Below are 144,179 nucleotides of genomic sequence, written 5' to 3'. Positions count from 1 at the left end.
TAGAAAATATTCTAAATAAATCTTAATTTCTACATTATGACTTTTGTGTATAAGGTAGAAACCTAAAATTTTTTTGGTGAATACTTAGATATCAATGACCTTCTGAGAAAAGTGGTGTTATGACTGTTTGACTGCTCCCTGACCGACTTTATGACCGATTTTAGTCTGGCTTTTACAACAGATATATATTATGAATATCGTGGCTTCTATTACAGCTAGATACCTATAAATCCTTGAGCAACAATAAACAGATAAAATTATAATTGGCGCCGCCAACCGCCGTTTTACCGCCGTAATCGCCGAAAATGGCAGTTTCCGATTTGCCGTTTTTCGGCGATGATCAGAAAAAGTAATTTTTTTGTAATGAAAAATAAAAGTTCGTCCTAAAATTAGGTCATCCTAGCTGCAAAATTGGCCGCTCTACAGTTGTTTTAAAATTTAGCGGCTGGCCACTAAAAAGCGGCTAAGGAGTGGTCTGACCGCTATGAGTAGAAAAAGTAATTTTCTCTAAAAATACACATGAACCATCAGAAAAAATTTTTTACGTCTTTATCTGTAATAGGAGCCCCCCCCCCCGATCTATTAAGGTGGGAATTGGGGCCCGATCTGTAAGGGTTAAAATAAAAAAAAACAAGCTTTATAATAGTTTATTATTTCAGGAGGAAATTTATTTTGAATCCTACTTGCAAGCTAGTCTCCAAATATTCATCATGCTAAATGATGGATTTAACAAATTGTTCGAGGTATGTGGCCCTGCAGGATGTATTCCTGTGAATATTGTGTTACGTATCGCGAGTGCAATTATTTCTTGTTTGAGTCTATTTTATGGCTTAAGTAAGATAGACATGAGAAGAGTTAGTGCACGTGAACCTGAAACATGCTTAACCATAAAAGTATTCTTGGTTGAACTTCCGAGAAAAATAGCTCTGTTTTTAAGGGTTTTAATATGCGTTAGTTTGTATTATAATGATGAAAATATGTATGCTGAAACTTTTGCTATAATCTACACATGCTTAGATTTTTAACCTGTCATTGTATTCGTTTTTTGGTTCACTGATTATAACCTTAAAGACACTGTTTTAGCTTTAATCAAACTTGTTGGAATCAAATCTATTTTAGATCCTAGTAGGATCAGTTTCATGTTGTCTGACGGTGCTAAAAAACCTGATGATTGGAGAAATATTGTTTTGTTTAATTCCCTGTTTACCATTTGGTACTCTCTACTTGGCATAATATTTCCATTCATTTTTATAGATACTTTACCTGTTAACTGTAATTTTTTTGTGACAGATTTTTAAATTTTTTTATTTCTTCTATAGTTATTCATGTTCTTGCATTTATATATAGTTGTACAACATGTTTTTTTGCAATGTGTGATAAAACTTTGTTAAAACCAGTCTTTCCAGAGGACCAGAAAGAAGAAGAAACTAATGTCTAGATTTTTATGTAAAGATTATGTTTTTGCATTTTGTGTATGTAAATATAAATATTGTATTTTTTTATTAGTTTTTAAATATATATAACTAGGATAGTGACGTCATTAAGAAGCACAGCAATATAAAGAATAGCATGGTTTTAGAGGAACAGAAATTTTGATTAGTATTTGATTAGTATTGGAAATTTTGTATATTAGGAAAAAATCACGAAACCTTTTCAATTTTTTTTATAATTTCTTAATTTTTATATTTTAGTACTATGACTGACAGACTGACGGTCAAAGTGAATTACACACTGTATGCTTAAAACAACGGGAGAATTTTTTTTGATATTTTTAACTACAAAAATTTTAAAAATCGGACCAAGAACAGCAAAAGAAAAATGTGAAAAATATATGAAATAGCCAAAAACCTGAAAAAAAACAGTCTGACCGCTATTGATGTTTCTTGAAACGACTGGAAATTTAATTTTGATATCCTTAACAACAAATATTTCGAAAATTGGACGATAAACACCAAAGATATGGGGAAATATGTAAAATAGAATGTAAAAATAGCTAAAAACCTGTCTTTAAGCAGTCTGACCACCATGAGTGACTTATAGTTGATTATGACCCTTAATAAGGAAATGTTGATAAAAAGTTTACCTTTTTATAGGAGCCGAAAAATCACGTTTCCATACATAAATCAAGAGAAAGAAGGACATGATAAACATAAAAAATCACAAAACCTTTAAATGTATCCTATTATATAAAGTAGAAAGCTTTTTTTGTCTGTAGCAAAGGATCTCGCTAAGTGCTGAACCGATATGATTCTCCCTTTATGTTAATCTTCTTACAAGTCTTGAGTTGGATATGAGAGGCTATTTTATTTTCATAAATAAATCTGGGTATGGTTTCAGGCTATTTTTTGCCCTTCTATATCCCTTCGAATATAGAGCACCTGAATGCTAGGGGCGCAGTCGCTAGTATATATAATATATATATTTTTATTAGCATTTCCGACAAACCGACAAAAAAAACTTAATAAACAACGACATTAGCATTTTGCATTAGAATAGCACGATTTATTTTACTATTAAAATGGATGGAAAAATCATCCAGATTTTTTTTATAATTTAGGCAGGTTTAAGGCTATTAACATAATGACGGGTAGAAGTGGTCTTCATTTTTTTTTTAATTAACGTTTGTAATGTATAAGTGAAGGATCATAACTGAAAACTAAAATTGTGTCCTGTCCAAAACTATTTTGTAATTTTTAATCCATAAAATAAATTCGTTACAATTAATCATTACTTAATGTCAAACACACAAATTCAAACATTCGAACTTTGTGAAAGACTTTGAGTCGATGTATTGCTTTATTATGCAAATGCAATAACTCTTTTTAAAACATTTATATTATTAGAGGAAAGTGTTAAAGTTAATAAATCTTCACAAGGAAGACGACATATATGTTTATGATTTTGTGTTTCCAATTTGAGAGGTATATCAATCTATTGCTAATCTCATCCTCCTCCAATATTAACAAGCAAAGGAGACAGAATATAATAAAATAATATTTTTAAATGGAGTAAATCATTATCCATTGCTCTTTCCCTTAAATACTTGTTATATTCATTAAAAATATTTCCTTGTAATCATCCAAAATCCTGGGACTTAAATTTAAAATAAAATAACCTAAAACCATCCTGTGACCTATACAAAGTTTCCTTTCAGCGGGTTAAAAGATAAAAAAAACTATCTACTGTCCGTATATAAATAGACATGATATATCTCTATTCCTGCATTAAAAAATAGGGTCTGTCAAACCACTTAACCGATATGGTTCTCCTTTACAGTGTAACTTCTAATAGTTTCCTGGGAAGGTATATAAATGTTTTTGGGTAGGGTACCACAACCCTCCCAAGAGAAATAATACTAGAAAAATGCCCCCTGCCACCCCTCCCATCCCCAATTTTTTTTACTTTTTGTTTAAAAACTAAAATTGGAAATTTATGTGCCCCTAAAGTCGTCTAGGGAGCTTAGCCGCTATTTTACATATAATTGGATTTAGGCTATTCAAGAGGCATTGGAAATATCAATACCTTTCTTTATAGAATAGACTTTCTTTTTAAAAATTGTTGTAAAACGTAAAATAAAAATTGTCATATAAACAACAACAAAATATTGCTTTCTTTTATGGGCCAATGGATATATTATGATATGGATCTTACACCATTTTTTCATATTCTTTGATAAAGTGATACTTTCAGCGGGCTAAATGTTCCCCCCTTCCCATCATTCCCCTTCACCCCAAGCCCTCCTTTCCAAATGGATGAACGAATGGAATAATAAATGACCCCCATGAAAGCAACCTAAATTGACGAAAAATTTTTCCATGTCATAATATCCACTTATATTCTATATCCATTAATATGCCACTTCTTTATATGATTAAATATTAATGAATATTTTTGACCAATAATTTTCTAGTATTTTCTAAGACACGTATACAAATCAATTAATGAGTTATTAAAGAGTTAAACAAAAATTGTTAAAAATGAAAAATAAGCCAACATCCACAGTTATTCTTGAAATTTATTTGACATTTTTTACATATCAAGTAAGTTTTTAATTCTTATATAAAAGTAACAGGATGTCTCTTTTTCTTTGTAACTGTCTTACTTAAGGATATAATTAACTACTGGACCGATATGGTTCTCCTTTACAATGTAGCTTCTTATAGGTAAAAGGAAGTTTTATAGCTATTTTGTGGGAGAGTGCCACCACCCTTCCAAAATACGCCAACCTTAAAAATCCACCCATCCCCCAATTCTTTCCATCTCTTTTAAAACTAAATTTTAAAAGGTGGGTAAGGGTCAAGTATTTAAGACACTTCCCCCAGTGGCGTGCGAAGCACTTTGTCTAGGGGGGGGCATTTTGATGATTTTGTAAAATTTTGCCCCCCCCTAAAGCAAAGTGCCCCGGGGGGGCACTTTGCTTTAGGGGGGGGCATTTTGAGTATATATACTAATTTTAAATAAGGGCGTTTTAAGGGGTGGGATTATTTGATTATGGGCCTTCTAGTCCTTATCCCTTCTTCCCCATCCCTTCCCCCATCCCTATTTCCCGTTTATATCCCCTATCTCTTCCCCCCCCCCATCTCTTCTCCCCCATCCCTTCTCCCCACCCTGCAATGACCGAAGGGAAGGGAGCTAGAAAGCATCTTCAAAAAAAAAGTACAGAATATAATTTAACCTCCCCCCCCCCCCCACCACAAAACATTTTTTATGGGTGGAAGGGGATGTTATAAAATCTCAGCAGGAAGGATGAATAACCCCATTAAAAAAAATTTTTGGGGGGGAAGGAGATAAAAACACTCATTTTGGAAATAATTTACCAAAAATTAACCTAATATGTAAAACTGATTTTAAATATTTCTTTATTGTATGACAACAAGGATGACAACATCTTTAAGTAGCAAAGCACAAAAAATCATTAATAAGAATACAGACAAGTAGATTTAAAGAGCATCTGTTGAAATAAATATATATTTTAGGTAGAAAAAGTCACAAATCCTTTTTCCTGCATATTGTGTGATGACAGTCAAAGTAAATTACATACTGGATGCTCCAAACAAGCGAGAAATTTTTTTTTTTTTTAATATTATAATCCACAAAAACATTTATCGTACCATAAAAACCAAAGACATAAAGAACTATGTAAAAAATAAAAAAAATTACTTGTCCTTTCATCTACAGATATAAAAATCTCTTAGAAATATAGAAAACTTTGGGGTATAGTCTCTTTTGTGGCAACGCCTCTTAAGGGGCATTTCGTAGTATTTTCATAGTAGCTTTTAATAGGTTATTCTAGGTTAAGTTAGGTCAGGTGATTTCCCCGCAGGGTTAGGCAATTGGCCCCGCAGGAGCTATAAATAGGGGAAAAGCTACTGTGAAAATACGATGAAATGCACCTTAAGAGGCAATGTCACAAAAGGGACTATACCCGAAATTTAAAAGATACAAAAATAGCCAAAAACGTCCTGAAAAGCAGTCCGACATCCATGAATTTTTAATATTTAATTATACTCCATAATGATGGGAATGTTAACATTAAGTTTTAGCCTTCTATCTTTAATTGCAGTTGAAAAAATCACATTTCCCCCTTAGCATTACATACTGACAGTCATAGTGAATTATAGAGAAGCTAAAAAGTTATATCAACATATCCTACCCTCTTTAAATGGCACTTTAAAACTTATATGTGTGCGGTGCGTGAAGCGCACCTAAAAATATTTACTCCCCCTTTGAACTAAAATCAATTAAAGACAACAAAAGTGCCGTATTTATCAAGTTAGGAATATAGAGTGTAGTTAGTTTTAAGGGTTTTTAATGAAAATTGCCATAAAAAACATGTCTTTTTGTAAGGGTATGTAAACAAAAAAAATGATAAACTTTTAGACATTTAGACAGACATACAGTGTTGAGAAAAAGGCTTAGATAAATATCAACGCTGTTTCTTTTTTATATAAAATAACTTTTTAATTAAATAATTGTTGTTTACAAATGTTTAAAAAAAACAAAATATACAATGCATGTGATAAAAAGCAGAAACCATTTGGAAGTGCGCGAAGCGCAATTTTTTTTCTTCAAATATGCAGGGAAGAAGGGGTTTTTGGGCTATTTATTACACTAATCCCAAATAATTCATATAAAATTTTCTTATTCGTTGGCTCAACAACTTTGGGGACTTTAATAGAATTTTGATTGGTTGGTTAATTAAGTCAAGTTTCCATACATTTCATCCACTAATTGTAATCTATATAAGGGGTAATTTTGTGTATCATCATTGGGGATGTACAAAATTTCTTTGGTAAAAAGTTTATATTATACCAAATAAAATACTTCCTATTACCTGGTTTGTTATGTTTAGTGAAAAATGATTATAACCTAATTTCTACACTAATTAAAAAATTTGGTAAGGTTAAATGAACAGTAACTAAAAAATTTTTTTGGAGTATTTCTTGATCTTTTTTTTGGAAACTGGGATAGTTTTGCTTTTTGTAGGGTAGGGGGCAAAAAGGGGCATTTTTGTTAACCAGGGGGGGGCAAAATGGGGCATTTTTCAACATTTAGGGGGGGGGGCAGGGGGGGCGGTGGCTAGGGGGGGGCAGGGGGGGGCGTTTTGGTCGCTAGGGGGGGGCGATTGCCCCAAATGCCCCCTTCGGTTCGCACGCCACTGACTTCCCCCACCCCCACATCAAGTGCCCCTTAAGAGGCGTAGCCGTTAGTATATACTAAAGTAGTTGGATGCATGTAAGATCTGTAAAACCACTGGACCAATTGGTGGCATTCGTTTTCTGAACAGCTGTAGGTTTATCAAATTTTTAGCTAATTGGATGGGATAGGTTAACTGAAAATATTGTCTTGGTTTAATGTGTGATTTTTAGTGTTGCTTGGCTGTTCAGGATTTTGGAAGAAACAGCCAGATTGGAGCCTCAGAAATATGCCAGGTAAAAAATGTTTTAGTAGCGAAACTACTTTATAATTCACTTTGTCTGTCCGTCAATTAGTCAGTAATTCCATGGGAGGCATTTTTTTGATAAGATTTCCTGTAGCAATGAGCATCCAGTATGTAATTCACTTAGTCCGTCAGTCCGTCAGTAATGCTACAAAATATATTTTTAAAGAAATTTGAAATTAAATTTGAGAGGTTTTGTGATATGTACTAAATAATTTTATTATTGTATTTAAACATCTGTTCTCAAATTTTTTTGTGCCTCAATACCTTAAATCTTGGCATTCTTGTTTTTTTGTACTATTAGTTTTCTATGAAGTTAAAAAATTGCATTATGTAAATATATATACTCTATTAATTATTGCAATTATATATTATTAAATATTAAATTCAGGTTACTAATGAAACTCTTGTTGGTGAGGGTTATAACATCGCCAATCAAGACAGGTAGATAGACAGATATATTTTATCATAAGGAGACAAAAAATAATATCATATACACCTAATTTTATGCATGGTTTCGAACTTTCATATCCTGGGTTGGCCGTGGCAAAAGCTGAAAATTATAGTATTATTATATTACAAATTATACATCACATAGTGTTTAATATAAAAATTTATCATTAATTGAAGAAAATCAAGGAGGCCGGGAAGGAACATTAAACGGTAAATTACACTCAAAGTTTGATAAACACGTTATCACATTCGTTTGGATACTACTGTTAAAGTGTGATTGGTAGGTTCATTTTTTAAACAATCCACAACAAAAATCGTAAAATTATTATTATTATTAATTGTACTCTAGATGTAATCAATTCTGCACTATGTCACCTGAATGTGCCTATTGGACCTGGTATAAAATTCACCTGTAAGTATATATACCAGTATGGCATCGAAATTGATTCATCTTTATTAGTTGGTTTAAACTAGCAGTGTCAAAAACAATAATTTTAGAAAACAGAAGAGAAAATTTATCACCATTTGGGATTTATATAAATTTGTCTTATTCCTTAAGATCCCTGAATTTATCGTTTATCTAAATCTATATTTAATTATTTGGGTAATGAACCATATTTTCGGCTTCTCTAATAAAATGGTCATTCCAGACGGCTAATATAAAGTTACCCTCATCCACCTCCATCCCTTCCACTACTATTGGAGGAACATAGTGACCTATAAATAAGGACTATAGTAGCAACCTAAATTGGTGACAAAATTACCTATGTCATTATAATCACGTGCATTATCCATTTATATTTTATGATTTCAGACCGCATTCCAATGAAGGGTTGGGACTGCATGAGCGCCAGAACGTATGCTATGCCCTGAATACATGTAAACTAAGCACTGAAAAATGTCTGGATTGCTCAAGTGGTCAACGGGTAAGCTTAAAGTAAATACAAACAAATTGTTTGATGATTTCCTTCTATGTGTTTAGTTCTATTGTTTTGGAAGAAACTTTAATTTAGCCTAACCTAAACTAATATCGGACAAATTCTCTTGTTATACCTTATTAATACTCTGATATTTTGTCAGTAAAAATTAGTTCTTATTAATCTTCTATACTACTATTTAAATAAAAACTAGTCCAAAGATGCCTCTAGGGGCTTTTGAGGTGGTGGGGAGTATAATCCTCCAATTTCAATTTTTGTTTCAAGACTTAGTGAAATATATTTTTTTTTTTGGGGGGGGGGGAGGAGCCGTCATGTTTTCGAGGGTTGATTTCTCTTTAGGGGTTTGTAGTATCCTTCCACAAAATAAACTTTCTAAGGACCTATGAGAAGCTGCACTGTAAATAAGCAAAATATCGTTTAAGCGGTTATCGATATCCTTGGGTACACACAGGACAGATATACACAGACATCCAATTACTTTTATATAAAGATTAAAATTATCACTAAAATGTTTGGTTTAGATGAAAAAGAAGAATAGCATGTCAAAAGAAGAGGCAAGAAAAAAGGCAGACAAAATAATTAGGTCAGTTATTTTTTCATCTTCAACAGTGATTGGATGATTTTAAGGTGACCGATTGCTAAATCCAAGTTTTGACTTTGCCCAGTCACAAGGGGAGCTACAGTTGACCAATTTTGGATGTTAAGGTGTTTAAAGAAAGCTATTGGCATAACAAAGAGAAAACTATAAAGGCTTTATCTCTCATCCAGCTCCCACCAGAAGGGCGAGAGTGATATCGATACAAGAAAAATTGTCCATCTTAAAATCAATCCACTGTACTTCAAAATATGTAATTAACTTTTTTTTTAATTTAAAAAAAAAGTCTAACCCTTTTCTAAGCAATGTTATTTATCTTTCTGTCTTTTGGGTCCATTTTTTTATCTGTCTTTTCTTTAATCTTTTAAAAGTAATTTATTTAAAGTATACTTTTTTTTCTACCTTCTTAAAAATCTTTTTTATATTAATTATTGAAATTATAATTAAGGAGAGAAAAAGTGAGAAGACTTATGAACCACGAAGATTTATAAAAAAAACCTGCTTCATAAAATCCATGCATTGTATGGCATAGTGAATTTATAATATCAAAAAGATCTATTGGATTTTTTTTACGCAAATGTATTTCAAATTACATTTACAATATATGTCTTAATATTTCTATTTAATATATTATCATTACTTTGTTTTTTTTTGCAAAACTTGATTTTGAATGAACACAGTAATAGTGTCTGACTGATTATGACGTAACAAAAAAAAGTTAGCCAATGAGAGGCCGTTATCGACCAATGGTAAAATTTATAGTGGCCTCTCATTGGCTAATTTTTTTTTGTTACGTCATAATCAGTCAGACACTATTACTGTGTTCATTTTGAATGATATTTTTTTAATAAACAGTTGTTAGAATGGATAAATAATACGTGGATGTTGTGCAGGGAATTTTTGTCGTAAATTTAGGATGCTAATATGTTATCAGCTATTGGTTAATAAGTTACTCCCATGATTAGGTGATGGGTTTGGGTAAAGTCATAGAGGGGGGGGGGGGCTCGGGTAGCGGTTTTTTTTAGACAGCTACAAGAATAATTTTATTAGAGAAGAGGAAAATCTGGTACAATATTCGGGTATAGTCCCTTTCGTAACATTGCACCTTATGGGGCGATTCGTTGTATTTTTCATAGTAGCTTTTCTCCTATTTCTAGCCCCTGCGGGGGGCTCTAACCCTACGGGGCCAATTACCTAACCCTGTGGGGCAATCACCTAACCCAATATAAACTAACCTAACCTAAAATTAAAATAAAATAACCCATTTTAAAAATACGACGAATTGCCCCTTATGGGGCGATGTTACGAAAGGGACTATTCCCCAATATTCAAATATTTCTATATCCATTGTTAATTGTTAGATACATTTTTATGTGCTATTTTATTTAATAAATAGGATGAGAGAATTTGTACTTTTTAAAAGGCAAAATTATTTGTATAATTCCAATAGGAAGCCACACCTTTAAAGAAACTTTTATGTGCTGCATACTAATGAGAACTTTTTTTTACATGTTATACAACTTTTTTTTTATTCATTGAACAATCAAATTATTATTGTTGTTGACATGGGGATATGTACTTTAAGAAGCGAAGCATTACAATTCTTAAGTTAAGACGACAGTGTTATTCTTTCTTAAAAGAGTATAGAATAGGTCTTTAATTTTTTCACAGGGCTATATAAAACAATAAAAGTATATTATAATTCATAATCTATGGTATAAAATATAGAATATAAGTTGATATTATAACAGAAAAAGTTAGGTTGCTAACATGGACATAATTTATTGGTAAGTTCGTTCATCCAGTAGTAGTGGATGTGATAGAGTAAAAGGAGGCAATTTGGGTTATTGTTATTGTAGTTAGCTACAAGTTTCATTTTATTAGAGTACATGATAAGCTGGTGCAAGATCCAAGTAATAACTTCCATTACATAATCAAAAAAAATTTCTTTATTAATATGTGTATTATTTTCTCATTGTATCTGTAAAAAATATCTGTTTTTCTTAATATAATATTTGTGTCTCCATTAATGTTGTTTTAAAACTAATAAAGAAACAAGTTTGTCAATCTATATTTATTAATCTTAAAATTTATTGGGTTTAACATTAAAATACATTTTAACATCTAATAAAAATAAATGCTTTATTAATTTCAATTTAAAAATCTCTAAAAACAAAAACAGAAAAACATCTAGCACCAAGAACTTTGTAAAGATCTGATTAGGTATATGTTTTGCATTTATAATTTTTAAAAGTATATTTAAAAATACATGACTATTGTTAAATGCTATTTTGGGTTACTTACAATTCATATATAAAATTTAAAATAATACATATTTATAGCACCGTATTATAGACAGCTTTCCGTGGATGTTAAGATGAAAAATTTAAAAATTAAACCAGTTTTGTGAGCCTAAGGGGCCGATAACAAAAATGGTATATTTTAGAATATTTATTTTGATATTCGCCGAAAATTGTATGTAATCCGATGCTATACATGATGTTTCAATATGGTTGAGAACCGGTTCTAATACATCGATTTCCAAGCCAATGGAAAAAAACATTTAAACACATAATAATTCATAAAGACTAATGCTTACATACTAAATTAAATGTATTTTGTGTTTAGTACTTTTAAAATTTCACAACTTTGCATATCGATGTTCTTGTTGGAATAACTTTTGTACCACAAATATTTTAAACGTTTAGAGGATTTTCTATTAAACAGTTTGGAAGAATTTATTTTGTTTAAAAGAGCCATCTTTTTTTTTACAATATTTTGGCATATTATGAAAGTCTTATTAAAACATGAAACAAATCTCTATAGGTTTATAATAAAAACTCAAATAAAATAAACAGATCATAAGCTGGGTTGACAAATTATTTTGTTGTTGTTTACATCTTTATTTTCTTGACAACCCTGTCGTTCTGAGGGCATGGAGGCCTAAAATAAATGATTTAGAAAATTTGTATCATATGTTAAAACACGATAAATTAGTCGCAAAGTAGATATTTGATAGATTTAAAAATATTTCCGTACAAAATCTTTAGAACAAACGCTTTTTGGTAAAAGAAATTACAATAAAACTATCTACCATAAATAATAGCCGAGCAAATCTTATTAAGTCTATAACATTACAAACTAACTGACGAACAAACTATAAAAATAGTAAATCAATCAGTGTAGCTATAATATTACCTAAAGTTTTGTGTCATGCAGTCACAGCCATCCTCTGTACCAACCAATAGAGATCTCATAGAGTCCATCTAGAATTAAACAAGAATGAGTAAAATTTATAAAAACTTAAATGCGCCATTAATGAGAAGTTTATTGTTTTTGTTTTTTTGAAGAATCTATTCTATTTATCATTACTCAATAATTTGCCTTTCAATAAACTACTTTGTTTGCGCATTATGTGTCTTTAAAAGAGCAGGGATTTAAATGGATTAGACAAAAGCTGATAAATTGATGAAAATTATACCTTCTGTAAATTATAATCAGTGATTGAAATGTTTGGACACTTAACTTTATGCGCCAACCAATCGAAATTCAATAAAAGTTCCTAAAGTTGTTTAGCCAACGAATAAGAAAACTTGGGGAACTACTAGTGTAATAAACAAATAAGTTCAGCTTTGCTACAGAAAATATTATACCTGGCCCTTAGAGATTGTCATGGGCTTAGTGTTGAATATCATAAAGGTGACAGTCTCAAGACAGGGGGGTGTGGTCAAGGATCCATGGTAGGTCAGGTATTCTTCCAGGCCCTCTAAAGAAATTAAAGTTGGTTATTTGCTGTTATGCAATATTTATCCCTGAAATACAGGTTTTCAAGTTTTTTGTTATGGTTTTGGGATAGATATTGGATAACATGTCATTTAGACTTGGATAAATAAATAAAGGTTTATGTAAAATTCTTTATAATTAATATTAGATTTAATTTTTGTCATTTTTAAATCTTAGAAATGGAATTAAAGATCTTTAGTTGATATTTTTCCGTAAAATCTAAATCATGTATATTCATAGTTTCCTGACATTAAAATCTCTGATCTTTTTTAACACTAACTTCTTTGCACTTATAATAAGAGTACATGATATCATCTATCTATCTTAATAGCTATCTTACCTGGAACTAACTTAGCAGGATCCAACTCAGTCTGAAGGGTGGCAGTCCCTCTTTTTTCTGTTTTCTTTATAATTATGATAAGAGAACATGATATATATCTAGGTATCTAATGGGAAACCAACTTGGTAAGATCTAGTTCAGCCTGGAGGGTGGAAGTCTCCCCCTTCCTGAGAATACTTGACATTCTTTATATCTGTTTTCTTTCCAATTATGATAAGAGATCACATTATCCATCTAGCTATCTATCTATCTATCTATGTAAATGGAAATCATACCTGGAACTAACTTAGTGGGATCCAGTTCAGCCTGGAGGGTGGATATATCCCCCTTCCTGAGAATACTTGACATTCTATCTATCTGTTTTCTTTCCAATTATGATAAGAGATCATAATATCCATCTAGCTAGCTATCTTTATATCTTTCTAAATGGCTATCTTACCTGGTACTAACTTAGTAGGATCTAGTTCAGCTTGGAGGCTGGAAGTCTCCCCCTTCCTGAGAAAACTTGATATTCTATCTATCTGTTTTCTTTTAAATTATGATAAGAGATCACAATCTAGCTATCTATCTATCTATGTAAATGGAGATCATACCTGGAACTAACTTGGTAGGATCTAGTTCAGCCTGGAGGGTGGATGTCTCCCCCTTCCTGAGAATACTTGACATTCTTTCTGTAATCTTTCCAAACTCAGGATGGTTGGCCTCTCCCACCTGTAAAAAAAAAATTTTCAATGTCTAAATTCCTTTTGACTATCCAAGAATTTAGAATTTTCTTGGCCTTACATAATCATACTAGCGGCTACGCCCCTTAGAAGCCTCTATGGGCACTTAATGTAGGAGGGGGAAAAGTCGACCTCATCCCATTTTAAATTTGAAATTTAAAAGTAAAAAAAAATATTTTTTCGGGGGGAGGGGGATGAAGACACCCTACTTAAAATAGTTTAAAACCTTGCCAGGACATGTAAGAAACTTCACTGTAAAGGAGAACAATATCGGTTCAGCGGTTAGCGAGATCCTTCGGGACAGACAAAAACGCTTACTACTTTATATAATAGGATAAAGTAAACTGTAATACTTAAGAAACCCTAACGAAAACTTCTAGGCTAGCCTAAGAAATTGAATTTAGCCTAACAACATAATGATTTCTAATTGTCCGTAATATAGCAATAGAAACAAGGGTATACATTTTTTATAGCAAAGCTACTTCAATAGTGTTTATCTGTCATTATAGTGATAAGGTTTTTATTACAAATCATGCAACACATAATTGTAAAAGAAGAAAATCACGCGGGATGTCCTAACAAAGATTTGCTAATAGCGCCAGCAGATCGGTGAATGTGTGCAAATTAGGATATGCCAAGCCAAATGCTATATCCTTTACCGTCATGCAACCTTAGATCACTTTTTATGATTATTTTAATAATATATGTTCTTTTATCATATTATTATCTCTTTTATTTTTCTATTTCTCTTTCTTTATATTTTTTGTTTTCTCTTTCTTGTTTTTCCATTGTAAACCTTATAATGTGCTTATGATTTTAAACAACTTCGCTAATTTTAGACGTTGTCGTCTTTGTTTTGATATAAAAACTCTGTAAGTCTATGTGAAACTAAATTAACTATGTTTCATCTTTAAATTAAGTAATTTTATCCTTGTATAGTCTGGGTTTTTACGTGGAAAACAATTTTTCACAAAATTGTCAAAACCTTTCTAAAATAAAATACTAAATTGAATTTTCCTAGAGAAAATAATGGAAAATTTTGCAGATAAAACATATTTTCAATAATATTGTTTAACTTACCCACAACTGTTTTGAAAATGATAAAAAATATTTTATATAGTACGTAAAATACAACAAATATGTTTTTTTTAAAGTTGCAAAGCTACTCTATATTTCAAAATGTCTGTCTGAAACTTTTTTTATAAGAAATAGAAATTGAATTTCTCAGCTGCTATTAAATATAGCTGGCTGTATTTGTCCATATTTGTCCATCTAATATATTCCTGTAATTCGATAAAAATTCTCATAAATCTTTATTTTACCTAATACATTTTTAAAAAAGAAATAGATTATCCTAAACAATATTTCATGACTAAATTCTAAATAAAAACATTACTTTTAAACAAAATGTTAAAAGATAACCTTTATAAAATTACATAGTACATATATTTATTTTTAAGGTAATTTAAGATTTTGAAGAAAAAAATAATAAAATTAGCTAATTCGTTTTTTATAGAAATAAATAAAAAAAAGATTAATATGAAGCATATCAGTTACTACAGGAAGAGAGGGGATATTGGGCTTTTCATTACACTAGTCCCCAAAGTTTTAAAATATTTTCTTATTTATTGTTTTACCAACTTTTCATTTAGTTGAGCTTCCAAACGATTTAACCACTAATTGTAATGTACTGAAGGGTTAATAATTGGGGATGCATACCAATTTATCGGCAATTGTCTTATCCTGTTAGATATCTGAGTTACTAGGTGTTACTAGCTTCTGTTATTATTCCTACATAATAGTAACTAGGTGTCTACAAATACATATTTATCTTTATATTTGGTTATCGAATGATCTTGCTAATAGCTAAACTCTTATGGTTTTCCTTTACAACGAAGCTTTTTATAGGTACTGGAAAGGTTTATAATATTTTTTAGGGAGGATAACACCATTCTCCCAAGAAAATTCGCTACTAGAAAAAAATTACTCCCTCAATTCTCTACTTTTTCTTTTTAAAAGTAAACTTAAAAATGAAGAGGAAATGTCGACTTCCATACCCCCAGTACACCTAGAGGCCTCAAGGGGCGTATTAACTAGTGTATTATTTAATGCATAGTATAATACAGCTACCTTTAGGAAGATACAAAAAGCCCCTAATCCATCAGGTTTGTCTACAGCCTCTTCAAAGGATCCATACTTGGTATTGTAGTCTATCTATCTATCTATCTAATTTATAGTATAATACACCTACCTTCAGGAAGATACAGAAAACACTTATTCCAACAGTTTTATCCTCAGCCTCTCCAAAACATCCATACTTGGTGTTGTAGTGCATCTATCTATATATCTAATTTATAGTATAATACACCTACCTTCAGGAAGATACAGAATACTTCTAATCCATCAGGTTCATCTACAGGTATTGTAGTGCGTCTATCTATCTAATTTATAGTATAATACACCAACCTTCAGGAAGATACAGAATACTCCTAATCCATCAGGTTTGTCAACATTCTCTCCAAAAGATCAATACTTGGTGTTGTAGTGCATCTATCTATATATCTAATTTATAGTATAATACACCTACCTTCAGGAAGATACAGAATACTTCTAATCCATCAGGTTCATCTACAGCCTCTCCAAACGAGCCATACTTGGTATTGTAGTGCATCTATCTATCTATCTATCTAATTTATAGTATAATACACATACCTTCAGGAAGATACAGAATACTCCTAATCCATCAGGTTTATCCACAGCCTCTCCAAAAGATCCATACTTGGTGTTGTAGTGCACAAAATGAAGCTCTCCATCAAATGACCTAGACAATAGATAGATTTACTTGCAATTAGTTTTTAGCTCCTCTAATATTGTAAGCACAGTGACTCTATTACTATGAAGAGGGTAAGATTACTTTTTTCTCAGGGCGATTTATCTTTTGAAAGTGGTGGTGCCCTCCTCTCAAAAAGTTATAAAGCTTCTCATGGCCTATAAGAAGCTAAACTGTGAAGGGGACATTCAGATAACTTTTATAAGGATATATAGTATACACTAACTCTCCATTAAATACATGTTCACTGCCAATTCTTTCAGTGGTGCCCCAATGGGCATGCATTTGCTGGAGCTTGACCTTCCTAAGAATTTTTATGGAGAACCAAATCGATTTAACGGATACCATAATCTCTTTGTACACGCCGACAGACAGACACACACACATAAAGACACCCTGTAACCTTAATATAAGGAATCCTACACTTACTCTCCATTGAATACATGTTCACTGCCAATTCCCTCTGTGGTGCCCCAGTGGGCATGCATTTGCTGGAGTTCAACCTTCTTAGGACTTTTAATGGAGAATCAAATCGGATCAGTAGATACAAATCTCTCTCTGTACACACAGACAGACAGACACACACACACACGATAGACACTCTTAACTTTAATATAAGGAAATCTACACTTACTCTCCATTAAATACATGTTCACTGCCAACTCCCTCTGTGGTGCCCCAGTGGGCATGCATTTGCTGGAGCTCAAACTTGGCATCCAGGGGGCCACCTGTCACACTGCTGTGACCTGGCTGATAGTCAACCTAGAAGATTAATGCAAATTATTTGGTTCCATAGCCGTCCAAAAATGGAGGAAAGGTGTTTTTTCTCCCCTCAAATTTTTAAGCCCCTCATTTTACCCACTCAAAATAAAAGGCTTGGACGTTGTTGTTTGGTTCGATTCAACTATTTATTTTCCTAAATCTTGGTTGGGTTGTTCAAACTAACAAGTTGGGTTAAACTTTTTTCATCAATATTTCTAATTAATATCATGGGTAAGGGTTCATATTAAATTATCACCGGTTTTACACAGAGACTTTTAGGGATAAGACAGTTTCCGATAAATTAGTATTTATCCCCAATGATTATACACAAAAGTACCCCTTCTTTAGTGGTTGAAATGGTTGGACACTCAACTCATTGCACCAACCGAGCAAAATTAAATTTAAGTTCTCAAGTTAATTAGGCCAAAGAATAAAAAAACGGTTTGCTACAACATTGGGGACTAGTGTAATAAAGAGCCAAATGCCCCCTCCATCTTTGGGCAAGGTCCCTGATCTTTCAAACAAGAAATATAAAAATATAGGAAATACATACTTATGAAATATAATTACAATACAATATGTTTATAAAAACTCTTATCATTTAACATTTTTATAAATAAAGAGTTTTTATTTGTATATAATTATTTTAATTATGAGTAATTATATTGTAGTTTTATCGCTTCTTAGTAAATAAAGCATTGTTAAAAATGAGTTTAATATTTTTTTGCTAATCATTTTTAACAATTGTTTGATTTATTATTCTTTAATTGTTTCATTTTTTTTAAAAAAAGGAAAGAATTTTTAAAATTTTTGTATTATCTATTTACCGTGCGTTACCTCAAAGTGGGTTAAAAAATGAAATAAAAAGAGAAAGGAGGTTATATAATGGGGTAATGGCGCAATGGGTAGAGTGTTGGCCTGGTAATCTAAGGGTTCCCGGTTCAAGCCCCGCCACGTGAAAAATTAACTCTGATGAATTGAGCCATACTGATGAGCCCTAAAAGGGCGAAACACTGTGTCTATGGATATATATGCTCGTTCGGTCAGATATTAGGCTGAACTAGAGCACTCTCAGGGGAATGAAAAACCGTACTAATTAGCCATAAGTGCAAGGCCCTCAACTAATCATAAGTTGGTTGAGCTCTCTGGTCGAAATTTCATTCCTTACTTATCATGGGGTAATGGCGCAATGGGTAGGGTGTTGGCCCTGTAATCTAAGGGTTCCCGGTTCAAGCCCCGCCACGTGCAAAATTAACTCTGATGAATTGAGCCATACTGATGAGCCCTAAAAGGGCGAAACACTGTGTCTATGGATATTTATCTACATATATATCAATAAATGTATGAGTATAGATGTATAATCAAGATGACTACTTGCCCAAGTTGTGGAGAACATTTTCGTCTGCCAGCAAATTACTTTCTGCTCATTTGTAGCGACTTGGCTGTGTTTATATTTCTTATAATCTACCAATCCTTACCCTCCATTGAGCGCCAGTATTTGTGATGGCCAGATCCTTCAAGGAATCATAGGAATACTCCAACTTTGGCAAACTAGATTCTTCTTGACAGTCGGATAACTAGCATTGTAAATAACATATTTAAAATATAAAATCAAGGTTTATCTTTCTTTTTTTGTTTAATTATAAACCCAAAATCACCGTAGAATATATTTTAAATCCATCTGATTCAATACAACCCAAAGTGTTCATTCTTGTTCTACTATTTTTTGTTGTTCAAATGAAAACTACAGCCAACTCATGTAAAATTTTCTAGGGTAGCCTAGGAGTTAAGGTTCTTTTAGGCTTCATTGATTTAAAGGAATATGTTAGGTTTAGTTAACCTAGCCTATTAATTATATATGATTGTTTCTTCTCTTCTATTTATAAAAGTAATGTAAAAATACAGTAATTTTTATATCTAAATTATTAGTTTGACACGCTAAGTAGATACAAAAACGTAAAAAAAATATATAAATAAATTACCCTCTTAATTTCTTTACTTTTTCAATTAATAACCAAAATTCAAATGGACAAGGGTCGACACCTCTCACCCTCCCTCCACCTCTAAGAATCTAGGGTCGTAGTCGCTAGTTTTAAATATTATTATTCCTGGATATCAATTGGGCTCTGTTCTTTTCCTTCATCTGCAATGGGGAAATGTTTGCCCCAGGTTGAGGGTCCTAAAATGTGTATTTTATAATGAGAGAACTTTTAAAAAAATCAATATGTTGATCTAAAGGTGATTTAGAATTTTAAAAATATCTGAAAGTTTTCTATGAACCGATTTAAAAAGCCAAATTATTGACTTTCATTGGAAAAGTAACGTAATTAATATATATGAAGTTTTTGTAGCTAATTTTTGACAACAGGACATATCCGTTATAGAAAGCTCATAAAGTAGACTGTATATAACTTGTTTGATAAAAAATTTGGTTGTATAAATATCAACCAATAACTTAGTTTTTCATCAAAATATTTTTATACAAAGAAGTAAGGTTTTTTTGCCTACAGATTTAGATTTCAATAACCACTGAACCGATTAAGTTTTCCAATTTAGGGAAGCTTTGCATAGGTCCTGGGATGGTTTTAGGCTATTATATTTTAAATTTTAAGTGCTGGGATGGTTATATTTTAATCTTCAAATACAGAGCTTTTGATGCTAGGGGCACTATTCCAATCCAATAAAAACATTTACCATTATTCTCGCCATATCCCCAATCAGCCATTTTTATTCTGAAAGAAAAAAAATTAATTTTAATTAAATCTAAAATAGATTTCTTTTGAATTTAATGATCTTTTTCATGATTATTTTAATTAATATTTGCTCAGATATTTTCTCATTTATTTTTAGATTCAGAAATGGAATATTAAAACATATAGTTGTATATACAAAATGAAATGAGAATTTATCTGAATTTCAAATAGACTGTTGATTATTTAACCAGATAACCATACACACAACATTCAATTTATTTGGTCTGTCGGTCTGTTGTCCATACACAAAAAAAACAAAAATACACTTTCTTCAGATGTTTCTTTATTTCTTGTTGTGCTTTAGTACTTAAAGATGTTGTCATCCTTGTCAAAGTATATAATTGACTGACAGTACAGCCAACTTAATAACTTAATCCAATGTATAGTAGAGCAGCTTCGCTCCTACTAATGAGTCAACACCATTATTAAAAATAAATCCATGAAACATGATAACTGTTGGTTTAATATTACTTGCATAAGCTTATTCAGCAATTACTCATTATTTTTTTATTCTCAAGTTACAAAAAAATAAAACATTTTATATTCTAATTACCTTTTTAGTAGCAATGCTACTTTATAATTCAATAAATCTGTCTTGGAGACCGCTATTCAATCCGTAACGCTTTAAGGGAAATGCGATTTTATAGTCTGCTAATGAAGATATAAGACTGAAAATGTTAGTGAAGATTCCCATAATATCTAGTCTAAACATTGCTTTGTTCGTTTTTATCTTAAGCAATGATACCAACATCCATAAGTAGCAAAGAACAAAAATGAATTTACAAAGTTAATAAAGCAAATGTTTTGTGGTTATGAATAAGGATTAATTAAAATAAAATAAAAATATGTAAAAAAATAATAAAATAAAGCTAATTCATTTCTGAACAAAAAAATCAATTAGAACGAAAAGAAATCTGATTTCATCATGGTAACTCATGCTAATGGAAATGGCGACTAGAATAATTAGAGGTCTAGCTTAATTAGCAGATGATTAAATTTCAATTCCTCTGTAGCTTTACGGACTGACAGACGGCCAGACAATGTGATTTATAGAGTATCTTCGCTTAAATTTGAAGTTTTCCTTGTATATAATCTAATAAATACTAAATTATAAATTCACAACGTGTTCTAAGCTTAAGGTGTGGCCATTAAAAAGCTAGAATGTATGTTGTTTATATAAAACTGCAAGAATGCTGTTTTTAATTCACATTCCAGAAATTCGTCGATAAACATCGCTAATGAAGGAAATTTAACTATGTATATGTTAAACTATAACAATAAAAAAAGATATCTAAAATACGTCTTCTACTCAAGGAGTTAGGCTTAGGATACTGGAAGATAAATCATTATTTGTGAATTCTATTTTGTTAATTGGTAAATATTGGAGGGATAAAATGTTATAGATTAAGTCAACCTTCATTAATCTCCTTCTCCGCTAATAATCAAAATGAGTATTATTGTTTATATAATGTTTATATCCTTTCGTGCATTAAATATTTATATGACACATATAATTAGTTTATTTAAATATCAAATTTTGACATTTAGTAGCTGTCTATGAGTAGCTGTAGTTTTTTTATATTCTTTAACAAGAATGACAACATTCATTTTTCGTTCTTGGAATTACAATTTAAAAATTAAGCTTATAAGACAATTATATCATAAAGGTGTATGACTTTTGACAAAAAAATATTCTAATATGATTATCTTATTAATCTGATTTTTGGAGTACTGATAACTAGGACAACCAGGTTCAATATTATAAGCGAAGTACCTCTATTTTCAAGGCCTAAAAATGTAGGTATGTTCTTAAAAAGAATCTTGTATGTATTTATATACAATTTATGAATTAAGTTTTAACAACCTACAAGTGTAAATGATCGTTTGTCTTATCGTCTATTTTAGCGCTTTGCTTTGATGGATGTTGTTATCCTTGAACTATTGGACTTACTTCACAACAAGCATTTGGGGATCAGCATACAAGAGGGTGTGAAGAAGGGGTAGTAAAATAGTCGGAAAGCACCCCAAGACTTCATTAACAAATTGAATCCAACCCTGGATAGGTTCAGTGGTTAGCACGATTTTAACGGTAAAAAAATCATACTAATTCATAAAATGGATAAATATTTTTTTTATAAAACACTAAAATTAAAAAATACATTTACTTCTATAGTTTAAAGAATACATATACGTGCAATCAAATAATAATTATAGACCGAGGTCCTTCACAATGAATACTGTATTGTTGACTATTCACATTCAGTAGAGTAGAGGAGTAGAGTAGAGTGTGGAGTAGAGTAAAGAGTAGTGGTAAAGTGCAGGGAGGCAGGGAACATTTAGTATACTAGTCCCCAAAATTTTAGAATGTTTTCTTATTCTTTCGCGTGACAACTTTGGGGACTTTTATTGAACTTTAATTGGATGTTTAATCAAGGTAAGTGTCAACACGTTTCAACCACTAATTGTAATCTGCTGAAGTGGTAATATTGTGTATCATCATTGGGGATGTACATCAAATAATCGGCCATTGTCTTATCCCTTTTGATCCCTGAATAAAGTATTTTAGCATAAACGAGTGGCGTATATAGAAAAATTAGGGAGGGAATGGACAATAATGATTAAAATATATTCAACTATCAAATACAGATTTTATCATAAATTTGGAGTTTTTGTCGAGGGGATAACCAATTTAATTTCCATTGTCCCTTCTATCCATGTGTAACTCTAATATATGTATAAGTGAGCTAAAAGGGAGTTCCGATTCATTATAATATTTTCGACGTGCTTGCAAAAAAGCTGAAGAAAAGTCGGGTATAGTCCCTTTCGCAACATCGCACCCTATGGGGCGATACTTCGTATTTTTCACAGTAGCTTTTCTCCTATTTCTAGCCCCTGAGGGAGGCTCTAACCCTGCGGGGCCAATTACCTAACCCTGTGGGGAAATCACCTAACCCAATATAACCTAAGCTAACCTAAAATAACCTATAAAAAGTCATTTTAAAATACGACGAATCGCCCCTTATGGGGCGATGTTACGGAAGGGACTATTCCCGAAAAGTCTTTTTGGTCAGCAATTTATGTAAGTCCATATAGGTTTATGCTGTAAGTTTGTCCGAATGTCTTCTTTTTAGGTTTAGTGATAGGTATCACTACCGTTTTAAAAATAGCTGCTATGCCCCTCCATTTTTAGTTTTAACTTTAAAAAGAAATGTAAAATGAATATTTTTTTGATGGATTCATTTTTTCTCACAACTTATACTACTTGGAGGGTGGTGGTACCCTCAGGAAAATAGTTAAAGACCTATGAAATGCTAAATTGTAAGGGAGAACTATATCAGTTCAGTGGTTAGCGGGATTCTTTAGTACAGATGGAAGACATTCTGTTACTTTTATATAAGCAACAAACTTAAGAAAATGTAAAGCTTGGCCCCTTTTGCCTTTTATTTTGAATATAGCTATCCAATTTGCCTAGCTGTAATATTAAAACGCCTAATATTTTTTTACATACAAATGACAATACAATTAGTGTTGCCACAAAAATGACAAAATATGAGTTCATTTACATATGTATTTCAATAACAGATTATGTCCTGCTAGGTTAGGTTTCCAAAAGATTTGGTTTCCTTTTATACAAGAGCTATATAACGTTTGCTAAACAAAATAAACTATATTACATTTCGACTTTTTTAGTAAGATTGTTTGAACTCTAGGGCCTAGGCCCCTAACTCATATAGCGCAACATAGTAACCAAATATAGCAAAAAGGATAAGTATGTAAGATTAATATACTTTTTGCAGGGTTTTATACACATATTTTCTGTGTAATTTCAACAATTTTAATTATAAAAATACAGAAATTGTTTACTATAAAGTCATAAAAAGAAAATTTGCACAGTCTGTACATGCAGGGTTTTTCCAGGGGGAAGGATTCAACCCCTTAAATTTAAGGGGATTTAACAGGTGTGTTTAGACCTTAGTAAAGAAATAGGTGTATGGTTGAAGAAATAAGGAAATCCACCACCCTTAATTTTGCCATAGGGGTGAATACAACCCTCCTTCTGCACGTTTCTACTTTAAACAAAAATAAACATTAAAACTAGAATATTACTTTTCAGTCCTTTCCTCCAAAAAAACCTAAGCAAAGTTTTAAAATCATCCTGTCTGTACACAAATGACTATAAAATGAGCAAATAGATCAAATCAAAACTGTTCTTGCCGACCCCTTTCTCTCTGATTAGTACCACACGTTGCTTGCTAATAATCCGTACCATTAAAACTTACATAATAACAATACTAAAGACCTATAGTTACAGAATAATAACAGTTCAATATGGGGTTTAATTGACAGAAAATGCAAATGTGATTTCAAATATTTAATTGACTTTAACAACTGAAATAATTCTAGGCTTGGTTGATTTTTAAAACCACATTGATCTAAAACTGCAAAGTTTTTTTGGTAATGCAAATAATTTAAATGTACTGTTATTAGATTTTTTTATCTTTTATTTTATTTGGCTCAGTCCGTCCGTCTCTTCAAAAAGAATAGCTCTTATCGTTAGTTTAGATGAGATATCCTTTCTTTTTCAAACTGTTGATGGTGATTCCTGTAATAGTTAGGTAGCAACTCTGTAATCGTTATTAGAAAGTCCATACTTCAAAACATTCTTCTTAAAACTTTACACAACAACTTTTAGATAATATAATTATAAAGCTATAATTATATTCATATTATATTTAGAATAATAATTACTAGGACAACCAGGTTCAATATTATAAACGAAGCATCTCTATTATCAAGTCCTAAAAATGTAAGTATGTCCTTAAAAGCATAAAAATATAAACAATTATAAATGTATATATCTATCTTTGTATGTATGTAACTTTGTAAGTAATCCTTTATACTAAAGTAACAGGATGTCTGTTTGTGTGTCTGTGTGTTTGTACCAAAGGATCTCGCCAACCGCTCAACCGATTGGGTTCTCCTTAACAGAGTAGCTTATAATAGGTCCCGGAAAGGTTTATAACTCCTTTAGGGGAGGGTACCACCACCCTCCCAAGAGAAATAATAATATATCGAAATTTTATTTTAAGTTCAGAGACTTTTACGTAACATTGCGAAGTATCGTAGAAAGAGACTCCTACGCAACAAATCGTAGAAACTTAAACGCAACAAAAAAAAACATTTTAAGTGTCACTAGAGGCTTTTAGTGGCGTAGCCGCTAGTTAATAAATATTGTGTCAAACCCCTCCTTAATTAATACTAAGCCTTAGCTATAAATATTAAACCTTTCTTGCGTTGTAAATGGAAAGGTGTGAGGAAGTTTTAAAAATAAAAGCATTGTATGTACTTTGAATTAAACATTTAATTAAGCAAATACCTTCATTGTTTAATTTTTATCAAGAAAAAGTTTTTCCATTAGAATTAACTTTAAATACAGTAAAATAAATAAAGATTATCATTGTTGTAAATAGGCAACAGGGATCCTAAGGGATAAGACAATGAGTCATAAATTATGGTACATTATTTTATAATAATAAACAAAATTATCATTTTTAAAACCAAATTAACTGAAGGAAAAGTTTGGACACTACTAGTTAAAAACCTTTAATTACAGTACCCAAAGTTTTAGTGTTAACTGAAACATTACTTATTTTTGATAATAATCAAATTATTGGTTAAAGGTTTAGACACTACCAATTGGAACTTATCTCTTTCCTTTCAATAAAAGTACCCAAAGTTTTATAGTTAACGAATAGAATAACAGGCTTTAAAAACTTTGGGTTCTAGTGTAATTTTACAAATAACTCTAAAGTTATTAAAGAGTAGGTTCACTGTTAAAATGTGATAAAATTGTGTTTTCATGTGTTATAACTTCTATTCTAAAGAAACTATTAAAACTGTTTTATTATACTTCTGCAATATGCTACTACAGGGATAATTATTCTTAATAACAAAACAGAAAAGATTGCAGGGTTTCAAATACTTTTAATTTGGAGGAGTTTCCCTCACAGTAGCTTGTTGCGCACAAACCCCAGTAGTTATAAATAAATTTAAACTAACGGCAAGTAGTTTTGAATTTATTTGGTTATCAATTTAGAAAATAACTGACCATCGCTTTTCTTTCCAGTATGATTAAAAATAAATGGAGGCTGAAATTGATAGTCACTTTAAGGTAAATCACGAATCAGAAAAAAAGATTTTCCAACTTACCTAGCCTATTATATCTAATGATGATCATATCTTTTGCTTAAATTTGTCTACTCTGTAAAAAATCTTTTTCTCTGTCATTTTTATACTGATATATTATTACAGTTGTAATGCAGATTGAATACTATATTGCTTAGAATGGCTTATTGTAATTTTATATCTATGTTTATTTTACTATTTTGGTTTATTTGTTTTTAGCACTTTAGTTAGTCTATTTTTTTGTCTGTTTCTGTAAATAAATATGATAATTGGTGGGATTTTTTTTTTAGGGGGGGCATATTAATGACCAAAAAATCAGTATAGGTACACCCCTCAATTATCAAACTATCAGGTGATAGCACATGATATTTGGTCAAAGATCAATCCATAACCTATGGTCCAATCTCTGCATTTATCGTTTTTTTTCATCTTTGGATCTAATAGTTCCATATTTTTGCTGACTTCAGCAAATAAAGATAATAATACGAACGTATTACATATATATAAAAGGAAGAAAACAAGAATTACAACATCCATAAATCACTGAAACGGTAGAATAAACGAACATTAATACTCGTAGAATGTCAGAACTGAATGATCAGAATATAAATGTATAATTTCTAAAAAAAAATTTAAGGAAATTTGTTGAAAACTGCTTGAATACAGGATAATTTTTAAGGACATACTTACATTTTTAGGACTCGATTATGGAGAATTGTTGCTCATAACATTGTACTTTGTTGTCCTAGAAATCATTATTCCAAACATTATATCACATAAAATTAATATTGTAAAATATTCTCCATAAAAATAAGGAAGTATTTTACGGACATTTTTGTGAATTAAGACTGTGTCCATCAACAAAAAAGTTTGCACAAAAACAGACAAAAACACTCTGTAAGTTGAATAACAATCCAACAAGTTTAAGTCTTCATCATTTATCTACTTGTGGATACCAGTTTTTGGTAAAATATTCTAAAATCCTATTATATAGAGTAGTAAGGTTTTCTTTGTCTGTAGTGAAAGATCTCACTAACCGCTGATCCGATACAGTTCTTCTTGACAGTGAAGTCCCTTATACGCATGAGGAAGGTTTGTTAACTATTTGGGGTGAGGGTATCTCCATCCTTCCATGATAAATCATCACTAAAAAAAAATCTTTTACTGTTTCTTTTTAAAATTGAAATAAAAAAATTGGGGGTCAAATCCCCCCCCCCCCCTTAATTGTCCAAAGATGCTTCTAGGGGTATCTTTAAGGTTGGATGTCGTACCTCTTTTCCAAATAGCCTAAAACCTTCTCTATATACATGGAAATCTTCCATTTTGTTTGTAAAAATCGGTCCAGCTGTTTACGAGATCTTAGTGGACATATATATACACAGAAATACAGACAAACATCCTGTTAGTAGTTTTCCAGTCCTATTCTCAGATTTGATTCTATTTTTACATTAATATATTACTTTCAGACTGAAAAATGCAGCCAATTGAAAAACAAGGATGACAAAATTATCACAGCTTAGCTTAAAAGCAATATATAAAAGGGATTTAATAATTAAATTCCTTCTGTCTAATCATCTAATGTAATATGAATACGAAAAAATTCATTGAAATCTTTTTCTTTTTTTAAATCATTTATGGTTGGCGAATTGAAGTACCGATTTTTTACAGTAAATAGTTTTCCTCGAATTTTAAAACTGTTTTAGAAAGTTTATTTTCTAAAATCTAGAACAAAAGAAGTTAAATCGCTTGCAGAATGATTTTGTAATAACTCAATTTTTTTGTACCACTAATTGTAGAAAAGAATCGTAAAAAAGGGTAAAAATGTGTTTTTTTTTCATCACGCAAACGTCTAAAAATTAATTAAAAATAACATTTGCAGCAACTATCTGTATCATGACAAATAGACAAATCATAACATAGGGACAAACTTTATGGAAAATAAACATAGTAATTGTGTTCACGTAAGTGTTTTATTGTTAAAAAACGAGAAAGAAGTTATAAAGCATTTTTCAGTGTGGCTTCGAAACCGATTAATATACTCTAAATTAGAATAGACCAAGGCCATCAAAATTGCAATTTACTATCCGCGGAAAGCTGTCTAAAATACTATGTGACAAATTGCTATTCAAGAAATACGTCCATGTAACAAAGATAATATTTATTGTCTAATCCTTTTAGCTTTATAACATTTTTATGATTAATTCATATTTGCAATATATATAACTAGCAGCTACGCCCATATAGGAATCTAGGGGCACTTAGGATAGGGGGGGGGGGGGCAACCCGAAATTTGAATTTTAGTTTTAAATAGAAAAGTAAGAAAAAAATCGAGGGAAACACTTTTTTTCTAGAGGCGATTTATCTTTTGAGGTTGGTGGTACTATCCTCTAAAATAGCTAAAAACATTCCCAGAACATATAAGAAGCTTCACTGTAAAGGAGAACCATATAACTTTTGCGGTTCGCGAGATACTTCACTGCAGATAATGTTTATCAGTTATAAAACATAATTATCTAATAAATTACTCTAAAAATGCAGGGATGGTAGGGACATTGGGCTGTTTCTTACACTAGTCCTCAAAGTTTTATAATATCATTTTCTTATTCGCTGAATTAACATCTTTGGGGACTTTTATGGAATTGTGATTAGTTGGTTCATTAAGTTGAAAGTCTAAACGTTTCACCCACTAATTATAATCTACAAAAGAGATAAATTTGTGTGTTATCATTAGAGTACAACACTAGAGGGAGAAAGGGTTAAATAACTGTATCTCCCCATCGCAACCACCTTGTGAATGTGCATCCCTTCTATTGGGTCATTAAAAATCAACCAATGGTGTCGCTTATATTAACACAGCCAAGTAGCAGAAAATAATTTAGGAGCAGAAGAAAAATGTCTTTGAAAAAGAAAGGGAGGTAGTTGTCTGTTTATATGCCTATACTATTATCATTGGTTATATACATAAATTTATATGCACTTGTCTTATCTTATCCCTTTAGATCCCTACTAAAAATGTGTTATTTGTATCATAAAATTTTAATTTATTGGAATGATAAACGGTACTGGTTTCAAGAGTTACAAGTACTGCATTATTACAGTACAAAATTATGTTAATAAAGCTGTAATTTAACTGTAATTTATAAATATTCAATGACAATATGCATACTCTTCAATGTTTTGATTAATTGCAATTGCATACAGACTGGCGCCGATCTTACAAGATCGAATTATTTCCATTTATAACGAATCGAAAGAACGTATTGTGCTTTAAAATTCAATAAAAAACAGTATTATATAATATGAAGTTGCGATATCGTTAACTACAGAATCGATAAGGTTCTCCATTTTAGGAAATCTTAAGGTAGGTTGAAGGTTGGGTTTAGGCTAAATAACTGCCCCAACCCCCATGAACTATTATTGCAGAATATCTAAATACTAGGGACGCATTGAATTGTTTTTATATAGAATAGCTGCGATATTTAAAATACAATTTTAACCCAGCAGCAACATATATAGAAAACGTGTTGCTAAAATTGTCCTCATATATTGATCAATACTTTCTTCCATGGATGGGGGAGAGGATGGGGTGAAGTCAAAAGGGAATATTGTTATATTAGCCAGCTGAGAAAAATATTTTAACAGGTCATGCGAAAATCTCTCACATTATCTATATGTTCTATATCCATTAAGCAGAGGTGGATTCTTAAAAAAACTTTTTTGCTCACTGCCTCACTTAAATTAGCGAGGCTCGCTAATTTTTTGTGTGAAAAATTCTCCAAAATCGCATAAAAAATCAACAGTTAAATAAAATCATAAAAGAGTTATTTAAATAAGATTTTGTATAATTTTTGTAGATTTTTAATGCTATTTTGGAGAATTTTTCACAATATTTTTTAGCGAGCCTCACTAATTCTAGTGAGGCAGTGTGCCAAACAGTTTTTTAAGAATCCACTTCAGCACTGGTACATTAGAAATTGTAGAACGTGCCTTATGCATTTGTATATTGTTTGTTACTAGCCAAAACTTTTGCAACTTTGTAAGCTGAGCTACTATATATAACACTTCGGCTTTTTTCGTATTTTAGATTTAAAATAAAAAATAAAAAAAAAATTTTTTGGGGGGGATTATTTTTTTTTTTTTTTTGGAGAGGGGTAGTCGACCCCACTATTTTATTTTTAGTTTTAAAAAGAATTTTTTTTTTTGGGGGGGGTGTATTATTTATTTTTTGGGGGTTTGTGGTGTCCCACCCCCCAAGAAAATAGTTATAAACCTTCCCGGGACCTATGAGAAGTTACCCTGTAAAGGAAAACCCGATCGGTTCAGCGATTAGCGAGATCCTTCGCTACAAACAAACAGACAAACAAACAGACAGACAGTCAGACTTCGTTCTACTTTGTATTATAGATTTATTTGTAATGTTTGAATTATGCACTCACACAAAACGCAAATTAAGAAACTTATGACTAAGCTTATTTTAATTGTTCTTTGCTTTGAAAATTTAATTAAAAACCAAATCTGAAACCAGTGGCGTGCACTGGAATTTATCAGGGGTTTGTAAAACCAATAGGTGGTAAATAAAGGGAACTCAAGCCTTCCCATTTTCAAATTTAAGGGGATGTTTACTCCCAAACTCAAGCAACTGTTTGAAACAAATGTACTTTTTTTAGATTTTGCATAACACTTACAGTATTAGATCATAGATTTTTTCACGATTTAAATAACAATGATATATGTACAAAGTTTTATCAAAGTATTCATTTTCCTATTTGACAGCTATATAATTTGGTGTTACTATATGTATTGTACTAGCGGCTACGCCCCTAGAGGCCTCTAGGAGCACTTGAGGAGGGGGGAGTCGAATTTGATAACCCAATTTCTTATTTAAGATTTTATTAGAAAAAGTAAAAAAAAATTTGGGGGTTGGAAATTTTTTTTTGGGGGGGTGCCCCCCCCCCCCCTCATCATTTTTAATTTTAATTTAAAAATATTTAAAAAATTTTCTTTTTTTTAGGGGGGGGGGGGATTTTTCATTTTTGGGGGGGTTGGGGGTGTCCCACCCCCCAAGAAAATAGTTATAAACCTTCCTGGGACCAATGAGAAGCTATCCTGTTAAGGAGAAACCGATCAGTTCAGCGGTTAGCGAAATCCTTCGGTACAGACACACAGACAGACAAACAGACAGACACACAGACAGACACTCAGACAAACATCCTGTTACTTTAGTATAAGGATTAAATGACAATAATTATAAGTTTTTGGCAAATAAAGAAAAAATATGAAGTCCCCTAACCATATGTTTATTATAGCCATCACTTTATCAGAGTAAATTAAAATCGGGTACAACATCCAAGTAATTATATATCGATTATCATAACTGTATTTGACTTAGACCAAGTAAAATATGATTTTTATCAAAAGCATTTTATAATAAACTTGCTCTAATATTTTTGATTAATTTCACATTTTTATTGTATGACACAAAACACTATTAATTTTAATAAAATCTTTTTGCTTTTCTTTGATCTATATGCAGAATTTTCGTTGGAGCTGAGATATAGAAAGTAAAGAAATATCATTATTAGAACTAAAATATTAGTATTTTCCTTTGATGATATTGTACAATGCCATGCTATTTTAATGAGGGAATAAAGATATATTGAAAAAGCTAGCAGAAAGTTGGAGACGAAATAGTATTTCTTCCGATGTTTTATCCCCGTCACCAAATATTTGTCTAGGGCAGTTTCCGTTTTGCATTATGGATATTATCAATTATCTATATGTCTCATTTTAGGAGCGTAGCTACTCTATCATTCAATATTTTGTTCGTCAGCCCATCTAAAAGTTTGTTAGTCATAATGCCATCAGAGAAATGTGATTTTTTTTACTGTTATGTAAATTTCCGATTTTTTTGAAAATACCTACTACTAAAAAGCGTCGTCTATACAAATTTCTTGGCCAGTAATTTTTTCGGGTATGTTATAAGAGTATCTAAGTTTCGTGATTTTTGTTATGTATCATAACCTTCTTTTTAAGATCACAGAACGTATGCTCTATATAATACTTTGTCCGTCTGTCCTTCCAGCCTATAAATGTAGTAATCCTTGTTTCTTGTGTACCAACCCAGGCATCCAGAAGATATATTTATCAAAGCTTTTACAGACAACTATAAAATAGAGCTACCTGTATTAATTTACCATAAAGGAGTTGTACAGTTAATATGTCAAGGCATGATGCTTAATTCATATGCAATGCTTTGCTTATAATATACACAAATACTTTTTATACATTTGCAGCAGGCTTACAAAGCAGTTTTTTTTACATATATGTAGATCGTTTTACAAGATAGTAAAAATACATGTGAGTATCAATTAAAATACAAATTAAAAAAAACTGTATAAAAATCGATTTAGAAGATATCTAGTTAGATAAGCACAATCTGTAGTTAAATTACATCATTTTAAATTTAAATAAATTCTAAGATTTTTAAAACTTAATCAACCATCACTTTTAATTTTATTCAATTAATTTTTAGAAGAGCAGCTTCTCTAATATATAACTCACGGCTAAGCTCCTAGAGGCCTCTAAAATAATTGAAGAGGATGAGGGGGGAGGGAGGTTTGAAGTTGACCCTATTTTTCAATTTTAGTTTAAAAACAAAAGGTAAAGGAGGGGAGGGGGTGGGCTCATTTATTAATGCGAATGATTTCTGTTTGGAGTGCAGTGGTACCCTCACCCAAATTGTTAACTTTTCCAGGAGCTGCAGAGAAGATATATTTTAAAGGAGATTTATATCAGTCCAGCGGTTAGGAAGATCCTTTGATACACACAGACACAAGATAGAAACATAGACAGATAGACATCTTGTTACTTTTATTAAAGGATTAATTTTGTCTGAAATTTAGATTTAAAAAAAAACTACGTAATCCATGTTTTTTACTTTGGTCCAAGGGTTGGATACATTGGAGACGTTTTTTAATTTAATGTCATATATGATACCCTAAAAAAGAAGAACCTCTATCGGCCAACACAAAGAAAAATTACAACCATAAAATTATATGTATATATATAACCTATGTTAGTTGATTCCATGTGAATTTGATTATTATTTTTTTTTATAAATTCATCTCCAAACTTTTAAAATTATTATTCAAATGAATAAAATTAATCTTCTTTAATTACGTTTCTTACATTACTTATGGATATAACTTTACTTGTTAAACACAAATATATAAAAATATATAATTTTAACTAAAACTTATTCTATGTTACAAAATTGTGGGTTAGCAGACAACTAACTTGCTAACTAACCGAGGGTTAGAATATACACAAATCAGCTGATCACAAGTAGCTCCCATAATATTCAAACTGTCGGACAAAGAGACAAGGAGGCCTTTTTTCCTCTAACCCTCCTCGAGCATTTAGAGGTTAGAGGCAGCTTCAAAGGTCGGTTCTATGGTATAATAATTTAATGCAATCACAGAAAATTTACAATCTAATAATCAAAAACTATGCTGTTATATTAATGTAACTGAATGACTTTAGAACTGATTCTTTAGGTATAGACTGAACTTTCATCCGCAAAGAAATAGGATAGCGTAACTTAAAACTATGACGTTGGAATTTAAATGGTTATCAGAATGGAAATGATATAAAATACAAGTTTACATCAAATACAATTTTGATTGAAATTTATTCTTTTATATAAGTTATTAGTTATTAGTTATTCTTTGAGGAGTAAACATCTATCCACAATTCTTCCAATGTGTATAGAGTAGCTCCACTGCTCCCCCCCCTTCAATGATATAATCCTCCACCCCACCCCTCCCCCTGCTACGAGTACTAACTGGATTAAGTGGTGAAAATTGAGCGGTCAATTTTGTGATACAGGTTTTTTTTTCATTACACCCATTAAACACGCTAGCTTTCTATTTTATTATTGGTTGAATCCATCATAAACATGCCGGCAGAGAATGAAATCTCAAATTTATTGTCTAGTACACAAACTGCTGTTATTCCATCAACATCTAGTGACACTGATTCAGACTTGTACAATAAACTGTCAAAACTAATTGAGTCAAAATTCAGCTCTGAGCTCAAGAAAATTGATGACACCATATCGGTAAGATTTAATAAAATAGAAAGTAGTTTAACTGGGATGCGTAATGACCTTGACATTATAAAATCCAACTATAGTGCTCAATTAAGTGATCTAAAGCAGGGAAGGGACAATGGGGAAATAAGCCAGGAGGAATTTGAAGATAGACGCTACAGTATTTTAAATGATAAGATTGATTTATCAATCCAATCTTTTGAGGCTAGGGAGAGTAAGCACGTCAAACTTACTCAATACATGCTCACTCAATTATCAATGGTTGAGCAAAGAAATCGCCTATGGTCGGTAAGAATTCATTGTTTTCAAGATCCTACCACTCCCACAAATAAAATAACCGACGAGCATGTTTACAACAAAATTATTGAGCCCTCCCTTCGCCAAGCCATTAGATCAGGCTTGATTCAAAACTTTGATACAAGCTTTGATTATAATGTAGAATACTCTCACCCCCTACCAAAAAACCGAGGCCCCCCACAAGTCATTTATCGGTTTTTTTCACGCAGAGTTCTTTATGCTTTTATGACTCATAAAAAAAGCGTAATTGATGCCCATATCAAAGGCTGCTATAACAACAGAAGACTTGCCCCCGGTGCCACCCCCTACAACAAAGCATTAAAACTGAAGGCAAGCCATGACTTGTCTGGGTTAAACAAACAGACCATGACTTACCTCTATGAGTCTGGATTAGTAGATGCCTGCAAAATCCAGGGCTTGGGAGTCTCATTTAAGCCAAAAGGGGAAACCAAATGGTATAGAGTCCAAAATCCATATGGCTCTGATCTGTACAACATGGTCCAACCACCTCCCCCCCTCCATGAGATTGTCCCTGACGCCCTTGCCCATCAATCTGATCTTTTCCGTTTAGCATTTGAAATGGATAAAGAAGCTAAAACTGACCTAAAGAAATTTTTCAGTGATGTTCAGCTTGACCTCCAACAGCTACGGACAGCTGCCAAACTCACCACCAGCAGCAGAATGCAGCCTGAACCTGAACCTCAGAAAAATGCTGACAGTCAGTCTCCTGCCCAAATGGATCCTGACAATGATGACTATCCTCCCCTCCCCATCCAACCTAAGACTGGCAAGAAGAAGGGAGCAGCTAGTCGCGCTACCATTGACGGCGACAGCTCAACCCCTGGCACTTCAGCCGCCAGCCAAAACAGGGACCAACCCGACAGGAATGCCAAAATAAAAAAAACTGGTATTAAAAGTTAAACATTATGATCAAAATTTTGCTTATCCTCCACTCATTAAAGCCTAAAAAAAGTACGCTGCATTATTCACTCTAATATTATTATTAATATAAAAAAGTTGTATCCAGAATTACGCTATTACCATCATAACCACCTTTTTAATAATAACAATTGTGATCTATATTTATGTTGTGCAAATTATACATAAATATACAGCTGCCCATAAAAATTCACATATAGAGTTTTTATGGCGGTGCCATTGGGCTTTATTATTATAAAATCATGTATAAACTGCAAATAACCACGCTACTGGAAGCATGCAATAATAAAGCATACTTACATAGCTGGCGCCTGTTGGCACTTGAGATCAAATCCATTTTACTTTTAAACTATGTCTCAACCATTTAATTTAATTTTGTTCTCTATCTTTAACTTAATGCTGAATTCTGTCTTAAAGGGACTGTGTATAAAAAATCTCCCTTTAAATATACAATCATTATTCACGTCAATGCTCAATTTTTATATATCGACCTATCTATGTATCTATCTATCTATTTATCATATCATTGAATGGGAATGAGCCCCCCCAATAACAATATATGTACCTTATAATTTATATATGTACCCATATTTTAGTGTGTGGAATGTGTGTACAAGATCGAGTCAAGCCTGAAACTGTTGTGTGCGAAGCGGATGGTGTCATAGTGTCTGAAGTTGTTGGTGTTGCTAGCGGTGTGCAAGTGTTACTGTGCCCCCCTGTCACTTCCTATTCCCAAGAACCTGATTAATGGTCCAGGTAAAAATTAATATAGATGCTTTTGAGCAGAATCCCAACTACTGTTTAGATTCCATTTTTTACGGTGATTGGGCTGAGTTCAGTTCTGAAATGAATATAAAAAGCAATTATATCTCAGAATTAGACATAGCCCAAGAATTAAGTAATGTCAACAATAACTTAAGCTTGTTTTCACTTAACACTCAATCATTATTTGCAAAGCATAATGATCTTTCATGTTTTATTTATAATTTAAACAATAAAAATATTTTTCCAAGTGTCCTATGTCTCCAAGAAACTTGGATTAGTTCTAAAATTAACTTGGATTATATTAAATTAAATGAATATAATTGGACTGGTAAAAACAGAATCAAATCCAAAGGAGGCGGCATAGGTTTTTATTTATATAACAAATTTAAGCATAAAGAATTATTTGAAAATTATTTTATAGAAGGCATTTTTGAATGCATGTGTCTAAAAATCTCCTACAATAATCTACACTTTATTATGATTAACATCTACCGTCCCCCCCATGAAACCTCCCAGCAGCTTGAACAATTTTTTGATATTTTTCTTGATCTAATGCAACAAGTAAATGATATTAACTTACCAATTTTTATATGCGGAGATATTAATCTAAACATTTTTGAGACCTACTCTACAAGTAATGCTAGTAGGTTTGTTGATATAATGACAACTTTTGGGTTTTTAAATACACAACTTAGAGCCACTCGCGTAACTACGCATTCCTTTTCCCTCATTGATGTATTCTTTATGAAAAATTACATACCCAACCATGAAAAATCTTTAACTATAATTTCCGACATCTCTGATCATTTTATTTTGTGTAATATTTTCAAAACAAAAATTCCTAAACAAAAATCAAATGATAGCTTTGAAAAACGTGCCTTATTTGAAGAAAATCTTCGCTCCCTATCAGAAGCATGAAATAGACAAAACTGGGACGAAATTATCCATGCTACCGATGTAAATTTAGCTTATAACAAATTCTATGATGTCTTCAGGGGTCTTTATGATGTATATTGTCCAAAAAAAACCATTCAACCCAAAAAAAAGACCACCCACCATCAAAATCATGTAAATGACCATCTTCTAAAATGTAGAAACTTTAAACATCTACTATACAATAAACAACACAAAGACAAATCTGAAGACAACATTCTTGCATATAAACGTTATAGAAACGAATTAAGACGTTGTTTTACTAGGGCCAAACAAAACTATTTCCAAAATGCAATAATTAAGGCTGGGAAAGATGGGAGGAAAATCTGGTCAGTTTTAAAAGAAGCTTTAAATATAAATAAAAATAAAATTGATACTGAACATCTGCTGATCAATAATGTTAAAATTACAGATCCAATAGAAATTGCCAATCAATTTAACCTTTATTTTACAACTCTAGGAACCAGTTTATTAGATCAAATTCCTATTACTAACCGCAATTATTATGATTTTCTACCAAATAGAATTGATGACACAATTTTCATCCCCCCTTTAGATGAACTTACAACTTTTAATGCAATAACCAGTTGTTTCCCAAAAACATCATGTGATGCAAATGACATTTCAATGAAAACCATAATAAATTGTGCGGCACCCCTTTCAGTTCCCCTAAATGCAATTTATAACCTAGCTATTTCCAGTGGTACCTTCCCTGAAGGTATGAAAATATCCAAATGTATAACCCTATTTAAGGCGGGAGATCCCTCCACCCCTGATAATTATAGATGTCTTAGCCTTGTAAATAATTTCTCCAAACCCCTTGAAAAAATCATTTACAATAACATCCTAGAATTCTTAGAAGAAAATCATTTTTTTAGTGATAGGCAATTTGGATTCAGAAAGTCGATCAGTACTGTACACAATCTCCTTAACTTGAGCAACTTAATTGCAAACACTCAAGCAGAAGGAAAAATTTGTGGTGCAGTACTGATCGACATTCAAAAGTGCTTTGACACTATTGATCATCAAATATTATTCAGTAAACTTTACCATTATGGCATTAGAGGTCAAACATTAAATCTAATTAAATCTTATTTTTCTAATAGAAAACAATTTGTTTACTTTAAGGGGAAATGCAGTTCCCTTCGTGAGATCTTACTGGGCATTTTACAAGGCTCAGTTTTAGGCCCATTATTTTTTTTAATCTTTATCAATGATATCGAAAATGCCATTGCCAATGCAATTTTTAATTTATTTGCAGATGATTCCTTAACCCTTTTAATTAAAGACAACCTGAATGACTTAATAAATGCACTAAATGACACTTTACCACATATTGTACAGTGGTATGCGTCCAATCGTCTGATCATCAATGCAAAAAAGACGAAAGTAATCATTTTTACCACCCCACGTCAGAATTTTTCTCAAGAAGAAATTAATTTAAAAAATGATTTTCCTGTCTATATTAATACAAATTCCTTTGGTGAAAATAACCAAAGCAAAATCAATAAACTTTCGCTTGTTTGCAATGCTAATCAGAACAAGGACGACCAGAGTGCCAAACATCTAGGAATTACACTAGATGAAAAAATGAATTATAAGAAACATTTTGACAACCTACACCTTAGATTGCAAAAAGCCGTATTCTCGTTAAAAATCATGAAAGATTTACTAAATAAACGCCATCTAAAGATTTTATATTCATCATACTGCAAGAGTATAATTGAGTATGGCATAATGTTATTTACGGGAGTAAACCAAGAAACACTAAAACCAATTAAAATCCTTCAAAAATCATGCATTAGAATAATTGCAAAAACTAAAAATAACAGAGAACCTACATCCCCTCTTTTTAAACAATATGGAATACTTCCCGTAAATGAACTTATGACATACAATGTGTGTAAATTTATGCACTCATTTAAATATAACCAAGCCCCAAAAGTTTTTAATGATTGTTGGCATTACACAAATAATGTTCATAATTACCCAACAAGAAACAATGAAGACTTTGCTACTAGAACTAATATTAACACTTACATTATGAATACTCCATTATATAAATTTCCTCGTATATTTTATAATTTGCCAGCAAATATAAAGAATATTGAGAACAAGAAATTATTCTCCAAAAAACTATTTACCCACCTCATTAATAACATAAACTAATAAACTTATTTTTCAGGAAAATAAGGGATAAGAAGAACTATGGAACAAATGCTGCATGAAGTCATTTTTGTAGTCCTCTCTTTTTTTTTTGTAGCATTTCTTTAGAAATCCAATTAATTGTAACCCCATCTAATCTTAGTTAATTCTAATTTCGCTCGTAATATTTACTTCTAAGTTTACTTATTATTATTTTACTATCTTATGCATTATTTAGCATATATTTTTTTTTGATTTTTTATTAATCATACTAAGTCAACGTCTATACATAATTATGTATCATATCTGATTAAACCAACATTATTTCTATCCACTTTTTGTACTCAACGTACAATATACTTTAATAAAAGTACACATGAATAAATATGTCCCACCACTAAAAAATGGTAAACTAAATTACATTTTTTTCATCTTACTATTAAAAGGACTGTCTCAAAACATCTAACTATTTATATCTTTTTATATCTGTCCCCCCCTGGGGGCAGCCAAATTCTACTATTTTAGATACCTGACCAATTGGAGAATTTGGAAGTCACAGGGACACGGCACTTGGCACACCCACCACACCGCAACACAGCACCCCCCTGAAGTCGCTGACGGCACGGGTTCACACTGGCACGCAGCAGTGAATGGCCTGACAACGTCGAAGTACACACACCTCCACACACACATACCCTGCTGCAACCGCAGCACCTTTGTTGGACAGCTAGCCCCCACCTGGAACCCCAGAAGGGTACTGCCGTAAAAGCAGACCTCTAAGAGCCGACCTGTTTTCGGCTAAGGTGAACCTTTAAAGTGGACACAGCAACCTGTTCAACGCAGCAGCAAGCCTAACCTACAATTGTCTATATATTATATGCAAATATCATAATAATAAATTATTTTAAATATTGCAAACACTTTGTACCAGCATCAACAAAGTGCAAGCGCCCCTAACTTAGAATATTGTGATTAATAAGGCTAAGTTTATTTTAAAATTATTACTATTAAATATGTACACTATTTCTAATATAAGTAGGGCCATATTTTGTTAACGTGATGCTAATGGTCATTTAGGCCTATAATGCTGCAGTGCAATAAAACGAGGCGAGCAGTTATTGCACAGGAAAATAAATTACAATTACAATTACAATAAGTATTAGGAATTCTGTCTGACAGGTTTTTATCTATCTTTGTGAAGAAAATAACCCAAGGGAACTTATTTTAATCCCTTGCCGAAGGGTTCTAAATAAATACTTCCTCGAATTGGTTGGAGGGATGTAAAATGCCCTCCTATCTCGAAAACTATAGGTATACCAAACCACACTAAAAGGCAAAGTTATTCATTTTTAAAATTCAGAAAGAATGGTATAAATTTTACCACCGTTGTACGCTCCCCCCCCCCCCTCCTTCTGAATATGGTTGGTCAGGTTTAATACTTAAAAAATTTGTTGTTTTGTAAACACATTTGATCTGAAAGGATTTACACAATTTATTCATTCATAAATAAAGGATGAATCCTCCTGGGGGGTGTGGAACATTGTTACCATCTCGTAATAATAGTAAAAAAGGATTGTAAAAAGCGAAGCTTTTCTACAATTATGATCCGTCCTTCCGGAACGATTTACAACTTTTTTTTTAAATTTAATCATGTTAGAATTGTCCCATTGTTTTGAACTTTGATGATGATTATAATAACAATAAGATTTAATTGTTTCAAAACTTTTATGAAATTGTTTCAGATATGAGTTTAGTTTTATTTAAATACAAGTAAGATCTTATGAAGGGCAAACGATCGTTTACCAAATCCAGTTAACAGTAAGAAACAGCAACAAAAATTTGTGTGGAGGTATTTAAATTATCCTAATCATTCAAAATGCCATGAAGTTTCGTGATTTTTTTCACATTATCCTCCTGTCATCTTGGACGTCCTTGTTGATAGACATAAAAATAATTCAAATAGCAAACATTTTTCTATTTACATTTATTTTTGTATAATAAGTTGACTCATATAAAAGATAGGTTTACCTGTATAAGAGTTAGGTGACCGAGAACCTAATTTTTTTTTATATGAATATTAACCTTCTAGAAGAAGCTGTTAGAAGTGCCCTATAAAAGAGAGGAACATTTAAAACTTCTGGCCAGCCAAAAAATCCCAATTTATGTCATTTTAGAATTAATTATGACATTAATCTCAATACTTTAGACAAAAGTAGTTTTTTGTGTCCCTTTCTTATTAGACATTTTTACCAGTTTCTTATAAAATTACAGAATAAAGTTAAAGTTTATATCTTATATATTCAATGCATTTTTCTTACATAAATTACATATAAAACATACAAGTGAAGCAACTTCGTCTAAATAACTTGTTTAAAATAATAATTCAATTTTTTTGGTATCATACTTGGTATCAGTTTAACAAAAATTTAAGATTTTTATACTTAAAAACAAGCAAAATTTTGTCCAAAAATTAGCAAACTAAATTTCAGGTTATTAATGTTCAAGTTACTATGCATATTTAATATCTATTATGAAACAACTGATCATACTTAATAATTGAGCAAAAAAATAAATTTAAGAGCGGTCTACAAAACCGTTTTATTGCCTTGACAAAATATTATTTATTTGCATATCCTTTTCTTAATTGACTAGAATATTTACATTATTTGACTACTTTCTAGCGGCTTCGCCCCTGGTATTTATTTTAAAATATAAAAGTATTATTTTTTCGGGGGGGGGGGGGAGGGGTAGTTATTCATATTTCGGAGGCTATCTTCCTCAAAGAAATTAACAGAAAAAGATAACTATGTGGGATTAGCAAGCTATTTGCTACAAAAACACACACGTAAACAGACATACATACTATTACTTTTCTACAATATTAGTAATTTTTGTATAGGTACATAAAGATTAATACAATTTAACATTGATATAAAACTATTCATAACCAGGATAATGATGTACAATAGTATATTAGTAGCGCAACTTAAAAATCTAAAATTCATTGTAATGAGCGAACACTGAACAGCAAAGTTTAGTACAAACGTAGGAAATTTGTATTGTATTTCTTAAAAAATATTTTAATAAACAAAAAAGTTTCAATACATTTTTAAGGTTCATAAACATAAGCACTGACATACATGTATATCTTAATTTTAAAGAAGTTGCGCTACTTAAATTATCAAATTTCAATTTTGAAATACATGTTTTACAATTATGTCACATTAATTTCTTGATTTGGGTGTACGTGTCAAAGTTCTTACAGCTTCCCTGAAAATATACAATTTAGATTATTTTAAAAATTTAAATGAAACATCCTAACTAGCTTTCTATCTATAATAACCAGAGTTTTAAAAACGAAAGTATGTTTTAATTGAAGATCTTTAGTTATAAGACAATGTACATCAATTTTTCCCAATGATTACAATAAAATTTACCATTTCTTAAACCCCTGATACACCCTTCTCAAGGTAAAAAAGTCACCCTTCCCTGAGATTTAAGGTGGGTGTTAAAATCTACAACAAGTTTAAAACCAATCAATCACAATTTAAAAAAGTAACCAAAGTTTTTGAGCCAGCAAATAAGATAACGTGGTTACACAATTTTGGATACCAACCAGTGAATTAATTGTAGGGTTGGGCCGGGTATCCGGTCATTTTCAATATCCGGCTTGATACCGGATATTAAAACTATCCGGTTACATGATATCCGGCTGATTTTTGACGCCGGATATCCGGTAAATTGCTGGATATCGAACGTTGGTCAGATATCCGGCCGGAACCAGATATCCAGCATTAGAAATCAGCCAGATATCAGGTAACCGGCCAAAAAATATCCGGCCCAACCCTAATACCAACCAGTGAATCAATTGACCAATCAATGAGTTAGCAATTAAAAAATACCTTAACCCAGCAAAATTTTCAGTAGACTTGCTTCTCAATTCAGCCACGGACATAGACATCATTCGGTTCTAAAAAGCATATTGTAAAAAATGCAATGTTGTTAATCTAAAATCTAATTGGGAAAAAAAAAGAGTTTAAAAAATCTTACTTTGATTAATAGTAATATTAGCCATGTTCTCCATTGTTTTTTTTACAATAATTTAAGGAAAGCAGTTTTGATTAACCCTTACAGATCGGGCCCCAATTCCCACCTTATCAGATCGCTAAAAAGCGGCTAAGAAGCGGTCTGACCGCTATGACTAGAAAAAGTAATTTTCTCTAAAAACACAAATAAACAACCAGAAATTTACGTCTGTATCTGTAACAGGAGCCGAGATAGAGGGGGGGGGGAGGCTCTTAAAGCCCACCACCTCCCCCCCCCCCCGATCTGTAAGGGTTAATAATACACATAGAATTAGGCGTATTCCCTTAAAGTGCCTAGTTAAGCACACAAACACCCATATTACTATTAAAAAATTTAAAATAATATTAACTTTCATGAAAACTGGTGCCTTTCTGAAATGAAACAAAATATGACTTTGTTTATTTATTACTTTAAGTCAGTTTAGGTTAGGTTGTAGCCTGATAGGGTTAAGCGCCCCTCAAAAGGGTTAGGCATAAGAAAATCCTAACGACACCCCCAAATTTACAGTGATAAATAATCACAGTAAAATAAGCATAAAAAACACTCAAAAATATTTACCTTGAAAGAGAGAACAGGTTTTGTTACGTATTTCTGTTCAAACTGAAGTTTTCCATCTTTCCATTTCAGTACCCAACTCTAGAAAAAATAACCCTACTGTTAAAAAAATCAATCATCTTTTCATTTACCCACTGAAAAATAGCCTAAAACCTGCTCTAAACTTATACTAAGCTCTACTAAAATTAAACTATACAGAAAAAAACGAGTCTGACTAAATCCTCCTTTAGAAGGCATAGAAATTACAAAAATAGTTGAAATATCAAACTACTATGGCTACGCCCCTAGAGGCCTCTAGTGGCCAATTAAAATGTTTTCTATGTCAGTTAAAGCCTCAAGTAGCACTTTTTTTCTTGGGAGGGTATTGGTACACTTCTCCTAAATAGTTATGAACCCTCAAAGAACCTATACGAAGTTACGTCGTAAAGGAGATTCATTTCGGTTCTGTGATTAGCTAGATCCTTTGGTACAGACACTCAGAGATCCTGTTACTTTATTAAAAGGATTAATGTTGATTAAACCCTACATCTTGTTTAGCTAGAAATTAAAATTAAGCTTGGAAAGTTTTACTGTAATACACTGTATCCGGTGATAAAAAATATTATAACATTTTATAAATTACCTTTTTGCCTCTGTGAGAAAAACCTTCACTTCCAATGGAATCAGGATACCCGCCTGGATATACACCTGATATAATAATACAGGATTAACAACTCTAGAAACATTTGTTATCAACTAGTAACCGGACAAATTGTCTCAAAAATCAGCCAGTTTTCGTCATAAAAATAAGTGTTTATCCTTCTTTTTTTAGAGGTTTTCTTTCCCAATTCTCCTCTCAACTCCCTCATTTTTATTATGTCACAAGGCTGATTTTTATGACACTTTAATTGCATAACCCTTTTCTGGACTGTACATGTTTATGATTTATGCCTACTTTTGGCCATGACGTTCCCTATACTCTTTGTATTATATTCTGGCAGTAGTAGATATATATTCCTACTTTAACAAGTACTTTGTTTTGGGCCAAAATTGAAACTCATTACCTCACGAACCACGAGCAGATGTTATGCTACAGTCGCGGTACACCAAGTCTGATATTGACTATTGCAAAATAAACATTTTTTTTCTCATGAAAATTTTAAAATTGGTATATTTATTTGGTCATTATATTTACTATTTTTGCTCTCACTATATTTCCTTTTCCTGTATGTCCCCCTACTTTTCTTCTTTTTCTTTCTTTTAGCTCAGCTTCTTTTCTAACAGCCACACCATAATGTACATAATTATCCTTGTTTCTAACCTGATTCAAAAGATTCGTCCTCAATGTCTTCAAATCCAACAGAGTCACCTTCAGATCCCATCTAACATAGATTAAGGTATTATGTATTTTCAGGGCAGCCGCAAGAAAGCAGCTTATAGTGGCTATTAAAAATGGCGTCATATAATACAAATGACCAATAATAGGCCAGTATACATTGTATTTGACCAATTGTAAAATATAAACTGGCCTTTCCTTAGTCATTTATATTGTATGCCATCATTTTTTATTAGGCACTATAAGCTGCTTCAGCTGCAAGTAAGAAGGCATAATCCTCTACTTGGACATAAAAAAGATTGTTTGAAAAGGCAAATTGGCATATTGGAACAGGTTGATACACCAAGATGTTTTTTAAAGCTGCAGAGCATCGATTTTTCTGCAGTTTGAATAAATAGAAGCCGAGAATAGCACCTTTCCCTGATAGCGTTACGGACCTACGGACGGACGGACAGAGAGACAAAGTTATAGAGAACCTTAACTACTAAAATTTTAAGGATACTAATGAAAATTTCCACCTTATGGTGTCCATTCAAAACAGGTACTGCCTGAAAAAATAACAAAGATGTTAACTTTAAAAAGTCAAACTACTTTTTGGAGTGATATGTTAAAACTAAGAAATAGTCACTTAGAATATTTTGCTAAAAATTCTTGTGTCACCAGGTGGTGATTTTCTATATTCTCTCCATTTCTTTTTCTTTTCTTAATGACAACTGAGCGAACATCTTCTATATAACTCACTTTGTCTGTTTGTCCATCTATGTTTTTTTTGTGTTTCGGCGCTACTTATGGACGTTGTCATCTATGTTATAATTATAAACCACTATGATTCACTATAATTCACACCTTATTTATTGGCTTAAAAACTTTTGGTACTCTCAATAAATTTTGATTGTTGGTTTAAAACCAGGAGTGTCCATATTTTTCAACCAATATTTGTAATATTCAAAGTGATAATTTTCTTAATTAATCTTGAGCATGTATATATAAATAATCCTCAATTGTCTTATCCCTTAAAATCCCTGAATATTACCTTACTGATATGATGAATGCTGTTATTATTATGATTGACCCCAATAGCACTCAATTTTTCAGATCTGTACTTCTCATAATGCCGGACATGGGTCAGTTCCCTAGATTAAAATCAAATGTTAGTGGCAGGTTTGCAGCTATTTCTGTTCCGTTAATTGTTATTTTAAACCTGCTACTTATTATTTATAATCAAAAGTCAGGGCTCAGCAGCCACGCCTCAGCCGCATGTAATTATCGGAAAAAATAAAATTGTACAATCTAAAAAATCAGCAGTAAGTCTAAACCTGACCTAAATATGGCAATCCCTCTTTTCAAAACAATTTTTAAAGCATCAAAAAATATATAAAGAAGTTGTATCAACTTTTTTGCTTTTTATTTAAGATAGCTAGCCGGTTCTTTCAGTAAGTAGTAGATGTAAAAATTTTCATAGAATTCATATGTAATCGTTTTTTTTTGTAGACCTCTTATTTTTTAAGTAATTTAAGTTTTTTAAAAAAATAATTAAGTCAGTTTTAAGGTACTAAAACGCAACAAAATAAAAGAAGAAAATAGCCAGTATGAACAAAAATAGTAAGATCTTTAATTTGACACCTTACTTTTAAAATTCTGTTGAGTAATTGTTGAAAAAATCTATTTTTTTAACCTCGGTTTAATCAAAACATTAAACCTAAATATTTTCTCATACAGACATAAAAACATGGGTTCATATATACCTTTAGAATCAGAAAAATATTACGAATCTATTCTAAGCAAAATTGAAAAAGTTTTATAAAACTATAATAAAAAAAATAAGTTGTTTTTAAGAATCATAATTTTCGGCTTTAAAGGGTTAGCTTGAACCAAACCTGAACCAAACCTAAACAAAAGACAATGCAATGTAGCAGATATTTTTTAAACACAAGAAACAATAATGTATTTTTAACTGCATTGTTTTGAAGTTTATAAACAGACTGATGCATATTGTTCATAATTTTTCATTCTTTACATGTTCTTTAATATCACTATATTTATTGTAGTATCTATTGTATATATTGTATGAACGTTCTCCTTTTTTTCTGGCAATTCTACAGGTTAATCTTATAGGTTAAGCTTCCCGATTCGTCAATTTTTGCGATTTGTGATTGGCTAGTTTAGTAGTTACAATTCTTAAAATAAACTTTTTATTTTTTCTATTTTTTATTACAATTTTTTAAAACTTTTTCAATATTGCTTAGAATGGATTCATATTATTTTTCTCATTCTAATGGTATATATGAACCCATATTTTTATGTCTGTATGAGAAAATATTTAGGTTTAATGTTTTGATTAAACTGAGGTTAAAAAAATAGATTTTTTCAACAATTACTCAACAGAATTTTAAAAGTAAGGTGTCAAATTAAAGATCTTACTATTTTTGTTCATACTGGCTATTTTCTTCTTTTATTTTGTTGCGTTTTAGTACCTTAAAACCGACTTAATTATTTTTTTAAAAAACTTAAATTACTTAAAAAATAAGAGGTCTACAAAAAAACCGATTGCATATCTGAATTCTATGAAAAATTTTACATCTACTACTTACTGAAAGAACCGGCTAGCTATCTTAAATAAAAAGCAAAAAAGTTGATACAACTTCTTTGAGGCTTATTCGCGGCTAACGCGCAGCTGCCAAGCTCTGTCAAGAACCATTGAAAATTTAGACAAATACTGAACAAATGATTGAAAGATTTATAAATGAAACACATATATAAGAATCAAACAGTTATTAATTAAAATTATATAAATTAGAATGAATGCATTTATTTGACTTTCAAAGCAATCCTGTAAGTCAAGTGTTACACAATTAACAGTGCTCAAAATCAGCTTATACCAACAACGAAATTAATTCGAGAAAAAAAATCACGAAACTTATACGTGATTTTCAGCTGTCGTTTGTGTGCAACACATAGTAGAAATGACAATTTTTTTATCTGTCCCCAAAGTACTACTTTAGATTTATTTTGCTTGTTCTATTCCTGGATCGAAATCCTAAGCTCCACGCAGCCTTGTGGCACACAGAAACTGGAATGTATATCTTACAAAAGCAGCCCAATTATCCTCAGCCACACCCGAAAAAAAATAATAATCATTCTGCAGCACCGCGGCTGAAGGTGCAGCTGCCAACCACTGAGAAATACACACCAAGGGTCTTGCATAAGATGGCAGAGAATCTATCTATCTATCCCTCCTGAGAAATACGCACCTGAGGTCTTGCATATGATGGCAGAGAAGTAGGGAACGCAGGGGGGTGAAATCACAATGGTCCTGGAAAAATACAACATTGGAATATATAAAGGATGTATGTCTGTCTGTTGGACCAATTGTTTCTCCTTTACCTATACTATTTTTCTATATTTCCCGTTAACCATATTCTCTCCAGTTTTACATTTTACTTTTGGGTTATTAATTTCATTTATTTCTTTGTCTTTCCCTTAGTAACCTAAATTATTTTTGTTATTAAACCAAAAAATTGTCTTTTAAAAAGTCGTCGTCACAAGAATTCAAATTTAACAAATATATATATGAACTGTAATTTATTCATTCATTTAAAATAATATTAAGAATAGTACAATGTAAAGTAAACTAAGATGTTGTTTTTGCTCTTTAGATTCTTAGGACTTAAAACCTCCAAAGAACAACTTAAATACTTGATTGTTTTACATTTTTACTCTTATATCCAAAAAACAAGGTGAATATTTAATCAAAATTTGTCTTACCTTATTTTCAATATCAATAGTACCCCAAGAATATTCTCTACCACGTATTCTACCAGTTTCTAAACAATATCAAGGTTAGGTTCCAGAACCCCGTGGGGGTTTACGGGTTTTGGATTTTTTATTTAATTTATAATTTTTGTTAAATAACATCCTTCTTTCTGCTTCAGTCTGCTTACATTCTGCTATTAATAAACAAAGGTCCACTAACAAAGAGCCAGAATTAGAAGGGTTGATAATGTGCATCGATGAAACTTTTATTATAGTACAGCATAAACAGAAATCGTAAGTATATTATTAATTAATAATACCAATTACATAAAGTATTCAATTCTTTGTTTGTTTCTTCATTAAAACCTTGCTGACCACTGTATTTATTAAATGGAAGCTTTACACAGCTTCAAGGATGGTTCTAGGCTATCTTATTCGATTACCCTTCCCCTGACTCCTAGCTATGGAATGTTCATAACTATTAAAAAGTATTTTCAGAACGTTGTATAAAATACGTATACTGCATTTTAATTAATCTTTATTAATTCTGAAAAATTGTAGATAAAGAATGTTTAAAATTTCAAGGTCGCATCTATCTATCTATCTACCAGTTTCTATGACAGTATTAGATCCGACCACTGCAAAAGGCATCTGCTCTCTCATCCACATGTCTCTCTGAAAACAATATTTCTGTCATTTCAAAAGTAGTATTTTGTGTTTCATTGTATGTCTTTAAATATATATTTTATCTGATTTTTAATATATGCCTTAGTGGCACCAAGAGGGAAAGCAGGGGGGAGTTCCTAAAATAGTAACAAAATTTCTCTGGACCTGGAGAAACCTACCCATATGGATTTTGCAGACAACCAACTCTATGATTACACGAGCTTTTTTTTGCATGCATGGAAATTATATCTGTATGTAACGGGTTCTATTGAACTTAAATACCTGTGTTAATTCTGATTCGGGAAATCCATATGTCTCTATCTCTTTCTCCTTCAATTGGTTTAGGACCTAAATAATATTTCTATTATACACTTGAATTAAAGAACAGCTGTATTTTCAAAATTAATTGGAATGACTAATTTTCTTAAGAAATATGCCTTCGCACCACAAGCCTAAGTGGATATATATTTAAAAAATATAATAACACTTAGTTAGGTTAGGGAAAGGAAGGGTTCAACGAACTTCACAGGAATATAGCCCTTCAGTTTTAGCACAGGGACTAGATATTCTTTCTTTTTTTAAAGTTGAAGATATGCTAGTTAGAGACCCCATTAGAGGTATACAATACATAAATTTAAATATATATTCAAGTATAATATTACAGACACTTCTCCGCGGATTGAAAAAAAAATTAATGGAACAAATTTCATTTTTATTTGCCCGTTACTTTAAGAGTTTATATCCGGTTTTAATCCAGTTGTAATGGATATTATTTTAAGCCATAATGGACAACATTACCTTTCCAATAATAGGAATGTATAATCACGTATATTAATATAGACACTTGTCCGCAGATAGGGAAATAAATAGGGGCTATAATTTCCTTTCTTTAAAAGGGGTGATCTCAGATTTTTTGCAGCAATCTGATTTTCCAATAATAGGAATGTATAATATATGTAACAATTTAATATAGACACTTGTCCGCGGATATGTAAATAAATAATGACCACAATGGCAACTAATACCTTTTCTTTGATCTCCTATTTTGTGCTGCAGTCTCATTTTCCAAGAATAGGAATGTATAATCACGTATATTAATATAGACACTTGTCCGCGGATAGGCAAATAAATAATGTCCACAATGGCAAATAATACCTTTTCTTTGAAAGCAGTGATCTCCGATTTTGTGCTGCAATCTGTTTTTCCAATGACAAGAATTTGTAATCAATTATGATATTACAGACACTTGTTCGCGGTTAGGGAAATAAATAATGGCCACAATGGCAAATAATACCTTTTCTTTGAAAACTGTGATCTTCGATTTTGAGCAGCAATCTGATTTTCTAATGACAGGAATTTGTAATCATGTATAATATTATTGTCACTTGTCCGCAGAGAGTAAAATAAATAGGGGCTATAATTACCTTTCTTTAAAAGCTGTGATCTCCGATTTTGTACAGCAATCTGATTTTCCAATGACAGGAATTTTTAATTATGTATAATATTACAGACACTTGTCCGCGGATAGTAAAATAAATAGGGGCTATAATTACCTTTCTTTAAAAGCTGTGATCTCCGATTTTGTACAGCAATCTGATTTTCCAATGGCAGGAATGTATAATCATATATAATATTATAAACACTTGTCCGCAGATAGTGAAATAAATGGGGGCTATAATTACCTTTCTTTGAAAGTTGTGATCTCCGATTTTGTGCAGCAATGACAGGAATGTATATTGTATTATCATATATAATATTATAAACACTTGTCCGCAGATAGTGAAATAAATAGGGGCTATAATTACCTTTCTTTGAAAGTGGTGATCTCCGATTTTGTGCAGCAATCTCATTTTCCAAGAATAGGAATGTATAATCACATATATTAATATAGACACTTGTCCACGGATAGGACAATAAATAAAGTCCATAATGGCCAAAATTACCTTTTCTTTGAAAGCAGTGATCTCCGATTTTCAGCAGCAGTCTGATTTTCCAATGACAAGAATTTGTAATCATGTATAATATTATTGACACTTGTCCGCAGATAGTGAAATAAATAATGGCCACAATGGCAAATAATACCTTTTCTTTGAAAGCTGTGATCTCCGATTTTGTGCAGCAGTCTGATTTTCCAATAACAGGGATGATGTTGACTTTGTGGTGAATTTTCCTCATAAATTCAACATCCAAAGGTTTCAAACCATGTCCTATAATTTTGTTCATTATTGATTCAATGTTTTGCTCTTTATAATTTTTTCATTTTTCAAATTTCATTGTGAATGATTAATTTATTTTATAATATAATAGGTATAAATTCACTAGAGTGAAAAAAGCAAAGAGAAATGGGACAATGGGCTGTTTCTTACACTAGTCCTCAAAGTTTTATAATAACGTTTTCTTATTTGTTGGCTTAACATCTTTGGGTGCTTTGGTCAATTGGTTGGATAAATAAGTTGAGTGTTCAAATTTTTCAACCACTTGTTTATTATTCTAAAGTGGCAGTTTTGTGTATCATCATTTTGGCAAATATCTCACCCTCTTTAATTTATGGCAGTCAGGGATCTAAAAGGATAAGACCATGGGTGATAAGTTAGTTTAAGATCCAATGACTATCAGCAGAATTAAGAAGAATTCTGTAGAATTAAATTATAAGTTAAAAAATTTGAACATACTAGTGTGCAACTAAATATCAAGATTTTATATTAAAAGTCTTGTATGGGTGCTTTAATGTGTACGTTCGATTAAATCTATCTATATCAGTGCCTGTAGGAGCTATAAAGTACAAGCAAGCATGTACTCTTGCATCCTGTAGTATAGGTGTCTCTATGTGTACTTATCTATCTATATCTGTACCTGTAGGAGCTATAAAGTACAAGCAAGCATGTACTCTTGCATCCTGTAGTATAGGTGTCTCTATGTGTACTTATCTATCTATATCTATACCTGTAGGAGCTATAAAGTACAAGCAAGCATGTACTCTTGCATCCTGTAGTATAGGTGTCTCTATGTGTACTTATCTATCTATATCTGTACCTGTAGGTGCTATAAAGTATAAGCAAGCATGTACTCTTGCATCCTGTAGTATAGATGTCTCTATGTGTACTTATCTATCTATATCTGTACCTGTAGGTGCTATAAAGTACAAACAAGCATGTACTCTTGCATCCTGTAGTATAGATGTCTCTATGTGTACTTATCTATCTATATCTGTACCTGTAGGTGCTATAAAGTACAAGCAAGCATGTACTCTTGCATCCTGTAGTATAGATGTCTCTATGTGTACTTATCTATCTATATCTGTACCTGTAGGTGCTATAAAGTACAAACAAGCATGTACTCTTGTATCCAGTATATATATCTCTGTGTACTTATCTATATATATCTATACCTGTAGGAGCTATAAAGTACAAACAAGCATGTACTCTTGTATCCAGTATATATATCTCTGTGTACTTATCTATATATATCTATACCTGTAGGAGCTATAAAGTACAAACAAGCATGTACTCTTGTATCCAGTATATATATCTCTGTGTACTTATCTATCTATATATATACCTGTAGGAGCTATAAAGTACAAACAAGCATGTACTCTTGTATTCTGTATCTATATCTCTCTATGTACTTATCTATATATATCTATACCTGTAGGAGCTATAAAGTACAAGCAAGCATGTACTCTTGTATCCTGTATCTATATCTCTCTATGTACTTATCTATATATATCTATACCTGTAGGAGCTATAAAGTACAAGCAAGCATGTACTCTTGTATCCTGTATAGATGCTTCTCTGTGTACTTTTGTCTCGCCCTCTAGGTACTTCTCAAACTGGTCATCTACAACAAAACAGTTGTCCATAAATATGAAAATTTTATAAAGTCGTTAGGTTAATAGGTAGACTTTACGCTATCAAATTTTACAATATATTAATTAAAAAATAACAACGTCAAATGCTTTGTTCCAGTCTAAAGCACACTAATTAATATGCTTTAATTATATTACAACGAAATTATCTTACACAATAATTTTAATTCTACTTAGAGAGTGTGGAAAAAATAATCAAATGAAAGAAGACAATATGTAATTAGCGCTGTTTTGATTGTTTTTTTTTGTGATTTAAGATTTAAAAGTGTTCTAGGTGATTAGCCACCTTTTGGCTTTTAAACCATTTTTACATTAAAATAAGGATAATTCTCTATCAATGTCAAACGTAATTTAAAAATTACTTATGGTTGAAATTTACTCTGAAAACGTGATACACTTATACGATGCGTTGTTTGTCTAAATTGTCTAAAGAACCTCTTAAACTCTAAAAATCTTCAATAAAATAGATTTCAAAAAATAGATAAATTTCAAAGAGTGGAATTGCCTCAAAATTTCTCTGCTGCTATTTAAGGTAGACAAATGATAAAGGTTTGTTAAGATAAGATTGGTCCGTTGGTCAGTCAGTCATGCAACAAAAATATACTTATTATTAAAACATGCATATTTTAAATCACTCATTTATATATTTTATTCCGAAAAAATGGATAAAATAAGAATTTCGGGACATTGAAGTAGAGTATTAATGATTGCATATCTATCTCCTAAGTCATTGTCTCAAATATAATATTTATATTTTCTTAAAAACAAAATATTTGTTCAATGTGAAGTATCAAAACAGTTTATGTAAATCCAAATATGAAAATATTTTAGACAAAGATATCACTTAAACCAGTTGCGGACACTAAACCATTTTATCTAAATAACCAATCATTTCATAGAAGTTTCCCTCAAAATGCCCAGTCAAACAAAGAAACCACTCTTTCATTTTTCATCTAAGATTAAACATAAAGCATTATTATATTTCATTTATACTTCTTATAAGTTGGTTTAGCGATCACAACTGCAAATAATTATTTACAAAATAGTTTTTTTCTATTCAATTTATATATAAGACACAAGAATTTTAATATTAAATAAAAAAATTCATCATTATATTTTTTTATATCGTCTATTGATAAAATTTTACCTAAATTAGAATAAAAACTAATAAGATAATAAATACATATATACAAGTAGTGTACTTTTTAACGTTTCTAACCGTTTTAGCATTTATATTAGAGTAATTATATTGGTCTAATAATTGTAAACCCAGAAATCTAAAGGGATAAGACAATGGACAATAAATTGATCCACAATGTTGATGCACAATAATACCCCTAATACCCCCAATAAACAATAAATATTGGAATTGGAACTTTTCTACCCCTAGATGTTTAAAACCATTGGCAAAACTCATTGCACGCCACTGCTTTTCACAATGTTTTATATTATTTTTATATAATATATCTTTTTAAAAGACAATCAGATATTTGGGTAGACGTAATCCTTATATAAAATTATGTTTGTCTGTATGTATGTAGCCCAAAATCTCACAAAACACTGAACTGGTATGGTTCTCCTTTACAGTAAACCATCGTATAGGCTAAGGAAAGGTTTATAACTATTTTGGGGGAGGACACCTTCATTCTCTTAAAATAAATTACATTTTTTAATCTTAAGTGCCTCTAGAGGCCTTTAGGGACATAGCCGCTAGTACTAGTTGCAGAGTAGCCCCGCTGTATATCTTACCAATATATGTAATTATAGGTTCCCAACAGTTAGAGTTATCCACTGCCACTCCGAAACCTAAACAGTATAAATATTAAAATATAATTTCCAGGGATCTAAAGGGGTAAGACAAATTGATGTACATCCCCAATGATGATACACAAAATTACCCCTTCTGTAGATTAAAATTAGTATTTGAAACGTTTGAACATTCAACTTAATGAATAATCCAAACAAAATCCACCAAAGTTGTTAAGCGAACGACTAAAAAAATGTTATTAAAAAACTTTGAGAAAGTGTTAGGTTCGATGCGTATTCTCTTGCTAAATATTTAGCACTTTAAAACAGAGGGAGTGCGATCAAAGGGTTGGCTGTCTGTTTAGTTTCCTAATACTCACTGGTCATGTGGACGCTTTACACCACAGTACTAAGAACTTGGAGCATAAATTGAGGTGCGTAGAGAGGATCCGAAGCAACAAGCCGCCTCCAAGAGATTATTTGCTAAACATTTTTTGACATGTCTCTACTCCCATGCATAAAGAGGTTAATTTTTCTGCTTGTTTTCCGCGTGTTAGCGATTAGTCAAATGCGCTTAATAAGTCAAACTGTGCTTAATTTGACCAAATGTGTGTATAAAATGATCAAAATTAAGAATAATAAGCGCATTTGTCTAAACACTAACACACAACTTTACGGAAAATACATGAAAAAATGACCCTCGTATTTGCCATCTGTCCATTGCATGATTTGATTGCATCCAAATCAGATTTATTGGCTAACTTTTCAAATCTGTCTCTAATATGAATTCTTTTATAACAAACTTTGCCATTTTATTTTGCAACCTGTCACTCCGCCCGTCTCAGTGCACTTTTTTTTGTAAAAGCGAAACTTTTCTACAATTATGGCCATATGTCCGTCCTTAATGGCTAACTCATTTCCTTAATTTAGGCATTTGTGTCTAATTTTGCATTCTGATTTATTCTAACAGTTACGATTGCGTAGTAACTCTGTAATCATTACCAGAAAGTCAGTACGTCCATCTAAAACATCTTGTTTTTAAATTTTTGACAACAATCTTTTTCATTATCAAACAGGGGACTTGCACAAATTTTTTTAGCCCTATAGCTCTACAAGGAACTGAGATAATAGGGGGGAGCGTTAAACGCCCCCCCCCCCCCCAATGCCCCCCTCTCCCTATCTGACTTACCTGGTGTATCAACAACAGTTAGATTCAACTTGACACCCCTCTCCTCTAAAGTCACCTTATGTGCTTCTACCTATAATAAAATCATCCATGTTAGCATATGCCTTTCAAAATTTCCAATGGTTGTATATCCGTGTTATTTTAAAAGTTGGGGTTTTCACTTAAACCTACTTTTTGAACACTGACTCCCCTCCTTTATGCATTCTTCTACATGTCCTACATTATATATATTTATCCCTTCATCACTATTTGATAAAATTATACTTGCTTGTATAGTGTGCATTCTCTTCCGCATATAATGCTGTATCATATCATCAAATAATTATGATCACATATTATTACAACGGAACAGGACGAACCCTCTGATTTATTTGCTTTAAACGACTATGCCCCTAGAGGCCCCTAGGGGGCACTTACAATTACATTTTTTGGGAGGGGATCATTTCATTCTTTTGATATTTTTTTCAGGAGGGTATTTGTATAAAATTAGTTATACAACTTCCCAGAACCTATGAGAAGCTGTATTTTAAAGAGGAACTATATCGGTTCAGCGGTCAGCGAGTTCCTTTGATACAGGCAGACAGACACACAGATTCTGTTACTTTTATTTAATGATTGCATATTCTTCAAATATTAAAAACTATGTGGAAATGAAATAAACACAATTTATTAAGCTTATTGTCACCTTGAATGTTTGACATGAAATCTGTCAAACTTTTTGATTTGATTAAAAATATTTAGATCAAGACATTGCGCAATTTTCAAAGGGTAATTCAAAATACTTTACATAAGTTTGGACAGAAATGACCGGTTCTCATCCATACAAATAAACTATGTCTAGCATCGAATTATATCCAACTTTCTACGAATATAAAAATGTATAATCATAAGATTAAAACCAGTTTTTTAGCCTAAAAACTGGTTTTAATCTTATGGTTGTACATTCCATATCCGCGGAAAGCCGTTTATAATGCGATGCGAGAAAAATGGTCTCCAAGAAGGAGGGGAGGTATTTGTGTAAAATATACATCTATGCCTATACATTTATTGTATAAGCTACCAATTGCATTCAATATAATTAATAGTTATTTCTCGCATCGTATTATAAACGGATTTCCGCGGATAAAGAATGCACAATTATGAGATGAAAACTAGTTTTTTTTAGCCCCGATGTGCCGAAGTCAATGCTAGACATAGTTTTTTCGTATGGATTAGAACCGGTTTCTATCCACCGGATCCGAATGAATACGAGAAAATGGATTTAAATTTATCATCTTCTGTCCTTTACCTGCAGAGTTTGTCCAATATCATCCTAAAAGAAGAAAAAAAACATTAATCTACAAATCATAATTAAAAAATGAAAAAGTTTTATTTTTGGGGGTGATAATTTTAACATATAAGGAGCTACATTGTAAAGGAGAACGATATCGGCTTAGTGGTTAGCTGGATCCTGCAATACATACACACAGAAATCCAGTTACTTTATTATATGGATTTATTTTTATTTGTAATTTATAATAGTTATTTATCGCACCGTATTATTAACAGCTTTCCGCGCGGATATAGAAATGTATAATCAAAATATCAAAACCAATTTTTACATTTTTGTTGTACATTTATAATTTTATATATTCGTAGAAAACTTGAAAGAAAACGATGCTATGATCTTTCAGTGTGGCTTAGAACCGGTTCTAATCCACTGGATATTAATCAGTTTCGAAAAGATACTGGAAATTCTTACCTTAAGAAGAGTTCCATTGCTAGAATAAATGTTGGCTAGGAACATTGAGTTCACCAATGTCGACTAATTCACAATATATATCATTTTAATTTTAAATCTGTGCGATTTTTGGGTATAGTCCCTTTCGTGGCAACGCCCATTAAGGAGCGATTCTTCGTATTTTCACAGTAGTTTTTCTCCTATTTCTAGCCCCTGCGGGGGTCTCTAACAATGCGGGGGCATTCACCTAACCCAACATAACCTAACCTAACCTAAAATAACCTATTAAAAGCCATTTTACGATACGACGAATTGCCTCTTAAGGGACGTTGCCACGAAAAGGACTATTCCCGATTTTTTAAATTTTATTAGTAATAATGCTTTGAAACTTTCCCACAAAGTAAAAAAGAAATAATATAAGGGGGGGGGGGTCCTTTGTTTAACGCCTGCAGGTGGCCCTATCCCTGCGGGGCCTATATCTGCGTTGCTCAAACTCTTCATGGATACCCTTTACCTAACCAACCCTGACCTACTCTAAAAAAAAAAAAAAAAAAAATATGTGCTTTCCTTAGACCTATACATAGCTTTTCTGTAAAGGAGAACCATATCGGTCTAACGAGTAGGAAGATCTTTAGCCATAGACATAAAAACATTCTGTTATTTTTATCAAAGGATAAATGTCATGTGTAAAATTAGGTAATAGTAGATATATATTTTCCTTTCCAAGACCACTTTCACCGACAACCATCAGGCTAAATTCAAATCCTTTCTTCACTGCTCTTTTGTACACCTAAAGATAATAAGCAAAAATCATACATTTGATATTAACATGAATTTATTTTTTTTGGGAGTTCCCCCCACCTTATCTGGACCTATGAAAAGCGTAAAGAACACCATAATGGGTTCAGTGGTTGGCGAGATCCTTCGGCACACACAACATATTTTACTATTCAGATTTTTAAGTGAGCAATAATTCCAAAACATGTTTTATGTTACTTATATTAAAGGCATATAAAAACTTCCCCTTTTAAAATACACGTATTCTATGTCAATTTCTCTAATATACTATCATTCAAAATATAGTATAGAAGATAATTGTTTTTGTACATTTATCGGGGTGTATAAATCTGTAGAAGAATATAGGCGACCACAAAGTTATTATTGTTTTACCTTCTTTGATAGCAAAACACATTATTTTCTTTTTAAATATTTACAACAAGTTCAAGTGCATTCAACAGTCGGGGACACTAAACCAACTTTATTGTTTGTATAAGTAATCTTGGAGGGAGGAGAAATTTTGCTTTTAAGTTTACTTCTTATTTGATGGTTTAACAACTTTGGGAGCTTTTATTTAATTTTGATTGATTGGTTTATTAAGTTAAGTGTCAAACGATTAAAAAACTAATTAAAATCTAAATATAGGATAATGTTGTGTATCATAATTGGTGATGTACATCAAATTATCGGCAATTGTATTATCCCTTTAGATCGCTGAAAAATTATACCACTAATAATAAAAATGCATACAAAGAGGGAGGTCATTTTCTAGTAAATCCCGTAAAGGTATGTGTTATAAGGCCTAAAAATAGTAGTAGAACGATAAGGTGCTCTATATATTTGTATTCCCTATTGAATAGAACAATAGGGAATTTTTTTTTTTTTTTTGATAACCGTACCTGGAATATCTTTAAAAAATACGAAATTTCTATCAAACGCTTTGTTTGGCTCAAACTGACAAAAATTAAAAAAAATATAATTATAATAATAATGTTTTCTATAGGTACAAGGTAAAGGTTAAGAACAATCTATACCATTAAACAAAGGAAGAAGTCATTCTTTACAGGTTGATTTATTATAATTATATTTTTTTTATTTGTGTCAGTTTGAGCCAAACAAAGCGTTTGATAGAAATTTCTTATTTCTTAAAGATATTCCAGGTACGGTTATCAAAAAAAAAAAAAAAATTCCCTATTGTTCTATTCAATAGGGAATACAAATATATAGAGCACCTTATCGTTCTACTACTATTTTTAGGCCTTATAACACACACCTTTACGGGATTTACTAGAAAATGACCTCCCTCTTTGTAGTTTTTTTTATATTTTAGTGTAAACTTGGTTTTTGTGATAAATTAAAGGGGAATTGGGTATTAAAAACTAAGTTTACTAGATTCATAGTCCCAAACTATAGGGATCTAATAGGATAAAACAATAGCCTATAAATTAATGAACATACTTAATGATAATACACCAAACTACCCTTTCTGTAGATCACAAATAATGGTTCATATATTTGAACACTCATTTTAATGAACCAACTATTCATAAATAGTCTCCAAAGTCCAACAAATAAGAAAACGTTATTATAAACTGCTAAACTGAATAGAATGATCATAAATTTTCTTTCTTACATAGTTTTAGGCACTAAAATTAGTTTCAGGGTCCATACTCTTCATATGGAAATGATATTTTTTTGCATTGTTTTTTTTGCAAATATGAAAATAAACATTTAGAAAAGAAAAACAATGTTATAATAAATGCCTTATGAAACAAGTGCAATTATACATAAAATTAAAAGTTACATAAGTTTATTTTTAAAATTAATTATATCTTCATTAGAAATATTTTTTTTAAAAATTGGAATAATAAATAAAGTGTCGCAAATGGGCGAATATCTTAACAAAAAAATCTTTAAAGTATATCGGAAAATGTAAAGGTTGACACATTATGCCAAGATTTTTTTTTATCTATAATAAAAAGAATCATGATGTCTGACCATCCTTCTGTATGAAAATAAAATATCTTGCTAACCACTGAACCAATTTGGCTCTGTTTTTTATTGAATATCCATACTGTTCAAACCCATTCCTTGGGTATGGAGAAAAATTGAAGAATTATAAACTTGTTTATACTTTGAAAAGTTTAAACACTGGGAGAGGGGGGCATTTGGATGTTTATTACACCAGTCCCCAGAGTTTTACAACAACAGTTGAGTGTCCCTCAACCACAAATTGTAATCTAATTTTGTGCATCATCATTGGGGATGTAATGTACATCAATTTATCGGCTATTGTTCTATCTTTTTAGTTAAAGCCCTGGTTTAAACATGCATAGATATTGATCAAATTTGTATTGGAATAACTTTTACAAAGAAAAAAGCTTAAATGCACATTTTTAACCATCAAACAGCAAGAAAATATTTTTCTGATATACATGAATATATCACATCATTGCATTATGTCCTTTTATGTATTGTTTTTTTCCCTAGATAGACAAACGAACATTTGCAAATCAGGAATGATTTCACTCTCAGTATCCAGAACAAAATTTCGAGGTTATTGTGTCATAAATAAATTGTTCTGTAATGCTCATTCACACGATATCATAGTAAATGTATTTAATAGTAGGTATACCAATAAAAAGGGTATATATAAAAAAACGGACGTACCGACTATCTGATAATAAGTATAGAGATGCTACATGTTCCCAAAGATTTACTTTTTGTTACGTAAAGGTTGAGCAAAAAAATGCGTAGATTTTTAAAATTCAAATTGCGCGGCTTGTTTTAATGGTAGAAAAAGGTATGCATATGCATATGGAAATATAAAAACGATTTCTGTGCTACGCATAGTTTAGGAGCTACGTGTTAAAATTTTTTTAATGACTTAAAAGTTGACTTGCGAGTAACCTTAGTTTTTTCTACCATTAACAAAAGCCGCGCAATTCGAATTTTAAAAATCTGCGCATTTTTTTGCTCATTCTTTCTAGGGTTTAAAATCATATGGGCGATTCTACCATGCCTGCCATATTGACCTGATTAGGAAGAAATCCAAAGCCAACAGTAGTTAACGAGTCATCCTCTCCCATAGCAAAACTGTCAGATCCATCTAAGAATTTGGATCTACTGTAAAATATTGCTGGTTATGATTATTGCCAAAAATCTATGAATTTTAAAGACTGATAGCTGCTAAAGAAAGCTTTACTGAAGAAAAAACGTGTAAAATAGGCCTTTTTCGCGCATTTCTCTTCACTGCGAGATAATCATGCATTATTGATTTATGGCTATTCCAGATTATTTGTAGGCCTTCTTATGCCGCTTAAAACAGTGTTCAACCATTGAGCAGCTAGCAGCCTTTAAAATGCATAGATTTTTGGCAATATTCGTTACCAGCAATATTTTACCGTGAACTGCAGTAGATCCAAGAATTTTAACAAAGATGAATGACAAATGAAAAATTATAGGAATAAAACAGTTTTGTTAGTCCGAGCCTTCTGATTTCTGTTTTATTATTCGTGGACTTCCAGATAATGGTCGTGCAAAAGACTCTACTTTTGGTTAGGTAATCGTGCACATTGTCAAAATTCAAATCCAAAATAAAAATTAATAGAGTGTAATCTTTAAATTGCAAAAAAGTTTGACTTTAAAATTTAATTAAAAAATCACGGAACCTTTCAATCAAAAATTCTTTCAAATTAAAATGTTTACCTTGCATTTTGGTATATTGTAAATCTATACCAGATTCTTCGCTATATTCTCCTTCCAAATCATACTGAAAAAAAAATTTATATTATATTTAAATCTTACTTTAATTGATTAGTCAGTTAGAGAAAGGACTTTGGAATCTTAATAGTACTAAAAGATTTAAAAACATAACCTCTTATTATTGGCTAAAAAACTTGATTAGTTGGTGTAAATTAAAATCTTTTTTGCCAATAATCTCAATGAACAGAGTGGGGTTAATTATAAGTTTAATTATTGATAGGGGTGGACATTAATTTGCCTTCTATTTATTTCTTTGTTCCCTAGATTACGGCTTATTGTATTCATTTATACCATTTACAAAACATGCAAGACTTTGATATATCGCACGTACGGGTCATCCAATAAAATTAAACCTATGATTTATTGACAATCTTGTTATAGTTAATAGCTTGTAATATACGTACTTATTTAGGACATGATTGTCTTAAAACAAATAATTTGAAAAAACCTCGGAGTCATTTTAGAAGATAATTTTCTAAGATACAGAGGCAAACAACAAAATCAATTATTTATTAGTTTAATCTAATAAAGATAAAATAATAAACAAAGAACGGTCAATATTATTGTCAAAAACAATTAATTTGTCCTAAGCCTTGCAGGCATTCGAGTTTTTCTTTTCCCATCCTAAATAGTTTAAATTTTTTAATGATGTTAAAAGGAAAAAGGATGAAGTCAATCATCAGCATTCGATGGTTTTAGTCAATCTAGAGACGTTAAAAAAGTATTAACTACTGCTATGTCAAGCACGTAAATTGTAATTTCAATAAACAGAGTAATAGGGAAAGTTTTATCTACCTCTGCCCAGGGGTAGCTAGTCTAACAATCAATTCTACAAAAATCATGAAACCTTATAAAATATGTGGAAGTATATTTTGTTTTTTCATGTAACCGAAGAGGGGTGGGAAAGAAGGGGAGGAAAAGGGGAAGGGGGGTTGTGGGGAAATTTTCCTTTATAATTTTTTGTCAGAATATCATTCCCTTGTCCCTGCGGGGCTCCCTAGTTCCTAATGTAAGACAACCTAACTTGGCCTGAAGTAATAAACAGACAAAGCAAAAACTAGGAAGGAGGGAGGGGGGATTATTGCTCAATAGGGTAAAAAAGGTGAAAACTCCCGTGGTTTATTGCTTCAATTTATGATCCTTTTTTTTCACAGCATAACTTTTCCTAAATTCCTGCAGATTTTGAAATATTTCCAAAGATATTTTAGCCAAAACCAAAATTTCCTCTGGCATTGGCTTTTGTGGCGAATAAACCTTTCTCAATAGATAACTTAGATTAGAGGGGCAAATTCCAGTATACTTAACCAAATTTAGGCTCTATGATAATTCTAGTAAACTTTAGAATACAGTATTATTCAGTGATCTTTAAGAATAAGGCATTAGACGATTAATTTATCAGCAATTTAAAAATGAAATATCCTGTTTAGATTAATTTTGATTGAAAAAATTGCACAATTGCTAAGTTTAGTTGAAAAATCAAGTTTCAAGTTTTTAAGCCAACGAGTAAGAGAACGTGTTGATAAAACTTTAGGTACCAGTTGCATTTAAGTCATTTATATCTCAGTAAGCCTGAGAAACCCAAGCTTCGATGCTAACTAAGAAAATCTTACAGATTTTGCCCCACTATTTTTGTCTTTTTTTTCTAGTAGGTCTATTTTAATTAGTTTACCTTGTGGTCATATTTGAAACAATACAAAACAACATTATACTTAGTAGAGCCCTTTATTCAAATATTTTCCTTTCTCCCAATTTAAAAATATGGATTCTTTTTTGGTAAAGGGTTACATTTTTCTGAATAAAATGTCATGGTAAAAAAGGCAATTGAACGTCTAAGCTTTTTTTAAAGGGGGTTACTGCATCCCAAAATTTGTTGGTAGAAAGAGGGTAAACAATACTTTACTCCTCCACTTTGACACTCCCTTGATGTAAGGTTGATAGACCCTTCGTAAAATGGCCTAAACCCTATCCAGCACCAAAAATACCTTCCCTTGAGAATTGGAGAACGAATGGTTTAGATGTTTATGAGATCTAACACACATAAATATAACATGCTTAGTAATAAAACAGGAAAGCAAACAGGTTATCCTGTGCAGAACCAAAAAATCCGGCAGGGAAAACTAGGGTGATTTAATGAGTATATGTTCATCATTGGTCAAGAATCTATAAAAATCACGAAATCTATTACATTTATTTTTATATATTTTTCAATATTTATAATTTTATAACTTGACATAAACTGGATTTTATTTGGTTAGGCAATCTTAACAAAATAAATTCAGTCGTCTAACTCTAACAGCGGCCGAAATAATTACATTTTTTACAAACCGTTACAGGCTTACGTACAGACTGACAAATGGAATTATGGAGTAGCTTTGCCACTGAAAATACTAACCTGCTTTGAATACTGGCTCATGAATGGCTGGGTTGATGTGGTCAGAGTTTCTTTTCTTACACTCACTCTGGGTGCCGTGCTTGACCCAACTTCAGGATTTATATCTTAAATATTAAAGTATAGGTAATACTAGAGGGGGAATAGGTTAAATGTATGTACCCACCCCGAGGGCGTGGACCTTGTGACGACTTGCGCTCCACAATCCCATGGTAAGATAATATTTTCAAATTTCCCTTTAATTTCATAATCTTCATAGTAGTTTTTAAAAAAAGAATGCTTAGAAAAATATTCAATCGTCAATCTTAAATAGTAGCCGAGAAAATCGCGTTACCCCAAAATGTTTCACACAGACAGACATTGTTTTTTGAAATATTTAGTATCTCTATTTTTGTAGATTTCTATTTAAAAGAAATATCAAAGCAATGCCCAAATCTTTCTAAGATTACAAAATGGAGTTGATTTCATGAGAAATAAAACATCACTAACTATGATGAATTACTAAAAATTTAATTTAACAAGGATGATAACATCCATAAAAGCAAAGCTAGCTCTGAAACGGTTGGAAAAACGAACATTAACATTTGTAGAGTGTTAGAACTGATTAATAATCAGTAAATTTGTTGAAAAAATGCTTACGTGCAGGATAATTTTTAAGAACATACTTACATTTAGGACTTGATTATAGAAATGATTCGCTTATAGCATTGTACATTGTTGTCCTAGGAATCAGTATTCCAAAAATTATATCAATCGGATAATTAAAAAAATTGATGTTAAGAAATGTTAAAAATCAAATGTTTAAAATGGACGTACGGATATTCTAGAAACGAATTACTTCAGGCATCACCAAGCAAAGTTTGAAATCGATAGGACAATTCTAACGTGCCTAAATTAACGAAAAGAGCTAACCGTTACGGACGTACGGACGGACCGACCCTAATTATAGAAAAGCTTAGCATTTAAAAAAAAGAACTTACCATGTTTAACAGTGATGTCACTGTTTGAGCTGGCTAGAGAATTCTTTCTTAGTCCTGTTCTATCTACAAATAATTTCTAAATAATTAATAGTTATTTATCGCATCGTACAGGGATAGAAAAAAAGAAATATTATTATACAGATTATTTTCATTATTTAGCCACTAGGGCCGAAGGTCAGATTAGGTTAGGTTATATCTGGTTATATTAGCCTCCTCAGGGTTATGTTATTGGAGTCATAGGCAACTAACACCTCACTTATTTTCAATTCATTTCAAAATTTCAGAGTTCGATAGGTACTCTGAGGAAAAGCACCATATGACCCAATCGTTATTGAGATTTTAAATTTTTAACAAACAGATTTTTTTTACTTTCTTCTCAAAAGTTTAATAATGGTAATTTTTCGCATCGTATTATATACAGCTTTACACAGATATTAAAATGAAAAAAGATTAAAACCAGTTTTGTGAGTTCTGAGGGGTCGAAGGTCCGAGCTAACAAAACTCAAATTAATTTTAATGATTTTTATTTTGATATTAATGGAAAATGTCTGTAATGTGATGCTATACATGAATTTTCATTATGGATGAGAACCGGTTCTAATCCAGTGGATATTAATTGGTTAATGCCATACTGAAAAATATTTTTTTCTCTCTCTAGCGTTTAATTTACCTTTAGCATCAATTTGAATGACTGTTGTAGAGGGTCTTCGTTGATCAAGGGTTTTACTTTTCAGGGTGCTGCTAAAATTATTTTAATAATTCTTCAATTCTAATATGAACAATATGATTTACGTAACTATTTTACAACCATGGTATGTCCATACGTAAGTCTTGCATTAAAATTATATATTTTTTACAGGTTGCAGCCTCTCGATCGAAAAGGTATAAAACGTCGATGAAAAATTCTTCGTTAACACACAGGCATCATCCTTTTTAATAGATAAATTGAACTATTATATAACTTATTTTAAGATCGGTATAACTTGATATCCTCATGTAATCTCTACACTAATTACTAGCAGCTAATACTCTTTTTTCTAGGGACGATTTCTCTTGGGAGATTGGTGGTACCCTCCCAAAAATAGTTATAAACCTTCCCAGGACCTAAGACAACCTACCCTGTAAAGAAGGACCACATTGGTTCAGCGGTAAGCAAGATCTTTCGGCACACACACACACACAGACAGAGACCCTTTTACTTTATTATACTAACTAGCGGCGTCACCCCTAGCCTCTAGGGGCTTTGCCCCAGGAGGATTGATCAACCTAATTTTTCGTATTTTAGATATAAAAGAACTTTTTTTTTAATTATTTGAGGGGGGTATTTTTCATTTTTTTGAGAGGGGGTGGCCCACCCCCCAATAAAATAGTTATAAACCTTACCAGGACCTATGAGAAGCTACCCTGTAAAGGAGAACTCGAACAGTTCAGCAGTTAGCGAGATCCTTCGGGACAGACAAAAAACGCTTACTACTTTATATAATGATTGCAAATGATAGATACATATGTAAAAGAGATGTGAAGTATAGAATAGAAATAATTTTTGACAGGACATTTATCTTTTCTTACCCCTATATGTCTCTTATGTCTCGACTAGAAGACATATTTTATTCATACATATTGGACCAATAGAGTTTATTTAGAATAATATGCAATGGTTTTAAATAAATAAAGAAAACGCCTTTCTCAAGTATTTGAAAAGATTATAAATTCACTTTTTAGCAAAATTGCTACACTATAATCACTTTATCTGTCCGTCTGTCTTTATGAATGTCTGTTTAAAATAATCTGCCTGTCAATCATGCTACAAATTTTGAGTAAAGAAGAGTTTTGAGATTTAAAAAAAAATAAATCATCCTCTCTTTATATGGCCACTGAACAACAGCTCTTTTAATTACTATTTCCGTTTGTCTTCTATCTATGATTTTTGTGCTTCGCTACTTATAGATGTTTCACCCTTGCTTTTGATCAAACGTCACTTACTTACAATTAGAGATCTCAAAGAATAAAGAGCTCTTAGTGTTAATTGTACTTACATACAAACTGACAGTAAGGCCCTAGTTACAGATTAGCTGTACTGCTAAAAATAACTTATTCCTACCTCGTTTCATCATTAGAGTATTTAGAGTATAACTCAAGCTTGGCCTTCACTTTGCTCGCCCCGCCCCCTCCCCCATTCGATGACGTGGCAAGGGTGGAGCCAAATCCTGTTTTGGACTGTCTTTCTTCTTTTCTATATTTAAAACTTAAATGATTTTTTAGAAAACTAAAATACTGATTTATTGGTGCTTTTTTCTAAAAGAAATATTGATTGAAAAACAAAACCCTCCTATTTTTAAAATCCGAAAAAAAATTGCGGAGGGCCTCACCCTGTAGGTTTCTAAACCTATGATATACTATGTCCATGCAGGGCTCGTTCATTCTTTACTTAACGTAACTTAGCCTAACTAAATGCATGCAAATGATTTTAAAAGGTACCAATTGTTAACTCATTATAACAACTAAAGTATGGATTGCGTTTTTTTTGACAAAAGTATTGCCTAATTTAACCCACTCATCAAAAGCAATACTTTTGTATTACTTAAAAAAACCTCCTGTAGTTTTTACCTTGTTTTTGGCATACTGTTTGTACTCATTGGCTGATTGCTAATGCCAACCTAAACATATACACATTAGAAAGTAAATGCTATCTTATTTTTCGAGTTGTTAGGTTTTAGGCTATTTTCTGTGTAATTTGGGATAGAATTGTAATCGCAAAAAATGACTTAAGAATTCCTATATCTTATCGAGTACTGTTTTTGAAATGTAAATTAAACAGAAATATTCGTTGCAGACGTACGGACGAATATGCCATTATAGAAAAGCTCCTTTAAAAAAACAGGTTTAGTAAACAAATACCCAAAGTTTTATAATAACGTTTTCTATTCGTTGGCTAAACAATTATTGAGACTCTCATTCAAATTTGATTAGTTGGTACATTAAGTTGGGTGTCCAAACTTTTCAACCACTAATTGAAGAGGTAAGTTTGTGTTTCATCGTTGGGGATGTACGTTAATTTATCGGCCATTGTCTTATCCCTCAATTTCCCTGTTTAAAACGTTACCTGGTTTTGATAAAGGCTAGTTGTAGATCTGCTTGACTGTATACTTGGTCCGCCAATACTTCTTTGCTGAAATAACATTAGTGCACATCATATTTTCATTATAAAAAAAAGTAACAGGATATCTATGTGTATGAGTGTCTTTCTGTCTGTAGCAAAGAACTTCACCTACCGTTTTTATTTTCAAAGAAGCTTCTTATATGACCAGGGAAGGCAGATTTGCCTAATTGGAGGGATGGTTATTACATCCTCACAAGAGAAATCGCCCCTAAAAAATGCTCCTCCCACCTCTTCCCTTAAGTGCCCCTAGAGGCTCACAGGGTGTGTAGTCGAAGGTTTATACATATTAATCATCTATAAAATGTAAATTGTTTTCCTTAATTTATATTCTTTGAAGTTAATAAGTCATTTGCAAAATATCAATAAAGTAATCAATTAATAGTAATTACATAGGAATTTAACTCTAAATAGATAGAAAATGGCTGTAATACCAATTCATCGAATCAACAAGGTCAGGAAAATACATAAAGGCGCAAAAAATAAAAATAAAAAAAGCATAATAACCATATTCTAATAAGATACTATCAGCAGGAAAAATATTGGATCATGGAAAGAAAACAAAGTCATTCCTAAATTAGGACAGAAGTCACCTTCCTTGGAAGGACATAAGTAGCCTTCCTTAGGTGAGAATTTGTTAGATGAAGGGCATAACATGCATCCCTTAACAAAGATTTTGCAAGATTGAGGACATAAGTAGCCTCCCTTCACCTCACAAAACCTAGCTTTTTGATCCTTCACATAGCAAAATCTTGCATAAAATTGGTTTTTGGTCCATCACATAGCAAAATATTGGAAAACTTAGCTTTTCTGTCCTTCACATAGCTAATTCTTGCAAAACATAGCAAATTAATGCAAAACATAGCAAATTCTTACAAAACATAGCAAATTCTTGCAAAACATAGCAAATTATTACAAAACATAGCAAATTCTTGCAAAACATAGCAAATTCTTGCAAAACATAGCAAATTCTTGGAAAACTTAGCTTTTCTGTCCTTCACATAGCAAATTCTTGCAAAACATAGCAAATTCTTGCAAAACATAGCAAATTCTTGCAAAACATAGCAAATTCTTGCAAAACATAGCAAATTCTTGGAAAACTTAGCTTTTCTGTGCTTCACATAGCTAATTCTTGCAAAACATAGCAAATTCTTACAAAACATAGCAAATTCTTGCAAATTCTTACAAAACATAGCAAATTCTTAAAAAACATAGCAAATTCATACAAAACATAGCAAATTCTTACAAAACATAGCAAATTCTTGCAAAACATAGCAAATTCTTGCAAAACATAGCAAATTCTTGCAAAACATAGCAAATTCTTGCAAAACATAGCAAATTCTTGCAAAACATAGCAAATTCTTGCAAAACATAGTAAATTCTTGCAAAACATAGCAAATTCTTGCAAAACATAGCAAATTCTTGGAAAACTTAGCTTTTCTGTCCTTCACATAGCTAATTCTTGCAAAACATAGCAAATTCTTACAAAACATAGCAAATTCTTGCAAATTCTTACAAAACATAGCAAATTCTTACAAAACATAGCAAATTCTTGCAAAACATTGCAAATTCTTACAAAACATAGCAAATTCTTGCAAAACATAGCAAATTCTTACAAAACATAGCAAATTCTTACAAAACATAGCAAATTCTTGCAAAACATAGCAAATTCTTGCAAAACATAGCAAATTCTTGGAAAACTTAGCTTTTCTGTCCTTCACATAGCTAATTCTTGCAAAACATAGCAAATTCTTACAAAACATAGCAAATTCTTGCAAAACATTGCAAATTCTTACAAAACATAGCAAAATCTTGCAAAACATAGCAAATTCTTGCAAAACATAGCAAATTCTTACAAAACATAGCAAATTCTTGCAAAACATAGCAAATTCTTACAAAACATAGCAAATTCTTGCAAAACATAGCAAATTCTTACAAAACATAGCAAATTCTTGAAAAACATAGCAAATTCTTACAAAACATAGCAAATTCTTGCAAAACATAGCAAATTCTTACAAAACATAGCAAATTCTTGCAAAACATAGCAATTTCTTGCAATAGGGGTCCCAAACTCAAAAACGAATTTTCAGCGCGATCCGACAACCGGTTCTTGAGATACGGTGACCTGGTGTCCTTGGTACCGACTGTAAGATTTGGGAAATGGTTCGAATCCTTAGTAAATTTGGCCAAAAATATTTTGACACTTAGTCAAATTTTTGAAGAAAAAATACCCTGAGACACCAAGCGTACCTACTGAGAGGACACCAGGTCGAAAATATTCTAAGTGTAAAAATATTTTTTGACTTAGCCAAATTTACTAAGGATTTGAACCATTTCCCAAATCTTACAGTTGGTACCAAGGACACCAGGTCACCATATCTCAAGAACCTGTGGTCGGATCGCGCTGAAAATTTGTTTTTGAGTTTGGGACCCCTATTGCAAGAAATTGCTATGTTTTGCAAGAATTTGCTATGTTTTGTAAGAATTTGCTATGTTTTGTAAGAATTTGCTATGTTTTGTAAGAATTTGCTATGTTTTGCAAGAATTAGCTATGTGAAGGACAGAAAAGCTAAGTTTTCCAAGAATTTGCTATGTTTTGTAAGAATTTGCTATGTTTTGCAAGAATTTGCTATGTTTTGCAAGAATTTGCTATGTTTTGCAAGAATTTGCTATGTTTTGCAAGAATTTGCTATGTTTTGTAAGAATTTGCTATGTTTTGTAAGAATTTGCAAGAATTTGCTATGTTTTGTAAGAATTTGCTATGTTTTGCAAGAATTAGCTATGTGAAGCACAGAAAAGCTAAGTTTTCCAAGAATTTGCTATGTTTTGCAAGAATTTGCTATGTTTTGCAAGAATTTGCTATGTTTTGCAAGAATTTGCTATGTTTTGCAAGAATTTGCTATGTGAAGGACAGAAAAGCTAAGTTTTCCAAGAATTTGCTATGTTTTGCAAGAATTTGCTATGTTTTGCAAGAATTTGCTATGTTTTGTAATAATTTGCTATGTTTTGCAAGAATTTGCTATGTTTTGTAAGAATTTGCTATGTTTTGCATTAATTTGCTATGTTTTGCAAGAATTAGCTATGTGAAGGACAGAAAAGCTAAGTTTTCCAATATTTTGCTATGTGATGGACCAAAAACCAATTTTACAAAACATAGCAAATTCTTACAAAACATAGCAAATTCTTACAAAACATAGCAAATTCTTGCAAAACATAGCAATTTCTTGCAATAGGGGTCCCAAACTCAAAAACAAATTTTCAGCGCGATCCGACCACAGGTTCTTGAGATATGGTGACCTGGTGTCCTTGGTACCAACTGTAAGATTTGGGAAATGGTTCGAATCCTTAGTAAATTTGGCTAAGTCAAAAAATATTTTTACACTTAGAATATTTTCGACCTGGTGTCCTCTCAGTAGGTACGCTTGGTGTCTCAGGGTATTTTTTCTTCAAAAATTTGACTAAGTGTCAAAATATTTTTGGCCAAATTTACTAAGGATTCGAACCATTTCCCAAATCTTACAGTCGGTACCAAGGACACCAGGTCACCGTATCTCAAGAACCGGTTGTCGGATCGCGCTGAAAATTCGTTTTTGAGTTTGGGACCCCTATTGCAAGAAATTGCTATGTTTTGCAAGAATTTGCTATGTTTTGTAAGAATTTGCTATGTTTTGCAAGAATTTGCTATGTTTTGTAAGAATTTGCTATGTTTTTCAAGAATTTGCTATGTTTTGTAAGAATTTGCTATGTTTTGCAAGAATTTGCTATGTTTTGTAAGAATTTGCTATGTTTTGCAAGAATTTGCTATGTTTTGTAAGAATTTGCTATGTTTTGCAAGAATTTGCTATGTTTTGTAAGAATTTGCAATGTTTTGCAAGAATTTGCTATGTTTTGTAAGAATTTGCTATTTTTTGCAAGAATTAGCTATGTGAAGGACAGAAAAGCTAAGTTTTCCAAGAATTTGCTATGTTTTGCAAGAATTTGCTATGTTTTGCAAGAATTTGCTATGTTTTGTAAGAATTTGCTATGTTTTGCAAGAATTTGCTATGTTTTGTAAGAATTTGCTATGTTTTGCAAGAATTTGCTATGTTTTGTAAGAATTTGCAATGTTTTGCAAGAATTTGCTATGTTTTGTAAGAATTTGCAATGTTTTGCAAGAATTAGCTATGTGAAGGACAGAAAAGCTAAGTTTTCCAAGAATTTGCTATGTTTTGCAAGAATTTGCTATGTTTTGCAAGAATTTGCTATATTTTGTAAGAATTTGCTATGTTGTGCAAGAATTTGCTATGTTTTGTAAGAATTTGCAATGTTTTGCAAGAATTTGCTATGTTTTGTAAGAGTTTGCTATGTTTTGTAAGAATTTGTTATGTTTTGCAAGAATTTGCTATGTTTTGTAAGAATTTACTATGTTTTGTAAGAATTTGCTATGTTTTGCAAGAATTTGCTATGTTTTGTAAGAATTTGCAATGTTTTGCAAGAATTTGCTATGTTTTGTAAGAATTTGCTATGTTTTGCAAGAATTAGCTATGTGAAGGACAAAAAAGCTAATTTTTCCAAGTATTTGCTATGTTTTGCAAAAATTTGCTATGTTTTGCAAGAATTTGCTATGTGAAGGACAGTAAAGCTAAGTTTTCTAAGAATTTGCTATGTTTTGTAAGAATTTGCTATGTTTTGCAAGAATTTGCTATGTTTTGCAAGAATTTGCTATGTTTTGCAAGAATTAGCTATATGAAGGACAGAAAAGCTAAGTTTTCCAAGAATTTGCTATGTTTTGCAAGAATTTGCTATGTTTTGCAAGAATTTGCTATGTTTTGTAAGAATTTGCTATGTTTTGCAAGAATTTGCTATGTTTTGCAAGAATTTGCTATGTTTTGCAAGAATTAGCTATGTGAAGGACAGAAAAGCTAAGTTTTCCAAGAATTTGCTATGTTTTGCAAGATGAAGGACATAAGCAGCCTTCCTAATGTAAGAATTTGTCAGACAAAGGACATAAGTCACCTCCCTTAAGTTAGAATTTGTTAGATAAAGGACATAAGTAGCCTTCCTTAGATCAATTTCCAGTGACTTCTGTCCTAATTAGGAATGACTTTGTTTTCTTTCCATGATCCAAAATATTATAATGATATAGAATAAGTGAATATTGCAAGAGATTCTTTAATACCCTGATAAAATGTTTCTTTTAGCTTGCGAATAATACGATACCCCCAATAACTCCTCCATCCCAACACCTTCCCAAACCATGGAGGAACGTATTGACCAATACCTGAAGACTATATTAGCTATCTAAACATCTGTCCCAAATATCCATTTCTATTTGAAGGATTTCGTAGTATTTTTTACTCGATCCCAATCTTCTTACATTGAATCCTAGCCTTGAAATCCAAATTATTCCTTTATAAATATAATTCCTTTATATTCATTAATCTATTTATTAGTAACAAAGCTACTCTATAATTTGAAATGTCCGTCTGTCCGTAAGAAACGTTATGGTGGAAACGTGATTTTCGCAGCTCTTTTAACAGATGGACTGCTGAAACTTCTTGTTAACATTCCTGCCAATATGGAGCATAATTAAGCATAAAACATCCAAGGCGGTCGGACTGCTTTTAAGCAGGTTTCAAGCTATTTATATATATTTTTTTCATATATTTTCTCCTATCTTTATTCTCTCAGCTCCTAGAAAAGATAGACGGCTGAAACTTCTTGTCGACATTCCCATCAATACGAAGCATAATTAAGAATAAAACATCTATGGCGATCGGACTGCTTTTAGGCAGGTATTTTGCTATTTTTAATATATTTCCCAATACCTTTAGTGTTTTTGGTCTGATTTGCAAAGTTTTTGTGGATAATAATATCAAAATTAAATTTCCCGTTGTTTTGAGCATCCAGTATGTAATTTACTTTGACTGTCAGTCTGTCAGTCATCGTACTGAAATATAAATAGTAAAAATTTAAAAATAAATGATGTAAAGGTTTCGTGATTGTTTTCTCTAATGTTCTTGTTTTTGACCATTTATCTTTAAATTCTTATGCATATTTTAATGTGCTTCGTTGCTTATAGATGTTGTTATCCTTGTTATAAATAATATTTTATTTTAACAATACATGATTAATGAAAATAAGATTCTAAATAAAAAGGTTGCTTTAACAAGAAATAAAATTCTCACGAGGCTAAATTAGAATTATCATTTTTATTTAGGCCAAATGCCAGATTTACGGGAGGGAGAAGGCATCGGAATTTAAATTAAATTGGTACTTAAAGTTTTATAACAACGTTTTCTTACTCGTAGGTCAAAAACTAGTTTCTAAACTTTCATACTAGGGGGATGTACATGAGTTCATCATCTTATCCCTTTATATCCATAAATATTACCCTCCACCATCTTCAACTTTTAAAGATTAAAATAAAGCACAAGCCTAACAAAAATTGATGAAGGGAAAAATAAAACAAACAAAAAATGCAATCCTATAGGGTGCGAGATGGGTTTCGAACAACCATTCTAAAGTGACTATAAAAACAATAAGAGCTAAAATTTACGGACATAAAGAACCTAATTTTAAAAATATTCGCAAAAAAAGCGAGCTGTTGATTTATATGTAGCCACTGTTTTGTGTATTAATGATTTTGCACATTTTAATTGTAAAAAAAGTGATTTTGATGGGAGGATAATTATATTATTAATATTATTTTAAACCAGGTAGGGAAAGGCATCCGCAGTGATTTATTTGTTAACAAACAAATTATTGAAATTTAAGCAGTATCTGCCTGTATAAATTTTTTTTTTCCAGTAAGGCTTCGAAACCGATTAATATCCGCATGATTAGAACCGGTTCTTAGTCTTACTGAACTATTATGTATAGCCTTTATTACAGACAATTTTTCATTTTAATATCAGCGGAAACCTGTCTATATATTTTAATATCCTGCAGTCAAAATTCAACCTCTGCCGTCTGACAACAGATTTTTAAAAATCCGCCAAACTTTTGTATCAATATTTCTTATATTTTCTTTGACGCGCGTGCTTAAAGTATATTCTACTGTCGAGCCCTGCTTATTGCTCTGAACAACAAAACATTTATGTCATCGTTAGTTAATTTTTCTTATTAAAATACTTGTCATCATTAATATTTACCATATAGGAGGTCTTTTAGTAGTGAAGCTACTCTATAACTTGAAATGTCCGTCTGAAACTTTTTGGGGCACTCTAGGAGCACTTGAAGTTAAGGGGGTAAGTCGACCATCCCCTTTCCATATTAGTTTTAAGAAATATATGTAAATAAGTGGGAGTGGTATTATTTTTTCAAAAAAAAATCTTCCTTGAACCCGCAAGAAGCTTGATTGTAAAGGAGAACCATATCGGGTGACCGAAATATGAAGGTAAAAAGACACTTAGAGAGATAGACACCCTGGTACTTTATATTATAAAGATTATAAAACTACACGATGACAACATTCTTTTTACTTACCTTATATTTAGTGTCAACTGAAGGAGCCCGCTGCCTTGGCCGGTCAGATGAACTGCTGGTGGACTGCATAGCTGACCCAGGGCGGGAGGATCTATCTGTACTGCTTCCAGAGGTTCTGAAAATAAAATGTTTATATAAAATCATATCCTATCTATAATACAAAGTAGAACGATGTCTGTCTGTCTGTTTGTGTGTTTGTGTATTTGTGTGTTTGTCTGTTTGTTTGTAGCGAAGGATCTCGCTAACCGCTGAACTGATCGGGTTCTCCTTTACAGGGTAGCTTCTCATAGTTCCCGGGAAGGTTTTTAAATATTTTCTTGGGGGGTGGGACACCTCTAACCCCCCAAAAATGGAAAATACCCCCCCCCCAAAAAAAAAAATAAAAAAATTTTTAACACTAAAATTAAAATAGTGGGGTCGACTACCCCCCCCCCCCCCCAAAAAAAAAAATCCCCCCCCCCAAAATTTTTTTTTTTTTTCTTTTTTATTTTAAATCTAAAATACGAAAAATTGGTTTGATCAAACCTCTTGGGCCAAAGCCCCTAGAGGCTAGGGGCGAAGCCGCTAGTTATATACAAAGTAGTAAGGTTTTTAGTCTGACCGGTAATATGTATTTACCCATTGAAATGTTTATTTTACGGGAGCTTCACATTTCAACTAGTATAGTTTTAGACTATTTTTTCAGATATTCTCTTACTTATTTTTATCCTAATATTTTAAATTTACTAGCGGGTACGATCCAAGAGGCCTCTAGAGGCACTTTAAGGAAGGGGGTGGGGTGTAAGTTACCCATTAGCTTTCCTTATTCGTTTCTAAAAGAAAAAGTAAAAGGTTTTTTTTTTGAGGGGGGGATATCTTTTTTTCGGGGTGATTTGTCTTGGATGGATGGATTCTCCCAAAAAATAGCTTTAAACCTTCGATGGACCAAAAAGAGAATAACCATGTCGGTCTAGCAGTTGACGAGATCTTAAGTTAGGGATAGACACCCTGTTACTTTTATAAAGATTGAAAATTATCATTTTGAGCAAGTTTTGTAAATATGTAATTTGGCATAAGACATAGAATTTTATAAAACTAAAAATAATTCTATTTATCTAAATAACTACTCATAAGCTTTATATTCAATCAGCAGTATATTTATGTTACAGTTTAATTGTAATTAATATTTTATGCTTCTAGTTAAGTTATAATAAATTCAAATGCAAGACATAAAAAACATGCTTTAATTTAGAATCATTAGTTGAGCCTTAAGGACAGACGAAACATGGCCTCAATGTAGAAAATAGTTTTCCAGTATGGCAGAGAAACCGATTTACATCCTCTGGATTAGATCCGGTGTATGGCTATATTGAAAAATCATTAAATATTAATATAGAAGTAATAAAAAATAATACCAGTTTTGTTAGGTTGGACCTTCTGCCGCTCGAGGTTAACATAATTGGAAATAATCTTTAGTTTTAAATATTAGTATTACTATCTGCGATAAATATTATTTCATAAATATTACATATAGATTTGATATTTTACCTAACTAAACAAGTTTAATATTAAATATATACTTTATCAATTTTAAATTCAAATAATAAAAACCATTAATTATTACTAATATATTCTAAATTGCAAACCCAACTCCAGGCCATAAATAATTTATAAATGAAAAATAAAACTTTTATTTGTTATTTTACTGATAAATTATTTCTATAATTTCCTTGAATTTTGATACAACGAGAATGGTATTAATAAAAAAAGCGTAGCTCAAAAAAGCCGTACTACCGTTTGACTTTAGCTTCTTTCTTATCTAACTTGAACTTCGTATTTAAATAGACATTTATCATATTATAGACAGCTTTACGCAGATATTAAAAAAAGATAAAAACCAGTTTTGTTAGCCCGGGCTTTCTGCCCTTCAAATTTTTATTTTAATATTCGTGGAAATAGTTTATAATACAATGCATTACATGAATTTTTAGTATGGCTGTGAACGGGTTCTTATTCGGTGAATATTAATTTACTTAATTGCAAAGTAAAATATGGAAAAGCTTTGCATTTGAAAAAAAGTCATTAATCGTTCCCACAATCAAAGAACAAATATAGAAAATAAAACAAAATATAAAATTTGGATTAATATCCTTTTTTAGTGCGTAACTTCTCTATAAGTACTTCATGTATTACTTGTGTATTAATTGTTGTTTACATATATCACAAAGTAGAACGATGTCTGTCAGTTTGTTTGTCTGTCTGTCTGTTTGTTTGTCTGTCTGTATGTTTGTAGCGAAGAATCTCGCTAACCGCTGAACCGATCGGGTTCTCCTTTACAGGGTAGTTTCTCATAGGTCCCGGGAAGGTTTATAACTATTTTCTTGGGGGGTGGAACACCCCAACCCCCCCCCCCCCCCATTATTTTTTTTCTAAAATACAAAAAATCGGTTTGATCAAACCTCTTGGGGCAACGCCCCTAGATGCTAGGGGCGAAGCCGCTAGTATATCACAAAGTACAACAATGTGTGTGTCTGTCTGTCTGTCCGTTTAAAGTGAGGTCGTTTTATATCATAGGAAAATTATGTGACCAGCCATTAAGAGTGTTTATAAAGAAATAATTGAAGGACATTGGATAAGTTTTGTAAAATCAGTAATTTGTCTCAAAATTGATTTGTCCAAATTTAATGTAAAAGGTGCTTTTCTCAATGTGAACCCATTCCCAACAAATAGCCTTAAAACTTTCTTGAATCAATGTCAAAACTTGAACACAGACAGACACATACATCAAACAAAAATAAAATATCAATATGTAGTGTATATCAGTGATTTAAAAAGAATAGAACAATGACATTTAAATTGATGTTTGTTCATACCCAATGTTGAAACACAAAAATACCCTTCTGTAGATTATAATTAGTGGTTGAAACATTTGTGCATTCAACTAAATGAACCAACCAATCCAAATTCAATAAATTTTCCCAAGGTTGTTAAGCCATTTAATAAAAACAGTTATAATATTATAAGACTTTGTGAACCAGAGTAATGAATAGCCCAATGTCCACTCCCTCCATAAGTAAAATAGTTGTGCAAAAAAAGATTTAAAATTTACCTCGCTCTTACAAAAGGGTTATCTTGAATGCTCCTAAAAAATGAAAAAAAATCATTAAAAAAGATATAGTAGTTGATTTTTATAAAAACTTACGTCTTTTTAAAATTAAAAATGTTCAGATCAACAAAAGCCATCTTCTTTGGAAAAGCAAGTCATTCTTTGTTGAAAACAATAAAATATTTTTTTCTGATATAAAACTAAGCAAGCCAATGAAGAAAATAAGATATTTATGACTTATGTCTGAGCAGGGTATGTGGGTGAAATAAAAAAAAATAATTTTGTTCTGTTTAAAAAACACCCTGTATATATGTAGGATAATTTCCCAGGGGGGGGGGGGGGGGGGAAGGGACATTGGGCTGTTTATTACACTGGTCCCCAAAGTATTAAAATAACGTTCTTATTCATTGGCTTAATAACTTTGGAAATTTTTTGGAATATTGATTTGAGTGTCGTTTTAATCCCTAATTGTCATATGCAGACGGGGTAATTTTGTGTATTATGGTAGGGTAAGTATATTAATTTATCGAGTATATATAAAGTATATAGAGTAACTGCGCTACCAAAACTATTCAATCTTTAGAACAGTTAACAAATTAATTTGTCAAATAATAATATTTTTATTAAAATATATTGGCATTAAATTATTATTTTTAGCATTTAATAAATTATAATATCTCTGTTTATAAATTATATGTTAAATGCATAGAGAAAGGATTAAAATATTTAGCTTATACTGAATTAAATATAAATAAAGGATATCTATTATAGAGTGCTAGAGTAGTTATCTATAGACAGCTTTCCGCAGATTTTAAAATTAAAAAGATTAAATCAGTTTTGTTAGCCCCGAGGGGCCGTTTTACCGGGCTTTCAAACCGGCACTATTTATATAATTTTTATTTTTAATATTTGTGAAAATTACTATACATGCTTTTCCAGCATGGCTGAGATCCTGTTCTTACCCAGCGGATATTAATCGGTTTGAAAGCCAAACTGGAATTCAAGTTTTATTATGATTTTTTCTAAGAAAATTATTACAAATCAGAAAACCAATCTTGTTCCAAAATCGCGCAAAAATAATACAAATAATAATAATACATACTTTGAAAAATTAGGACAATTACTGACATAGAACATAAAAATAATAGAAACAGGATGTTCGTCTGTTTATGTGTAGCGAAGGATCTCGCAAACTGCTCAACCATCATGGTTCTCCTATACAGTTTAGCTTCTTATATCCCGGAAAAGTGTGGGGGGGGGGGGTTATATGTATCCTTCAAAGATAAATCACATATGGAAACAAATAGTATATACCTTTCCTTTTATCCCTACAATGCCTGTATGTAAATCATATGTTTCTAAGCTGTGAATACACTTTCGTTCATCTATAAACACATAAACCACCTATTATAACTATTATAAAAAAACTGTTCTTGCTGTATTTTGAATGGGGCCAATTTTTTTTAGGGCGACTTCTCTTTGGAGGATAAAAATACCCTCCTACAAAACCATCCTGTACCTATCATAAGCTTTACTGTAAAGGAGAACCTTATCTGACCTACACTTGAGGAGATCTTAGGATACAGATAGACAGACAAACATAATGTTACTTTTATATCAAAATTGTTATCTTGCGAATATGAAACAATTGTGGTTGTGAGAATATGCAGAAGTGATGCCACACCTATGTTTGTTTATGAAATATTGTTATTAGTTTAAATTGCTCAGAGCTTTTTACAATTATTATTACTACTACATGTTGTTCAGGGGTTGACAACATTTGCTTGTTATGTTTGTACTACTACATGTTGTTCAGAGATTGACAACATTTATTTGTTATATTTGTATTATTACATGTTGTTCAGAGATTGACAACATTTACTTGTTATGTGTGTACTACTACATGTTGTTCAAAGATTGACAACATTTACTTGTTATATTTGTACTACTACATGTTGTTCAGGGGTTGCATACATTTACTTGTTATATTTGTACTATTACATGTTGTTCAGAGTTTGACAACATTTACTTGTTATGTGTGTACTACTACATGTTGTTCAGAGTTTGACAAAATTTACTTGTTATGTGTGTACTACTACATGTTGTTCAGAGTTTGACAACATTTACTTGTTATGTTTGTACTACTACATGTTGTTCAGAGATTGGCAACATTTACTTGTCATGTGTGTACTACTACATGTTGTTCAGAGATTTACAACATTTACTTGTTATGTTTGTACTATTACATGTTGATCAGAGATTGACAACATTTACTTGTTATGTTTGTATTACTACATGTTGTTCAGAGATTGACAACATTTACTTGTTATGTGTGTACTACTACGTGTTGATCAACGGTCTTGGGGTCAAGTTTTAATGCTTGTTTGTTTGTAAAGATCTAGCAGACTACTCAATTGATTGCGTTTTCTCAAGGCTTCAAATATGGTGTAGGGCTGTTTTATCTAGTTTGAAATACGGAGTGTACAAATATATGAATTTATATGTTGGTTGACTACTTTTCTGTACATGAAGGAATGTTTTATTAATAACTTTATTTTACAATTGTATACACGTACATATAAATGGAACACTATCTTCAAATTTAAAAAAAAAAAAATATGTTTTGTCTGTATCCTCAAGTACTAAGACGGCTAATGAGGGGTAGGTAGGAGGGTAAAACCCCTCCCCCCAAAACAAGTTCACTCCCCAACAATAATAAATTTACCAAACACGAGATCCCCACAGGGTTTAATGAATGAAGAGACAAGAAAAACCAATGGAGAGGAGGATTTATCAAAATGATTCACTAGTCATTAAGGGGATTAATCATACAAATTTGTTTTACTTGAACTTATAGATTTTCCAATTAACAAATCTTAAATCACAATGATAAAATAAATAATTGGTTTATTCCCCCGAAATTGCTAAATACCACCAAATGAAATCTATAAAGAAAAACAGATATATCAAAGGATTATGACCCTCTGTGAATAACCCCCCCCCCCTTCCTTTCCCAAATTTTGCCTTTTAGTCTTAAATATTTGAAATTACATTTATTTCAATGAATTTATAAGAAGCAATATTTTTGTTATTAAAAACAAAAGTTTTCAGTTTTGTGTTGTTTACGGCTAATTATAAAACAATAGAATTGATCAATAAGGAAATAAATAATGATAAAAATTGGTCTTACGTTATGCCGATATAAATACACTTGAACCAGTGCAGTGTGGCGTTTGAGGGGAATAGATCCTACTAGAGTTAACTTGTTATTTCGTAATTTTCTTTATTGTTTAAACCAGCATCAACGTTTGAAATCTATAATAGTAAAAAGATGTCTGTCTGTTTGTCTAAACATTAAGATCTCAGTAACTACTGAAACAACTTGCTTTGGAAATTTTGCTTCTTATTTTTACTATAGGATATTAAAATGGCAAAAACATTCCTCCTAAACTTTTTGAAATAAATTTTTCAACATCTTTAGTTAGACGTCGATTTGGCATCTAATACGAATAAACTATTTGACAGCAGCTTAAATAAATAATAGTCCACTTATTTAACTGTATATAACACACATAACTATTGTATGTATGTAAAATGCCCCTCCCTGTAAAGAACCTTCCATGATTTTGGCTTATTTGCTTTTTTTAAACTAACAATTAGGACCATTAGGTATAATGTTATAAGCTAAGCATCTCAATAATAAAGTCTTAAAATGTAAGTATGTCAATATTAAGCATCCCGGCCCTAACTATGCAATTTTGTAAAATTTTGTAAAGGTTTTTTGTTCAAAATTCTAAATACTGTTGAGTATTTATTGGATTGTTGTATAATCTACTAGTTGCTTTAACCCTAGTCTCTAATGTAGGGCGGAATTAGGTCAATAAAATAGCCTAAAACCATCCAAAGGAAATTATGAAGCTACCATGAAAATTTCAACCTTCTCGGAACAGTATTGTCTGATATCTTTAGCTTTAAACAAAGAAACCTTACTACTTAAAATATGATATTTGTTAATGTTCGTTTGTTTGACTTTCTGATGTCGTAATCCTTGCTTTAAATAAACAAGCGAGACTGTCTTTTTAACTATAATCAAGGCCATATGAAATAAGGTCATTCTACTGTTTCATGTTAATTACATCAAAGCCCCGTGGGGTAAATATTCTAAATATATTGTATTAAATCATAACGGAAACATTAATGTTGATTTAGGCGATTTATAACAAAAAAAAACAAGAATGACATATCCACAAAAGCAAAGCTCTGAAACAGTAGGACAAATGAACATTAACAGTTGTAGAGAGTTAGAACCGAATAAGCAGAATAAGTCTAAACAAAAATGTTGAAAACTGCAAAATACATGACACTATTTAAGGACATATATACATTTTTAGGACTTCTCAAATTGTTCCTAATTATTATATGAATCATCATGGAAAGTTTCAAATCAATAGGACAATGCTAACATGTTTAAATTAATTTAACAAGGATGTCAACATCTACAGAAGCGAAGCTTATTAAATTGCATAGTCTATAAAACGAATATTGGGAAATATACTAGTACTGACACACGGGCAAACATATAAAAGAGCAGATTTGCTGATTTAAACATAGTTCCTTTCAAAAGAGACATTTATCATAAAATGACTAATTAAAAGTAACTATTATTTCTATAAACTGCCTAAATTAAGGGAAAAGTAAAAAAGGCAAAAAAACAAAGAAAAAAGTAATGCAAAGTTTTAAATCATTTGGTTGGCTTACATTATACGAAGAGCAGCAACATGGATGAAAAAAGCACTAAAAGAATTTTAGTATAGTGTTATTCAGAAAATGCTTTAAAATATAAAGAAAATTTTCTATATTATGATACCCTAAATTTTCTGTTTTTACTATTTAATACTTGACTGTTCTCTTTAATTAGAATAGTTATGCCTCGCATCGTATCATAAACGGCTTTCCGCGTATATAGAATGTACAATTATAAGATTAAAACTAGTTTTTTTAGCCCCGAGGTGCCGAAGGCTCCGGCTAAAAAAACTGGTTTTACTCTTATGACTGTACATTTTATAATCGTAAAAAGTTGGATATAATACGATGCTAGACATAGTTTTTTCGTATGGATGAGAACCGGTTCCTATCCACCGGATTCGAATGAATACGAGAAAATGTGTTATTACATACAAATATGGAAGCAATTGTTATTGGTTTACCAATAACTCATTTCAATACTGATATTTCTATTTATTGAATTTACATTTCCCCTTGCCCCTGTAGAACGCCCTTTCTAAAACAATACAAGAAAAACAACAATAACGAAAGAAAAAAAACTTCTAACAAAGGAGAACAGTAATAACATTTTTATAATAACTATACTTCAACTCTGTTTGACTTTGTTATTGTTACTAGATCAACAAACGACGATATAATTAAACATTACATTAGCCTTTTATAAATCTAAAATTAAAGTTATTTAAAGGGATATAAAAGGATAAGAGAATGGCCGATAAAATTATGTATATCCCCAATGATGATACACAAAATAACCCCTTCTGTAGATTAAAATTAATGATTGAAACGTTTGGACACTCAACTTGTTAAAACAACCTATAAAATTCAATTAAAGTATCCAAAACTCAGCATGAAAGAAAGCGTTATTTTACAACTTTAGGGACTTATAGTTTAATTAGCATCCTAGTGTCCCCTCCCTCCCTCTGAATAGAAATACTATGTATAACCCTGTTAAACTTTGTTGTTGTTATTAGATCAACGAAGTTATTTTGTAAATATAAATCTAAATATTTACTTTTTAATGTTAATGTAAAATTAAATCCAATTTGGTATAAAATTTAGATCAACTGAAAGTTGATTGCCCATTTCTTCCCTAATTTCCGAAGTTGTACAACAGATAACCCAACTATTGCAAAAGCTTTTTTTAACTACTCTGGTCAAAGGGAAAAGCGATACATTAAGTTAAATGTCGAATATTTAAATAATGCTCATAAATAGGGCAAAGCCCCTAGATGCTAGGGCGAAGCCACTAGTACATAATAAAGCATTGTCTTGAATGTGATTCTCAGATGTTTCAAATCACTTGTTATAAAATAGCTGTGCTGATTAAAAATTGACAAAAGAAAATTTATGATATATATATGTGTGTGTAAAATATGCAAAAAGAATAAAATTTCTCACAATTTAAGTAAAAATTCATATTTTATGCTAAAAATCACTTCTGTACTGTGCTGAAAGGACAGGAAACAAAATTCAGAAAAAAAATTAATAAAGACAAAATAATTCCAGTTGGATTTGAAACGGATTAATAACCGCTGGATTATGACCTGATTTCAGTCATACTGAAAAATTATGTATAGCATTGTATTACAGACTACTTTCAATGAATATAACCTGGGCCATCGAACCCTCAAGTCTAACAAAACTGGAAATTAAAAAAAAGCAATCGATGTAGCGGTCAACGTGAGAATAGTATAGCACAGACAGACAAACACCCTGTTTTAAATTTGGATTGATCCTTTCCAGTAAACCAATGGATATGTTATATCAGTGATTATATTGACAGGGGAAAATTTGTCGTCAATTTAGCTTGATAATATTGACTTAATTTATTGGTCATTTTGTTTATTCAGTTGGAGGGGAGGGAATTGGGTCGATGGGGGGTATCTTTATTATAGCCAGCTGTGAGTATTACTTTATCAGAGTTCATGAAAATCTGGTGCAACATCCAAGTAATAGAATATCGATTAGTAAACGTATTGTGTGTTTGTGTGTACGTGTGGTCAAAGAGGGGGTCATTGAGTGGTCTTAAAACTCATTGAAGTGTGTAAACATTATTAGAGGTGATAAAAATTAACTTAATTAGTTCTCTTTCTTTCTATCTTTCTTTTTAACAGGGACAAGGGTTCATGATTCTGACAAACATTTCTAAATGTAAAATATCCCCTAACTTATTTCATTTATTTCTCCCTTTCTTTCCTACTTTCCTTGAGTTGCATATGCATATACAAAAAGGTTGGCCTATCAACTGTATGATTATTACTGTTCAAAAAACTTAGAAATCAAGTCCTTAAAATGTAAGTGTGTCCTTAAACAGACTTAAATATTAATATTGTGCTTATTAAGTTTAGATACTCTACAAGTGTTCTTTTTTCGTATGTCTTTCTTTTTCTTTTCTTTATATCCAAGGAGGGAGGGAGGGGACATTGGACTGTTTATTACACAATTCCCCAAAGTTTTGTAATATAATTTTCTTATTGGTTTGCTTAACAACTTTTGAGACTTTGATTTGATTTTCATCGGTTGGTTCGTAATGTAGAGTGTCCAAACGTTTCAACCACTATTTGTAATCTAAAGAAGGGATAATTAATATATCATCATTGGGGATGTACATCAAATTATCGGTCATCGTCTTATCCCTCTGGATCTCTGACGACCTCACTCTTTCTTCCCTTGTAAAAACTTTATATTTTTCATAGTTTTAAAATTAATTAAAGTATGAAAGAGTATAATGACACTGTAAAACCTCAGAGGTTAAACGTTTGGTCAAACTTAAATAATTTCACTTATTTATCAGTGTGTGTTAGAAATTATTCTTTAATATCAGGGATTTAAAGAGATAAGACAATGGGCGATAAATTAATGTACATTCCCAATGATGCAACATCCTTTTGTTGAAACGTCTCGACACTCAACTAATTGGACCAACCAATCAAAATTCTGTAAAATTTCCCTAAGTTTTAAAGCAAACATATAAGAAAACGATATTATAAAAGTAAAACTTAGGGGACTATTGTAATAAACAGAACAATTTTCCCTTCGTCCCTACTTTAATATAACTTGCGGTTTCTTCCCTAGCCTCTAGGTGCTTTGCCCCAAGAGGTGATTTTAAAAAAAATAAGGCGAAATTCGTAAAAGGACCAAGGAAATCTTAAGCAAATTCTTTTTTAAAAAATAGGGGGGGTATTTTTTTGTCTTTTGAGGGATTGGAAGTGTCCCACCCCCCAAGAAAATAGCTTGAAACCACAACAGGACCAACAGGTATATATAAACTTAAGAGTAGAATCCGATCGGTTCAGTGGTTACCGAGATCTTAAGGGACAGACGAACAGACATCAAGCTACTTTGTATTATAGATGACCTTTGTCTTACCATAAGATAAACAAACTTTAACATATTAGTATATTTATCTTCAGGTAATAACTTACAATTTATTTTTAGTAGCGCAGCTACTAGATTTTATCTGTCTTTACGTCCATAACCCCGTACAGATAAGTTAGGCTTGAGTTTGCAGGACAAACGAAAACTAACACTTGCTTGTAAAGTATTAGAATTAACTTTATAAGCAGAATATTAATATAATTAAATTATAACATCAAAAAAAATACAGGATACTGGTGTAGAACATACTTACATGTCTAGGGCTTGATTAAAGAGATGCTACGCTATTGAATCGATATTGAATGATGAAGAAGATAAATTTATCATATGAAAATACTTATAAATGAACAAATTTACTTTTTAGCAATTAATATAGACTTGGTATGCTTACTAGATCGCACCAATTTCTACAGAAATCATTATAAACAGATATGATAATTCTATCAATAAAAGCCATCCGTTGTTGACGTACAGATCAACCGACCCTAATTATCGGAAAGTTTTGCTTTAAAAAATCCTATAACAAATTGTAGTACCAGTTTACATGAAACTTTATAGCCACATAAACCTCGTAATTATTTCATTTTTTTCTGATCCAAGCAACTCTAAAATTAGGTCACTTCCATTCGTAAGTCCGTTTAAAAAACAAACAAACTAATGTTAAATGTTATTTATCGCATTTATCATAAACACCTTTTATGCGGATGGTAAAAAAATTTCATAATATTGATTTTAGTTTGTCAGCCTCGAGGGGCAAATGGTATGTGCTAACAAAACTGGTTATAGCTTTATTTTTTCATTCGTAGAAAATTGTCTATAATACGAAATGATATATGATGATACATCAGTATGGCTTATAACCGGTTATAAACAAACGGATATCAATCAGCTTCGAAGCCATACTGGAATAGTTATTTCTCGCATCGTATTATAAACGGCTTTCCGCGGATATAGAAAGTACAATTATGAGATTAAAACTAGTTTTTTAGCCCCGGGGTGCCGAAGGCACCGGCTAAAAAAACTGGTTTTAATCTTATGATTGTACATTTCTATATTCGTAGAAAGCTGGATATAATACGATGCTAGACATAGTTTTTTCGTATGGATGAGAACCGGTTCCTATCCACCGGATTCGAATAATACGAGAAATTCAATTAAAAGATGATAAAGAAGATTTTTTAAAAGTCATAATCAATAATTTAGTGGAAATATTTGTTCAAATAGAAGTTTGCTTTTTTATCCTAACTAAGTAAAATACGTTTATGCTGCACTATCAATGAATATTACTATTCTTGTTTTCATAATTTTCGCAGTATTTTTCTTTTATGTGCTTTTAATAGAGTTGCTAAAATTTTCACAGAAAAAAAACGATTTTATAATAGTATTTTTTTTCAGGGATGAAAAGGATGATTAAATCGAATAGATTATCAAATCAAGTCTGCATTTTATTCCAAATGACTAAATTGTTTAAGATTTACAATGTTTTAAAGGAATTATACAATTCTATACATAATACTGAAGAAGAACTGAAAACATTGTGACCTACAAATAAAGTAATCATTATTATAAAGTAACAGGGTGTTTGACTATTTGTCTGTCCGTCTGTACAAAAGGATCTCGATAACCGCTGAACTAACATGGTTCTCCTTTACAGGGTAGCTTCTAAAATAAAATAAAAATTCAACTTCCCCCTCCTCAAGTGCTTCTAGAGGCCTCTAGGGGGCGTAGCCACTAGTATTAAATAAGACATAAATTTTGACTTAAACATAGAATGGTATTTTAACTATTCCTTTAAGCATGAAGTTTTCTTTTAAAGCTGCTTTTAAAATATTTTTTTCTTTGTTGCTAATAGTTCATGACAACAATTCTTTTAGTTAGATAATATAATAAAAGAAATTAAGTTAAATAACTCAATCTAATTTTTCTTTTTTGTTTGTCCAACAATAAAGATAACAAATTTTTTCCACTGGAACCTTCGGATTGACCGTCTTATTTTTAAGAGTTTGTAGGCCATGCAGGGAGAATTATATCTGATGGTTTATCCTTACCTTTAGTAAGCCTAACCTAGATATATTACATGCATATAAGTTGGTTGAGGGAAGGTTTTGTGCTCGATAGGCTCTTTAGTAGGAAGATAAGATAAGACTCTAGGGGGCTAGGTGTCGCTTTGGGTACTAGACCTCTTCTCCACGCACCTTGAAACATACTCCGCTTATGATTGCGCAGTAAAGCGTCCATTCACCCATCAGACAACCAACTCTCTGAGATGCACGACCTTTGTCTAAGAAGTCCAAACTGTGCATGGTAACGAGCTGCGCCTGTTTTTGGCCAAGGCATTTCCCCCCACTCTAACTATTTACGTCGCGCATCTGACATAGTAGCAGTTGGAACCATTTTTAACGTCTTTAGTTATGACGCAGTGTCGGACCGAGATTCGAACCTATCACCTTCCCGACGACGAGCGGATGCGCTACGTGTTGAGCCACGGTCACGGGTCTCTTTGGTAGGAATGCAACAAACTTGTAATGTAATCAAAACTGTTCCAATATGTATTTTGCTTAAATTTTAATAATTTAATAATACTGAATGTATTATAAATGATTTATAATCATACACATTTAATTAAATTTAACTTGTAGCATAAAATACAAATATAATATCAATATTTTATTACTGCAATTGGGCAAATATACAGGGAGGGTGTGGACATTGGGCTGTTTATTACACTAGTCTCCAAAGTTTCAGGTAACGTTTTATTATCCATTGATTTAACACCTCGCGGACGTTTCATGAAGTTGAGTATCCAAATCTGTGGAAGGGTTGATTTTGTGCATCATCATTGAGGATGTAAATAAATTTATCAGCCATTGTCTTATCCCTTTAGATCCCTGATGAAGTACATATACAATTTTTGAGAAGCCCTACTCTTAACAATAATCTACATAACATCTTTTAATTCCGCGATGTTCATTTCATTGGAAGAAAAGAATGCGATTTGGTTTTTTGCACAATTAAGCAATTGCAATGTAATTCGCTAATTAATTAAGATTAACTGTGAAAATGCAGGGATAGTAGGACAAATAATTGTAGTTTTTATACACCCCATCCCAAAATTGAGGATGATAAATGTTATTTTAAATTTTTTTTGGGTGGTAGGAGGTATTGAAATACTCCCATTCCCCAACCCCCCCTCATAAGCTTAGGCGTCCTTACTCTAGATGTTGAGTTTGGCTTTATATTTTGTTTTTAAGCTATAACATTAATCCATGTTTGAAATGTAACGCCTTGGCCAATTAACAAACCTAGTATATAATGATTACAAAAATGTAAAATTAATAAACATAAAGATCTTAAATCTCATAGAAATCTAACTTTGAGCTTCATTACTTTTTCCATATTCCATTAAATTTACTCGCTCATCTGATAAACCAATGATGAAAAACATTTTAGATGTAAATAATATTAGATACCAGTAAGAGCTGGGGATCGGAAGGGATAAGACAATGGCCGATAAATTGATGTACATCCCAAACAATGAAACACAAAATTACCCCTACTGTAAATTAAAACTAGTGGGCGAAACGTTGGGACAGTCAACTTAATGAACCATATAAAAGGAATGTTTATAAGCAAATGAATAAGAAAACGTAATTATAAAACTAGTGAAATAAATAACCCAATGTCCCCACCCTCACTGAATAAGAATAATGTATCAATAACTTGATTTTTTAAATGTTTATTCCTATGACGAGATTTTCTAAACAAAGCTTTTCTCATCAAGTCTAAAATTGTATATGTTTTGGGTAAGGACGTCCAAGGATTTTTTTTTTTGGGGGGGGGGGGGCGGGGGGGAATAAGTAATTCAATGCATTTGGTGGTTGTCCTCCATTTTCTTTATTTCCTTTTTTTCTAATTACAATTTGTCTTACGGCCTAGTCTGTTGACCTACAATGTTATAATTTTTTTATTACGATGATCAATCCAAAAACTTCAAAAACTACTAATATGAAAGATGCATTAATATTATAAATCAATAAATGATAAATATTACACAGAATTTAAACAAACAAACATTAAAGCACACTCCAATTTTGAATAATAGTGCATAATGTTGTAATTTGCAGTTAGTTTAAAAATTGTTCAAAATAATAGTTATTTTTTTTTAATTTAGGGCGGACGGCTAAAGATTTACCGATCCCTTTTTAAGAAGAAAATGAAAGTCCTTCAAAGACGTCATAAAAATGAGGGATGAGGAAAGGAGAAGTGGGAAAGAAAAACCCTAAAAAAGAGATGGATATTCCCTCGTTTTTATGACATAAATGATGATTTTTGGAGGGACTTTTGTCACCTTCCTTTTTAATCAAAGTTTTACCTTTTAGTTAAAAATAGCGCAAAACTATGAATGGCTTTTTAAGCAATAAACAAATAAGTTTTTTTGCATGGCTTAATTATCCTCTATTAATTTACCAATTATTGTTTTGCGGGATCAAGTGACAAATGCGAAGACAGGTTTTGTCAGGGAGAGAGGGGACGATAGGCTGTTTATTACACTAGTCCCTACAGTTTTATAATAATGTTTTCTTATTTGTTGGCTTTTGGGTACTTTTTAATTGAATGGTTAATTGATCCACAAGTTTAAAACACTAATTGTAATCTTCAAAAGGGATAATTTTGTGTATTAACATTGGCCATTTTCTTATCCCTTCAGATCCCTTTGTTTAGCGATTATACCAATGTGCAACTGTACGACCATCCGCTGCTAACAGCCTTAAAAGTTGCCGAAAGAAACTGTCTTATTAATTCAAACATGATCCGTTTTACGTACTCTAACACAAAGAGGTAAAGAAACCACAAGAATTTCCATATCAATGAATAATGTTGTTTACTTTTATTCAACAAAACATTACATCAGGGATCTAAAGGGATAAGACAATGGCCGTTAAATTGATGTACATCCCGAATGGCGATACACATTATTGCCCCTCCTTTATATTACAAATAGTGGTTGAAACGTTTGTACACTCTACATTACAAACCAATCGATGAAAATCTAATCAAAGTCATAAAAGTTGATAAGCTAACAAATAAGAAAACGTTATTATAAAACTTTGAGGACTAGTGTAATAGACAGCCCAATGTCCCCTCCCTATCTTACATAGCATTACCAAAAATTGTTAGGTTGTATGTGTGTGTTTATGCATCAAAATATAAAATGCTTCCGTAGATTAGAACATTGTGATTTTCTCGGCTGCTATTCAATATAGTCAACTAAAATTTTTGTTGAATATTTCCTTTATCAAATATTTTTTTTTATTTGACTTATAGCATATACTTTTTCCTTTTTTATATCCAGGATTTTTAAACTTCGCCTATACTCTATCAAAATACAGGGATTTAAAGGGATAAGATAATTACAGATAAATTTTTGTACATACCCAATAACTATACACTAAATTAACCCATTTGTAGATTACATTTGTAGCGGTTGAATCATTGGGACATTCAACTTATTGAACCCGTTATTATAAAACTTTGGGGACTAGTGTAATAAACAGCCCATAGTCCCCTCCCTCCCTGAACAAAACATGTAGATTAAAACAGCAATAAACCTTGCTGCTAATATTTAATCTCCAAACCAATGCTTAACACCTTTAATAATAAATTTGGCTTTTTATTATCTTATTGCTAAATAAATACACTATATTTTGTCTGTAATTACATATCATTCTAACCGCATTTTTTTAGTCTACAAAACTAGCAAAAACAAACATGTTTTTTTTCAGTTATCAATGTAAATAACTGAAATAAAATAACCAGGGAGGCAGGGGCGTCCAAGCTTTTTATTTTGGGGGGGGGGGGTAAAATTTTTTTAAGGGGGGGGGTAATTCGGTTTTGGGGGGGGGGGTAAAATGGCGCGCGAAGTGCGCCGCAAATTTTTTTACCCCCCCCAAAATTTTTACCCCGAGGGTAAAATTTGCTTGGGGGGGGGGTAATTACCCCCCCTGAAATCTGTTGGCAGGGGTAAAATTTGTTTACCCCCCCAAAAAAAATTTACCCCCGGGGTAAAATTTTTGGAGGGGGTAATTTAAATTTTATAAAAAATTTAGTATTAAAAATGCGCGCGAAGCGCGCCAAAATTTTTTTTGTTAGAGATTTTCTATTTTAGGGGGGGTATTTACCCACCCAAAATTGTTTGGACATTAGCTTCTTTATAACACTCAAATCGAGAAATAAGGTTTTCTTATCCTTAGGCTTAACAACCGTAGGTAATTTTATTGAATTTTTGTTGGTTTATCCATTTAGTTGAGTGTCTACATTTTTTAACAACAAATTGTAATCTAGAGAGTGGGTAATTTTGTGTATCTTCATCAGGGTGTACATCAAATTATTGTCGATTACTCTTATCCCTTTAGATTTCTGAAAATAACATTGATTAACAAAAAGACTACAAGATGTAATAAAAAAAATATGTGATACTTTAGAAAATGGCCATGCTCTTATAATGTTCAGCAAAGTCAAACAAAGCTAAATATAATTAGATTTTTGACGTACAGAAAATATTGTGGAAAAGCTGTTGATTTAAATTCATATAGTACATCATTAATTAATTAGTAAAAGCAATATTTATTATTTCATATAATTTCAATTTTATTGCCTGTAATTGAATGTTTGGAAGTAGTTCTCATATTGAAAGTGGAACACTCCAAGGACTCCTCCTGTATGCAATGTAGCTACTTTTAACAACAACTATAACTACAAATGCATTCTACCAAAATCTACAAAAGAGTCAAACTATAGACACACTCAGCCAGTTCCAGAAATCCAATAGGACCCCAATGGAGGAACAACCCGGTCATACTATTGGTTAGAAAAAGTAAAGATTTTGGTGGGAAAGGGCGTTTATTCATTTTCATTCCATTCGCACAATGAGTAGGTTATAAATAGTCGCATTTCTAAGGATGGGTAGTTAAATTTCTTAGGATAGCACAAGCTTTCGTGTCTGCTAAAAATTCCTTTTCAAGTTTGGCGTATTATGGGGTCAGTTTAACTATCAAGATATATTGTTTTTGCTGCACAATCTATAACCCTATCAAAATTGTTGACATTATATTGATATCCATTTATATGTTTCGACAACTATAAGGCTTATGAAATACTAGCGGCTACGCCCCTAGAGGCCTCTTGGCACTTTAAATGTTCTTTTTTTGATCAAGTCTCTACGATACCTCTTTATTTTGCGTTGGAATCTAAGGGTTAAAAAAGTTTTGTGATTTACCTTGGGAGGTTGGTGGTACCCTCTCTCAAAATAGTTATAAACCTTCCCGGGGCCTATGAGAAGCTACCCTGTTAAGGATAACCCGATTGGTTCAGCGGTTAGCGAGATCCTTCGGTACAAACATACACACAGACAAACACACAGACAGACAAACAGACATCCTGTTACTTTAGTAAAAGGATATTTGCATTATATTTATATGGACTATGGCTGACAAAATATCGAAATATCTACAGTTCATTTACACTAAAACTACATATTTGTGTTGACATAATACGTCCTTTATTATTAAAAGTCTTCCAATATTTGTAAGGAAGGGATGCTTCACTTACAAAAAAGGGGATTTTCCCGAATGATTTAATGTGTATAATTGTTCCTCTGAAATAATTATAATAAAATACCATGCTTCAAAATTTTTATATTGATTTGACATTTTATTAACTTTAACAGGTTCCAACAAAACCCCCACTCAGCTTTCAGTTGCATAGCTGCTCTATAACTTTGTTATTATTGTACGTTACTCTGTCAGACGTTCACTGAAAGAACGTCAATTATTGTATTTCTTATCAAAGAATTTTTGAAATATCCTTAAAATTATTGCTAGTATGCAGTAAGGAAGGGGACAATGGGCTGTTTATTACACTAGTCCCCAATTTTTTAAATAATGTTTTCTTCTTCATTTGCTTAACAACTTTGGGGACATTTATGAATTTTTATTGGTCGATTTAATAAGTTGAGTGTCCAAACGTTTCAACTACTTATTGTAATCTTCATAAAAGAGAGCAATATTTATTTATTTTAAAATTTGTACAATGCTATTTGCAGTGTTTTCTCTTTAAGACTAAAATATTTTTTTTTAAATTTAAATTGGGTGTATTGTATTTTTAAAATTAACTTCATCAGAAAGTTTCAAGTAGTCTCTCGTTTATTTTAATTAAAATGAATGCAAATATTACAAAGTTCTCCAAAAATCTTGAATTGTATATAAACTACTTGACCCTGTATTACAAATTTCAATTTTGATTTGTATTATTTTATTTTTAAACATTTTTCAAAATTTTCTAAAAAAATGTATACAAGAAAAGAAGTTTAATCTTGATTAGATCCTCAGGACAAAAATGTCCTTGTTGTGTGTGAGGGTGTGTGTGTGTAATATGTACTTTAGTGTGTGTGTTTAGAACATAAACATAGTAATTGTTGTTAAAAGTGATAACACAAAAATATTTCAGATAAAAGTACAGAATGTTGTATTTAATTAAGGAGAACTTTAAGGGCTCATTTTAGAATTTTTCAATTGGAGACAGCCATTCAACCTTCTTTTGAATACCTGTTACATCGTATTACAGACAGCTTCCGCCCCTCGGGACTAACAAAACTGGTTTTAACCTTATAATAATCTTAATGTATGAGAACCGGTTCTAATCCAGCGGATATTATTAGGTTTCATAGCCATACTGGAAATGTTATTACGTAGTAGATTTAAATTAATTTAAACAATATAAGTTTTGAAAAATGTCTACGACAACCATTCAAGTTAAAAGTTCTCTTAAAAACTCAGGGAAGGATAAGTCACTAGCTATTACTTTATTCTACAACCCTACATTTCCCCCAATTATAACTAGATAATAAAAGAAGTTTGTAAAACATAAAGTTACTAGGAGAGTATTAATTGTCAGCCATTGTCGTATCCCTGTATCCTATCATAAAGTGCACTAGGAAGTTAAAAAATGATCTTTACAACTAATATGAAGATTGAAAATAAATCGGTATAATTTTCAATAATAAGGCAAGAAGTAAATTTGTTAAAAAAAACAATTTAAGCCATTTATCGTAGGGCAACTACATATATAGCCTAATAATTAGTTTTTTTTTTGTTTAATTTACATAAAGGGTTAATACGAAAAGTTACAAAATACAGAATTGAAGGATTAATAGATTAACTGATACCTGCCTCATAAACTTTTTTCTTGCGATTTTTTTGTACTAAAAATTTTTAAATTTGATCTCTTAATGCCTGGTATTATAACAGGGTGTTAATACATTTCCACAGAAGAATTACACGAACAAATCATTAGAATCGCAGATTTTTACAAAAGCATTAACTTCTATTATCATTTTGCTTTACTCTTATTATTAGACCCTGGGATCTTAAGGGATAATACAATTTCCGATAAATTGGTTTATATCCCCAATGATGTTGAGACAACCAATCAGATAAACCTTTGGGACTAGTGTAATAATCAGCCCAATGTCCCCTACCACCATGACATAAAACACTATGCTTATATGATAATATGCGAAAGTGTATGCACACATAATTACCAGGGAGGGGGGGGGGGGGGGGCATTGGGCTGATTTACACACTAGTCCCCATAATAACTATTTCGTTAGCACAATAACTTTGGGGACTTTTAATGAATATTGATTGGTTAATTCATTAGGTTGAGTGTCCAAACGTTTCAACCTCTAGTTATCCTATTCTATAAAGTAGTACTAGTAAGATCTATGTCTGTCTGTCTGTCTGTCCCTTTAGATCTCTATAAACACCGATATATCTACTGGTCCTGCGGTGGTTTTAAGCTATTTTCTTAGATGATGGGACATCCCCAAACCCCCCCAAAAAACAGCAGCCGCTAGTAATCTACAAAAGAGAGAATTTTGTGATTATCTTTGAGGATGAACATAAAGTCATTGTACGTTGTCTTATCCCTTTAGATCCCTGTCTTATTAGCCTCCTGCTGCAGAAAATTGGTTTCTTCAATGACACCACGCCTCTTTTTTTTTAAACCAATCAAAATTGGAAATATCAACCATTAGAAAAATTGCAGGAAATGTTTGGTTTAATAAATTTAAAATTGACCATAATTAGAAATATGATAAGGAGATTTTTTATATAGCGTACACACAAGGACATGTTTCAATACTGGTAGCGATGCTACTCTTTTATTTTAGCATGACCTTACGTCCGTCTGAACTTGCTCGTCGATTAGTAAATCGGAATGATTTTAAATCATGTAAAAATTGCTAAAAAACAAACTTCAAAAAAGCAAATAGAGTTAAATAAAAAATGTTTAGTTTAAGTAAAACAATCAGGGATCTAAATGGATAAATTTAAGAACATCTTCGATGATGATACACATAATTACCCCTTTAGTAGATAACAATTAGTGGTTGACACGTAAGGGCATTCATCTTAATGAACCAACCAATCAAAATTTCATAAAAGTCCCCTAAATTGATGAGAAAACGAATAAAGGAACTTCATTATAAGACTTTGGGGACTAGCAATAACCAGACAAAACATAAGGGATAGTGTAATACACAGCCCAATGTCCTCTTTCTTTATGAAAAAAAATATATGCCATTAAATTTTTCATTTTTTATCAAAACTTATCTTTTTTTGTTGCGCTGCTTATTAACATCAAATTTCTTGTTTATATGTTAATACTTTGCAAATTGTGATTATTTTGCATCGCTTATTATGCATTTTAATATTAATATAAATATTTAAACATGACTTATTATGAATTTAACAGCATTATTAAACTTTTAAATATAGTTTTTTTTCTTCTGAACTTTAAACGCTGGGAGAGATGGGATATTTAAAAGTAATTACACTGGTACCCATAGTTTTAGAATCTCGTTGTGCTATTCTTGGGCTACTATTGGATACATAATTAAATTTTATTTGTAAGTAGTGTACAAACTTTTCAACAAATAATTGCAATGAATAAATGGACTGGGTAATTTTTTACTATCATTGGGGATGTATTTCAATTTATCTTTCATTGTCTTATCCCTTAAGTTTCCTGTTTTAAAGTGTAGTATTATTACCAAAAAAAAATTACTTCCAAGTTTTGAAAGATTAGATATTTTAAGTGTAATATAATATGATATCATTTGTGATTAAATGAGTCAAGTACAAAAAAAGCTAATACGTAGCCAGGTATCTAAAATTTAAATTTTCTGTAAATTATTGGAAACGTTTGGACACTCAACTTAATTAACCAACCAAACCATAACAATTCACTAAAGTCTCTTAAGTTGTAAAAATGTTAAGCCAACAATTAAGAAAATATAAAACTTTGGGAACTAGTGTAATGTTCAGCCCATTGTCGTGGGGACAAGTAACGCTGCAATATAAACCTACCAAGATTTTACACAAGAATGACAAAAAAATAGCAGATCAAGTATTAGAGAATTTTTTTGATTGATTGGTGTTTATAATTGATAATATCAAACCTTAAATCATTTAAGTATGCTTTTAATGTTGAAAATTGGCCAATATATAAAAAAAGATAAAGATTTCAAAACAGATTTTTTATTAACCAAGAAGTCTAACAATTTATTTCTAATTAAGTGATACTCGCAGCTGGCTAAAATAACGATACCCAAAATCCCCCCTTTACTCCATCCTCTCCCTTCCTACTGGATAAACTAACTGACCAATAAATGAGATCCTTGTTAGCAACATAAATTGACTACAAATTTTCTACTGTCAATATATCCACATAATTTATATTAAATAGCCTATCCTTTAAGAAGCTGCAATACTGATGATTTTTTTACTTTTAAAATTTAAAAAAAAGATTAAATCATTTTTATTCGATAATTAATTAGTTTCTTTTCAATGTCAAGTTTACACCACGGTTACAGGGAACAGACAATGGACGATAAATAAATAAGCTCGGGAGAAGGGGTCGAATACAAGGATCTAAAGGGACAACGGCCGATTAATTGATCATACAATGATGATACACAAAATTACCCCTACTGTAGATTACAATTATTGGTTACAATAAACATACCATTGTCCCCCAACCTGATATCGGTCAATCATTTAAAAGTGTTACATTTCAAAAGACGCCTTAACCCTTTCCCCACCCCTTTCCTCACCCCTTAGTAGAGAGTGTACATTTTTTGAGCAACTTCTCGCATCCCCCATCCCTGAGATGCAAGACAATAATGAAAGGAACAAAAGAAATTTTCTATTTGAAAATTTAATTTGTGGTACATTTTTTCCAATGGTGCAAAGCCACTCGTCAACTTATGTATTACATTTTTTAGTAGCGAAGCTACTCTATAATTTGAAATGTCCGTCTGTATGTCTGTATGCATGTCTGTATGTCTGAAACGTTTTGGGGGAAACGTGATTTGCTCGGCTCCTATAAAAGATAGACAGCTGAAATTTTTAGGGATTATATAAGTTATCATTCTTCATATTTTCACCAAGTTTCATTGATATATGTCAATTAATTGGGGTGCTAGATCAATTCCTAGACTTTCATGATTTTCTCGATTCCTATTAAAGATAGAAGTCTAAAATTTTCAAGGATCAAATTAATTCAAATTCTGCACACTTGTATAAATATTTAAATACTCTATAGTTCATTCTCGATGTTCTTCCATGATTTTTGAGCTTCGTTACTTATGGATGTTGTCATCCTTGTTTAAAGTAAAAATGTATTTTTAATGGTAATTTTAAGTTAAAATTAGGTTAGGTTAAGTTAGGTTAGTAGAGTCCCATAGGGTTAGTACTATGTACAAATAGGGCTATACTTGTTGACACTAAGTTTACTACCTAATCAAGATTTGATAAAGTCAACCAATAAGAAATCGTGTTTTATATTTTCCTATGCACAAAAATGTTCTTTTTCAGTGGATAAATTTAGTTTTTAGTTTAAACTTGGCACTGAAATAGTTTTCTTTTTTTTATACTGTATTTTTGTGCACACTGGGTTAAATACAGGCAAAGTTTATTTGGCTCAAAATTTAAATGCAAGATTGTTATATGATATTTTTAGAATCAACACGTACCGCATCCGCTCGTCGACGGAGAGGTGATAGGTTAAAATCTAGGCCCGACACCGCGTCATATCTAAAGAAATTAAAAATTGTTTCCACTGCTGCTATGTAAGGTGGGTGGAAACAGGACTTCTCAGACAAGGATTGTGCAATCAAAGGGTTGTTTTCTTGTTGGATGTTACTTAACCTAATATCATTTCGTGTTAGAGTATCGTATCCCAATACAAGCGGATGTTACTTTTTATTTTTAATTGACCATTAAAAAATCAACGGAGAATCCCGCCCTTACGAGGTAAGGTAAGGTAATTCAAGGCTAAGGAAATCTAACTCCAAGGCTAGATTAAGATCCCTTGGTCATGTTGTAGCACCTGACCCCTTCAGATTAAAGTTATAAATGAACAATAACCCACTAAAAAATTATATTTTCAATTACATTCTAACTCAATAATTTAAGGATAAAAATTCTGCGATACAAATAAAATCTAATAATTTTTGTAAAATAATAATAATTTTTAAAAAACGAAACAAAAAAATCTCCAAGTTTTAAAGCAGTGTGGGTTGCACTTGAATGAAAAAGCCATAATTGCCTAAAGGACTTACCAAAACCTTATAAAATTTTTATCACTTTATGGCCTTTTTAGGAGTGCAGTTACTCTTTACCAAGGGTCTGACCGTCCGTCTTAAATATGTCATAATTCAAAGTACCTTTCTTTTTTTAGTAACACAAAAATTCAGAAATTGCTTTGAATTAAAAAGGTAATGGAAAAGTAAAATATTCAGAGATTTAGGAAGAAAGGGTACAATGGGCTATTTATTACAATGGTCCCCAAAGTTTTATAATAGCGTATTCTTATTCGTTGGCGTAACAACTTTTATGAATTTTGATTGGTTGGTTCATTAAGTTGTCCAAACGTTTCAACCAACTAATTGTCTTCTACAGAAGGATTAATTTTGTGTATCATCATTGGAGTTGTACGACAACAATTTATTATTGTTTTAACCCTTTAGATCCATACTAAAGTATAGTCTACTTTTACGTTTCTCTATGTATAACACTTTACTATTATTCTATCATAACAGAAGTATTATAGCTTCGCTACTTATGTTCATAACTGAACTTGTAATATCATTGCATTGTAATTGATTTCCCCCTCAAGCCATTATTGCAGTTTTGTACAAAGAAAAAATAAAGAAAAACTTTGCAAAAACTAATTCTTACTACTTTCAAATTTTTTTATCGCTCTTTTAATTAATTTATTAATATTTTCATTTTTTATAAGAAAAACTTTTTATATAGTAAGAGGTTGTACTAGTTATTTTTAGGGGGGGAATGGTTACAATTAATTCAGCAAAGCTATTATATTTATATTATTATATAAACTTTATTTGATTTGTATAATTAAATGATGAACTGAAATTAGTTTCCGAATGTGAACACATTTTCCTAGGTGTTTCCCAATCCTATCTCAATATTTGCTACTAGCTAAAAAACCTTCAAACTTCAAAAAAAATCAAAATTTGAATGTATTAACGATTTATACATTATACATTCAAAGTTTTAATTTTTCAAATTTTGATTTTTTTTTGGAAGTTTGAAGGTTTTTTAGCTAGTAGCAAATATTGAGATATGATTGGGAAACACCTAGGAAAATGTGTTCACATTCGGAAACTAATTTCAGTTCACCAATTAAATATTCGGAGTGCAGTTACTCTACAACTAAATCTTACAAAACTTTTCCATAAGTGTTGATAAAAATTTTATTTTATTTGCATTTTGCATTCTTGTTTTAATAAAGTTAAATGAAAAAATATTAACTTTTTAACTATCTTATGGGATTTGATATTAAACTTTAAACAACGATAGTTTAAGAAATCTACTAATTTTGTATCAGGAGTTAAAAAATCTGAAAAGTATGATTGTCTATTTTTGGACAGGTTTAGACATCCAGTTGAATTTTATAGTTATGATATGATGGATTCACTGAGGCTTACATTCGGCTGACGCGCGGCTGCCGAGCTCTGATTTAAAGAACTCAAAAGTATTCATAATCAATTAACGTCAACTAAAGTTTATTTTTCTTCATATAATTAATTTTCCTTACTTTTTTCTGTTGCCTAACCCCTTATAGGGATCCCTAGCTTTGCGGGGCCTATAAATGTGTTGCCCTAACCCTGTGGGGCTATCCTTTATCCAATATAACCAAACCTATATCATTAAAACTTTAAGAAGTATGATTTAATGGAATGGATTTTTTTTTATGAAATAGCATCTTATGAATTGATACTGCACATACAAAAACCTTATTACAAATAGACTGACCTATTGGATCCAGGTTTATTTCTGGTGTATCCTGTTCCAGATCCTGTAGCTCCAGATCCTCCAGCCATTGTCGGTCCTGAAATAATTTAGGTTTAATCCTGATATAAAAGTAACCGAATGTCTGTTTGTGTGTTTGGCAAAGGATTCGGCTAAACCAATATGGTTCTCCTTTACAAGGAAGCTTTTCAGGTTTAGGGAAGGTTAATAAATATATTGAGTAAAGGTACCTCCAACCTCCCAAAAGCAATCGCCCCTAGAACATAATGACCCCCCCCCCCCAAAAAAAAAATGTCTCTATAAATCAGACAAACTATATAAGTTGTAGTTAAACTATTCTAGCAATTCTTATATAAACAACATGAGAGCTATCCGTACGTTACGAACCCTAATTATGGAAAAGCTTTATTTTTATAAAAAGTGTTCAATATTATTAAGATGACATTCCAATAAGATTTATTAAGGAACAGGCGGACGAACAAGCATTAAATATAGAAAAGTTTCACTTTTATAAAATAGCATGACCTTTTTACTTTCTTACTTAATACTACATATTATGTTAAACTTTTTTACAAAGTGACAGTGACATGTATGTATACCAACTAAATCCAAATATTTCAACTTAGATGTTGCACCACATTTTCATGTACTGTAATAAAGTGATGCTCACAGCTGGCTAAACTAACGATACCTCCCATCCACCGGCTTTACCATATCCCCGACCTACCTTGAAGGAACTGACCAATAACTAAAGACTATTGTAGCAAAATAATTAACGACATTATTCCCCAACTTTCGAAAAAAAAACTTATTGAAAGCTTTGCAAAAGATTAAGATCAATAAATACAAACAAATTCAGGCATATAAAGGGATAATACACTGGCGAATTAATTTATGTTCATCCTCCTTGATGACAAACAAAATTATCCCTTCCGTATAATACAATTAGTGGTTTTATCATTAGGACACTTAACTTAATAAACCAATAAAAATTCTATAGAAGTCGTCAAAGTCAACCAATAAGAAGACGTTAATATAAAACATTGGGGACTAGTGTAATAGACAGCCCAATGTCCATTCTTTTCCTGAACAAGATTCTAATTGATTAAAATAGCTGAATATCCGTCCTTGTCCATGAAACTTAAAATCCCACAATTAAATAACAAAAATACTGTCATAATTGTATGTAATTGAATTATAAAACTTTTTTAGTAGCGAAACTACACTATAATTAGGATATGTCCGTATGGCACATGGATTAGAACCGATTCTCAGCCATAATGAAGAGTATAAAATTATTTATCGCATCGAATTATAGACAGCTTTTCGCAGATTCGCAGATATTAAAATGAACAATTATAAGAGAAAAACCAGTTTTGTTAGACGGGTCTTCAGGCTTACAAAACTGGTTTATAATTTATTATTTTAATATCCACAGAAAGCTGCCAATAATAGGATGCGATAAATAAATATCATATTCTTAGTCATTTTTAAACATTGTACGTTTTTGCTACTATAAAGCTTTAAAAAGTACTAACTTATAAAGAAAATCAAATCAACCAACGAACAAAGTAAACTATAGAGAAACTTCACAATTCTAAAAAAGAGTACGGACATATAGAACATAAGAACATAGAATTATGAATTTTTCCCTAAGGCGTTGAACAAATTTGAACCGGAAGTTATTATTATTTTCAAAACATACCAATATTAAACTTAGATAATTGACAAGAATAACAAAATTCCACCACAGCGTATCTTTCTTATTTTAAATCTAATATAAGCAAAATTATCTTAATTTTGTGTAAAGCTTAAGATTTCAATAACTACTAAACTGATTAAGCGCATAGGTCCCAGGATGGTTAATTTCATAGGCAAAAGGGTGGTTTTAGGCTTTTTAGGTACTTTCAAACAACTTAATTAGTTTATCTAAGAAGGCTTCATATAGGTCCTAATTCGGTTTTTATTATTAAAGCTTTCTCTGGTTTTATTTCACATATACTGACGTAGTGAGCTGTGTCCTGTAAGATCTCGTAAATGGCTGTTCCCTTCAAATCAAAAATAAGTTTTATGAAAAGTTTACAAACAAATGGAACATATGTATTTTATTAATAAACTAAAATCAAAGTCCCCCCTAAATGCTATGGGCAAAGTTACTGCTTTGCAAAATATAGAGTATAATTTTAATTGAAACTATTAATAATGAAAATAATTCATATTGACAAATACAAAATGCATTTCTCATCAAATCAATATTTATGAAATCAAAATAATTCTAAACAAATTTGTCCTTTTGATAATATTTAACTTTACTTTAATATATTGGGATTAATAAGCGAGGTATGCAGTAACTAACTTAGCTGCCAGAGAGCAGGTAAATGGCCTAAACCATTACAAATATATTAATAAAATAGCCTAAAACCACATCTCTGTGAAGGTTACCTTAATTCAAAAAAACTTAATTAGTTCAGTAGTTATTGAAATATAAGCTCAAGACAAAAAAAAACATGTTTCTTTATATTATAGGATAATTTAAATAACTATCTTTTTCAATTTATACTTTTCTAGCACATATTATATTTAGGTAACATTAGAAATGTATTATTAGTTGGACAAATAAATTGAAGCTCGCATTAATAATATTAAAATTGAAAACCAATTTTCGGCCTGAACATTACAAAAACACAAATCAAACAAACACACACAATTCAAACATTCAATATCCCATTCAGTTTGCTTAGGAAAGATAAAAACCTCCCTCAGATTCACACAAAAATGAGCATTCTATCTTAAATGGTAGCAGGTAAAAAATAAAAGTACTATCTATAAACACAAAAATTCCTTAAAACAAAGGAGAATCAAATTTTTCTACTTTTTCTCAACAAAAAAAGTGGTGGGATAAGAATAATCAGAGTTCTAGCTTTAATAGCAGCATAGTAAATCTGATTGAAAACGTGAATTTCGAGAACTTACTGGGCACACAAATTTATGATTTTGTATATAAAATGGGCTTAGAAGTTAAACATCCATTACTTAAAACATGTACCTTAATTTTAAATCTAAATTTTCAATCAATATATAATTACTTGGATGTTGCATCAAAATTGCATGTGCTCTGATAGAGGAATAATCGCAGCAGGCTAAGATAACAATTTCCCGCATCCACTCCCTTTACCCTATCCCCTTCCAACTACTGGATTAACGCACTGACCAATAAAAGAGGCCCATATTAGTAAGCAAGCAAAATTTACGACAAAATTCCCCCTGTTATTACATCCATGTATATCCTATATCCATTATGTTTTTGTAAAATGAGGGGTGACTATTTAAGTCTTGAATTGAAGTTGCAGGGAAATTAGCAACAATTGAAGACTATAATTTTCAGCAAAAATTGTGGAAAAGGGCGTAAATCACAATTGTATATACAGGCAAGGATTATTAATGGCCTATAATAATCAGCCACAATAAAGTATATTTATCAAATCATTAATGTATATGTATGATATATATATACCCTCCTCCAACGCATTTAACAAATATACGTATACAGGGTGTTGATTAATTGCAATGTAACATATTTTTTTAAACTTCACTTAAACAAGGACAATATATTGACCAAAAGTAGTGCAGCATCCACAAACAAACACAAAATATGTATTTATGGCTTATAATTTTTGAATTTATTAATGAGTGGAATTTATAATAAAAATTTGACATCATTCAATCAAAAAGCGGTCAGTCTAATGGATGCTTAATTAAATCGTTGATTAAATGAATCTACAAAAAAATCATACACTTATAGTCCTAAGTACTTGATCAATTTGTTATTTACCCTAGATTATTTACTTACCACCCCCCCCCCCCCCCACCCCCAGAGGGAGAGGGCTGTTTATAATATTAGTCCCCAATGTTTTATGTTTTATATTTTCATATTTGTTGGCTAAACAACTTTGGGAACTTTTATTGAATGTTGGTTAGTTGTTTCATTAAGCCGAGCGTCTAAACGTTCCAACCACTAATTTGAATCTACAGAAGGGGCAATTTTGCGTTTCATCATTAGGAATGTACATAAATTTATTAGCCATTGTCTTTTCCCTTTATATCCTTGTTACTAACCCCTGATAATGCAAATAATTACCTTAATAATTGCGCAACTTTAATTAACGCATTTAAATTGACACCCTGTATTGGTATGTATATTTTAAATCAAAACTTCAGGAATTTTGCGCATTTTTTTGCATTACCTTTTTTGCAACTTGTGTTGTGAATTTTAGATAATAATTTTCTGTTTGTTATCCTTGTAATTTTAATAAATTATAATTTAATTCATAATTCAATAAATTATGATAGATGAATGAATTTAAATTATTATATAAGTATCATGATAATGTTCATGTTCAAAAATTAAAAAAAATATAATTTAAAACATCATATCTAAGACTAGACAGCTTGCTATATTTTAAAAGAAAAGTAACATTAGACTATAATAAAGAAATTAGGTCTGCATTTCTGACTGTCCTCAGCTTCTGTCTCTCTGTTCTTATGTCCAATGTCTGACTGTCATATGGCAATTTCATTGAGTGTGTTTTTGACAAAATCGTTCTTTTAATACTATTTTTATAAAAGTAGAAAAGGTACAAAATTGAAAATTTCTCCGTTTTTCTTGAAAAGAAAATTTTATGCAAATGTATTCGAATAATTAGTTTTGCAATACGGACCTTTGAAGTCGAAAGGACACTCCAAAGTTCTGTCAATAAAAATACAATAGATCTTAAGCTTTCAATCTTTAGAATTATTTACGTCTTTTAAAATTTAAAAATAAACGCTCCATACGTCTTTAGTCTATAACAGATAGATTTTTGTAAATTCAAACATGTTAGAATTGCCCTGTTGAATTCAAACGTTGAAAGAGGATTCAAAAGGCAATTAAGAAAAGTTTTAAACTCTTGCAACTTAAAAATCATTGCAAGAAAGTCCGTACGCTCATTTCAAATGTGCAAACATATTTTATTTTGAACTATATTGTATTGGGCTTTTTAGGAAGCTATTAATACAGCTGTAGTTTATTAGTATACTCAAATATAAACTACTAAGAAGAGCTATACAAAATGAAACAAAACAGAGTAGTCATTTTTATATATCAAACTGTATTTTAACTGCATTTGCGTAAAATGTCTGTAGAAATATGCAAAATTTCATTCAAAATGCAATAGAACAAAATTTACTAGATTGATTAGAACCGTGTTATTGTACTTTTCAATTAATTTAGTGTATATATCAAAATAAGCTTGTAGTCATATCAGTATTTAAAATAATGTTTTGTTAATAATGTGCCAGTTAAGACCACTTTTAGTCGACTTAAATAAAGTTAATGATATTTTTTGAAAAAAATAAAAAAATTTAATTATAAGTCAGACATAAACACTTTTATTTAATGTAATAAAGTCGAGTTATCCTTTTAAAAAAGTAGTAAGGTTTTTTGTCTGAAGATTAAGATCCCGATAACTACTGAACCAATTAGATTTTCTATTCTAGGTAAGTTTCACATATTCCTGTGATTGTTTTAGGCTAATTTATTTTCAGATTCAGGTCTTTGGATGGTTTTAAGCTATTTTCTAACCCCTCTCTATGTTTATATCTGCTAGTATTATTAATATTAGCAAAATGCCACAAGTTTTGAATATTCAGGTTGATAAAAAGTCAGCACTACAGGCAGACTCTTTTTAATTGCACAACCTTTACAGTTTGTCATCGTTGTAAAAAGACTTTACATTACATTAAATGTTATATACATCAGCCTGATATTGCAGCAGGTCTAAAATCAGACAAAAATCCTATAATTTTTGCTTAATTTAGACATTAAACAAGTGCATCAAAACTTTAAACCATTTCACCCCTATGCAAGCATTCTAATTAAATCACAAACCTACTAAGTAAAGAAATTGTAACATAAATCACAGACACTAATCCTAATTTTTCTTCTTAATGAAAGAAAATTTTCTCCTTTTTTCAGAAAATTTGCAAAAATATTTAATTTTAACTTGATAAAATATTTATTTTTCCTTATTTGCAAATATGTCATATAGTTCAAATTACAATTTTAATAATAAATCTCTAATTTTATTTTTGGCAGCTAAGCTTTTCTTTTAGTTAGTTTGTAGGTCGGTTTAACCCCTTTTTAAATGTTTATTGACTAGCGGTTAATTATTTCTATGGGTGATTTCTCTTGGGAGATTGGTGGTACCCTCCTCCAAATAGTTAAAAACCTTCCCAGGACCTATGAGAATTTAACCTGCAAATGAGAACCACATCGGTTTATAGTTTAGCGAGATCTTTCGGTACAGACATAAAGTTAGATAGATAGAATTCCTGCTACTTTTAAACTGTTGTCATTTATTAATTGTGCTAAATTAATTATAAATATTTCAAAAACAATATTTTTAAAACAGTGTGGTTAAGTGAAAATAACTTTCACATTTTATTGTCTTTATTTCCTACCTTACTTTTTCAAAATTCTTTCTCTATATGTATTGTTTTTTATAAACAGTGACAGCTATTAGGCAAATTCAATCCATTATGATTTTGTAATATGTATTTTTTTACCCATTTACATTCTATACATCTTTTGATTAAAAATAAAGAGTTTTTTTATTGAATATATTTTCTATGCTAAATGTGTGTATATCCAAGCTTCCAGCTAAATTTTTTTAAATTTAGTCAGCTTGATAGAATAGGACAACTATTTATAGAGATACAGCTAGAGAAAAATGATAAAGGAAAATAAAAAGGCCATTTATGTGGTATTGGGAAAAAATGGAATTTTATTAATCTTATCATTTAATTATATTTTATCGCTACTTGCTATCCTTGTAGTTTCTTTCTCTCTCTCACTTTTTTATTTGTCTTTGTGTGTATGCTTATGTTGACAACCAATGACAATAGTGTGCCATCACAACCGATACCAAATAAATATTTATATTGGAAAAAAAATTGCTAAAAACTACTCATGATCTATGAAATCTTCCCTGAAATTGAAAACTCAATCGAATTAAAATATACACAAACTTATAGGAAAAAGACACGTTAAAAATACTGTGGAACAAAGTTTTAAAAACACGTTTTTAATTAATTGGCTTTATTAATACTGTCTTAATACTGTCAAACAATTTACAATAGTTATAATTTACAGAAAGGGTAATCTTGTTTATATCATTGGGGAATGAACATAAATTTATCGATTAACATTGTCTTATCCATAAACGTTACTTTTGATTGCTATGCTACTTATGCATATTTGGCATTTTTGAGATATTATTGAACACTTATGACTAACCTGCTATTTGCATTTTTTTCCGATTCAACAAATTTTCGTTCTCTTGCAGTTTTATTGCACTCTCTCTCCCTCTCTCTCTCTTTGGCTCTTTCTTTCTCTCTCTATCTCTCTTTCCTTTTCTTTAGCTATTTATCTCTCTATCTCTTTATTTTCTCTCTATCTATTTACCTCCCTCTATATCTCTTTTTCTTAATGGATATAACTAACCAATTTTTAACTACTTCATATATTTACATTTTTTTCATGAAATGAATAAATTTATTTTCTTATAAAATATCAATTCTTTTTAATATAACAAAAAGTTTAAAAACAATTATAAAAAAGTTCAAGTCCAATATTCGATGAAAAAGATTTTCTGTATAAGTTCTATATAATTTGCTTAAATCTGTAATTCTTAATATGAATAGTGGCGTGCAAAGAGTTTTGACAGAGGGGCAAAAGGGAGAGGTATGCCTTCCTAATAATGACCTTCTAAGTTTGGTTGGGGTCTACTTCCAAAGGCCCGGGCCAACAAAACAGGAATGGATATTAAGATTTTTGTTTATTAATCATGGAAAAGTATCTGTAATACGAAACATGATTTTTATTAATGGCTTAGAAATAGTTCTAATCCATTGGATATTAATCGTTTTCGAAGCAATACTGGTACAGTTATTTTTCGCATCGTGTTATAAACAGCTTTCCGCGGATATACAATGTACAATTATAAGATTAAAACAAGTTTTTTTAGCCCGAGGTGCCGAAGGCACGGGCTAAAATAATTGGTTTTAATCTTATAATTGTATATTTTTATATTCGCACAAAGCTGGATGTAATACGATGCTAGACATAGTTTTTTTTCGTATGGATGAGAACCGGTTCCTGTCCACCGGATTCGAATAAATACGAGAAAATATCTTTAAATTATTTCTACTAATAAATGTAGAATATATGTGGATATTATGACATGGGAAAAATTGCCGTCAATTGCTAAAATGAAACTCGATTATTTGTCAGTTCGTTCATCCAGTAGAAGGGAAGGGGGAAAGGAGGGTGAAAGTGAGAAATCTTTTTTTTAGCCCGCTGAGTATTTTACTTCATTAGATAACATGAAAATCTAGTGTGAGATCCAAGTAATAACATATCCATTTTTCTACCACATATAAAACAGTATGATTAGGCTGATTTAACTAGTTATGAAAGATTCAAGCATCACTGAAGCTGCACTAGCAACGTTGTATTGTTATATTTTTATGTCATGGAAAACAAGAGTTGTAGATTCCTTCAAGAGGGGGAGGGGGAGGGGTTTAATAACTTAAATTTTCCAATCAGGAAGAGTGCAATTATTTTTACCTCGTTAGGCGGTCAAAAACGTTAAAAAAAGCATAAAAAATATCATTTATTATTTTAAAAAACATTTAGGTAAAATAGTTTTTTGTCGGAAGCTTCAGATCTTAATAACTACTAAATCGATTAGGTTCTCTATTTTCAATAAGCTTCACATAGGTCTTGTGATTAGGCTATTTCATTGTCATATTCTAATCTTGGGATGGTTTTTAGCTATCTTTCTAGCCCCTGACGTCCTTGGTTTTTAGAGTCCCTATATACTAAGGACGTGACTGCTAGTCTTAAATTAAAAGTAGCAACATTTTCAGAAAAAAATGTTTATGCAATTTGAAATAATAAATTCATTATAAAATACTGTTAATTTGATTATCACCTTAACAACTTTCATAAATTATAATTTTGATCAAATAAAGATATTTCTATTCTGCTTGCCAAAAATATACAAAACAAGGATGAAATCATTCATTTCTGAAACTTAACAAATCAGAAAAAATTTCAAAACAATGTAGAATTAACAGATGAGAATGTTTATGAAGATTATATGCTTTTACAACTATGTTATATTGTCCTATGAATCACTAACTAGATTAGTAGGTTAATTCTATCATGTAAAAATCTTTAATAACCAAAACATCCTAAAATGCCTAAAATGACGATCACAGTAATCCTTTAAGGACTAACGAAATGATACTAGTTATACAGAAAAGCTTTGCTTTTGGAAATATTATTTTTAATTCAAACCCTCCATCTTTATAATTTTATTGTAAATGAGAAAATTATGATATATTAACTTTAAAAAAAATTGCATATTATTATGTTTTTTAGGATATACTACAAAATTGCATTTTTATCCTTATACTAAAGTAACAGGATGTTTGTGTGTCTGTGTGTTTGTGTGTTTGGACTGAAGGATCTCGCTAACCGCGAAACCGATCGGGTTCTCCTTAACAGGGTAGCTTCTCATAGGTCCCGGGAAGGTTTATAACTATTTTGAGGGAGGGTATCACCACCAGGGAGTAAGGGAGGGGACAATGGATCGAATATTCAATCTTTAGGAGTTTCAGACTTTGGGGACTGGCTTAAAGGGAATGTGCAAGAATTTAGCAGTTTCTGACTGAGTTTAGGGACTTGCGCAAGAAATGCCGTTACTCGCTATGTTAGTTTTGAATATATATAGTTTTGCAGACAGAGAGTAGTTCAAATATAAATACACGGCCCCCCTCCCATACTATATTTCACTCCCTTCATCCCCACCTCCTTTTTAAAAGTAGACGAGAAAGGGAAATGGAGAAGGGAGGTGGGGGAAATAAACAGGATAAAAAGGGGCAGGAAGGCGTGCTGGTCATATACTTGCCCATCCAGCTACACGCCTGCCTGCCCCTTTTTTCCGTGTTCACATCACTTGCCCCCAAATCTCTTTTCTCTTTCCCTGTCATCTGAAGAGATCCAGGGAGATATTTCTAGTAATTAATTACAGAATGGTTATGTCAGTCTGTAATACTGGTAATCTTATTTTCAAATGATTGCTTTTTTTCTTGGAACTTTTTTCTTAGTTTATGGTTTTCTAGATTTAATCAACAATCACTTTACAATTTCCACCATATTTTCGGGATTATTCTGGTTTTCATGGCCTTTCTTCAAAAACTCTTAAATTGAATTAATTGCCCATTGTCCCTTCCCTTACTCCCTGTATCACCACCCTCTAATGATAAATCATGAATAATCGAATTTTTAAAAAAATATTTGAGAGACTTAACGAAACATTGGTATGTATCGTATAGACTTAAAGAGAGACCGGAACAAAAAAAAACATTTAAAGTGCCACTAGAGGCCTCTAGGGGCGTAGCCGCTAGTAAAAGTTAAATTAATTAAACATTTTTTTAACTCATGGACGTTTTGCCTTTTTCCCTCCCCCTCTTTATAGTTCTAAAGCTGGTAAGGGTTATACAAGGCTTTATTTTGTTTAGTTTTTTTTTGGTGAATGATAGTAAATATTTGCTTTAGTATCTTAGCAAAATAGTAGGTATCTTTTTGTCAAATGTTAGGTCTTTCATTCTGCAAGAACAACAAAATGACTTTTTCCAAATCTATAGCTTTAAAGCAAAACACTAAAGTGTGAAAAGGGGCAAAAATTAGTAGGATTCCATCCTATGGACCCTGTACCGACTTTTATTTATGTTTTGATTATCATCCAATTAACACCGCAACAAAAGAGCAGGAGCCAATTTGCTAGCTGACGAAAAAGGTCCCTAACATTGGATCCTGGAAATTTTCTGGATTATATATCTTTACTTGTACATTTTTTACATCAGTGTAAAACATTCTTTGATTGTTTTTTAACTAACAAAATAGTATTTCTTTTATTTTTTAATCGTGTTTGAAGTTGCCACCATATGGAATGTGAAAACAAAAAAAAAGTATCTTGACTAATAAAATTACTATGATTATGAGACAATGCCTACAAATGCATAGTTTCAACTTTTCAAGGGAATGGACATTTTTTAAATTTTGCGCATTAATTCTTGAGGATTTTGTGATAATTCAATGCCATTTTTTAATTTACAATTAGACCCGGCTCTGAGTGATACTGAATAATCATTTATACAAACGTATAAAAGACAATTTTCCGCGCATATTAACTTAAAAAATATCAAATTAATACCAGTTTTGTAGCCCAGGCTTTCGGCTACTCGGAGCTAGCAAAACTGGTTTTAATCTAATGATTTTTCATTTTGATATCCGATGAAAGCTGTCTGTAATACGACGCGATAAATAACTTTTATTTTTTTTTCCATCAAACCACAATTTTGAATTTATGGCTTTATTTTTAGCAAAATTGGGATCAATTTTTCCATTTAGAAATAGACATTGTACATAATTTCTGTTTGATTATAAACTAAGGGTATCTTTTTACTTTTTATTAAGAATTACATAACTATTGAGTACCTTAGATTACAATCAATAAAAAAACAAACTAAAATTTTGGCTCAAAAACATAGACGTTCAAGTATTGGGGTAAAAGGAATTAACCCTCAACTTTAAAAAAAAACTCATTTTATCCCCAAATATATTTAGAATACATTAGATTACCCTTATCAAACCTATGAAACCCCTCATTTTAGCCCCCCCTCCCCTCCAAAATAAAGCTTGGATGTCCAATCAATATACCAAGCTAATTATTTTAAATAAACTCAACTGCAGTTGTGCAGGCGGACATATAAAAATCCTAGAATAGCATTGCTTTTAAAAATCACTTTTTGAATAACCCTTTTTTTGTTTAACACAATTTTAAATGGTACATGTTAGATTTTGTACATATCTGTTTATGTTTAAAATGTTTATTCTATAACTCAGTTTTTCAAAAAAAAAAAAAAAAAATTTATGCAAAAGGTTCGGTTGATAATGCATCCTTTTGAACCATTCATTTCACGTGAGAGGACAATAAATTAAATATTAAAAAGCAAACATATTCAAAATAAAACAAGGATAAAAATGATGATAATTGCCCGATCTTTACCACTAAATATTCAATTTTAAATCTAAATTAATTTGTCTTTTAATATTCAAAACTTACATTACTAATCAAGGAAGTCTAGTCTATTATATGGCGTAGTGGCAAAAAGTCATACCATATTTATAGATAGCTTATTTTCTGGTAAAAAACACGAAAAAATCTTCGAATTCTTTAATAGAAATATATTGTACTGTATAAAAAAAGAATGTATAAAAAAGCTTAATAAACAATTTTAAAAAGCCATTACTGAACATTTCCAGTATGGCTTTGAAACCGATTAATATCCGCTGGATTAGAACCAGTTCTAAGCCATACTAAAAAAATATGTATAGCATAGTTTTACAGGCAATTTTTAACTAAAAACATAAAATTATAACCAAATTTGTTAGCTTGACCTTCGGCCCTAACAAAACTGGTATTAATCTTTTAATTTTTAATTTTACCAACCGCGGAAGGCTGTCTATAATACGATGCGATAAAAATATAATACAAAACTTTTTTTCGTCCTCTTACCTTTGTCAAAAAAGTTTTTGGCTTTCGCAAAATCAGCATTGCTAAATTTTCCAGCCATTATTCATACTTCTGCAAAAACAAAAATAGCAAACTTTTTCACAAACAAAAGAAACTTTGAGAAAGAAAATTATTGATAGATTTGGGCACTATGGTTCAAAATTGGACATTTTTTTTGACATAATACAGGAAAGAAAAAACTGTAAAGTAATTAGACTTTTGTCCTAAATAAGACAATATTCTGAAAATGTATAAGGAGTAAATAATCTATAATTTATCGGTGTAAAAAGCGAAGTCACATCCTCACATAAAAGTAACAGGAGTGTATGTACCGAAGGATCTCACTAATCTCTGAACCGATATAGTCATCCTTTACGGTATAGCTTTTGTCCTGGGAATGTTTATAACTTTTCTTGGGGAGGTAACCACAAACCTCCCATGAGAAATCGCTTCTAGAACCAAATTAGTCCTCCCTAATTCGTTTTCGCCCTCTAGGGACAAAGTCAATAGTAAATCATAAAGTATCATAATTTTTATAAACTTTGGCCTATTTTGTATATATTTCATTTCTATCATTTCTTTGGCATATTTTTGTTTGCATTTATGATGTCTGTCTGTATGCTTGTAATGAACGATCTCGCTTACCGCTGGACCGATATGGTTCTCCTTTACAGAGTAGCTTTTCAAAGGTCCTTGGAAGGTTTATAACTATTTTGGGTGAGAGCTCGGGGGCGCAGCCTCTCTGTAAAATATTTCTTATGTATTTAGTTTGTATATTTAATTATGATTTTTTATGCGAAGCTTTTTTAAATTAGGGCCTGTACGTCAAGCTGTACGTACGTTAGGTTAGTTCCTGTATTTACAGACACGCTGCTCATTCAACAGACCACAATTAACCAGGGATCTAAAAGGATAAGACAATGGCCTATAAATTTATGTATGTATATTCCCAATGATGATACACAAAATTACCACATCAGTAGATTACAATTATTGGCTGTAACGGTTTGGACACATAATTTGATGAACAATCCAATAAAAATGCTATAAATGTCACCAAAGTTGTTATGTAAACGAATAAGAAAACGTTATTATAAAACTTTGGGGACTAGTATAATGAATAGCCCAATGTCCCCTCCCTATCTAACACTTAAAATACACACAAAACGCAAATATTTTTGCAAAATTTGGTAAAAATCAACAAAATTTACACACATTTACTAAATATTTCATAAGTTTTCTATATTATTCTTTTAAATCTACATTAACCCTTTACAGTCGGGCCCCTTGCCGCACCTTAATCGGTCGGGGGGGGGGGGGGGGCGTTAAACGCCCCCCCTAATTATCTCAGTTCCTATTAGAGCTAGAGGGCTAATTTTTTTTGTGCAAGTCCCCTGTTTGATAATGAATTTCCGACCTTTTATAAGTCTAAGTCAATTTTCGCTTTCTTCACCCTTTTATTTAACAACCTTTGTTTTTAGGTCTTTTTTTATTTAAAAATTTCAAACGGCTGTAATTTTTTTATTTTTGAAGCTAGAAGAAAAATTTTTTCCCAGAAAATGTTTATTTTTATGTAAATTTTACATTAGAAATATCAAAATATAAATTTCAGCGGCCGCAGCTGTACTTGGCAGCTGCCAGCCGCCGCAGTCGGCGGTCAGCGGGAAAACGGCGGCGGATCTTCATGAAATTTTAATACGTTATGTAGACATGTAAGAAAAGCTTAAGTTTAAAATTTGAAGTCTCTAAGTCAAAAATTGCGGCCACAGGAGCCTTTTAAAGATTTCTGGAGACCTGGAGGATCAGGACCTGCAGGATCATACCTGGAACCTGAAAGTGACTTGAACACCTGTATTTCATATAAGGATGTACTACTAGAGGATTTTTTAGTATTTTAGTATGATAAAATGCTTTGTTTTAGTCAAAAAAATATTTTTGCTCTTTACCTGGATGACCCTGCCAGGTTTGCTGGCATCCTGTGCCCGCCAGGATGGAGATATTCAAAAAATTCCAACTCTCAGTTGTGTGTCATACCCATACTTAAAAAGTCAAGCAGTTTGGGCTCTTTATCTTTCACACACAGAAAATGAGATAGAAAAAACCGGATGGGGGGGCGTTGAACGCCCCCCCCCCCCGACCGTTAAGGGTTAATGTTAATACACTATTGCTGAGCTTCCTATAAACAAAACTGTTTTTTTAAACTATCGATAGCATAAAGCAAAATAACTTTAATATATTAATATCACATTGTTTTACACACAGCATGAACCATTTAAGGATAATCAATTTTCAATGGTCTACAATAATTCACGTGCTAACTTTTAGCGTTTAAATGTTTAACTGACAGATATAAAGTAGAGTCTATTTAGCGCAAGAGCAATTTATTTTAATATGCTCTATACGCCTCTCAGAGTACAGTGGTCAAGTAGGGGGTACATAGGAGGGAGGGGGGGGGGGGCAACAGACAAGCATAGATAGATAGATACTACAAAGGGGTGTTGTTTAAAAAAGGGGTTAATTGGAGGGTTGTGTTGCGTTGCAGATGTGGGGGTGATGTAAAAGATAAAAGTGGTAATGCAATAAATGCAAGGGGGTTGAAACTGTCAATTCTAAAACAATCACTCTTTATTGGGATGTTGTTGTAGTTTTGACATAAAATAAAATTGTATTTTAGAATTTAATAAATTAAGACAATTTACCTAATCAAACATGATATAAATAATAATTCATAAAATTAAACTTATCATTTAAAAATAGTAATAATATGATAGAAAATTAAACATTTTAGAAAAAGTAAAAAAAAATATAGAATACTCAAAACTATTCATTGCGTTTGTTATGGTAGACACTTAGACAGTCAATCAGTCAGACAGACAGTCAGATATTTTTCTAGCTGTAGAGAAGATGAATACACCAATTGCAAATATATCAATCAAGGGGGATTATTATCTTAATGTCTTCATAAGTATTTTATGGTTTGTTTTTATAACTGTCTAGCTTTGCTTAGTTGTATCCTTGTTGGGGAAAATACATCCAAGACAATTTTACATTGCATTAATGGGGATTGAACACATTGTTTTTGTTTGAGTAAGCCTTTTGTTTATCTATGCATACAAGAAACATTCACTGCTTTAACCTCTTTTGTCAGAAAAATGAAAATAAAGCAAGTTTTTTTTTATAAAATCAAGACATAAGATATTTTCAGAAAAGAAATTTCTGTAGTTTCCTTTTATATATACGCAGTGAGTTTCAAACAAAGCAACTCTATAACTAAAATTATCCATCTCATTATCAGCTACAGTAAAGCAAAGTTAAATAGTGTGTTTTTTGTTTTGAATGGATTTGGACCAAGACATTCACCTGTACTCTTAGCAACAGCAACATGTGCAACTAATAATGTCTTTAACTATAAAATGAAATTATTGTAAATTTTTTAAAAAGATTTCAACCCAGAATCAAAAGAAGTATATCAATCTCCTTTTCAGGTAAAATGTTAAAACATATGTAGGAAATACAAATGTTAATTGAATTATTATAGATTATAGATTAACACTATTTATGATTATTTTAACAAAAAATTTGTCTATATTCCTGATTAAATTGTGTATAGTTTTATTCTAAATATATCAAGACATAAATTGTAGGAGCATGTATGCATTAAGAATAATAATCTACATTTTATATATTTAGTACCAGACAGAACAGGTAGGAAGATTAAATGTATTATTTATGCATTAGGGTAAAGTCTACATTTTTTTAATGATAAATGTTAGAATATTCAAGTTATTAGAATCTTGATGCATATGAGCCAAGACATGGTCAAGGTCATGACCCATTATCTGCTGCTTTACCTATTAACAGCCATTTTCTTTAAGGCCACCTTTATTTGGGTTAAAGAACAATTTTTATTACAATATTTTCTTATGAATAATTATTAACGGTGTCATAATCAAATTATGATTGAATTTTGAAATATTTCAAGATAAATGGTTAAACTTAATTGACATGACATTGAGAATGACTGCTCTGCAATTTATGGCAAAAAATAATATATTGTCAATTTTACTTACAAAATTTATTTTTGGCCAACATTAAAGGAGTATTTAATCAGATTTAAAGATTATTTTTTAAAGACTTTTTTGCAACTCTGTCAAAATTGCAACATGTAACATATTTTTAGTTGTTGAATATCCATGTACCATGATCTCACGGTTTTGTTTCAACCTCAGCAGTAGCTCCCTCCTGACATGACGCAAATTCCTTTTTTTGCCTTCACACAGAGCTCCGCAGGGGTAATAGGGGAATGATTAAGGGGGGGGGGGGCAGAGAAACAGGAGCGAGCAACAAACCGACGATCCAAAGGGGGAGTTTAAACCATAACCAATCACCTAAAACAATACACGAAAATTAGAGCTAACCTTTTTGTTGTAAGAAAAATTAGTGAATTCTTGAAAACAAAACTGACATTATTCATAAGTAGCGCAGCAATATGAAGCTAATAACATTTTTAATGAAACAAGGACAGTATGATCAATTAGAAGGATAACAATAACAAAACAACAATATTTTCAAACATTTTCTTGAAGTTGAAAAAGTATTTTTTGTATAAATAACTTTTTAAATACAGAAATGAAAGGTGAAGTTATTCTACGAAAAATTAAGCCACTGGCTATAGGGTGGTCGTACTGAAACTGAAATAAGTTATGGAGTAGCTGCGCTGCTAAAAATCTTAACCAGAGCAATGATTTGTTGATTCTCACAAACAAAACACTCTGAACACTGAGTTGAAATGTCTTAATTTCTTTACTTGTTGTTAAATGTTGTAATGACAAGGATGACATCAGGTCAAAGCAGCGCGGCGTGGCGAAACTTGTGTTAAATCATTTAGTAAACTGTGCATTTTATTTAGTTTATTTTTACTTATTTGCGACAACTTTTTGTATGATATAATTTTATTCATCTTATTTTTGAATAATGATTTTTAGGACAACAAGGTACATTATTAAAAGTGAGGCATCTCTATAATAATATTTCCTAAACATAAAAATTATGTCCTTTTACTGTATCCTATATTAACTACTTATGTACTAATTACTACTTAAAAATATGTACAATTTCGTTTAGACTTAGAAATTAATGTTTTGCTTATAAAGTTCTAATTCTCTACAAAAGTTATTGTTTGTTTTTCCTTCCTTCTGATTTTAGAGCTTCGCTTTTATGGATGTTGTCCTTTTTTATTGTTAACGAAAAAATATTCATATTCAACTGATATTTGGAATAATGTAGGACAAGAAGGTACAATATTAAATATAAGCGAAGCATCTCAATCATCAAGTCCTTAAAAACGTCAGTATGTCCTTAAACAGTAACACGTATTTAATCAGTTTTGCAATATATTTACTTACAATTTTGTATAGAACAGACATATGCATTTATATTCAGTTTATTCAGTTCTGACACTCTACAAGCGCCATTGTTTGTTTGTCCTACTGTCTAGTTTTAGAGATTCGCTCTATGGTGGTTGTCATCCTTGTTATATAATAACACAAATTATTATAAATTATAATAAATAAAAGCAAAAAACTATTAATTAATTGGAAGTTAATTAATGGTAATTATGGGTTAAATAGAAATAGAGGCTATCAACATTATTATATAACAATAAAAAATAATAATAAATTAAGTATCTAATATGAAAAATTGTGTTAGTTACAATTATCAACAGGCAATTCGTGTTCTATAAAGCTATTCCTTAGTAAATTTTAGTTTAAATATTTATGTATATGGAATTTTTTTTTGATAAATTAATTTTGAAAAGAAATTTTTATTTTTAAATTGTATTGTACGACAAGCGACTAGATTAATCACCATATAATTGTGTACCTAAACGATAAACGTTTAAAACTTAGCTCTAGATAAAAAATAAAAAGGTGGAAGGTGTAGTTACCCCCCTACCTATTAGTACTTTAGGCGTGATTATTTTTTTTTAGGGTCGACTGGAGTTACCTTCTCCTAAAATAGTTTCAAATCTTCCCATGACCTATGAGAAGCTACATTGTAAAGAATTACCATATCGGTGTAGCGGTTGGCGAGAAAACTGAACAACTGGTCTATTATTATCTTTGTCGGTTTGCCCATCAGTGATTATTTGTGCATCGTCCAAATGTCATCCTTGTTTTCATCATACTTTTAATAACAACGCTATTTATGCACTTCATTATCCTTGTTTTATAATAGGTTTGATGAAAATTGAAAATAACAAAACCTTAACAAATTTATCGCATTCCTTTCTTCTCAATATTGATTGTAATTATTTTTCTGACAAAACATGATAAATAGTTTCTGCTTATTATTTAAGGGGTGTGCAATTACATTCGTTTTTTTCATATATACTATTATAAGCTCTCAATAAATACTGAACTGATTGGGTTCTCTATTTTAAGTAAGCTTCTCATAGGTCTTTCCTAACTGCAACATCCACAAAAGGAAAGTACTATAATCAGAGGATAGGACAAACGAACATAAACACTTACTGGTGTTCTTAACACTTAACGATAAGCTATCCGTTATAGACGGACGTACGGAGAGACACTGGATATAGAAAAGCCTAGCGTTTAAAACTTAATAGCAATAAATAATTAAAGTAAAGTTTATGCTATTGAAATAATTTGCAGTTCGGACGATTCAATAATGTGAAACATATTTGGAATTGACTGCACACTTGTTAAAGGATATTACGGTAATTTTGTGGTGTTAAATCGTTTCAGAAAATTTCTACGTTAATTACAATAAAAAAATAACTTAAATATATTGCTGTTGAATATAAAATCATACTTACCCCAAAAGATAAACTACAATCTACAAAATTTTAGAGTTTTTTATGGTTTTTAAGATTACTGTTAATTTTGATTTTTGGTCTTAGGAGGGCGGGGGGCTTATAAATTCCCAAAGAAAAAAATACTTTGTAGTGCCATTTCTACAACAAGTAGTAAATAGATTTTTTCTCAATTTCATGTTATTTTTGCAGAAAGGATTGAACAACTATTTTGCCTCTGTAAAATATACTTTATATAAAATACTACTACGGAATTGGATAACCAAGTTTATATTTTTAGTAACTGTACTTTATTTGGGTATAGTTCCCTTCGTGGCAACGCCCCTTAAGGGGCGTTTCTTCGTATTTTCACAGTAGCTGTTGTCCTATTTCTAGCCTCTACGGGGGGATCTAACCTTGCGGGGCATTTTGAAAATACGACGACTTGTCCCTTAAGGGACGTAGCCACGAAAGGGACCATACCCCTTTAATTTTATTGACGAGGCTCCTCAATAATTTGATATAACCGCCAGTTGTTCAGCAATTAAGTCTGTCTGTCCGTATCTTTGTCTGATACGTTTAAGGGTAAACCTAATGTACTTGGCTGTAATATAAGATAAAAGTCTGAAGTCTGAAATTTTTTATGTTGATCCCATTTGACCATATAATCGTGCGCATCCATTAAGCAAGATATCGTTCAGAGATATTTCAAAAATTTAAAATATCTATCAAATTCTATAAAGATTAATTATAAGTAATGCTATAAAAGAACTCTTCATATAAATGTTACAGAGGAAAAAAGAATTGGTTGTTAAAAAATTTAAAACAATTAAAAAATCTATTTATTTTGTCATTGCAGTCCATATTACTAATGATTAAAATTTTGCAAATTTTAATTATAAATGTTATCAATCTAAATTAAGTTTATAATTCTCCATCTTTCTAATTCAAAGTTTAATTCATTTTTAAAATATAAAAATTTGTTTTGCTTTTTAAAAATAATTTATCAGTGTCAAATTGTTTTTGTTCTTTTACATTGTGTTTTGTGAAAAAAAATGTATTAAGCCAAAGATTTCTTCCATTTTAAAAAGTAAAATGTTTTCTTTTTGAATTAAATATCAACAAAAATGATTGTTACTGTTGCTATGTCAGATGCATGACAATTGCAGTTATAGTAATAGAATGCCATGGCCCAAAACAGAACACAGTAATAGTGTCTGACTGATTATGACGTAACAAAAAAAATAGCCAATGAGAGGCCGTTATTGACCAATGGTAAAATTTATAGTGGCCTCTCATTGGCTAATATTTTTTTGTTACGTCATAATCAGTCAGACACTATTACTGTGTTCCCCAAAACATTCACAACTTATTACGATGCACAGTTAGGATTTCATGACAAAGGTCGTGTAATCAAAGAGTTAGTTGTCTGTTGGGTGCTACATTTCTTAATGCCATGGGCGCGATTAAGCGCGTTACTCTGATATCACAGCAACGCGGTTTAAAGTCAAATTTTGCAGTACAAAACAGTGAAGTTACACTGTATTACTTCCTACTTTTCTGTCATCCAAACAGAGAAAATTTAGTTATATCTGATGTCCTCATAATAATATACAGAAAGACAGTCCAATTTGTCTCAAGAATTATTTAACGTTGGAGAATTAACAAAATTCTACTTTAACTATCCCAAGTCAATGGATGGTTAAAAAAATGAAAGATAACTATTTTTATTTTGAAAACTTTATGTCAAATTAATGAAATCAATAAGTATTCATAGACTAGCATTAAAATGAAAATACTCCTGTTATTTTCATTGTCTTGTATTTTATTTTTATTGAAAATATACAATGTTGTATAAATATTAAAAATCACAAAAGTGTTCGGCTGAATACTTTTCTAGTAAACAAATGATTGGGTTTTGTTTGGGTATATTACTTTATTCTTCATTAATCTTGCAATATAGGCAGGGAGGGTGGGGACATCGGACTGTAATTACTCTGAAACCCAAAGTTTCACGATTTGCTGTCTAAAAACTTTAGATACTTTATTGATTTAGATTGGTTAGTAGTCTCCAAACTTTTAACAAATCATTTTAATCTATATAATCGATTTTATTTTTCATCATTGGGCATATACATTGTACATTATCTAGCGTCCATTGTCCTATCCCTTTGGGTCCCTGTATACATATTAACCTATATATGTGTAGACTTTACTTTTGCTTCATACTTATTGTTAAGTACCCTTAATGACCACAAAAAGAAAAAACATTTGCGAAGATTAACTAAACAGGATTGCCAAAAATAGCCTTTTTTGTTTATCCTTATGCAAAAGTAACAGGCTTTGTCTGTCTGTCAGTGTGTACCGACGTTTTCATATATACTGGTAAGCATTTTCGGGGTGAGTATCACCTCCCTCCCGAGTCCCAAACATAGCATGCTGAATTCTATAACAGATAGGTACGATTTAGGAAGTGTTGCAACTCTGTAATCGTTACCAGAAAGTCCTTACGTACATTGAAAACATGCTCATCTTTACCCTTTTAACAATAATTCTTTATGTGATATGATTATCCTATATGTCTGATTATTAGAATGATGATTCCTATTGCAACAAGGTACAATCTTAAAAAGAAACATATCTATAATCATATCCTAAAAATGTAAGTATGTCCCTTTTCTTGTATTTAACAGCTTTGCAACAAATTTACTTACATTAAAGCTAATCACAAACGGTTTATTAGGGACCCCTTAAAAATAAGGGTATCTTTAGCCTTACTTTAGTTTAGGGGAGATAGTCTACCCTTAAATTTAGTAATGTCAAGCTTAGGTAAAGATTTTGATAGGAATACTTTAACCTTACATAAACCTATCATATCAATATAAGGTACCCCCCACATCTACCCTTTTCAAACGATTCCCCCCCCAATGAATAGCCGATGAAGGGTAATAGAAATCTGAAAATAAAATTACGCAAAATTTATACAGTTGACGCCAATTTCTGATCTCAATTTTCGCGTTTTTAAAAAAATGCAACATATATTAATAGCTATTAAAACAATTTTCAAGCTTAACTTTTATGTTAATAGGATAACAATTAAATAAATAATATTTTTACGATATGCTATTTGTGATCAAACACCTAATTTAAAAAAAAGCAAGACATAGCTTTTATTTTAAGATATACCAGGGGCAACGCCTCTTAGAAGCCTCTAGGTGTTTTTAAGGTGGGAGGGGGATAAGTCAACCGCCCTTCTACTTTTTAATTTGAGTTTTAATATGTAATATTAAAAACATGGGGGGGGGGAGGATTTTAAATTGGGAAGGTAGAGATACGCTCTCCCAAAATAATTAAATACCTTCCTTAAAAAAGATGATTGCAAAAGAAATCAAATCGGTTCAGCGGTTAGCGAGATCCTTTGCTACAGAACAAAAACTTATATTATAATACCATATTCGAATATTAAAGACGACTTTTAACCATTTTTATGAGTTCTTTGAAAGTTATAACACTTATAATGCCTTTACACTAAATTTCAATTAAATTGTTGTCTTTAAACGGACTTTCTGGTAACTATAATAATTCATGCCAAGTTTGAAATCGATGGGAAAATTATAACATGCCCAAATCAACAAAGAGAGAATTCCAGCGTATATCAATAACAAAATATATTTTTTTCATAAATTACGAAACCTATTCGTGGTTTTCAGCTGTTGTTGGGGGCAACATATAGAAAATTGACAACCTCTCCATTTGTCACAAAAATAATATTTAAGATTTATTTTACTTCTTGGTTTTACCTTATATCTGAGAGATATCCGCTGCAGAAAGACCAACATACGGACGGACTGACCTTAAAAGCTTATAAAAAGCTTAGTTTTTCAAAAAAGTAATTAATCATCTTGATTTTATAATATTTTAAATTTATTCTGTAACTAAAACTAAAAAGATTAAAAACCATACAAAATAAATGCATAATGAACATTGAACAAGGATATTATCAGCCATAAAAGCAGACCTGACTCGCAAGACGGTTAGACTTAATTATAATTATAAAGTTTCTTTGTCTATAAAATAATGTAAGAGACAGTAAAAACAAGGATGACAACATCCATAAAAGAAAAGCTCTATAATCAGAATTGGAAGGACAAAAGAACAACAACTCTAGTAGTGTCTAAACGAAATTTTACATTCATTTCTTGCAAAATTGTTTGAATATTGTATTCAGTAAAAGGACTTTAATTTTAAAAGCAAAGCTTTTCTATAATTAGAGTTGGTCCGTCGTATGTACGTCCGTCTATAACGGTTAGCTTTTTTTTGTTAATTTAGGCATTTTAGAATTGTCAAATCGATTTCAAACTTTGCATGGTGATTCCTTTAGTAGTTAGGTACAATTTAGAAAGCGTAGCAACTCATTACCTGATTGTCTGTAAATCCATTGTAAACATGTTGATTTTTTAAAACCTTTTTAACAGCAAATCTCTATAAGCGAAGCTACTCTATAATCAAGTCCTAAAATTGTAAGTATGTCCTTAAACATTATCCTGTATCAAACAGTTTTTCAACAAATTTACTTACAATTTTGCTTTTTCTCTTATACATTTGTATTCTGATTTTTCAGTTTTGATACTATACAAGTGATATTGTCCGTTTGTCCTACCGTTTCAGAGCTTCGCTTTTATGGATGTTATCATCCGTGTTATTATTTGATTAAAGAAATACGTTGCTAATAATGCTGTACCTTGCTGTCCTAATAATCATTATTCAAAAAAGCAAAGTGATAAGGTAATTATACCATACAAAAATTGTAAAACAAGTTAAAATAAACAGCATGTTTTGTTGCAAACAGACTTTCAGGTAGCTATTTAAGAATTACTAAGTTTTAAAAATTGTGTCTAACTGTTAAAGAAATCATCATTCAAATTTTAAAATCAATAGGATAATTATAACATGTCTATTTTAATAATGATATTATACAATAAAAGGTTGACATAAAAAGTTAAAAATCAGTATGGTCAAATGGACGTATGGACCTTCTGGTGATGGTTCAAGCGTAATTAAAGAAGAAATAATGATCACAATAACATAAAAATATTTTGGTTGATTATAAAAACGTGAAATATATTCCACTGAACTTTCTCATCTGTATAAACTTTTATTGTTTTTGTTTTTGTTTTGAGGTTACAGCTGATTTCTTGTACGTGTTTAGGTACTCATAAAAAAAAGTTTTTATATCGTCTTCTATAATATATTGCTTTGCTGTCAAAAAAAAAGAAATAAAGGATATTTGTATTAATACCGCAATCTTAATTAAATTTAAAACCTTTAAAAACAATATCTATAATGAATTATTACTTAAATGAAATTGAACAAGAAAAATTATTTTAATGTCAGCTTAAGCCTTAATTTCTTGAACAGTAGCCAAATAACGAAACAGCGCTAATAAGTTTTGGAATAGATAATCCAGATAATTCCAGTTCAAAGGGGAATGCATAAAGAGATGGGGCGAATCGAACCGAAAATAGTTATGATGGACATCTTCCTTCATCGAATAGCCGCCATAACACTCACCATTCCCCTTCTCCCCCCGTCCCTTAGTGTTCTTTCAATTGGGGTTATATAAGAAAATTTTCATTAGCAAAGTTTCATTAGACTTAGAGGCGTTAAAAATTATCATGAATGAGGCTGTATATTCTATTTTAAGTATTCTACATTTTTTCCCTTAATCTTAATCTTGTTTTTACTACTTTAGAGATTTTTTGGCTGATTAATAAAAACTCTTCCTATCTTTTAAGTAAAAGATTTAGGAATCCCTATCATAAACCCCTCTCCCTTTATGATGCCCCAGCCTTATAAATCCTCCCTTTTCATATAATTCTCCACCTAGGGTTACCTAAGGGTGTCGTTAATTTATTTAAAAAAATAATGAATAAAATTGTTTCTTAGCCTAACAATTTGATATATTTTTTTAACAAAAAATTTTGTGGATTAAATTAAACTTTAATACAATAGAAAAAAATCTTATAGAATCATATAGAACTTAAATCATACTCATTGTAATAAGTTATAAATATAACTCTTTGTAGAATTTAATTTTCACATCGTCATAGTTGTTCATTCAATTTAACAAAAAAGGATCAAAGATTCAGCACTTTTTCCATTTCAAATATTTGATTATGAGTCATGTGATTTATCTATATTTCATGTAGTGCCTGTATACCAAGCAAAGAAATCGTTCTGTTCAAAAAAAAATTTAAAATCTTTCTTTATAAATCTTACATCTTTAAAGTTTAGAGAAGTAGCCGAAATTATGTATAACAAATATAGGATGTATGTCTGTGTGTGCGTGGGAATTGAATAGAAACTTCATTTCAAACTAATTAAGGCCATAATATTTTTTTAATTCAAGCTAAAAGAACGATTTGCTGTTTTGAAAAATAACCAAAAAAATAATAAGGAAGTACAGCCGTACTAAAGTATAATTAACCAATAGATATAATAGAACTAGATGGTCAATCGGGATCTATAATTTGTGAGACCTAACCCTTAACAGTTGGGCCCCTTGCCGCACCTTTATCAGTAGTTCAATGCTCCCCCCCCCCCATTATCTCAGCTCCTATTAAAGCTAGAGTGCTAAAAAAATTTGTGCAAGTCCCCTGTTTGATAATGAATTTCCGACTTTAAGTGAGTGAGAGTCAATTTTAGCTTCCTCCACACTTTTATTCAACAACCTTTGTTTTTACATCCTTTTTTACTTAAGGGGGGGGATCACCAAAAAAACATAAAAAAAACTTGGGACAAAATACAACTTTTTGGGAGATATATTTTTCATCCCCTCCATTTTATTTTATTTGGGGTAGGGATTCCTGAACCCCATAAAACATCCCCCCAAACCTGTAGTAGTACATCCTCATCCTTATACTAAAGTAACAGGATGTTTGTGTGTCTGTCTGTGTGTCTGTACCAAAGGATCTTGCTAACCGCTGAACCGATTGGGTTCTCCTTAACAAGGTAGCTTCTCACAGGTCCCGGGAAGGTTTATAACTATTTTCTTGGGGGATGGGACACCCCCAACGCCCCCAAAAATGAAAAATACCCCCCCCCTAAATTTTTTTTATTTTTTAAAATTTTTTAACTAAAATTAAAAATGATGATGGAGGGCACCCAGCACGCCCCCCCCCTAAAAAAAAAAAATTTTCTACCCCACAAAATTTTTTTTTTACTTTTTCTTATAAAATCTAAAATAAGAAATTGGGTTATCAAATTCGACTCCCCCTCCTCAAGTGCCCCTAGAGGCCTCTAGGGGCGTAGCCGCTGGTAAGAAATATAGGCATACAAGTCAATTTCAGGTTCCATGTATGATTCTGAAGGTACTGATCCTCAAAGCATAGACATCCAAGGGGGGGGGGGTGAAGTGGGGATTACCCCCCCAAACAATTTGAGGAGGGATAAATACCCCCCCCCCCCCAAAATAAAAATCTCGTAACAAAAAATTTTTTGCCGTGCTTCCCGCACATTTTTAATACTAAATATTTAATAAAATTTAAATTACCCCCCAAAAAATTTTACCCCAGGAGTAAATTTGGGAGGGGGGTGGGGTAAACAAAATTTCCCCTGCAAACAGATTTCAGTTGGGGTAATTAGCAAATTTTACCCCCAGGGTAAAAATTTTAAGGAGGTTAAAAAAAATTTGCGGCACGCTTCGAATGCCATTTTATCCCCCCTTAAAAAAAATTTCTCCCCCCCCCACAAAAAAAGCTTGGCCGCCCCGCTCCAGGTATCCAGAAATTTTTTTAAAACTCCTTTTTTGAAATGAAAGAAACAGAATTTAAACAAAAAATTTGTAGAGTGTTGTGCAAGGTTGCCCCAACCCCCAAAACATTGAAAATTGAAGGAAAAAAATTTGACAAGAAAAATCTTTTTAGTGAGTGTGGAAGGTCACCCCTTTTCCAAAAAAAAATAAATTTGAAATTGAAGACAAAACATTTTTTAAGAGGGTCACCCCATCCCCAGAAAAATTAAAAGTGGAAGAAAAAAATATTTGTACCGGGGAGTGTGGGAAGTCACCCCATTTCATGGAAGAAAAATCTTAAAAAATTTCAGATAAAATTTTTTTACAGGGGTGTGAGAGGTCACCTCACCCCCAAAAAAATTCAAAAAGAAAAAAAAGAAAAAAATTGAAAATGGAAGTTAATTTTTTTTTAATTTAAGGGGGTTTGGGAGGGTACTCAACCCCCAAAAAATATAAAATAAAAGAAAAGTATTTTTTAAAAAATTTAAGGTGGTGTTGGAGATCACCCACCCATGAAATAAAAAAGTTGAAAAATTAACAAATCTGTAAGGGTTAATTTCTTATTGCTCTATATGTATGACAGAATTTGGTGCCAGATAGACCATCTAGATCTTATATATCTATTCATTGGATGTCAAAGCTCTTCCCACCTCTACCTGCTTTCTTTTGAATTAAGAACCCTTAGGCATCGCTAACTTTAATGTAAGCCTACCTTAAAGTTGTACTAAAAAAGCTTACATAAATTTGAAAGTAACCTTTATCAAACCCCCCCCCCCCCACCACCACCCTTCCCTATTAATTTCTACCTGCTTTCTTTGCAAAGAAAGGTTTAGGAATCCCTAACTATTTATGTAAAGGTAGCTTAATCCCTCCCTATTTTCGATGGACCTACCTTATGAATCATCCCTTTTGATCCACTTCTCCAAGTCAAAAATCCTAGGGTATCTTATCAAAAAAAGGTACCTTAACTAATTTTAAAAATAATAAGAAATAAAATTCTTTCTTAGGGTGACAATTTGATGTTTTTTCAACAAAACTTTGTGTGGATTATTTTTAATTTTACTATAATAGAAAAACAAACTATAAGGATAGATCATATAGAACTAAAAGCTACTCTTTGTAATAAACATATAAAATTTGTTAACATGTGACTCTTTGTAGATTTTAATTTTAACATCTATATAGATGTTCATACATTTTAACAAAAAAGTATCTTAGGTTCAACACTTGCCTATTTCTAATATTTGATTATATGTCATGTGTTTACCTATATATTACATGGTGCCTTTACCAAGCTAAGAAATCACTCTCTACAAAACGTTTTTTTAACCTTTCTTTATAAATCTAACAACTTTAAAGCTTAAAGAGGTTTTAGCTATTAAGTATAACAAAGACAGGACTTGAATAGAAACTACTTAAAAACTAATGAAAGCTATATAATTTTTATGATTTTTAAGCTAAAAGAACAGTTAGCTGTTTTAAATAATAACCTTTAATAAAATATTCTACCAAGAAAGTACACGAGTATAGTATAATGAACCAATAGATATAGTAGATCTAGATGGTAAATCGAGCCCAATAAGTTGTGAAACTTAATAAGGAATATCCAAAGAGGTAACTTTATCCCAAGAAAGTTAACTATTTAAAGATGACTTCTTATATATGGTATGTCATATGCTTTAAATCATGCGAGGGAAGAAATTTTTAACCATATGATTAACCAAAGCAAAGGCTTATCCTATGAAAGACTATTTATAGATGATTCATTTTGCGAATGATATCAAAGGATAATTGCTCTTTCTAACCAAATTTTGTTTACTTTCTAACCAATATATGGTAGATTGATCCTCCCCTGTATTCCTGTTGGCTGAATTTGGGAGTATGTTTCTAGATTATACCTTTTAATAATTCTTACTTGATAATTTATTGGTGTTCCTTTTTTTCTTCAAATCTTGAATGACAGCTTTAAATGACTTATTTTTTATTACATTTTTTTACGGCAATGCTTCGCCTATCTATTATGAAGTTTTGATATAGGGAAAAGAGAACACTGAAAACATTTTTACTGTGCTAAGAAAATTGCTAATAAAACATCACATGTTTTATTTTAATAGAGAAAGAGGGGACAATGGGCTATTTATTACCAGCTTATACCAATAATGAAATTAATTTTAAAAAATCACAAACATTAACACTTGTATAGTGTCAGAACTGAATAATCAGAATATAAATGTATACGAGTTGAAGCAAAATTGTAAGTAAATTTGTTGAAAAACTGCTTGATACAGAATAATGTTTATGGACATACTTACATTTTAAGGACTTGATAGAGTTGCTTTGCTTATAATATTGTTCTTTGTTGTCCCAGGAATCAATATATCAAAAAGCAGATCAATCGGATAATTAGATCACATAAAAAATTGTTATTAAAAAAGTAGAAAAATCAACATGTTTAAAATGGACGTACGGACATTCTGGTGATGATTATAGAGTTGCTATGCTTTCTAAATCGTACCTAACTACTACAGGAATCATCATGCAAAGTTTGAAATCAATAGGACAATTCTAACATGCCTAAATTAACGAATAAAAGCTATCTATCTTGGACGGACCGACCCTAATTATAGAAAAGCCTCGCTTTTAAAAATCATCCTGTACAAAACATTTTGAAGCAATTCATATAAATCTAATATCTTTAGAGGGGTAGCCAAAAGATATGGTGTATGTCTGTCTGTGTGTGTAGGACTGGACTAAGAACTACGCATGAAAACAGTTTTTAGAATCTTTAAAAGTTTTTTAAAGCAAGAATAAGTTTCCTTTTTTTTAAATATAACTAATGGCATATAAGAAGCTTCCATGAAAAGAAACCTATTCATTCCAGAAGCTAGCAAGATATTTTAAACATCCTTGATTATATCTCTTTTTTTATGACCATTGTATTTACCTTCACTTTTACTTTATTTCTAAAATAGCGGCTACGCCCCTAGAGGCCTCTAGTGGCACTTTAGATGTTTTTATTTGTTAAAGTCTCTACATTACTTCTTTATTTTACGATAATTCTCTTTATGTTACAATGAAGTCTCCCATATATTTTAAATATTATCGATTTTTTGTCATTTCTCTTGGGAGGTTGGTTGTACCCTCTCCCAAAATAGTCATAAACCTTCCCAGAAACCATGAGAATCTACATATTAAGGAGAACCCGATCGGTTCAGCGTTTAGCGAGATCCTTTGGTACAGACACACAGACAAACAAACATCCTGCTACTTTAGTATACGGATTTTAGCGCATATGAAGGAACATAAATGAATATATCAATCAGTTAAATGTAGATGAAATCAGGGATCTAAAGGGATAAGACAATAGTAGATAAATTGATACCCCGCCCAAATTGAATTTTGGGATGCCTAGGCAAAATTTTTGAATTTTGATCTCCTCCCCCCCCCCATATAAAAGAAGCTTGGACGTCCTTGTCCTGTACAATTAGTGGTTGAAACGGCTGGATATTAAGATTAATGAACATACCAATTAAATTTCGAAAAAAAAGTCCCAAAAGTTATTAAGCTATTGAATAAGAAAACGTTATAATACAAATTTGGGGACTAATGTAATATTTTAGAAAGCCCAATGACCCCTCCCTCCCTGGATTGAATGAGAATTTGTACTTGCTTTCTACCTGACTTAACTAGATAAGATACCTTTTATATGTTAAGTATACCTAAGTAATTTTATGTAACCCTAATTAAATAATTAAAAAATAAAATCAAAAAATATGAAAGATAAGTCTTAATTAGAGTAAAGTTTTTTTCTTCTACATAAATAGAAAAAAAGAAACATTATAAATAACTAAAAGTGTACTCATTGTAATAAAATTTGAATTATAGCTCTTTAAATGTAGAATCAAATAATTACATCTATTTTGTTGTTCATTCATTTTAACGAAAAAAAATAATTTGCAAATGTTTAGCACACCTGCCCATTTCCAATATTTGAATATGATTTGTGTTTTTTATATATATTGGGGGAGGTTAATTTACCATATTTTCTATTAAAAAAATCACCCTATAAAAATATTTTTAAGTAACCATTCTTTATAATTAGAAAAATCAAAAATATCTTTGGTTACTTGCTATTATTTATAACACAGATAGGATGTAAGTGGCGGAATTTACAAGGAACCGTGCTCAAAAACTTAAAAAAGATAGAAATATTTTTTAAAATCTTTAGTTAGAAAAACAATTGGCTGTTTTAAGACATAACCAAAAAGGTACTCGTGTATCAAACCTGCTTTTTCTTGACATAACTTAATGTAACTAAGAACAAAATAGGAACCCCTAGTAACCTTCATAAGGTACCTTACAGCTTCCCTAAGTCTTACTTAACATTACTACATTTAGGAATACTTAACAATAACTTAGAAACTTCATAGGAATACTTAACTAAAAGCTTACATAAGCCTGACATAAGAAAATACCATTAGGGACACTTATCTTCGTTCGTGATTCACACTAATATTGTTCAGATTTTTACATTCATATCCTGCTTTGTGAATTCTGACTCTCTGCAATTGATTATGTTCGTTTGTCTTTCAGTTTTAGAGTATTGCTTTTATGGATGTTGTCATGCTTGGTTTTTTCTATTTTTAAATATATTCATTTTTCAATTCAACGCAAATACAAGAAATTTCAAGAGATTTTCTTTTAGGTTATATCATATAGTAGAGTGATTACTCTAGAGAAATAATGTCTAATGTGAAATTCTGCAGGAGGATAACAGAACTTTAATAACTTGTCATTGGTTAAATTAAACTGAAATTTTCTAGTTTTACACATTAGAGTTATTTAGAGCTGTTCTTTCAAATTTTACTCGAATCAAGTCCATCACATGAAGTACTGCCTTCATATTGTTGTTTCACATCTATCTTTTATCTGGGCATTAATAATAAAAATGCTTTATCTATTGCAATCGTTATAAAATAATAAAAATCCCTTTATGAATTTAAATTAATAAAATCATAGTTTTTTCTTGAGTTTCTATTAAAAAAAAAAAATAATATTTCGGACTTCAAATGTACATGATTTATATTCTTTAATTCGTAATTCATATCTATTATAAACATTTAAAATACATAAATTCATAGTTTGTTTCATGTTTACCTCGAAATAAATTATATAAAAATAAAATAACAAATAGCAATACAACAGTACGTTCGTTACGTTTTCAACAGGACCTACCGTTGTACTGTGTATACACTGTACACATATGGGTAAGAAGAAAGGGCATATTTTTTTTCATTTTGTTGATATAAAGAGTCAGCTGTAAATAGTCGTATTTCTTAAGATAAAGCTTTTCTCACGTAAATTATATCGTGTAAAAATTTATTTTTCTAGTATAGTGTAAAGCATATTACAAATCCTTTAATAAGTTAGCTATGGATTGTTGAATTCCTTAATATAAAGTTAGCTTTCTAGAAATTATGTACTCGAAAAATTTTAAGGTGTTTTGTCAGCTGGAGGAGTTCCTTTGTCAGATTTACGCAAAAGGGGTTCACACTATAGTTCTTCTCTTATAATTCTATTTATCATATTTTATTAATACCTGAAAAAAACGGTGGATTTAGTTATAAATAATTGAGTATATTTACTCTTAAAATATATACATAGCCAACCAAATTTTACAAAAAAAAACCAAATATGAACCAGGACAAATACATCCATAGAAAATTTTAACAAAAAAAAAGTATTTGTGGTTATGGTAAGGTTAGATATTTAAAGGTGGAACCACCGTAGGGGTGTAAAGACTTGACACGTAGGGGCTTAACATAATGGAATAATAAAGTTACGGAATAGGAAAGTAAGAGTAAGATTAGAATTGTTAGACTGCAGAACATATCTCATGCCTTAACACATATATAGTGACGTTAAGCACTGGTGACAGTCCCATCTTATATTTTTAATAAATTGAAAATACGGGGGGGGGGGAGGTTATTTTCTTATTCCTAATACCTGAAGGGTGTGCAGTAATCCTGTTAAATATTTTCGGTGACCTAACCCTGCGGGGCTACTCTTTCCCCAATAAAATCTAACATAACCTTACCTAACGTAAAAAATGCAAAAAACTACCCATACCATTATTTTTATTTTTGTCTAGTATATTGTGAGGGGTTGTTATCAGTGTTCAACAGGATACTTTGAGTGAAAGAAACACAAATTTTCAAAAAAGTACACGTGTTTATTTAAGTGTTTTATGATAAAATAAAATATTTATTTTAAGATTTGAAAATAAATTTCATATTTGTATTATCGCAGAATGTGTTCCTAACTTCAATGAATTAGAAGTAAATATTGTATGAAAACACATAATCCAGTATGGCTTCCAAATCAATTAATATCTGCTAGATTAGAACCGCGTTCTCAGTCATACTGAAAAATCATGTATTACATCGCATTTCCAATAACATGTTAGCTCAGGACAATAGCCCCTTGGAGATAACAAAACTATACCTTTAATAAGATGCGAATAACTATTACTTATTTTAATCACCAAAATTAATTTACAGAACCAACAAATCACAATCTATCATTAATAAGAATTTTTTATTACTTTGCTTACATTTGTTCTAGTTTTGATGAAATCCTTGAAAGGCATGCATTAGAAATCAATTATTATGAAAAATTCTCACCTTAATACTTTGAATTATTACTCATAATCATAGATTAACGATTTATTTCAAAGAATTAAGTGTGTAGTTAACAAGGATGGTATTGTTCATATGAACTGTAACAACAGTAAACTAAGTTATATTACTTATTTAATACCGGCACCTATCCCATAGAGGCATTAAGGGGCACTTGAAATAAAGGATGGAGGGTCATTTCTTCTACCTCCCCCAAAAAGTGTTATAAAAATTCCCTGGATCTTAGAAGCTTCACTTTAAGGGAGAACCATACTGGTGAGAGATTAGCGAGAGTTTAAACTACACACATACAGACAAAACTATAAAGACATCCTGTTACTTTTATTTAAGGATTAAACTAACATTAAATATAAATGAAAAAAATCCTAGGATTGATTTAGTAAATGGATGTTTGAATATTCACACAGTGCGTAAGAAGGTGCTTTGACTTCTGTGTCAGAACCTAAATTGGGACATAGAGCATTTCATTACCCTAGGTTAGATAACTTAATTTCACTTTTCAATACAATCTAAAATGCAGCCGTTTTTGAGAAAATTAGGTTTGAAAATTTCAAGTTCAATTTTCATCCCCTAGGAGTAACCGCATAATTATGACAAGAAAAGCAAAGATTATTTATTTAAAATTTTGAACAATTTTTTTTTAAAATTTCTTCATAAAACCACTTCTAAAGTGAGTTGATTCGTGACTATTTTTATCAGTTGCTTTGCTAAGGTCACGGAATTCAGCCTTAAATAAATCATATATAGAGAGGTTTATAAAAGACTTTATAAAAGCAAACTTGTTTAAAATTTTAAATAAATAAGCTTTGCTTTTCTTGTCATTAGGATGAAAATTGAACTTGAAATTTTCAAACCTAATTTTCTCAAAAACGGCTGCATTTTAGATTTTATTGAAAAGTGAAATTAAGTTACCTAACCTAGGGTAATGAAATACACGATGTCCCAAAGTCAAAGCACCTTCGAACGCACTGTGTTCAAGGAATAGTATATAGTAATCAGACACGGCGTTCTTAATCATCATCTTTTAGTTAGACGACACTGTAGAGTGTAGGTAGAACCTAGGTTTGATATAAGCCACGTTATCAATTATTATTTACAAGATGGATTATTAACTAAAGTAGCTTATTTATTTTATTTTTCAATAGCGAAGCTTTTTACGTTTACGGAGGTCTTTGTCTGTTCGTTACAGATGATCTTATTATTATTTTAGTCATGTTATTATTGTCCTATGGATTTCAAACTAGGAATGGTTAATACCGTAAAGTTAGATAAGATTTTTAAAGCTTAGAAACTCTATAATCAGTACAAAAAATGTAAAAGTATTTCTCGTATTCATTCGAATCCGGTGGATAGGAACCGGTTCTCATCCATACGAAAAAACTATGTCAATCATCGTATTACATCCAGCTTTCTAGCCCGTGCCTTCGGCACCTCGGAGCTAAAAAAAACTGGTTTTAATCTTATAATTGTACATTCTATATCCGCGGAAAGCCGTTTATAATACGATGCGAAAAATAACTATTACCTTATATATTTTTAGAATATGGATTCTTAGAACCATAAGATATAATATTATATGCGATGCATCTATATTATAAAGTCTTAAAATGTAAGTGAGTCTATAGGAGGGATTTATATAAAGATAAGTAGTTTTTCTTGAACTTCTAAATCATATTCTCAGTTTTAACTATCTTAATTCAAAAAGAATAACGTATTTTACTGGTATGGTATTGATATTTTAGAAAAGCCAAAACAACAATTTTCTAAGTGGCTAGGTTTTGTGAATTTTATGTTGGAAGGGCGATTTGTGAACAATTAGAGTAAAAGAATAGAGGGGACTCGAGCTATATGTAACTCTACCCTTGTATAAGTGTGGACACTGTGCCAACATTACATAGGTTCTTAGAATATCAGCCAATAGTGTCAAAAATATAAACATAACCAAGTCGCTACAAAAGCGTTTAATGCAATTTGCTAGTAGACGAAAAATGTCTCTGCAACCTGGGACAGGTAGTTGTCTGGGTTGTACTTTTATTGTTGAACATGTTTTGAGTAGGCACCTCTGGCACAAAGACCCTAAAATCACACCTTAACATCATTACTGGTAATTATATTATTTGCCTTTTGTAAACCAAAAAAGTAATGTCCTGGACCGGCAAAAAAGGTACTAAGAAAGAAAGGTAATGTCTGATTGAGCCAATAGGAGAATCGAATCGGTACATACATTTAATCGCATTGGTTGAAATTGAGTACATTTTGTTACGAACGCATGTTTTTTTCATTTCATACATAGATAAAAGTCAGCTGTGAACAGCATGTTTTCTTAGTAGAAAGCTTTGCAGAATCAGAATTAATTGCCCAAAAATTTCGTCTTCAATTTGAAAGCTTCAAACAGAGGTGGATTCTTAAAAAAAAGTTAGGCTCGCTACTCGCTGGTGAGGCAAAACTATTTTTGAGAGAAATCCTCCAAAATCAAATAAAAAATTTACAAAAGTTAAATAAAATCTTAAAAGGGTTATTAACATATGGTTTTTAAAATTTTTGTAGATTTTTAATGTGCTTTTGGATGATTTTTCACAAAAATAATTCTGCCTCACTATCGAGTAGCGAGTCTATCATTTTTTAACCCTTACAGATCGGGGGGGAGGGGTCATATTGACCCCCCCCCCTCTATTTTTTCAATGTCATTTTTTTTGTAGGTAAGATAGAGAGTTGTGACTTCATGACTTTTTAAGTTTAGTAATTACACGTCAACAAGAGTTGATTTTATTAGGATATCTGGTCTGTGTCGGTCGTGGTGTCCGGTCAAAGTTGGTTGGGTAGCACCAAAATAAAAAAAAATCCAAATAAATCTTAATTTCTACATTATGACTTTGTATATACGGTAGAAAACTAAAATTTTTTTGGTGAATATCAATGACCTTATGAGAAAAGTGGTGTTATGACCGTTTGACCGCACCCTGACCGACTTTATGACCGATTTTTGTCCGGCTTTTACTACAGACATATATCATGAATATCGTGGCTTCTATTACAGCTAGAGACCTATACATTTTTTTGGTAAATCCTTGAGCAATAATAAACAGATAAAAATATTAATTGGCGCCGCCAACCGCCGTTTTACCGCCGTAACCGCCGAAAATGGCGGTTTCCGTTTTTTTCCGTTATTTTCCGTTTTTTGGCGATGATCAGAAAAAGTAATTTTTTGTTATGAAAAATAAAAGTTCGTCCTAAAATTTGGTCATCCTAGCTGCAAAATTGGCCGCTCTACAGCTGTTTTAAAATTTAGCGGCTGGCCGCTAAAAAGCGGCTAAGGAGCGGCCTGACCGCTATGACTAGAAAAAGTAATTTTCTCTAAAAATACACATGAACCACCAGAAAAAAATTTTACGCCTTTATCTGTAACAGAAGCCGAGATAGAGGGGGGTTCAATATGACCCCCCCCCCCCCCCCGATCTATTAAGGTGGGAATAGGGGCCCGATCTGTAAGGGTTCAGAATCAACATCAGCTTGAGTCGAAAGTAAACAATACTTTTGTCTGCTAGAAATGTTCCTTCTTAGATTTGACGAAAAAAGGGTTCAGAATATGCTTCTATTCTTATATTTCTATAAGACCGGTATAACACTGTTTTAGTCCTGTCTATGCCCCATTTTGTAATAGATAATAAGAAAACAAGGATGACAATATCCATAAAATCGAAGCACTGAAACGGTAGGACAAACGGACATTAACACTTGTAAAGTGTCTAGACTAAATAATCAGAATATAGAATGAATAATAAATGTTAAAAAAGTAAAAAATCAACATGTTTAAAATGGACGTACGGACATTCTTATAATGATTATAGAGTTGCTACGCTTTCTAAATCGTACCTAACTACTACAGGAATCACCCTCCAAAATTTGAAATCGATATAACAATTCTAACCTATTTAAATTAACGAAAAGAGCTATCTCTCTGTGACGGACGGACAGACCCTAATTATAGAAAAGCTTTGCTTTTAAAAAAGGATGTAAGAAAATATTTCTATATTTATTAATGCTTTTCATTTAGCTTACAAATTTTCAGGGATTTTGGGAATTGGGAAATTGATCTGAATTTGGTCAATTTAGCTAAAAAAATTTAAAGCTCAAAAATGTAGATATTGTGACAGGGATTTTTTTTGTCGAATACTTTGGTTGCTTTTATAGTCCTCAGATATTGTACAATGCATTTTTCAATGGTCAGAGGAGAGGATAGGGTAATGTAATAAGGTGGGAGAATGGGGTGTATTATTATAGCAGTGGTAATCTTCGGACGGGGTAATTTTGTGTATCATCATTGTCATATCCCTTTATATCCCGGACGTAAATAGTTTGTGGATGATTAATATAACTTGAAAGAGATATTTATGAAAAGAACAATTTTATGGATATTGAGTTGATGCTGGCAGTTTTAAAATAGATTACTAATTTTGTCACATGTCACCCCAAAAACTATGTGTTGTGTTCAAACTTTTCAACAAATAATTTTATCTTCAGAATGGGTAATTTTGTTTGTTATAATAGAAGCAGTAAATCAATGTATCGCCCCTTGTCTATTTATTTGGTTGTACTCTGGTAAGCCGAGCGTACTCGGCCCACGGGGTAACGAGTTCGGATTCAACGGGCCCTAGCCTTTAAGTATTCTACCAAACAAACAAGCAGGATTCAATCATACAGAATTATATATTTAAAACTGAATAATATTTACAAGTTATGTTTACTATATATATACAACAAAAATATGACAATAGTTAGGTTTGAAGGGGGTGTGGGGCGCTAGGGCTTAGCGCCCGACGGTAGACAGGCTGTGGGGGCAGCGGTGGTAAAAGGGGAGGCAGTGCCTCCCGATTATATAAGTGCATGATGGACTCGTGATAGTTGCATGTTCAAGTCCCCTCCCCACATTTAGGCAGGCTTAGTTTGACCGCCGGGTGCGGGGTTAGCAGCGGTCATGAGATGGATAGTGATATAATAGGATTAGTGCGGTGGGTTTGTTATCATAAGTCACAGCGAAGCAACTCTGTATTGGGCCTGTCCGTATGGGTGTCGTATTACCACAACCTCCCCTTCAAGGGTTGCGTGGCTCTTGAGACACCAGGCCTTGAACCTGGGGATACGACAGCCGGCTCATGCGCCGGACAGGCAGTTCCTGGGGCACAGCTCGATGGAGGACAGCTCGGGCTACACAGGCTCCTCGGGACACTCGTTGCTCGGTCTGACTGTGGTTGGTGATCAGCATTGTCAGCTCCTGGTTGGCTTCTAGGCGTGGGTTGGCCACGGCCAGGCCTCGCCGCTGGAAATTTTGCCTCGTCTGCAGGATCAGTTCTGTCTCGGCTGGTAACTGGACACGGAGGCCTAGGCAGATTCTGGTGGTTCCTAAGGGTGGAATGGTGATGGCAAAGGGCGCATAGAATTCCATGGGGGCGCCTGCTTGATTCAGGTTACTTGGCCTCCTAGCTCCTACCCGGATGGGGATGGCTGTCATCAGCAGGGGGCACATGGCTTCTTCTTCTTCTTCTGGGGCGGCTTCTTCCATCGCAGTGGCTGGCTCTTCTCCTACAGGTCCGCTGCTGGCTGGCAGGTTCTCCATGTCTGCGTCAGGGTTCCAGATGGCATCTCTGAGTGGCTCTGGAGCGGGCGGCGGCGGCGGTGGTTCGTTGGGTTGCTCCTGCAGGTTTTTCTCCACTGGGTCACGATCTTGGCCGCTAGGCTGTGGGGCGGCTGCGGCTGGCTGGTGCACTGGGAACTCTCCTGGGTTGCTAGCTGCGGGCGCCGCCGCTCCAACTGGCAGCTCGGTGGCATCCTCGTCGCCGTCCACGTCAACTTGGATGTCTTCTGGGATCTGGTGGGCAGTCACATCTCCAGTGTATTTGCGCAGTCGGCCTACATGCGCGGTAACTTCTGAGATCCTGGCTACTGGAGAGGCAGGTTTGATGACATAATGGACTTCTGTAGCTTTCCTTACTACCTTCCAGGGGCCCGTCCATCTCTTGGTAATCTTGGCTGCCTTTCCTGGCACCAGGCGAGGGGCCAGGTACCAGACCAAGTCTCCAACCTCATACTTGGCCGTGCCTTCGTAAGCTGCCGCGCTCCTCCTGATGGCTCCCTCCTCCTTCTGCTGGATGGCATCATAAACTGCATAGTAGCGCTGCAACAGAGCTTGGACGTTGGCTGGAACTGAAGCATATTCGGTCTCTGGCAGCCGTAGCACCATGTCCACCGGAAGTTTGGCCTCTCTCCCAAAGAAGGCCAGGAACGGGGTCACACCAGTGGATCTACAGGCCTTGGTGTTGTAGGCAAAGGCGATGGCAGGCAGGTGGGGCTCCCAGTTGTTATCGTCTCTGTCTAGGAACAGGCGCATGCCTGTGTTGAGCGTCCTATGAAACCTCTCCACTCGGTTGGACTGCGGATTGTAGGGTGGTGGATGTGTCAGGCCAATCTCGAGCCGGGAGGCCAGTTCCTGGAATACCTGGCCGGTAAATTCCATTCCATTGTCGGAATGGATCTTCAGGGGGCACCCGAACGTGGCCAGGTGGCGGTGCAACAGGGCTTCAGCCACCGTGAGGGTGCGCTTGTTGGGGATGGCGTAGAGGCTGACAAA

General features: G+C 31.6%; 4 protein-coding genes across 7 annotated transcripts; 2 read left to right on the top strand and 2 right to left on the bottom strand.

The window, feature by feature from the left end:
* The first annotated feature begins 3,896 nt into the window (after positions 1-3,896).
* Positions 3,897-9,603, top strand: LOC145325095 (uncharacterized). Of its 2 annotated transcripts, none has more exons than XM_080167942.1 (7): positions 3,897-4,040; positions 6,888-6,932; positions 7,332-7,384; positions 7,743-7,805; positions 8,208-8,319; positions 8,853-8,914; positions 9,375-9,603. In XM_080167942.1, exons 1-7 carry the CDS (start codon positions 3,978-3,980, stop codon positions 9,415-9,417), a joined length of 441 nt encoding a protein of 146 aa, XP_080024068.1. In that variant the 5' UTR covers positions 3,897-3,977; the 3' UTR covers positions 9,418-9,603. The 2 variants fall into 2 exon arrangements, with proteins under 2 accessions (XP_080024068.1, XP_080024067.1); XM_080167941.1 differs by having other exon boundaries at positions 3,910-4,040; positions 6,870-6,932; positions 9,375-9,560.
* A 1,382-nt stretch (positions 9,604-10,985) lies between these two features.
* Positions 10,986-20,637, bottom strand: LOC145325094 (carbonic anhydrase 2-like). Its single transcript, XM_080167940.1, has 9 exons — positions 20,058-20,637; positions 19,474-19,542; positions 18,842-18,942; positions 17,236-17,363; positions 16,484-16,592; positions 13,643-13,760; positions 12,580-12,692; positions 12,125-12,192; positions 10,986-11,869 (listed from the first exon to the last, which is right to left on the bottom strand). The coding sequence occupies exons 1-9, from the start codon at positions 20,086-20,088 to the stop codon at positions 11,821-11,823; spliced, it is 786 nt and encodes a 261-aa protein (XP_080024066.1). The 5' UTR covers positions 20,089-20,637; the 3' UTR covers positions 10,986-11,820.
* A 13,445-nt stretch (positions 20,638-34,082) lies between these two features.
* Positions 34,083-36,207, top strand: LOC145325093 (uncharacterized). The gene is made up of 2 exons (XM_080167939.1): positions 34,083-34,421; positions 35,330-36,207. The coding sequence occupies exons 1-2, from the start codon at positions 34,408-34,410 to the stop codon at positions 35,628-35,630; spliced, it is 315 nt and encodes a 104-aa protein (XP_080024065.1). The 5' UTR covers positions 34,083-34,407; the 3' UTR covers positions 35,631-36,207.
* Positions 36,208-42,390: 6,183 nt separating this feature from the next.
* Positions 42,391-116,324, bottom strand: LOC145324213 (uncharacterized). 3 transcript variants are annotated; one of them, XM_080166836.1, is made up of 30 exons: positions 116,254-116,324; positions 103,571-103,646; positions 80,007-80,039; positions 76,919-77,033; positions 69,398-69,463; positions 68,902-68,951; positions 68,396-68,527; positions 66,965-67,035; positions 66,295-66,357; positions 65,318-65,421; positions 62,869-62,932; positions 62,196-62,269; positions 59,104-59,173; positions 58,405-58,469; positions 57,952-57,975; positions 56,667-56,736; positions 55,481-55,537; positions 53,599-53,703; positions 51,949-52,073; positions 50,149-50,214; positions 49,809-49,875; positions 49,213-49,271; positions 48,699-48,760; positions 46,481-46,580; positions 45,966-45,995; positions 45,433-45,493; positions 44,755-44,819; positions 44,136-44,213; positions 43,394-43,461; positions 42,391-42,761 (listed from the first exon to the last, which is right to left on the bottom strand). In XM_080166836.1, the coding sequence occupies exons 1-30, from the start codon at positions 116,309-116,311 to the stop codon at positions 42,716-42,718; spliced, it is 2,124 nt and encodes a 707-aa protein (XP_080022962.1). In that variant the 5' UTR covers positions 116,312-116,324; the 3' UTR covers positions 42,391-42,715. The 3 variants fall into 3 exon arrangements, with proteins under 3 accessions (XP_080022962.1, XP_080022963.1, XP_080022964.1); XM_080166837.1 differs by having other exon boundaries at positions 66,965-67,032; XM_080166838.1 differs by lacking the exon at positions 80,007-80,039.
* Positions 116,325-144,179: the final 27,855 nt, after the last annotated feature.

Source organism: Acartia tonsa, chromosome 7, assembly GCF_053477335.1.
Source record: "Acartia tonsa isolate MP-2025a chromosome 7, ASM5347733v1, whole genome shotgun sequence".
Lineage (NCBI taxonomy): Eukaryota > Metazoa > Arthropoda > Copepoda > Calanoida > Acartiidae > Acartia > Acartia tonsa.
This window is presented reverse-complemented; position numbering and strand designations above follow the sequence as displayed.

What these genes read in the sequence shown, in the direction of transcription:
- LOC145325095 (XM_080167941.1), top strand. Translation starts at nt 3,978, where the DNA reads ATGAAAAATAAGCCAACATCCACAGTTATTCTTGAAATTTATTTGACA. An exon ending in GAGCCTCAGAAATATGCCAG is followed by an intron (nt 6,933 to 7,331) that starts GTAAAAAATGTT and finishes TATTAAATTCAG; the next exon opens with GTTACTAATGAAACTCTTGT. An exon ending in ATTGCTCAAGTGGTCAACGG is followed by an intron (nt 8,320 to 8,852) that starts GTAAGCTTAAAG and finishes TGTTTGGTTTAG; the next exon opens with ATGAAAAAGAAGAATAGCAT.
- LOC145325094 (XM_080167940.1), bottom strand. Translation starts at nt 20,088, where the DNA reads ATGGCTGATTGGGGATATGGCGAGAATAATG. An exon ending in GGGATATGGCGAGAATAATG is followed by an intron (nt 19,543 to 20,057) that starts GTAAATGTTTTT and finishes TACACATTTTAG; the next exon opens with GACCCTCAACCTGGGGCAAA. An exon ending in TCCTACCAAGTTAGTTCCAG is followed by an intron (nt 12,693 to 13,642) that starts GTATGATCTCCA and finishes TAATTTCTTTAG; the next exon opens with AGGGCCTGGAAGAATACCTG.
- LOC145324213 (XM_080166836.1), bottom strand. Translation starts at nt 116,311, where the DNA reads ATGGCTGGAAAATTTAGCAATGCTGATTTTGCGAAAGCCAAAAACTTT. An exon ending in CGGTGAAAGTGGTCTTGGAA is followed by an intron (nt 58,470 to 59,103) that starts AGGAAAATATAT and finishes ATATTGTGAATT; the next exon opens with AGTCGACATTGGTGAACTCA. An exon ending in CTATTGATATTGAAAATAAG is followed by an intron (nt 48,761 to 49,212) that starts GTAAGACAAATT and finishes GTATTTTTCCAG; the next exon opens with GACCATTGTGATTTCACCCC.